This window comes from Cyanistes caeruleus, chromosome 3 (assembly GCF_971803275.1).
Source record: "Cyanistes caeruleus chromosome 3, bCyaCae1.hap1.1, whole genome shotgun sequence".
Taxonomy (NCBI): domain Eukaryota; kingdom Metazoa; phylum Chordata; class Aves; order Passeriformes; family Paridae; genus Cyanistes; species Cyanistes caeruleus.
This window is the reverse complement of record NC_141703.1, coordinates 2,802,234-2,944,382: the sequence shown is the minus strand read 5'-3', so window position 1 is coordinate 2,944,382 and position 142,149 is coordinate 2,802,234. Positions and strand designations below refer to the sequence as shown.

Below are 142,149 nucleotides of genomic sequence, written 5' to 3'. Positions count from 1 at the left end.
TAAAGGCCACTCCACCTCCTTTATCTCCTTCCTCTCTGCTCCCTGTTTCTTTCTTCGACACGCCTTTAATATTTTTCTTTTCCTGTTACTGGTAAATCACGGAAAATAAACTTTAGACGCAGAATTCCAATTTCGACCCAAGAGATTCCCAGACTAAGCAAAGGCGTGAGTTAAAGCTGCAACACCCATCAGGGAGGGTGGAATCTCCCCCTGGCAGTGACTGATGGCACCTCTCCAGTGCAGACCTCCAGGTTTATCCACATCAACAACACAAAAACCAATCCCTGAACACGAAGGAAATGTATGCAAGGGATTTAAAAGGAGAGACTAATTAATGTTCATCAAAGCCAAGGGGCCAAGTCCTCCTTGGACTGAGGATTTTATGTATTTCAGGACACTTTCACAGACTGGGTGACAGTGGAATGGGCCTTGCAGCTTTAAAAGGAAGGTGAGCAGAGGGACCTGCAATCCCACACGACCCTGTACATATGCCTTATGTAACTATTTCTCTCTACATTTAGTAATAAACGCCGCATGTACAAAAGTACTGTAGTAAAGAACTTCTAAATAATGTACACAGCTGTGTAATTAATGTAGGTTTAGAAACAGAGCTCTAGAAATATTGGGATGCAAAAACTAACTACCCGTCGAGTAGGCATTTCTCTTCAAACATTTGCAGTGTAAAATTGATTTTAGTTTATTTATTTATTTTTTTTTTTCTCCTCCCAGCTATGACTCTTCTAGTGCATAACATTTTCTTCAGTGTACCAGACTGGCAGCTATTTAGAGTACCTCACTGTTGGCCAAACAGATCGTTTCACTCACTCTAAAAAGCCATAAGTCTGGGAGAGGGCAGGGTAGAGAATTGTACTCCTGACATACTGTGAAAATGTTTACAAATAAGGCAAAACCCTTCCTGGTTACTCTTTTTTTGGGGGGCAGCTCGAGCGAAAAATTGAGGCTGTGGCAAACTCGTGGCTAACCAGAATTTCCTGTGCACTCTTCATATAACGGGCATGTGTCATGTGGAGGTGTCATCCTTACTGTGCAATATCCAGGGAATCTGCTCCCTCCTCCCCTGCCCAACCGCGGGATTTCAGCGGAATCCCACGCACAAAAAGAAAACCACACACACACACAAGCCATTGTTGCACCTCAGCCAGTAGATTTTAGCTACTTCAGCTGGGAAGGAAACAGCTGGATTTTGTGTGGAGCCGGAATCCATGAAATTCGCAATTTGCTGGTGCTGAGGCGTGGGGGGCACAACATCCCTGGGGGTGTCCTTCCAGCGGGATTCCCAGGAAAACACACGGATCCTGCCACCCACGCTCAGGGGAGCGGTTCCTCAGTGAGTTTCTCCACCTTAGGTAGCTCCCTGCTTGTTGTAAATCCCTGGAAAACCCTGGACGTTCCATCCACGGGGCAGAGAGAACTCGCATCGCTTCCACGGCAGCGCCCACGGCAGTGGGGGAGCTCAGCCCCACCAAGAACAGCATTTCTGCCAGCAAAGCAGGACAAGCTGCAGCCTTAATTTTGTTTTTTTTATTATTCATGCCTGCCTACTCCGGGAAAAAATAAAACACTGAAGAGAATCCGAAGCATTTTTTTTAATTTTCTTTTTTTTCTTTTTTTTCTTTTTTTTTTTTTTTTTTTGTACAGAAAAATTTACCTTTAAATAAAAGAGAGAAAAAAAAATTAAACCTCAGGAGAAACTTGGTGGGCAGGTGGAAAATTTGCACTGTGATATAGCTTTGACATTAAATTCACACCTCTTTTGCTTTTTATTTATATTTTTTTTTTTTTTTTTGCTGGTACAACTGCCCCTTGCTGATTTTCAGAGGGTGGCTGGCCTGGGGGTGCTCCAGGTGAGGAGGGCACAGCAGGGCCTGGGGAAGGGCAGGGTCACACACACCAGGGCAGATCAGGTTGGATGGGAAAAGGGGTTTTTTTTTTGGTTTCTGACCATTTTCCCCTAAAAGGCTTTCCCAGGAATGGTGCAGGATGAGGATTTTGGTCTCTCCACCCATGGGGGGATGATTCTGGCAGCTCAGTGAGGGTTGGAGACACTTCTGGGAGACAGCACTTGGCCACAGCCCTTCCCAAGCTCATCCTCCTGCCCCAGCATCAGCAGCTGCCCCGTGCTCCAGCCCATCCATCACCACCCCCACGGCTCCCCACGAAGGGTGCTGAAGGTTTTTAGGGAAAAGCGGCTCCACAGCCCCTCTGGAAGTGTTGGGACCGGGGACAGCGCAACCCCGGTGCCGCGGAGCCACCCACGCGTGTCCATCCCGCCAAAGGTGCATGAGCTGAAAGCAAAGCTTTCCCTCCGAGGATAAACCTGCTTTTCGCTCGCAGGATTCACTGGGCCTCTCCAGAAGTCGTTGCTGCAGGTTGAGGAAATTTGTGTTGGTTGCAAGAGCAGCTCAGGGCCCTGATGAAACCTTTTTTTTTAATGTCCTTCAGCACGGAAAACGAGAATTTCCGCCACTGGGGCATGCGCATGTGTAAGCTTTATTTTTGTGAATAGGGCACTTACAGCTTAAGGTGTGTGTGTGTGTGTTTTGTCTCTTTCTCTCTCTCCCCCTGTATTTTCTTGTCTTTGGTATCCATGTAGTACGGACTGTAAAGTTTATGAAATCTCATTTTTGTAACATAAGCTTTAAAAAAAAAAAATATAGAAGCCTCCAAAGCTTTCAACGGGGAAGCTTCACGTAAACTTTGTACTAGAATGTCCCTATCAAACACCTCTATTTTTCTACAATGATTGATTAAGCAGTTTAACAATGTATTTTGTGTCAATGATTTCAACTGAATTGGTACGGAGACAATTAAGAATTGAATGCTGTTAATTAACAATGGATTTTCAAGCCGTATATCCTGAGTGGTGTTTTCATTGACAGCACATCATTTAACCCAGGAACTTCAGCTCTTAATCCTGAACAACATTCGAGGAAAGCTCAATTCCCTGTGGGAATATTTGTGGCAAATGGCATTTAAGGGATGTGAAAAACGTAACATCTTAATGTAATTGGCTACAGAATTAATCCAGACCTGTTACACCGCTATTTCATTCGCTAATATATTTTGATGGCTTTTTCTTGCAATATCTTGTGATTTCTAGGAGGAAAAGGAATTCCAGAGGTAAATGTGAGCTCTCAATAATCTCCTGGAGCTCTCAATTCCTTCTTCACTGACCAGAAATGCTGCTGAGTGAGAATGTGGCCTTCAGCAAATACTCTAAGCTCAGCTTTATCGTTGCCCATCAAATATCACCTTGTCAGGATTAAAATAAATCACCAAATTGACTTTAAAAGTATCACCCAAAAATGCAGATATCCTGGTAGGTGTCTGTAGCTGTTCTGATCTGCATCTTTGCCCTACAACACCAAAGTTGTGGGAGCCATCCCAGCAAACTCAGCAGCTCCCAGACCCAGGAGGGACAAGGTGCTGGAAAATCCAAGAGCATCAACAGAGGGTTTGAAGTTCACATCAAGTTTTTTGGTTTCAAGTCTGGGCTGCTCATGTTCCTCTGTTGGAGTTAAAGAAGTCACTCAGGCCTTCCCAAACCAGGGAAGAATGAGATTCCTGAAATCCCTGTTCTGTTTCCAGGCACAGGGCACCATCCTGGGCTATTTAGGAGGGGGAAGGCCTGGAACCAGGGCTCTCTTCAGCCCAGGGATGTCCAAAGCCACATCCCACCTCTCCCAAAAAACAAACCCTGCCACAAGAGCACCGACAGCTCCGGCCCCTCTGCCAAGGCCTGACTTGCTCTGGAATTCTCCCAAGAGCCCAACTTTCACCTTTGAGTGTGGAAGGATCCCTGGCCCTGGCAGAGGGGGTGGAATCGGGCGATCTTTAAGGTGTATTCAACCCCAAACCATTCTAGATTGCTACAATTCTATAATTCTAGGATTCTGTGAAATCGTTGGGGTTTTTTCATGGGAGAATAGAAAATCCCTCATTCCCTGGGCCCAGTCTATCCATCAAGGTATTTCCTGGCTAAATTCCAGCCCTCAGGCTGAGGCAGGAATAATTCCCAGGTTTTTCACCTCCCCACCTGGAGTTGTTTCATCTTTGCTGTCCAGCAGAGCACAGCTCTGGGAGGATGCACTGTGTTATTCCCAGAAAACCTGGGATATCCGTCCCTCCTGCTTTTTGTAGATTTGAAGTGGTGAATTAATGCCACTTCCCCCAGTTCTTTGATGTGGGTGTGAATGAGAGGCTCGATGTCATTTGTCTCCCGTGCTCTGGGCACCTCGGACGTGCCTTAGCAGCCACCACCAGAGCTTCTGGCTGCCAAACATGAAATTTTTACTCTTGTGGTGCTCCTTGCCCATCAATATCTTTCTTTTCAGAATATCCGCCTCCTTAACACCAGGTTACCTCACTCAGGCACTTTTTAGGCCATAAATCAAACCTAAAACACAAGGAGTTGGCTTCTCTTCCACTCTTGTTCCCTCAGCTCCCAAACACCTCTTTGGAAACAAGCACGTGGAGAGCAGGCACAAATCTGGGCTTTGAGCTGAAAATAATTCTTAAAGACAAGATCTGAAAGCTGTTATTTGTTCATCATTTCCTGAGTGGATTTTAAATTTCTAGGGTTTGGCATTTTGGAGGGGAGAGGCGGTGTCAGACATTCCCGATTCATTTTGTAGGTTTAGCTCCAGCTTCTTCCTCCTGATTTATTCTCACAGTTTTATCAGATCCTCTGGATTTCCAGAAATTAAATGGCAACTCCAGCACAAAGGTGCAGTTGTTTTACCACTTCCACGGCCCCATTTGTTGCCTGTTGATGCTCCAAGAGTCTCCCATGGCGAGCCCACAGACATCACATCCAGAAACAGAGTTCCGGAGGGACTCGGATCTTCCTATTTCACCTCAAGTGTGAAATCTGGTTTCTATTCCAAGCAAATTCACAACTACAAACCACAGCTCATCCCTCCTTCTCCCCAGCTCACGTGTCATCCACACAGAGTAAGAACTCCAGAGTTTCTGATAACATCAGCTGCTTTTTAGGGTTTTTTTTTCCCAGAGGGAAGGAATGGGGAGAGCTCTCCCTCCTGTTTTTCCTTTTTTTTTCTTTTTTTTAAATCAAAGGCAGCAGCTCCAAACTCACAGCCAAAGCAATCACAGGCAATCATTTGCACTGACTTTCCTGGAGAATTTCAACTGTGAGAACTGCTGGAGAGCTGTCATCCCACCAAATTTTCCTCCACGTGTTGGGTTGGAGTCCTCTGGACTCCTTCCAGGAACGCTCCTGGCCCACCAGGATGAGTCCTCACAGTCACTTTCCCTGGCCACTTCCCCATCATCATGTCCCAAATCCCTCACTGCAGCATCACTTCCCCACAACCGCTCTTTAATCTTCCCAAATCTTCCCAAAATGTAACTCTGATCAAATTTAAAATGGCATTTTTAAAAAGAAGATGATGATATCACAATGAGAAGTCTCTAACATGAGAATGCCAGTGAGATTTGGGCTGGGGAACCCGAACTGTCACACTTTGGAGTCATTCCAAGGAATCTTGCTCAGATGGTGGTGGAAGTTACTTCCTTTTCACAGAAACATTTTTTGGTTTAGCTGGATGGGATAATGGAGCTGCCTCCTGAATCTCTGCTCAGGAATGCTGAACATGGACCAGCTCTTCCCAAAATCACTTGGAATTGGTTGGAAGGAACCTCAAAGCCCATCCAGAGCCAGCCCTGCCATGGCAGGGACACCTCCCACTGTCCCAGGAGCTCCCAATGTCCAGCCTGGCCTTGGGCACTGCCAGGGATGGAAATACAAAAGATTCCTGGAAAGGAGGGATAAAAACAAGTGCAGAGTCCACAGATGAAGCCAACAAAATTCTTGGACACAGGGCAGGGCCAGTGGAATCAGGAGTTTGGAGCTCAGCCACGCCGAGCCATTTTTTTACAGCGTAATGTGTCATTTCTCTGACATGCACAGAATTCCTATGAATAAATACATTAAATAAAGCATGACCAAAATTATTACTGAAAAATTTTGGCCAGACAAATCATCACCACAGAATTACTATTAATAAACATATTAAATAGAGCATGACCAAATTTATTGCTTAAAATTCTTGGCTGGACAAATCACCACCGTGAAATTTCCGTGATGAGGATAGAAGAGGGAGAAAATTCATAATTTCATCCCCACATAGAATTTTTTCCTCCTGTGAAACGCAGGAAAATGACTCCAAGAGAGATGCCATCGTTTCCAAACTCCCTGGATCCAAAAGAAAGAGGGATAAGTTCAATGCACAAAAATCATTTGGTCTCTTCGAGACTCCAACTTCCTTTTGTCACCAAAAACGACACTGAAATTTCCCAGGAAACTGGCAAAGTGTGTCTTTATGTCATAAATTTAAATAACAAAATCCAAAAAAATTTGAAAATTTTCCTTTTTAGGGAGTGTTTGTTCTCTCTTTGTGTCGGCTCTGACTGATTTGCCAAGAAATCTGCCCGGCCATACAAATATGATCTTCCAAGAGTATTTCTAGTTTTGTAAAAAAAATCATTTATTTTAGGTCTTTCATTATTAATTACTGAGGAATCTGTGGATTAGAACTGATAATTACAACAAGATCAATCCAGTGAGCTGTCTCAGAGAGAAAATTCCCAAAATTTAAATCCCAGCACTTCACAGATCAGAACAGAATCTTCCATTCACAGGTTTTTTTTCCCCCCTCACATTTTCAAAATAAATTAATGAAGCATTTTGCAATGAGAACAAATGTTTTGTTCATCTGGAAACTTGAAATAAAATTAAAAAAAACGTTTTTGCTCAACTTTGCAGATAATGAACAAATTCAAGCATCAAATTAAATCATTCTTTTCCTACTGCAAAATGGAATAGGCATTAATTTTTGTTATTTTAATAAAATACACTGCTGGAGATATCTGGAAATGAAGAAATCTACCTTTACAATGAGTCAGTCACTGCCAGACTTTGATCACAGATAAAATTAAACTATTCCCAGTCTGACATTCTGTACATTTTCATCTCAAAGAATGGATTTTGGGAAGGGTTTGGACCAAAATGTCAAGGATCCACTTGGGATTTAGGAAGTGGAGGCTCAACTTCCTGCTGGAACTGACTCAGAGAGAGTTTTTTAATCTTAGATTATTTTAAATTTGGAATTGCTGATGCTCAAACCACGTCTCCTTCCTCGCCTGGCAGGTTCTACACAGCAGGGTACAAATTATCAATGTGAAGGAGGAAAAGGAGAAAAGAAGGAAAAATGGGGATGATGGGAAAGAGAAGAAAAGGAAGAGAAGAGGCAAAGGAGGGGGGGAAAAAAAGAAAAATTTTGAAAGGGAGAAAATTTAAAAGGGAGAAAAGAGGGAGGGTGGGAAAGGGAAAAAGGAGAAAATAAAAAAACAAGAAAAATGGAAATAAAGAAAAATTGGAAAAAAAGGAAAGGGGAAAAGAGGAAAAGGGGAAAGAGGGAAGAAAAGAAAAAGGTAAAGAGGGCCATGGAAGGGGAAAAAAAGGGGAAAAAGGGAATAAGGGGTGAAGGGGAGGAAGGGGGAAAGGAAAAAAGGAAAATATGCAAAAAAAAAGGAAAAGAGAGGAAGACAACAAAAAAGAAAAAACTGATTCCCAGAAGAGTAAGGAACAATAATGTATAACCAAGCATCAAACTCATTTCTTCTGCATTTTTGCTTGGATCCCAGAAGCTGAATATTAACAGGACTGGGTTAGAAACGTAGGAAATTGTATCTGCCTTAAAATACATTAAAAAAATTGTATCTGCCTTAAAATACACTCAGAGAAGTTTAGGAATAAAGCAACAGAACAATATTTGCTCAAATCGTGGCAGTAAATCACCAGGAATCAGCAAAACCCTCCCAGGGAAGGTGTGCTCACCTCGCTGGCCCTGCACTGTCCTGCCAGGCAAGAGCAGATACCAGGCAGAAATAATTCCAATACACCTGGCAGTGGGTAAAGATCAGAGAATCCCATTTATAAAGCACCTAAAATAATGGCTTTAGAGAAGCAATAAAAAAAAAAAAATACATGGAAATGTGTTCTAGGAAAATAATTTACCCACTTTTAAATGGGTTTAAAATTTCAGTCTCTGGGACACCTTGAAAGCTGCTTTACCACAGTTTCAGGGAGCTGTTTCTCACATTATATCAATGTTTATTTCTCTTTATGCCTTCTCTAAATGTTGCACCATTAGATTGTATATAATATAATAAATATAATATAATATAATATAATAAATATAATATAATATAATATAATATAATATAATATAATATAATATAATATAATATAATATAATATAATATAATATAATATAATATAATATAATATAATATAATATAATATAATAAATATAATATAATATAATATAATATAATATAATATAATATAATATAATATAATATAATATAATATAATATAATATAATATAATATAATATATAGAATAGAACATCACATCACATCACATCATATCATATCATATCATATCATATCATATCATATCATATCATATCATATAACATCATATCATATATATAATATATACTATTATATTACTATAATCAGCTTTCAAATGACAAAATATTTCTTTAAATGTGCTTTATAATTAGGAAAATTTTAATTTTAATTTACCAGAACTCATTTTCTCAATGAGAACTCAGCCTTTTATTCCATCCCTTGTCTCTCTGGTCCTTGTCCTACACTAAATCCTGCCCATCCTTTGGGCCACATCCCAAAGCCAATCCCTGCTCCTCACTGTTCAAATTCTTTAGAATTTACCTTTGAAAAGCCCATAAAAATGAACTCTAAACCTAATTTGAATATTATTTGGAATGGAATAAACTGAATTGAAGCCGTTGAAATTTTGAGTGAAGTGCCACAAACTGATTCTATGCAATCAAACAAATCCACTTCAAATTATTCCAGCAGCTAATTTAGATAAATTTCCTGAGCAGATAAATCTCAGCTACAAAGAGAGACAGAAATAACAGAACAATATGAAGAGAAAAGGCAGTAATGCAGATTTTTTGTTAAATTAGATAAGGCTCCAATACCATTATTAAGGTTTTTGTAACAGTCACCAAGAAAGCAGAAGTTTCAAGGAGGAAAATAAAGTCTGTATATAAAATTATAATCTTTATTATTTATGGAGAGTTATTCTCCAGTGCAGAAGAGAAACAGGAGGAAGAAAAGAAGACTTTTGAAAATTTACACTTTTAATTTATAATGTAGAAATTTGCATTTAAATATAAATTCCTTTTCAATTTTTGGGCCATAAGTCTGGGTGGAGCTGTAGGAACAGACAAGGCAGGAGGAGAGAGAAGGATTTGAGTGTTCCCCACGTCAAAGGATGGGATGGGGCAGGAGTGGGGGCAGGTGGGGAGAAGGGACCCAGGAGAGCAGAGAACACACTCTGGAGAGAAGCAGCTCCAGAGGGAAGATCTCCAGGAGGTGCAGAAATCCAGAGGGAGGGAGATTTTGGGAGGTTTGGTTGGGTTTTGGTGTTCCAAAGGCTCCACCACGACGCTGGGGCACAGGGAGGGACCACTCCAGGATTTTCCTGCAGGGAAAGCTCCCCCATCCCTTCTGGATGTGCAACCTGGCCTTGGGCACCTCCAGGGATGGAAATACAAAAGATTCCTGGAAAGGAGGGATAAAAACAAGTGCAGAGTCCACAGATGAAGCCAACAAAATTCCTGGACACAGGGCAGGGCCAGTGGAATCAGGAGTTCGGAGCTCAGCCACGCCGAGCCATTTTTTTACAGCGTAATGTGTCATTTCTCTGACATGCACAGAATTCCTAGGAATAAATACATTAAATAAAGCATGACCAAAATTATTACTTAAAAATGTTGGTGACCACAGGGGATCATGGGGAGGTGGCACAGCTGAGGGAGGAGCAGCAGGAGGGAGGTGTGGAGAGGGTTCGTGCTGTGATAAAATGTCACATAAAATAAATAAAATGAAAAAACCCCACAGCTCATGAGAAAAGGAGACAGAACCAAAAGGTTCTGAAGGATCAGCCAGGAGCCCTTCCAGTGATGGAAGGGAACCAAAGGGAAAAAAAAAAACAAAAGTAAAAATCCTTTTCACTTTCCATGAGCTGTTTTCTTCTGTTCTCCAACATTCCGGCTTCTTTTTGGCCTTTTTCAAATGTTAAAAATCGGGGATTATTTGGAAGTTTGTTTGAGAAACCTGGAGCTGACAGCCTGAAAATCAATAACTGCCAGAGAAACAAAGCTGAGGGCTTAAATGAAATTTAAAAATTCATAACTGGGGGGAGTTGGAACTGGAGGGGCTTTAAGGTCTTTTCCAACCCAAATAATTCTGTGATTTCACAGAGTGGAATCAAACTCCAGCACCACATCCCTTCTACACTGAATATTCAGATTGAATGATTGGATTCAAACTATTCTTGATAAAAATCATGAGAAATGGGTGAGAATTTGAGCAAATTCTATGTACCAAAAAAACCCCTCAATCCTGGGATTATGAATCATTAAAACACAAACCAAGCCCTACACATATACATATATATATATGTGAAATATACATTTATATATATAAATATATGTTTTGTATATATATGTGTGTGCATATAAATATGATATATGATATATGATATATGATATGTGATATGTGATATATTATATATCATATATAATATATAATATATCATATATCATATATCATATATAATTTATAATTTATTATATATTATATATTATATATTATATATTATATATTATATATTATATATTATATATTATATATTATATATTATATATTATATATTATATATACACACACATATACATATATATATATATACACACACATTATAATATATTATATACATATAAAAAAAACCAAAACCACCTGAAAATCAGGCTCTGAGATTCATTTTTTTGGTGGAAAAAAAGAGGAGAAACAGAATTTTCTATTATTCAGTTCCCTGCTGGTATTAAAGAACTGAGTGCACTCAGATATAATTTTATATGATGTCAACAGATTGTTAATCCCTTCACACCGAATTTTAGATCACATAAAGTAACTCCTGGAAAAGGGACAAAGATGGCAAAAAAGAATCACTAACTTTTCATGGAAAATTATCATCTTGCACAAAACTCAGGGAAAAATTGCCTTTATACAAAGAGATCACAAACCCACACCCTCCAAACCACGGGAATATGTTATTTGCATTAACACAGTGATGTTGCTGTTAAATGTTTTGCTAAAAAATATGTTTGGAGAAGAAGAAGAAGACAACATTTTTATCACTATTTGAATTCTGTTCGTTTGGGGTTTTTTTTTAAGGTTTTTTTTTTTCCTCTGGGTGTTGAAGATGTTGTGGCACCAAATGAGGAAATTTGGTGTTCAGGCTCAGGAGAGGAGTCGTGTGTTGAGGTCAGGGGTGTGCAGGGATTCCTTTCCCAAATTAGAGCCTGGGAGTGTCAGCAGAGCTGCTCAGCACATTGTGGGGTGGCCTCAAACCCTTCTGCTTTGCTGAATGACACATCCCTGAATTCCAAGGAGCAGAGTTTGCTCCCCTCTGAGCAATTCCAGCCTCATTCCAGGGATCAGCCCCTGAGGGAGGAGGTTATGCAAGGAGCAGGAGACACCTGAAATCATTCCGGGTAAATTTGGTTTATTCGCAGCAACAACAGCAAAATAAAGAAAATGTTGCTGGTTTGGACAAGTTTTGGTGAACAGCAGGAAATGCAAGGAGATCTGACGTGGAACAATTAATTTCTAAGGGGATTTTTTTAGGTTTGGTCTTGTTCTGACCCATGAAAATTGATGTTTTCCCTTAAATGTCTTAAGATTTGGAGTACTTGGGAGTGTCCACTGGTTGACAATTTACTGTTTTCACATGGAATCATCAAGGTGGGAAAAGACCTTCAGGACATCCAGTGCCACCCCAGCCCCAGCAGCATCACCCCAAACCCTGTCCCCAAGGGCCACATCCAGACTCCTCCTGAACACTCCCAGGGACAGCAACTCCAAACCTCCATGCCATCCTGGATTTTTATATTAACACAGAAAAGGAGGGGAAGATGGGGGTTTTTGGTAAATGTTTCTCCTGTAAAGTGCAAATCACTCGGAGAGGCTCAAATCAGGCAAAGAGATTTAGCTCTGACTGGGAAGAAAAGAGAGAACTCTCAGCCAGACTCTTCCTTCAGCTGCACTTCATGGAAAAATCCCTGTTGCCACCCAGGCCAGCCAGGTGTTCCCTTTTCCACTCTTCTTGTTCTCCATATTCTCATCCTGTCTCAAAGCCTGGAAAAACCCCTGTCCTTCCCTACTGAAAACCATAATTACATGAGAAGGGTGGATGGATTTCATAAAGGTTTTACTCCTTTTTTTTGTGGCTCCCTTAAATTCTTCACTTTCTTTGCGCTTTATCCCCTCCACTCTCTTCCCGTCACGTTCCTCTCTTGACTGATGTGTCCAAGTGCTCCTGCTCTCCACCCTGGATCAAATCCAGTCACCTGACACAGCAGCTCAGCTGTTTCTCCCAGGTTTTTCCCTCTGCTGTGGGCTTGGTCAGCTCCAGAAATCTTCCCTTGCTAAGGGACCTCCAGCTCCAGGAAGTTGCATTTTGTATTCCATTCCTGCAGTGGCACGACTGAGAAGCATCCCCTGCAAAGATGCCTCTGCTATTTTTGCAAATCCCTCCAGCAGCATTTGTGCTCTCAGGTTTCCCCCCCGGGGCGGCTGCGGGATTTTTTCGATGTCTCCTCATTATTAATAGCTGCTCCTCCTTCGTATCTCTTACCTCAAATCCACTCTCAGTTATTTCTGTGTTGACAGTTGCAGCCTCTGCACTTTATCTGATCCATCAAGTGTGGCTTCCCCTTCTGGAATTAGGATCTGCTGATGCATCGTGGTCTGAGTTAGAACTTTTGCCTTCCTGCCCCCAGAAACAGCACAAATCCCACTTTTGTGGCATTGCAGCTTTTACAATTCCCTAATGAACATCGAAACATCTTTTTGGTTTTCCCAAGCTTTGGAATTCAGCCTTGTGAAGTTTCTCTGCCCATGGTATGCCTAAAGTCCAGAACTGCTGGACTCTGGGATTTTTTTGTTTCTTCTGCAGGGTCCTGTGAGCTTTTCCTTTGTCTCTTTACTTGGGATAAGTCACAAACTCCTCAGCACATTCCCTTTTCCCACAGGGAAGGAGCAGGAACACCTGCTAATATATATTATATTATAGTTCTTCCTGCAGAACTATAATAATTTGTCTTATTTGCTGGGTCAGTTTGTGCCCAAAAGAGAAATTATTCCAGCAAACCAAAAAGGTGCAAGAACGAAACAGTTTTCATAAGAAACTCCCTTATCACAGATTCCTGCAGCATGGTTTGTAACTCAGAAGAAGTGGAGGAGTTTGTGTAAAGCTCCATTGTCAACAATCAGCTCAGAGCCTTCAGCCTCCTCCCACACACACAAAGATCGGGGCTCACCACAGCTCCAGAGCAGAGGGAAGGGGCTGCACTCACCTGACTTCACTCTCCCCACGGAGAGGGGATGTGTCCAAAGACATTTCATAGAATCATGGAATGGTTTGGGTTGGAAGGGACCTTAAAGCTCATCCAGTGCCACCCCAGCCATGGCAGGGCCACCTCCCACTGTCCCAGGAGCTCCCAGTGTCCAGCCTGGCCTTGGGCACTGCCAGGGATCCAGGGGCAGCCCCAGCTGCTCTGGCAATTCCATCCCAGCCCCTGCCCACCCTGCCAGGGAACAATTCCTGCCCAACATCCCAAGATCCAGCCCTGCCCTCTGCCCCTGGCAGCCATTCCCTGGCTCCTGGCCCTGCAGCCCTTGGCAATTGTCTCTCTCCAGCTTTCCTGGGGCTCCTTCAGGCCCTGCAAGGCCACCCTGAGCTCAGCCCAAAGCTTCTCCTGGCCAGGCTGAACAATGGCAGCTGGGCCAGCCTTTGCTGCCAGCAGAGCTGCTCCATCCCTCTGCTCATCCTGGAGCCTCCTCTGGGCTCTCTCCAGCAGCTCCAGCTGCTCCCTGGGCTGGGCCCAGGGCTGGGGCAGCTCTGCAGGTGGGGTCTCACCTCAGGGGGCTCAGGGCACAATCCCAATCCCAATCCCAATCCCAATCCCAATCCCAATCCCAATCCCAATCCCAATCCCAATCCTTTCCTGCTTCCCCCTTGCTTTGGATGAAGGCACAGGTAAGAAATATTCTCTCCTCTCCCTAAATTAATACCTGAGGGGAAATCCCATGAGGTGTGTGTGGGATTAAACACCTTCCCAGTTAATAAATGCACCGCCAGCATCCCAGGCCAAAAGAGATTTCACTAAAACCTTCCCTTAAGAGAACCCCTTCAAGTGAAGTGAAACCAATTAAAAGTGAAAAGAATTGAGTGCTGAGGCACTTGTTTTAATTGGCTTTAACTTCTGCAGCCTCAATGCAAAGCATGAGGCCTGTTAGAATTTGGAAGGCTCCTGTTTCTAAACATAGGCTCAGAATTTGGGAGTGATGAGGGCTGGCTGCAGAGCAGCAGCTAAAATTAGACCCAGACAGACCATGTCAGATGTGTCAAGAACCCACTGCAACTTAAATATTTCTAATGTTTTTCAAGTAGGCCCTTCCACCCAGCCAGAGTGAAGTTTATTTCAGATAATGACTGAGAGTTACTGGCCAGAATTTTTCCAAACTTGAGGAAAAACAAGTCAGGAGAAATGGCCCTGCTCAGATCTGATTTTTCCTCCTTCTCCTATTACCCCTCTTCAAGCCTGGTGTCCCTCAGCTGGATTTCGACACACCTGCTGCAGCTCCCAGCTGTGGGGCTTTGGCCAATGTTCAAAAAACGAGGGACAAGGAGTTTTTTTCTGTGATGCAGCTGAGGCTGGAGCTGGATTTGGGGTGAGGGAGAAGCTGCAGGACAGGCAGCCCTTGGGAAGCCCTTACATGGACACAGAACGGGATCTGCTGCGGGATCTTCTCCCCAGCCACAGCAGCACCCAAATTCCAGAGCAAAGATGGTTTTTATGCACTTTTTGTGCTTGGAAATAGGCAGGAAGTTTTTCCTAACCTTCAATAATTAGGATTGATGCCTGATCTCTTTGGTGTGATAATTCTGATTTGCCGGTATCCATCAGCTCTCCGATGTTTTTCCAGTGGATCCAGTGGGATTCATGGCAGTGAGTTACAGTGGAAAACTCTGGATTTTCCCACTTGCAAATTCGATTCCATTTCAACTTTTCAAGCAAAACTATTTCACCTCACAAAGTTGTGTAGAAGGTCTGACAACACCACACCAGGTGTACTTTTAATTTCTATGGGTTTTTTTTTGTCTTTTCTCATTAAATAATCAACCTGAGTCTTTCCAGTCTCCATCCAGGGGAGCTTTTCCATTCCCTTCAAGTCTCCAAGTCCTTCCCCCCTGGGCCTTTCCATGGAGCTGCAGAAATCCCACGTGCCATTCCTTGGATTCCAGCATTGGGGAGGTTCCTCAGGTTTCTCACATCTTTCGTGAACTTTGTCCCAGTTTGCCACATCGTTTTTGGGATTTGCCATCACCTTCTTCCCAAATGTCTGGAGAGGATACAGGTGAGAAAAGGCTGGATTTCAGCACTTCCCAGGAGGAAAAATTACAGCTCTGCTTTGCACCAGGACAGGTTGTGCATCCCAAGGTTTTTTTTTTCCCCTGGGCAAATTTTTTTCCTTAGGAAATTTCCAGTTTAGGGAGGAAAGTTCTCTCAACCGTTTTCACACCTGTAAAATGAAAGGTTATAAAGACAAAAACCTAAACAGAAAATGAGGAAGTATTTGAAAGAGAACTAAAAAGTATTAATGGAGCATTTACTGGTCCAGTAGAATTGAATTAGGGATAGGGGAAAAAAAGCACCAAAAAAAGAGATATTATTTCCTTCCTCAGAAGTGAGGATAAATAAAAGGATGGAGGGAGAAAAAGAGCTGCAAAGGAGAGGAAAAAAGTAGGAAGAGTTACAAGGATTGAAAAGAGAGAGGAAAAGGAAAAGGAAAAGGAAAAGGAAAAGGAAAAGGAAAAGGAAAAGGAAAAGGAAAAGGAAAAGGAAAAGGAAAAGGAAAAGGAAAAGGAAAAGGAAAAGGAAAAGATCAAGAAGGGAATTGAGAGGGTTATGAAAACAAATTTTTTCATGGAGGGGTGAACAAAGAAAATATGTGAAAAATCAGTGTAAATTAAGTCAGAGCACTGCAGGCAGTGGGAATGGGAAAGGAAAAGTAGGGAAAAGGGGAGGGAAAGGCAAGGAAAGGACCTGAAAAGCAGAGAAAAGTCTCTTAAGTATTGAAAAGGATAGGGAGTGGGAGTAACAGCATAAAAAGAAAGGAAAATATAAGAATAGAAAAGCAAGGAAGAGGCAAGTAAGGAAGAGGGGGGAAAAAAGAAATTAAATTACCCAAAAAAACCATGGGAGAAATGGGAAAAAAATGGAAAAGAAGGGAAAATCAAGGAGGGAATGGAAAACTGAGCAGAAGGAAGAAGAAATGCACCTGGAAAGCATTTGGAAAAAACTAGAGGAAGAAGGAGGAAGGAATTTGAAAAGCCCGGGAGAGAGGAAAGGAAGCACAAAAGCACCCAAAAAGTATTGAAATAATGGGGGAAAAAGAAGGGGAAAAGAGAAAAGATTGGAAAGAAGAGGGGGGAAAAGACCTGAAGGGAAAGCATTGTTGGGGGAAAGCAAATGCAAATCAAAGGTGACAAAGGAAGTGGGAAAGACAGGCAGGAAAAAATCAAGCAGAAAAGATGGGAAAAGAAAATACAGGGAAGAATAGTAAAAATAAAGAGGGGGTGTTGCAAGATCCTGAAAAAATAATGGAAGAGAACTCAAAGGAAGGAAGGAAAAGTCAAAGTAGGGAAAAATTTGAAAGCACCAAGAAGAAAAAAGGGATAAATGAAAGACTTGGGAGGAAATCAAAAGGGGAAGAAGAGAGAGGAGGGGAAGAGCGGGGGAGGGGTAGCAAGAAAAAACAGGGAAAGAATGGCAGGAAAACAAAAGTAGGGAAGATACAGGAAAAGCTGTGAAAAGAGAGGAAAAGAATATGCAGGAAAAGGAAAGAAATAAAGTGAGAAGGAAAAGCAGAGGGATTGGGAAAGCAAAAGGGAAAAGCAGGGAAAAGCAGTGGGGAAAAAAAGGGAAAGACAGACATGGAAAGAGAAGGGGAAAAAAGAAAAGCAGAGGGAAAATTCAAAGCTGAAAGTTGGGAAAAGGAGGAGGAAAAAGTGAAAAGAGAGAAAAGTGTAGGAAAAGGGAGAAGGGTCAGTGGAAAGCAAGGAAGGGGAAGCACTAAGAAAGGACAGGAATTTGGGAGGGTGGGAGGAGAAAGTTGACTTTGAAGTGTTCCTGAAGAAGGAAATGAACTAAATGAACTTCAACTTAAAAGCAAATGAAAAGGGCATTAAAATTATTTTAGCCAAAGTTACAGTGTTGGACTTCTGACAAAACTCTGTTCCCGTGAAGGAACTCTGCAACATCTCTGCTTTTCCAAGCCCTTGCTCCTGAGATTCCTGCATTTCTCCTCCCAGGTCACTGAGGTTGTGACACTCAAGCTTTGAGAATTTAATTCCCAGGGAATGGGCACGGCCCCGAGGCAGCCAGAGCTCCAGGAGCGCTTGGACAGCGCTGCCAGGGATGCCCAGGCTGGGGGTGTTGGGGGGTCTGAGCAGGGCCAGGAGCTGGAATTGATGATCCTTGTGGATTCTTCCCACTCAGGACATTCCATGATTCTGACATTGAATTCCCTCAGCTTATTCTTGACTCCGAAGGTCTCCAAAATGGGACTTTCCTTCGATTACAAATTAGGAAAGGCTTTTTTAACAGAGTTTAGCTCAATGTGCTCCGTTCAGGACGAGCCTTTCTTCCTGTCTTGGGTAAAGGGAACTCTGTCATCATCATCATCATCATCATCATCATCATCATCATCATCGTCATCATCATCATCATCATCATCATCATCGTCATCATCATCATCATCGTCATCATCACCATTGTCATCATCACCATCGTCCCTGCAGTATCAGAATTACCAATTCCATCTACCAGCTGCTGCTATTAATGGGAAGGAGTCCTGGATTCCTGCCTGAGCTGTCTGGCAGGAAAATCTGAAGGAAAAAGAGAGTTTTGAAACTGTCAGGAAGCAGTAAAGATGTCCCCAGCTGGGGACAAGGAACAGGGATCCTGAAGAAGATTTTTTTGGGGGGTTTTCTGCTTGAGATCTTCCATTAGTTTCTTCAGAACAAACAAATTCCGTATTTAATTTTCTATATATCATTTTCCAATCATTAACTCACTGGTTTCTGACAATCAACGTCCATCAAATCCATCTCCTTTTTCAAGGGGAGGCCCACAGGAGGGGGATTTGGTTATTAATTTCTCCTACCTTAGCCACGCTCCTCTTTTATTACTCAACACCACAAGCAATACCCATAAAACCTGAAGTTTCAAGAAACTGTTTAAATTCCTGTGATTTTGCAAGAGATTCATAACTCAGCACTCAGCAGGACTCGGTGATCACAAAACAATGGATTTGAGGAGTTTTTAACCCATTTTGACAGAATCAAAGAAAGCTTTGGGTTGGAAGGGAATATAAAAAACATCCATTTCCACCCCAGCCATGGCAGGGACACCTCCCACTGTCCCAGCTGCTCCCAATGTCCAGCCTGGCCTTGGGCACTGCCAGGGATCCAGGGCCAAAGCCTTTGCCAGTGTTTTACCACTCATGGTAAAAAATGTCTTCCTTATACTTAACCTAAATCCAGCTCTTTCATGCTCAAAGCCATTCCCTGTGTCCTGTCCCTCCATCCCTTGTCCCAAGTCCCTGTCCAGCTCTCCTGGAGCTCCTTTAGGTACAGAAGGGGCTGAGGTCTCTCTGGAGCCTTCTCCAGGCTGAACAACCCCAGCTGTGATTAACTCTGATGCTCCAGGACATTGACTATAAAACATAATGAACAGCAAGTACAAAGCCCCCCAGGTTTAGGCAGATCCCATAAATTTGACAGGGCTCCTATGGAGAACTGCTGAAATCTAATCAAGACATCTCCATCAGTGAGGAAGGAACAGCTCAACAGTCATCATGAAATGGAAAACTAAAAACCAACTGCAAATTTCCAACATGAAGTTATTTCTGTAGAACCCCACAAAAACAGGGATATGGAACAGAAAACCAATGTTTGACCAGGTGCCTTCCTATGCTGGGCAGATATTGTGCACTTTAATATGAATCATTCCAAGTAAAACATCACAGAATCTGGGAATCCCTGAGGCTGGAAAAGCCCTCCCAGCCCATGGAGTCCCAGCTGTGGCCGATGCCCACCTTGTCCCCAGCCCAGAGCCCTGAGTGCCACGTCCAGCCCTTCCTTGGGCACCTGCAGGGATGGGCACTGCAAAGCTCCCTGGGCAGCCCCTGCCAAGGCCTGAGCTCCCTTTCCATGGGCAAATTCCTGCTGCTGCCCACCCTGAGCCTCCCCTGGCCCAGCCTGAGGCCTGAGCTCTCCTCCTGTCCCTGTTCCCTGGCAGCAGAGCCCGACCCCCCCGGCTGTCCCCTCCTGCCAGGGACTTGTGCAGAGCCACAAGGGCCCCCTGAGAGAATTCCAATAAATAAATTATCCAAAACTCAGGCTAAACACCTACTACCCTCAGGAGATCAACTCTCAGCACTAACTCTACTCTACAGCCACTTCCTTGTGTAATTTCGACCAGGAAAATGATTCCTTCCTATCCTGAAGTTCCAGACTGAGCTTATTGAGATGAATTTGTTCTACAAACCAACACAACACGTTCTGTGTCAGTCCCTCATTAGAAATGATGTTCCTGATGGGCTGCAATGGGAATTTTTCCACAGAGGATCTTCAAAAGTCTCTTTTTTTTCAGTTGTCCGGGATAAAGTATAAGCGCGTGGATGGTGTGATGAAAACAAGGATGGCAGAGTGATAAATAATGGAGATGAAGTCACATTTCCAGGTGAATCCAACCCTTGTGGCATCCAGGCCCCTCCAGACACCACTGTACTTACAGGATGGGAGATCCTGGCAGAGCAGCCATTCCCAAAGGACTGAGCAATCAGGATGGAGAATCATCTAAATTTACAATCTTTTAATGCAAAGAACTGAGGCTGAAAGGTTGAAAACTGCAATCCTGGCAGGGATAAACAGACAAGGAAGCGAGTGAGAGGTTCAAGGATGTACCTGCACCTCCTGCACGCACACGGCAGGGCTGGCACCGCTCCCAGGGGCTGTGTGCAGCAATTCCAGCTTTTACAACGGGTTTGAAAACATCTGAGGTTTCAGAAGAGCTGGAAGAGCTTTACAGTTAAAGGATTTAAGGAGGTTAATCAAGTTAACATATATTTACGTGGAGCAGTTTCAAACTGGAGCTGTTACTCATCGTTCTGGTGGCCACCAGCTGTAACTCAGCAGTCCCAGAACTGAAGGAGGACTGGGAGCCTGGAAATAACCTGGCTGAATCACTCCAGAGACACGGAAAACTCCTCCCACTTGGCAGAACCTACAGGAAAATCAGCTTTTTCCAGAACTGGGTCCTACTGCACCCAGAGCCAGGGAGTTGGTGGTGCAGGAGGAACTGGGCTGGGTTCTGGGGATCCCAAAATCCCATTCCATGGCCTCAAAACCGGCTCGTCTGGGATAGGGAGGAAGCTGCAGAGCACATCAGAACACCCAGACCAAGAGATGAGGATTAAAGAACTCAAACTACAAGCACAGTCCATGAGAATCAAGCAGAGCTGTGTTCACACATCAGTGATTTGCAGACCTCGCTGGTTTTCAATTAAAAACTCCAAATTAGCTGTTACGCCTCCAACTTTTACTTTCATATTTTTAAGTCTGTTTCAATGTATCTGATATTTACATATTATAGTATAATTATACCTACCATACCATGGCTTGGAGTAAGTTAATTGCATAGGAAGACTTACTACGTTTACATTTTTTGTTTGTTTTTTTTTTCTTCTTCTTAAATTACTCTTTTTTTTTCTTCTTTTTTTTTTTTTTTTCCTCTTTTTTATCCTTTTTAAAAAGCACAGTAAAGAGTCTGAGGACAAATTATTCAACTGTTTATCATACATAAGACTGCATGACTATAATACAAAGGGCTTGTCTTTTCATTTAACGTTACAATATACACAGCAAGTCCGGACTAGATCTTACAATCTGAACACAGGTATTTAACCTTTTCCATGCTGTTTATGTTTACAATGCACAGAAGTCCTGTAACCAAACTGTGTAGTAAAGCACACAAAACTGGACTGTAACATAACACAGTATGCAGAAGCACTGGATTTTATGATTTTTTTTTTTTTTCTTTTCTTTCTTGATGTAGAGGTTATTTCTTTGAACTGCTTTAGGTTTGGTGGGGGGGTTGTTTTTTATTTGGCGCTTGCTCGGTGTTACCCAGGTTCCGTATTACCCTTATATTCCTAGACAGCAGTAAGAACTGGATTCCTTTGTTTTGTTTTTAGTATTGCTAAACTCAGCATCCTTTTCTAAGGTGACAGCCTTCCAAATCCTGTAAACTTCTCTGAATTACTGAGCTTCAAAAAAAACCACAAAAAAACAAAAAAAGAAAACCAAAAAAAAAGAGAAAAAAAACGGGGGCAAAAAAAAATCCACTTTCATTCACAGGGTTGATGTGTCGGTACAAAAAGAAATATTTGATTAAGAAAACCATGATTTACAAAAAAATGCTAATCCCAAGGATTCCTTCCCATTTACATGGTAGTCAGCTGCTGTGTTGCCACTGTGAGTATAAAAAATTCCACCTTTTCGACTGAAAAAACGACTTGGCCGCATGGAATTGACCATTTGCTGCTCAAATTAACTTTTCCAAGAGCTTACTGGCAGAGGTAGATCACTGCTTCTGTAAGAGAGGATGGGCAACACTGGGATGGGCAGTCAAGGAACTCACCTTCATTCTTTCACCAAGGTTGTTTTTTTTTTTCACGCAGCTATTTTTTTTATTTTCCTTTTCCCACAAAAAAAAAAATTAAAAATCTCTTGGATGGGCCCGTAAATTTTGCAACTGCCAAGCTGACTGTGTTATATTAAGGCAGCGTTACCCAAAAATTAGGCACCTGTTAAATACAGCCTGCTAACCTCAGGTCTCCTGTGAGGGTTTTGCTTTACTCAGCCTATTATTTTTTTGGACCTGTTCATGCAATCAAGGTCTTTGCCTTCAAGTTTACAATTATGTTAATAAGGAATACAAGAATCAACTGCTGGTTTCATAGCTTCTGGATCTAGTGTCCCTTTTAACCTTCAGAAGCCTGAACACATTGATAATGTAACAGATGTTATAGTCTCCAAGTAGATGTCAATCTATTATCTTCAGTACACAGATTGCTGTAAATGTATTGGCTATGAATTCAACAACAGTTCCAGTTTTGTTTAAGCAATAGTACAGCCATAATTTTTCAACTGACATTTAAAAATGGTCTAGTTACACCTTGTGTCAAAGTGCAGAACTGCTACATTATTGGTTACAGACATCTATGTGCTATAAAAACAGCTTTGGTACAATAAATTATCAAAAAAGAAAATAAATTTTTGTAAAATTCACAGCATAATTGTGAGGCAAAAAAGCAGTCACATAAAATTCTGCATTTTTTTTTTTTTTTAAAAATGTTCAGGATGAACAGAAGACGTCTTTGTGCAGAAGTAATGGTGGAGAAAACCACGTGCCGAGAAAAAGCAAAAGAAAAAAGTAAAAAGCAGGAAGGGACACAGTTGTAGCTATTTCCATCAAACGCAAACCACTACTCCTGTGACCTTCAACCAATAAGGAAGTCAACTTTATGACACACGCAAAGTGACCTTGCAATACCTTACAATAAGTGGGTCACAAAAGTCTATTTTAAAAGAAAGGCCTCTTGAATTACCCATTCTCTGTGTTTTCAGCATTAAGGACTGTCTGCAAAAGCATGTCCAAAAGTGATTGCATCTGAAATGGTAGGCTCTTCTAACTTAAGAGTCCAAATCCATAAGGCCAAAGGTTATCCCAAAGACCACCACTTAGACCTCCCCAGGACTGGCCAGGACCGACCCGTTGATTGCTTCTCAGTGCACCTCAGTTATGAAACCAGTCAGATTTCCATCCTAACTGCCCGTGGGCTCCAAAAGGTGGCACCCACAGAATTCCCATCACAATTGCTGCTTTGATCCTCAGTAGATTCAGAAAAGGAGAGTTCTGCTCACCGCCACTTCGCATGCTCAATGTGCCTCACAAACTCCGTCACAACCGTCCCTTTTTACAGCTGAAGAATAATATATTTGTGTAATCTGAAGGTCCCTCTTTCTTACAGTACTGCATTTCTGTGCCCATGGTTGTTTGGGGAATTAAAAAAAATATATATATTACTCACTCCCCCTCCCACCCAAAAAAACTTCAAAGGGCCTTTTTTTAGAAATCATGTGCAATGCCTTTAAAAAGAAACTAGTTTGCAACTATGACTAACATTTGAACAATAACCCCTGTTGAATGAGAGCAAAAAAAAAAAAAAATTAAAAATAAAAAAAATCAAAACCCCTCCCCAAAAAAACCAAACTATGACTAGGTTGTGGCAAGTTAAAATGGGGGAAGCAAAAGGTGAACACCACTAAGCTATCCGTTAAGGTGGGTCCAGACATGGCTCTTAAAAAAAAAAACCAACCAAAAAAACCTCCCCCCAGCAAAAAACCAACAGAAAAAAAAAACAAACTTCATTGTCCCTTTGCAATCTTTTCAAGTTTAAAAAAATAGTCAACTTTGCCCTCCTGTAGCGGTTCAGTGAGTTTATCTCCTTCTGATTCAAGCAGCTTTGCACTTTGTTTTTTTGGAAAAACACCACTTCTATAAAAACACACAAGAAACAAACTTAGTTTCAGTTTAGTCACGAGCTAGCCACAGGACTTTGCTGAACACAAACTCCTGTCATGGGAGACTCTTCTCTATCAATGCCTTGCCTCATGGCAAGGTGTCCTTCAGTCATGTAATGAGCAGGACCTGTATTAGCAGAAAACTGGTACGTGGGATGTCCAGCTATGCCAGTTTCTTGGCGCGGATTAGAGAAGACTGTTAAATTCATGTCCATAGCTCCGTTCTGTCCAAAGTCCAAGGTATTAGCAGCCACTGGGCGGTTCTGATAGGCCTGATTGCCTTGGTTACCAGTAGAGGAGGAAGATGTAGAGGAAGAAGTAGTTGAGGAAGACAGGGATGTCATGGAGTGGTGACTGTGGCCCACCTCCATAGAATCCTGGGTGGAGGAGCTGTTTGTTGGAGAATTGTAGACTCTCGGCCTGGTCCGGCTGCCCAAGGCTTGCTGTCCATGGTGGTGGTGGTGGTGGTGGTGATGGTGGTGGTGGTGGGAGCTGTTGCCATGGTGATGGTGTAATGCGTTCTGTTGCTGAGGGTTTACATGGAAGGTGGTTTCCTGAACCGGGTGGTTCTCGACGGTGACCTGGGTGGGAGCTTCGGTGGCTGTCCAACCGATCGGAGGAGGAAACTGCTGTCGAACCTGCAAAATTCCAATTGAAACGCTGACTCACAGCTGTCACTTCACCCAACCACAGAATCACACAGCTTGGAAAAGACCTCCAAGACCATTCAACCTCTGACCACTTTGTTGACTGAGTGTCACATCCAGCTGGTTCTTGAACAATATATGAGAGATGAAGTTATTCGTGTCTATCCAATTTTTTAAAGCGTTAACCAAGCCTTGCAGTTCACAATTATTCTAGAAATGCAGGCATGTACTTAGGAATAATTTTCAATACTTTTCTATCTCGAACAATATGTGAGAGATTAGGTTATTCATATTTATGCCAATTTTTTATAACGTTATCCAAGTTTTGCAGTTGCACAATTATTCTAGAAATGCAGGCATGTACTTAAGAATAATTTCCATTACTTTTCTATATGTACTTTAAGAAAAATGAATGCACATCCTGGATGTTATTTTCAAACAGTAAAAGGAAGTCTGATAAGTGACTTTGCTGTCATAATTATAGAGGCAGCTTTACATTATAGTGACAATAACAGCATTTGTACAACATTTAGAAAAATAAAGCCCTGACCTCTGGCTGAGGAGCCTGGAGACAATAAGCAAAGCAAAGGAAATTAAAATGTTGTAGCTCATACCTTGAAAGGTGCCAACAGCATTAGAGGAACCTCTGGAACAACACAGCTGATTAAAGGCTACTGAAAGAGCAAGGTCTATCTACAAACCAAATAATTGTCTACATGGGGGAGAATTTATAGTTTTATCTGTTCTGCACTAAGATGTTGTGCATTACCTGTGGGCTGTGTGTTTCACAGTCCATAGCTTGAACAGCAGCAGTGAAGTGCCCACCGCTGTGTCGATGCTGGTGTGTGGGGTCTGACCGTGCCCTTCCGCTGTTGCTCGTGCCAGAAGATCCACCTGGAAAACCCCAACATGCTCAGTAACTAAAGGGACACAGAATTTACAGCTATGAAACAATGGCAGCATAAAGATTTACAAAGTATTTTAAGGGAAAAGTGTAAGATCAATGTTAATCACTCACATTTTTGCTCATCTAGTTGGGTTTTTGGGGTTTTCTGTTTACCTGTTCCAGCTGATTAAAATAATTGTTTAGTGATCATGACTGATATTTTTTGACAATATGGAAAAAATATTAACATTTCACAGAATCATGGAATATTCTGAGTTGGAAGCAGACCCACAAGGATCATCCAGTTCAACTGCCCAGACCCCCCAACACCCCCAGCCTGGGCATCTCTGGCAGCGCTGTCCAAGCTCTCCTGGAGCTCTGGCAGCCTCGGGGCCGTGCCCATTCCCTGGGGAGCCTGGGCAGTGCCCAGCATTAGGAAGCAGAATTTTACCACCTGTTCATGCCCAACACCCACCTGAGCTCGAAGATGTACTAGAGGTGGTTCCTGAAGACTGTGACTGCTCCATGGCAGGACTCGTGGACACGCTGTTACTCGTGTTGGTACCTTCGTCCGCTGTTTTCTTGAAGAAACTGTGCTGCAGGGCGTAGTAGGGCTGGATTCGTGTCTTGGGGTCATAGTCAAGCATCCTTAAGATGAGGTCTTTGAACTTCAAGTAGTCAGCTACAGTATGACCTGACTCCCCAGCACGGCGCCCACCCGGCCCTCCTGTCTCAACTCCCAGGATATTGTGGAGTTTGCGAGTTCCCGGTGGTTTGTATTCCTGTGGGGAGGGAGGAATGGCTTGGAATCAGTGTGTGAAGCCTTGGGGGTGTGTGCACAGATTCTATATCAAAAGTCAGATCAAATCAAGAAACTATAGAAAAAGTTATTTACTGCTATCAAGAAATGACAGGAAAAGTTATTTAATTGACAAGACAGAACAAAATAAACAATAAAGGTGCGTTTTCAATAAGACAATGCAAAACAAAGTAACAACTCACCATTTTATACATTTTTATATATATGTTATTATCCTAATTATTTCACCTACCCTTTTTCCATCTTTGGTCTTCTTCAAGTTCCAAGTGCTATCTGGTAACTTCTCAAAGAACTTTCTTGCTTTGGGTGCTTGGTCGAGGATGTGGGTTGGTGGTATGCCCAAAACTTCCACAATTTTATTCATCTGATCCACCTGTCCCAAATAAAATGGGTTTGTGAAGGACAAGTGACAGCCAGCCCAGCTGGGGCACAAATGTCAGCTACTCACACAAGTTCTAAGTTAATTAATTTAAGAAAAAATTAATAAGGACAAAACAAATTAAGGAGTAAGAAGGAGACACAGAAAATTACCAACAGGCAATTTTGTGTCCTGACAAAAGTCATGTAATTGATGTTTAATCCTTTCCAGAATTACCAGACTTCCCTAATTTATCCATTCCAGTTAAAGAGTTGAAAATCATGATGGGAATAAACACCAAAAAACCCAATTTTGGGTACATAACTCACCTCATTTGCCCCACTGAAGAGAGGCTCTCCAGTGTGCATCTCAACTAAAATACACCCAAGGGACCACATATCAATTGCAAGGTCATAAGGCATTCCCAGTAGCACCTCTGGTGATCGATAAAAACGACTCTGGATATATTGGTATATCTGCAATAAAAACATCTCAAAGTCACAATCACACACAGCATCCAAAGGGAATGAAATTTCCAAGTGACAAAACAAAATAATCCCATCTTGGTGCAGGGAAAGATGAGGTATCAGGGATAATAAAATCTATACATTCATTACAGTAATAAAAGTATCTAATTGTTAATTTTTAGGAAAATATTATGCTCACAAAAAAAAGCAGGAAGTTCAGCTTGAGTCATGTCATGTTTTTGTAATTGTGATTCTTAACATTTCAAAATTATCTTATTATTGATAAATAATGGATTTGGATAAATAATTCAGATGACAATTCTTGTTGTCTTCCTTCAGTCCTTCCTTTTAATTTATAGCAAAAAGTTCTTTAATTAATCTAAGTCTCTGTCTCATTGCTGCTTTCAGTACAATATTCCATATTCTGATCCACTCTTCCTAAATTTATTCTGGGAAAAGGCAGTGGGGTGCTACTGGCCAGTGCCAACTGCTCAAGAGACAGCTGGGGCACTTTTGGTGAAGTTAGTCCATAAATTCATGAATTCTTTTCCTAAAGATCCAATCTGCAGTATCACTAATCATAAACAAGGGCATGCTAAAGGAAAGCTCATTGAAAGGGGAATATAGATGGAATAAGATAATAATAAAAAAGGGTTTTTTTTAAATTTATTTTTACTTTTTTTTTTTTTTTTTTGCTTCATTTATTAGCACTGCAGATTTCTACAACCAAGTGCTGATAAATTCTCTACTGACACAGCACAAAAACACAGCCAAGGTGAAATAAAACATGGAAAATCTATCATATGGTAGATTTTTATCTACTGGGATGCTAAAGGGAACTGGTGGACTGTCGAATTGTTCAAAATAAGGGGTGGATGTGGCACTTTTGGACTTGGTGAACGTGATGCTGCTGGTTCATGGTTGGATTTGATCTTAAAGATCTTTTCCAAACTTGACACTTGTATTTAAAGCTCTTGTGGACTGTGGATCTCTATTTAAAATTGAGTTGTTGTTTTGAAAGCATCATGAATGAAGTTTCAATGAGCTAGATGAGTGTTATGACTTTAAAACCCTGCGTTTTTCAGCAGCTCAAACAGAATTTTCGCCCATTTCCCCCCAAACTCACCCTCTGCCCAAGCTGACACGAACTGCCAAAATCCACAATCTTGATGGCGCTCCTTTTGGGGTTGCAGAGCAGGATGTTCTCTGGTTTTAGGTCACAGTGAATGATGCTGAGCTCGGGGGTGGCCAGGAAGAGCAGGGCCGTGCACATCTGCTGCGCGAACTTGCGCGTCAGGTTGAGGGACACGCCGCGGAAGTTGGTGTTCCTCAGCAGGTCGTACAGGTTGTAGGACAGCATCTCAAACACCAAGCACAGGTGGTTCCTGAACATGAAGTGGCGCTTCAAATGAACTGGGGAAAAGGGGGAAAATTAATTGATACATTATATTAATCATTAATACACACTGAGAATGAATTATGGGTTAATTACAACACAGCATGTAGGAAGGAGGACCATCAATGAAAGAACAGAGCATTGTTTTTCTTTCCTTGTTCTGTGTTATTTACAAAATATTTCTGCCATGTTTGGAGGACATGAGGACATTTTCACATCCTCAGGTGCACCTCAGTAAAACTGGAAAATCTTGTGAAATCTTAAACACTTTAATCAATGTGTAGGAAGCTGAACACTAAGTAAGAGTATTTCTTCTCTTCTGTGTTATTTACAAAATATTTCTGCCATGTTTGGGAGACAAGAGGACATTTTCACATCCTCAGGTGCACCTCAGTAAAGCTGAATTAACCAAAAAACTTGTGAAAGGATATATTATCAAAGTAAGTTATCACTCCCTTACATTTACAGAGGAAATATTTAATTGTGAGACTAAGTTAAAATGCACAGTGACATCACCACAATTTTTAAGCTGATTACTTCAATTAATAAAACTGATCAATATCCCCAAGGAATTGTATTCATTTTTTTCTGGCACAATCTCAGTTTATGAAATGAACCAATCCAAGCCTTTTTTTTTCATTAAATGAGTAAAATATTTGTCACATTCCTCTGTTGAGAGGCCAGCAGGGTTTGCCACTGTCAAACCTTCAGGCTGCCACAAGACAATTGAAATAACAAAAGCATTTCAGAGAAAAAGCAACGCACTCCCCTTTCTGGCATAATAAAATCTTGAATATGAGCACCATGAGAATTCAGACTTTTAATTAAGGTGGATTTCTGGTCAGCTTGGTGTCCATGGATTTGTTTTCTCCATTATCCCAGAGCAGTTCCCTCTGTGTCCTTTATAACTCACCTGAGATGGCACATTTCACTCCCACTCTGATGCCATTTCCTGCCACACATCCTTCTCCAAATTCCTGTTCTTTAATAATTCCTCTTTGGAATTTTCCTCCCACCATCCCATGTCCTGCTGGGCTTCCTACACTTGATTCCAACTCCTCCCCACACTTCCTGAGCTCCCTGGACCCACCAGCTTGGCAGGAACCGCCAAATATCATCAGAAATATTCCAAAATAGATTTGGAAATCAGCTGAAAGCAGCCTAAACTCTACAGCAAGATCTAAACCATTCATAATAAAATAAAAATGAGGAATAATTAATTCAATACCTATGTAGTACTTCATCTCAGTGTCATGTTTGTTCATCAGCTCGAGCAGTCTCACTTCAATCTGGGCCTGGTTTAGGAAAGCCTTCTTGTTTTTGATGATTTTGATGGCCACCCACTCCTGCTCCACCCGGTCATAAGCCTTCACAACCTGCAAGAAAAACCAAATCCATCAGGGAAATCCAATTTTCAAAACCCACCCAAACTCCCTTTTTCACCTTTCTGATCTCAGAGTTCTCCTTTTTAATTCTATTTCTTCTGATGATACAACAAGAAAGCTACAACTGATTTGGTGACATTTATTGCACTGATGTCACTTTATATGCAAATAAAATTAACTAAACCAACACTGTAAAAGGACTGGTAAATCTGAGAAAAACTAAAACCAACACAAATAAAAGCTCCATCCTCCTTCCATCCTTGGCTAAAGCTGCAACCAGTCAAAACAAATGCTTGCTAATGACATTTATAAGAGGAAAGATCCAGCACTAAATATTGTTTTAATTTAAAAACCCAATTCAAACTAAAAACTTAAACCAAAACCAAACCCAAGTTGAAAATGTCAACAGATGGCAAAAGGTGGAGGATTTTTTATTGTAAAATGCTACAAGACATCGAAATATATTCAAATGTTTTCTGTAGTAACATGAAATAACACAAAATGTGAGTGTCTTAACAGGCACTCAGGATAACAGGAGTGAGAAAAAAGTTCTGATTTCAAAATGAAGCAGCAATAGCACTTCAAATTAAATACAACTGTGATCCATAGAAATGATATAAATACTTAACGAGCCATTACCTGTCCAAAGGATCCTTTGCCTATTAAAGAGTCGATTTCATAGCGGTCCATCCACTTCTCCCCATTTTTCACAATGTAGTCATAGTTGTCATCATCATAACCATCATTGTAAACTTTCCTCTCCTTTTTGTGACTGGAATCATCTCCCTGGCCCTGCTGATGCCGCCGTTTTTTTTTTGCATAGTAAACCTGGAGAGGAAAAGGAATTTCCTTAAGAGCCCTGCTTAGAACTGCAGCTCAAAAAAGAGGAAAATCAACTTTTATTCAGCATCCTGTGGTTTTAAAGTGCAACTTCTACAAGTGGAAAATCAAGCAATCCTCTCCTCCTATTGCTGTGCTTAAAGTCAGGTTGCTATTCCAAAGCAAAGTCTTGAATAATTGAAAAACTGGGAAAGCAGCACTAAAGGAATGTACTAACACAAATAATAATAATAATAACACTGATAAATGTAGTTAAACTGATCTCTAGAGTTCACAGGTGCCAAAGGAACAGAAAAATCCCAGCATAGTGTGCACACAGTAAAATTCAAAATGCTAACTGGAAACAAGAATTACCACTTGATCTTCCCACAAGACTGGAAAGAATTCCAAGGAAGTCATTAATCACCATAAAAATCCCTTCATATTCCCTTTAATTGTCAAAGTTTGAAACTAACTGATGCTTTCCTGTATTAACCTGAACAACTTTATATTGTCCATTTGTCAATAATATTTAATTCAATAATTCAGAGGAAACACTTCAACATTTTCCTGAAAAGTTCTTAGAAACATTAATAAAGTTTAATTGAGCTCCAAGTGTGTTTGTGCCACTTGTGTTTCCTTATCCTGCAAGCTCAACATTTGTTTATAAAACAACAGAAAATAAATCCCAGGATAAAAGATTTCCTGTGTGCTGGACAGAAAACAGGACCATGACAGCCATGACCACAAACAAGATGTGAACAACTGAGAGAAAACTTCATTTTTTTGGATCTCTTGATGAGATTATTCGTAGAAAATCCATTTAAATCATGTATTGTAACAAACATCAGAGCACATTAAAGACAGCTGCAGCCATTACCTCATTAATATGCTTGTATGTTTTGATCAAATCTACGGAGAGTTTCCTCAATGGAGCAGTGGCTGGATCACGAAAAGTTTGGGGCATTCGCCTCTGGAATGGGAATATGGCAGAAATTAGAACAAAAACAGGAATTTAATGATATATTTACTACATCAAATTGTGAAATTCCTCCCAGAATGAGCTATTTCAACGGAACAGGTTTTTTTAAAACTGAGAGTAAAAAAAACCCCACACCCAGTTTAGTTACTTTTTAATATATTAATATTTTTAATATATTAATAATGTTTTAAAAAGTAGTACATTCCAAGATTCCTACCTCTCCTCCCACTACACCCAACAGGATTAATCCAAATCTCCTCTGACAACAAAGACTCTCCTCCATCCTTCCTCCCCCTCAGGGCTGACACATGAACTGTGACTGTATTTAAGGTATAGCTCCAAAGGAACTTCACAGGAACTGCTGGAGAACTGGGCCAGCTCACCACATTCAACTGCATTAAATTCCAAATAAAAACAAAATCCAGGACGACCAAAAAACAAAAAATCTCCAAGGGCTTTTTCCAGCACTGCCAGACAAACTCTGGGAATTCTGTCCCACCCAGCCAGAGTCTGATGGGGAGGTTGGAGAGTGGCTGATCCCTCAGCGTGCTCCTCTCTCCATCCCCTCACATGGGTGGCTCTGCAATATCCCCAGAAGGAGACTCCAGCCCCTCTCTGCTCTCTGCTCAGGGCTGGGCACTGCCCAGGGCACAAGTTGTGCCTCCTGTGCAGGGGGAATTGCTGGGCTCAGCCCCTGCCTGTGGCTCTGGTGCCATTGCTGGGCCTGGAGCAGAGCCTGGGCCTGCTCTGCCCCTCCTGCACCCAGGGACAGACAGGGATGGACAGGGATGGACAGGGATGGACAGGGACAGACAGGGATGGACAGCAATGGACAGGGACACCCCAGGGACACCCAGGGACACCCAGGGACACCCAGGGCTGAGGCCCCTCTCAGCTGGGGCTCCTCTCCAGGCTGAGTAGCCCCAGCTCCCTCAGCCTTTCCTGGGCACGGAGATGCTCCAGGCCCTTCCTCAGCTCCAGGAGCTCCTGTCCCTGCTGTGCTGAGGAGCCAGGGCTGGACACAGCAGCCCAGAGGTGCCTCCAGGGCTGGGCACAGGGGCAGCATCACCCCTGACCTGCTGGGAATGCTCATCCCGATGCACCCCAGGATCCCTTTGGCCTTCCTGCCCCAGGACTCTGCTCAGTGTCCCCCAGGTCCTTCCCCAGCAGGTCACCCCCAGCCTGTGCTGCTGCCTGGGGTTGTTCCCCTCCAGGTGCAGGACAGAAAACTTCAGGGTGAGTTGAAGCAACTCCATTGGAGAAAAGCTTGTGCTGTGCATGTTTTCTGTCAGTATTACTGAACTAATAAATGAGTTATTAAATGGAGGTGCCCAAGGAAGGGCTGGATGTGGCACTCAGGGCTCTGGGCTGGGGACAAGGTGGGCATTGGGTACAGCTGGGATTCACCTTGGATAGCCTTCCTAACTTATATGATCCTGGAATTCTGTGATATGAACCTGAAAAAGCTGAATTCACCTTCTGTGACTGAAGAGAGTTTATCATTACTAAGCCAACCTCCTCTTCTAATTTTTATAGGATAACTTAACACTTATAATGGTTGCTGTACAAATAACTCTTTCCCCCTCCCCTTCCCCCAATGACACAATAAAAAGAATCACATCAAAATGACCCAAAAAAGGTCTCATTGAAAGAAATTATAGCAAATTTCTGCTTCTGAAACTGGACCTGCACTGAGGTACCCGAGGGACCACCCTAGGAAGCCAAACAATAATTCTCCTCCTGTGTGGGCAGGGGGAAAACACATTAATTCTATTTTATTATAAGTACAAGCACTTTGTAAACATCAGGAAACTGTTTGAAAGTTTCCTAAACAAACTATCAGACATTTACAAAACATTTTTGTTTCTTCCTTTCATCTGGCAAACAAATGTGGCCCATGAAATAAACCCCACCTAAAGGGGATCTTTTGGTTCCCTCCCACAGCACTGAGCAGCAGCAAGTCCTGACCCAGCTGCCATTGTTAAAGCACCTTCAAATCCAAGTATTTCCTTCAAATTCCTGAATTCTGACTGAAAAAGGATATTGGAATATGGGAATGCTGGTGGGTTTTGCTGGTGAAGGAAACCAGGATGTGGCAGAGGAATTATCAGGAAGATTGGCAGGGCCCAATCTCTCATGACCAGCACAGGGACTTGATTTTTATGGGGAAAGTCTCAATGTGGAAGAATTCCATAGATCATATCAACTATTCCCATACAAAATTGTTCTAATTTGAGAAGGGACTTTGTATGACAAGTCTTCATGTTTATTTTCAAATTTATAAGTCAAATTTGCTTGCTCACTTCAAAAATAAAGATCTAATTTCTACTCTGAAATAAACAGCCTGGTGAAAAAAATAAATTATCACCATCCAAAAATTGTAAATAATTTAAATTCTGCAGGCTACTGAAGCCAATCCCTTATTTAAAAACTGTGGATTTTGACAGTCATACATTTCTGAGCACATACTTGAACCTGTATGAACTTTTCCACAGCTTCTATTTTGCTCCCCTGGGTTCATAAAGTTTTGGGTTGAATTCTTTCTCTCACACTTTTATACTGTGAATTTTGTAATATTCCCTTCTTTTTCCATGAGAGAGTCTTTCCTCCTGATGATGGAAGACCATGGAATAAAGTCATTATCTGATTTATACAACAACCCTCTCCAACAATCCTTTAATGTTGGGCTTACTCTGATTTGTCTTGGATTCAAGGAATGCTAAAACACCAAAGAAAAGGGAAAAGGAAAGAAGGGGAAAGGGAAAAGGGAAAAGGGAAAAGGGAAAAGGGAAAAGGGAAAAGGGAAAAGGGAAAAGGGAAAAGGGAAAAGGGAAAAGGGAAAAGGGAAAAGGGAAAAGGGAAAAGGGAAGGAAAGGGAAAAGGGGAAGGAAAGGGAAGGGGAAGGGGAAGGGGAAGGGGAAGGGGAAGGGAAAAGGGAAAAGGGAAAGGGAAAGGGAAAGGGAAAGGGAAAGGGAAAGGGAAAGGGAAAGGAAAAGGAAAAGGAAAAGGAAAAGGAAAAGGAAAAGGAAAAGGAAAAGGAAAAGGAAAAGGAAAAGGAAAAGGAAAAGGAAAAGGAAAAGGAAAAGGAAAAGGAAAAGGAAAAGGAAAAGGAAAAGGAAAAGGGAAGAAGTTCCCATTTCACAAGCTTCAGTCTCTATCTGGTGGCCAGACAGCAACACTGCAAGCTCAGATCTCCCTAAAACCAGAACACAAATCAAAGAGATGCTGCATCTTAGGCCTGAGAGACAAGAAATTAATTACAATTATAAACTGTAATTAAATAATAGGGAAATATGCACAAAATGGCCCCATTTATGTGTCCACAACACGCTGGTGACAAAGCACATTTTATAGGAACTGTGACTTTTAACTCAGGTGTGCTGTTTGAACTCCCAGCCTTTGGGCATGGAACACACAATAAATTTCTCTATGGACATTTTCTTTTTTGTCCAAACAGATGGCATTGTTCCTTTTTAAATGATTTTTATTTTGATTATGGAGAATGCTGAGCTGTTTATGGGATGCTTTAATTAAGATTCTGTTTAAAAAGAAGAAAGGTTCACTATCATCCACAACTAAGAAGAAAGGAAGATAAATTCAGCTTGTGTATTGCACATGTTCTGCTTCACAAACAGACTAAATAATGAAGATCTCACTGTGTCAGGACAACTTTTAGCAAGAATTCCAAGTGTAATTGTTTAATTAATTGACCTGCATGGCCACACTGATGACAGAGACTGCTGAAGTCAAACCATCATTAAAAATAATGTTGATCAGGTAGTGGGAATTTAATCCTGAATTAAGGATTTTAAATTGGTGCTACAGCACGGATTTGGCAATGATCACAGTGATGTGATCAATAAAATCTCTGGCCAAGATCTGGTCTGTACAATCTCAAATTATTCAGAGTGATCTTAAATAAGATAGAAAGGTGCTTAACAGTCAGTCTGACCTTCCCATTCCAGGTGTTTCATAAAAGCTCAACTGCTACCAAAATCAATTTGCTACCAAAATCTCACCTCCTTTATCAGGTAAATCAATTTTCTAATAATTTTGTAATTAAATGAAAAGAGTTTCAGGCAATCTAAGCATCCATGATGAAAATAAACAGAGCAGCAAAAAAACCCCAAACTCTGCTGTTGTGACAACTTTTAAGTTCTTATCTTTTATTCCCATCAGGCTGTGTTGAATTCACAAGATGGAACCAGTTAAAACTGGACAGAGAAATATTAATTTGTTACTACTACAGGGAAAGATCCCAGAGATCCCAACTTTTCTATTCACTCTGGACCATGTGCTCCCACACTTCCCTGAAACTGAAGCACTCAGCAGCCACAGCCAAGAGCAGGACCCCATCCTGCCTGCACTATTTGGGAAATAAAAGCCTTAAAAAAAAAAAACTCCTGAAGGAAAAAAATTCAAAGGACAGAGCTGGAAGTTTTTAACTGTGATTTAAAACCTCATAAATAAGTGAAAAACAAAACAATCTGTCTGGTCTTGGAGTAACTTCCTAGAATTCTTTGATCCTTGTTTGTGATGGGTTTGGAGACCACAGCCAGAAAGCAAAAAGTGCAAGAGAAAATTATGTAAATAATCTTTTAAGAGCAAACTTATATGTAATTATTTATATTACTTACATGTAATATAAATATATAGATTTTATAGATTTTATATAATTTTAATATAAATTGCCATTATTGTTTCCTAACCTTTAACCTGCAACTGTGAATGAGTGCCCAAATACCAGAATATGGCCTGCAAGCCACTACAACCCCTAATCCAAGCAGGACAGAGCAGGAATAAAACAAATAAATTCACATTCAAGACCTGTCTTTCTTTTCTCTGGTTATGAATTAAAATCATTCCAGGAACCTGAACCAGACACTCCACAAAAAAAAGGAGTCAGTCTGCAGCAAAGACATAAAAATAACCTTCAAGAGCATCATCAGGTAATTACTGAAGCTCAGGGAGTTCGTGCCAAGGATGGGATTTTTGGGAGAGGAGCTTTCCCGGCAGCAGCACCGCGGCTCTTCGGCCAGCAGAGGGGGGCTGGAGCTCGGGAAAGGCTCTGCTGGAATCCCGGCAGCGCCAAACTGGGAAAATCCCGATTTTCCCGAGCCCTCCGGCTGCTCAATTCACCAGGGAACTGCAGCAAAGAGGCTCCAACTCGCTGTCAGTCAGCTGCTGGGTGCTCACTGCAAACAGGGCACTTTCAGGGCACCCAAATGGGGTATTTTGGTAAAAAAGCTGTTTTTAGGGCACCCAAAGAGGTTATTTCAGGGCACCCAAACGGGGGATTTGGGGGCACCCAAACAATTTACTTTTAGAGCACCCAAAGACTTTTCTTTTAGGGCACCCAATTAGATTACTTTTAGGGCACTCTAAGAAGTTGCTTTTAGGGCACCCAATCAGGTTACTTTTAGGGCACCCAAGCAGATTATTTTAGGGTAACCAAGCAGGTTGGTTTAAGGGCACCCAAGCAGCTACTTTTAGGCTGTCCCAATGGTCCAGGCTGCTGATGTTGGGAAAATCCAGGAAGCTGAAGCTCCTAGACCCAATCCTTGTCTGTCTGACTGGATGGGAGCCATTGCATTGAAAGGATCCAACCTTAAAGGATCAAACTTCCTGAATCTACCTGAAGACACCTTTGTCCTCCTCATATTTTTATATATTAATATTAAACTATCAAGGCTTCTCCAACAGCCAATTCCTTTTGCTGCATATTAAAAGCAGGATTTTCTGGAAGATAAACATTGGAGCAAAGGAGGCTCAGGGGGCCCTTGTGGCTCTGCACAAGTCCCTGGCAGGAGGGGACAGCCGGGGGGGCTCGGGCTCTGCTGCCAGGGAACAGGGACAGGAGGAGAGCTCAGGCCTCAGGCTGGGCCAGGGGAGGCTCAGGGTGGGCAGCAGCAGGAATTTGCCCATGGAAAGGGAGCTCAGGCCTTGGCAGGGGCTGCCCAGGGAGCTTTGCAGTGCCCATCCCTGCAGGTGTCACCTGGACGTGGCACTCAGGGCTCTGGGTTGGGGACAAGGTGGGCATTGGGCACAGCTGGGACTCATCTTGGAGACTTTTTCCAGCCCAAATGATCCTTTGGGATTCTGTGGTATGAACTTGCAAATGCAGAAGTCACCTTTTGTGACCAAAGAGAGTTTGCCACTATAAAAGAGTGGTCTGTGTTAGAAGCTCTACAAGGAGACAACAGAGAGAACAAGTGGTGGGATTCCACCAGAACAATGAAACAACCACCCAAAGATGGTTCCAACAATGTTCTCTGCAAGGTTCCTCTCCAGAACTGACATTTACAGCGCAGAACTGCTTCTATCAAGGCCAGAGAGAAACAAGTGGCAGCATATTCATGGAAATACCTTGAATTAAAGGGATTTCTGTAGGAATGCCATAAAGAAAGAATCTGTAACATGCAGGGACACAAACCCCCAGATGTTTGCAGATCACATCTGGAAAGAAAAACACAAAACCTTCAACCATACAGGCCAAGGTTTTATAAGAAAAAATGTTATTTTTTAATCAAAATGAGCAAGAGCTGAACAAGATGTGAAAGAGCAACCCCAAAAAAAGAACAAGGAATTTACTCTGCAGAGAGACCAGGTCCAGAGCAGATGATCTGAGCCACCAGCAGAAAGATCTCACAGCTGGATCTGGCTGTGCAGATAAAATCAGAAGTGCACTGCAAAGACAAAAAGCCTTTGAGAGTCCCCACAGACAAAACCTCCACTCCAAGCAGGAGCTTGGTGAGGAGAACTCTTGGTGGGACTGGGTGATTGGAGAAGCACAAGAACTTGAGGGAGGAAAGAGGCAGGGAAGACAAGTAGTCAGAAGACTTCAGAAAGTTGGTCACCATCAAAGCCAGAACACTGATTCTATAAAATTGTGTTGGTGGTGCAAAGACAGCTTGATTGCCATGGTCAGCTGATTATCTCCTCACATGGATCATGTCACAACCTAAAATTCCTTGAGTTTGCTTCTGAAGTGCCTTGAAAGGATTCAGGTGAAACTTTTCTTGACTGACCAGCCTCATTGTAGAAGTTCTGGGAGACCCTTAATTTAAAAAAAACTCATATAAAATACTTTTGCAGATCCTCAAGCTAAATATTATTATATAGGAGATTTCCTCCTGATTGGCCCTCAGGAAAGGAAACCCATCCTGGGCCAGCTCCATTCACTTGGCTCCAGTTGCTGGAGATGTCCAAATCCTGGCACCAAACATCCTGGCCATCCTCATCCCCTCTAATCCTTTCCTCCTTCCCACAGCACCAGAACGTCTCTTGATGGCTCTGGAGACTTTTCTACCTAAAACATCTTGAGCATTGAACACACTTCATCTCCATCCTCTTTACTGAAATATTCCTTCTCAGTCTGCACCACATTTTCAAGTTCTAACTTACAGGCTTTGTTGGAACCCATCTGCCTTTATGTTTCCACAATTGGGCTGTGGAATTTTTAAAAACCAACAGAATTCCCATGTATCCAAATCAACAGCAGCTCCTGTGGCTCCTGGCACTGAGTTAGGGAGTTCTTTCACCAGTCCTACCTACCCAAAAAAAATACATTTTGTGCAAATTTCGGTATTCCAAATACACCAACCCGTGACTCTGCATTGCAGAACTGTCCATTAGGGTAAGTAATAAAGCAATCAGATGCTAACAAACAGCACAAACATTTTAAAAATTGTTATTATTTTAAAAAGTGCTTTTCACAGTTCTCCACTTGGCCAATCTTTCTCTCCCTTTATTTAAAAACATGTTACAAGTAGAACAAGTAGAATAATCATAATAAATATTTTCCTGAAGTTTAGAAACAACTTCAAAAACTTTTTTTTTAAGTTATTGTGTGTATCTATGTATCTATATATCTATATCTGTATCTATATCTATATCTATATATCTATATCTATATCTATATATATATCTATATTTGTATCTATAGACAGATACAGATATAAATATTTTTAAATATACTGTTATATATTAACTCCATCCTTACAGAGTTGGGAGTTAGTTAAAAAAACCAAACCCTACAAAAATGAATGCCCTGATCCTGTAATTTATGGTTGTATAATGCAGGGGTAGAGAGGGATTTTCACAAGTTGAGAGTGACAGGACATGGCAGGGATGACCTTAAACTGAAGGAGGGCAGGGCTGGATGGGATCTGGGGCAGGAATTGTTCCCTGGCAGGGTGGGCAGGGGCTGGGATGGAATTGCCAGAGCAGCTGGGGCTGCCCCTGGATCCCTGGCAGTGCCCAAGGCCAGGCTGGACATTGGGAGCTCCTGGGACAGTGGGAGGTGTCCCTGCCATGGCTGGGGGTGGAACTCAACCTTTAAAAGTCCTTTCCAACCCAAATAATTCCACAACTCCACATTTCAAGCACTCCCAGACGGAGAAGGAGCTTTCCCCCATACCTGGTTTGTCAATGGGAGTGGCTGCTCGAGCTGGTCAGCGTAGGATAAGGCCGAGACCTGCTGGTCACTGATGTTCTGCTGCCGCCGGTCACTGTACTGCTGATGCGAATGGGACATCTGTCCAGCCATCTGAAGGCCAGCAGCATGGAATGAAAACGATGGTGCAAGCCGAACAGACGAAGGTTTGCATGCTGAAGTCTCTCCTCCTGCAAACACAAGGTGAGGGTTAAGCAGGTGATGGGTTGAAAATCTTGCCCTGCGTTCAGACTCTCGGACCCCGGAGGTCATTGGCAGCCAGTGGTTGTCACACATGGGATATTCCACAGGGAAAGATCCTGGAATCATCCTCAGGGAAAGGTTATCTGCAGGGCTATAGGGTAAGGACTTCTCACAAGGACAAGGGGGAATGGCCTTAAGCTGGGCCAGGGCAGGGCTGGATGGGATACTGGGGAGGAATTGCTCCCTGGGAGGGTGGGCAGGCCATGGCACAGGGTGCCCAGAGCAGCTGGGGCTGCCCATGGATCCCTGGAAGTGTCCAAAGCCAGGCTGGAGCAACCTGGTCTGGTGGAAGGTGTCCCTGACCATCAGAACTCAATCTTTAAAGGTCTCTTCCAACCCAAACCATTCTGGGACTCTAAGCCTGAGCATCCCTTTTCTCACATCTCCACCTGACTGTCACAACTCAGTCAGAACTTGACAGGGGTTATTCCAAACACACCAACTTCGTGTATGGACTCCACAAAAGCCAGAAAAACACACAGGTTCTGCCTTCCAGGGTTGCTCCCAGCAGCTGTCAGTCCTTTGCACTGACTGTGCCAAAGGAAAATCCAGTGTCCAGCCTCAGCAGCTCATCTTGGTTTGGGGATAAGGTTTAGGGGTGATGCTGGTGGTGTTGGGATGATCCCAAAAGGCTCTTCCAACCCAGTGATTCTGTGAATCCCTGATTCCCTGTCCTCTGTGTTTACGCCTCCCTACAAAGTGCAGCAAACAAAGAGCAGCTGCAATCTGAAAGCAAAATTATCACTAAAGATTAAATTTAGAAGGAAGGTGTTAAACAGCCAAGCACCTGACCAGCAAAGGGAAATCCCCACTTCCTTTACAGTCCAAACCTTGCAAGAAAATACAAGCAGTAGAAAACAGTAGATGAGCACAGACAAGATTTGGCTTTCTTAAAAATAGCTCTGTCAAAAGAAAAGTAAAATATTAAAATTGATACTGCACCATTGACTCAACACCTATCAGGGCAACAGAAGAACTGCATGGATGAAATCAAACACCATTTTGCATTGATTATATTAAAATATTAACCACTTAAAGTTAACATTGCACAGAAAATTACTTTCTACTCTTCTACAAAATGTCAATTAAAAACTGACAATCAGAGTTAATCTTCCATCTCTACAACTTGGTGAATTTAGTGAACATTTGCTTTTCAAGATTCACTGAGCACTCCTGGAAGAATGGCTGAACATATGTAACACATCATCCAGTATCTCTACTTTTTGCTCTTTTAATTTCTGAGGTTCTGCTTAACCTGAAAAAAAATCACAATCTCACTTAGCAACATCATGGTGACTGAAGTAAAAGTCAAAACAATATTAAAATCAGAGAGTCAAAAATACCACTGATTCTGAAGTGTAGAGCCAGTTACTTTCAAAGGTTTCAATCTTGTATTTTCTTACCCCAGGCCACAAGTTTCCAATAGAGAGATACCTGCCCAATTACATAACTTAATAAAAACAAATTTTATTTTAAAAAATTCTGCCCTTCCACGTGTTCCTAAAAAAGCAGAAAACTCAGATATATAAACCCAAAAATCCTGGCATGGTGGGGATCTCATTTACTTCATAGGATCTTCTAACACTCCAAAAATCACAACAAATCTGAGGATAAACTGAATCATGCACTACACACATTGAAAATAAAGTAAAAAAGAAAGTAAAATAGCGTTAAAAGTATAATTATCCCACAAAACAACAGTTGTAATTTGATGTTTTGGTTCAGCTTCAAACTTTCAGCTTTCAAATGCTTGTAGACCTTTTCCTCCCAAGTCCACCTGCATCCAAGTCCATGAATTTTAATTTTTTTGTTTAACATTTTTTGGAATTTGCTTCTTGTGACCAACAAAGAGGTCCCTGTTGGCTTGGAGGACAGTCCCACACCAAATGTGATACCAGACTGTGAATCACACACACGTGAATCCAAACTGTGTCCAACAAGAAACTTCTTAAACCAGAAACACAAATGGTTCCACAGCAAATCTCAGAAAAGGGGATGAGATTAGAGCCTGACCAGTCTGATGACGTGAAGGATGACAAAAAGATGGATGGGAATTGGCCAACTCATCCCTGTGTTCCCATCCCAAATGGAAAAGCATTTGAGTCATCTCCAAAATGGGACTGACCTCACCCACGTCAGCAACCAGCAACAACCACCTGGCTCACAAGTTTGGGAGCTGTAACCACAAGGATCGGCAGCCAAGGAATTCCATCTTTCCAAGGTGTCCTTGTGGCTGCCAGGAAGGCCCCAGAGCTCCCAGCCTGGCCACCAACACAAACAAGTCACACTCAGCTCCAGGCCCTGCTGGAATCCCTGTCCTTGCCACATCCCAGACTCTGCTCCTGACACCTGCAGTCCCATCCCAGGACATCCAACCCCAAGAGAACACTCCCAGAAACACCCGGTGACACGTTAGGAAGAAAGGAGAGGGGAAAGAAGGACTGGTTAGAATAGAAATCTTGACCTCCTTTAGTTTTAGGTCGAGGAGTCGCTCCAGAAATAGGGACATTTGTGCACAGCCATTAATTGAGGCTCACAAAGCCTCTGGTGGCTCTGAAATTGTTTTTTGGCTTATCTGGAGAGCTCCAGACATCCAAAAAATCAGGGATCTGCTGACCACCAGGGCAGGACTAAAATCCACCGGCACCTGTTCCCACAGCACATCCAGAACTACCACAGGACAGAAATATCTGTGAACAAGATGTAGTCAATCATCAATTTTCCTTTTTAACCACTACGAGTTCAAGTGATCACACCCAGTAAAGCACCTTGGGAGGAAAATGAAGCAAAAAAACCCCAAAACATATGCCAAGATCTCTAAGCATGAAGTACATTAAGGGAAAAGATTATGGATTTGGAGTGGGTAGAATTATCTTACAAATAGGCCTTACCTAATGTTAGTTCAGGGGAGGCATAAAAATACCCACCTTGATGTGTATTTGCACTCAAAAGAGGCTCACAGCTCAGAACTCTCTGAAAATAGACACACTGCAAAAATGGATTCTCCCATAAAGGAGAAGGTTGATTTCTTAAAGCATCATCTCAACACAGTGGAAAAAGTTTAAGACTATATTTATTTATTTGGTGAGGATGGAAAATACTTTTGTCGTTCAAAATAGCTGGGTTTTAAATGGATTTTTTTATTATTTTTTTTAATGGATGTTTTGGGGCCTCCCCATCCCTGGAAGTATCCAAGGCCAGGCTGGATGAGGCTCTGAACAACCTGGGATAGTGGAAGTTTTCCCTGCCCATTGCAGGGGGTGGAACTGGATGACTTTAAGGTCCTTTTCAAGCTAAACTATTCTGTGGTTTTATGATTTTTGCAAGCAACAAAAAAAGAGTAACAAAGTAACAAAGGAATTATTAACTCCGTACATAACAAATATTTGAGATTGTGATTGTAAATTTTTGCACAGATTTTTAAGAACTCAATGCAGATTCAATTTTCCTACCTCATCTGTTTGAGATCCTGTAATTCCCATTTTGACATCAGTCCACATAACTCATTTAGACATTGAACCTCCTCCCAAGAAAAAGTATTTTTGGTGGTAAAACACATCCCTGGCCCTCTCTGTTCAAAAACAGCGAGGCACAAATGTTCACTGACCGATGGGGAAGAGCTGCAGGAGTGATCCCAAGAGCACATCATCAATCCAGGAAAAATCAGTGGATTGTAGCTAAAGCCCAACTGGCCACAGGACTGGGCAACCTCCAGAGGTCTCTTCCAGCCTCAACATTTCCACATTTCTGTGTCACAAAAGTCATCACAAAGTGAGGTTTCTCTCTGGATCAGGATTTGTTAGAGCAGCTCCTCTGTTGGGTGGGACTGCACCTGAAAATCCCAGCAGGAATTCCAAGGTTTCTTTGCATTCTTGTTACCCAGCTCATTAAAGATCTGCTTTGCTTCTCAAAGTATCTTTGTGACTCTCTTTGTCCCTCTGTCACACTTCTAGTGTTCTATTGAGGTGTATTCATTGTGGAAGATAAAAAAGGAGGCAAAGTCAGACAAAAATCATTAGAGCAAAAAAGTGACATTTCCTTAACGTATTTTCCAACTTCTCACCTCACAAATAAAAATTAGCCCCCAAAAGGAACCATTGTGACTGTTTGGACCCTGTGAATGATGCAAATCTGCCTTCAGGGCTGACAAAACCATCTCCCAAGTGCAGCAGCAGATTTTGTTCCATGACATGATAAAGAATTATCTTGCTGATAACAGAACCTTTGCAAGAGCCTTAAAAACACTTCCCTGCCTGTTGATTGTTGAACGAGGTGAAGCAGGTAAAAGCAGTGAAAGTCCCATCAGCATTTCTTTCATACTTCTAAAAGTTTAAATGCAGGAATTCCCCAAGTTTGGAAGCCAAAGGTTTCCATGTTGGACAGGGCTTGGAGCAACCAGGGATAGTGGGAGGTGTCCCTTCCCATGGCAGGGGGTGGAATCAAGATGATCTCAGGCTCAAGTGCGAAACTTCCTCTGCACAATTCATTTTTCATTCTCTTCGCCTTGCTAAACTTTTCTTCCTTTTGTTCAACGCTTTCCCTCCTAAGATCATTGCTTTGACCTACAATGTTTTGAGCTTCTTTCCCTGCCTCTCCCTCCTATCCCACCCTCCCTTTCCATGTTTGGGTTGTTCAGCCATGTGCAGATATTCCCTCTATTCCCTCTCAGGGATATGCTGGCAGCCAAGTGAGAACCTGCCAGAAAACACCATCGGGGAATAAAAGTGTGAAGTGTCTCGTTTTCCTCCCCACACTCAGAGTTCAAGGGCTTGTGGGGCCATGCCACAGAACAAGCACAGTTCTTACTGCACAGGACAGGTTCAGACTTTAAATCTTTTTATTTCCAACCCTTGCTAAGCCAACACAGGTAAAGGCAAGCACTTCTTGTTGGAACTGTACAAACCTCAGAAGGTTTGGGGTTTGTTTTTTTTTGCAAAGTTAATTGTTTTGCAAACTTCTGGTCACCTTTATTTTTCAAAATCTCTGCTTGGAAAAGCTCTCAGCATCCATGAGCACTGTGACAGCTCAGCTGTTGAGGAGTGTGTAGAAAAGGGAGCCAGATCCCTGCTCTAATACCCAACCACCTCCGAGGTGGATCATCCTAAAACGGACAGGGAGCAATCAGCAACAAGCACTTGTGTATCTGAGAACTCTCTGCTCAAATAAACGCACCCTGAAGATGAGTTAGACCCATCAGAGTTCTGCCTGAGCATCACAAATGTCAGCCACGGGGCACTGGAGAGTTTAGAACAATTATCTTTCAGGCAATAAGCAAATGCCAACTTGAACTCTGAGTGAACTTCTGCAGCCCTGCTCTACCCATTGTCCCTGCTCACAGGGTTTGGAGTGACTGCATGAGAATGTGGGGGTACAGGGACCTCACTCTGCTTGGTCTGGAGTGGGAAAAGCTGAGAGAACCCAGGGAAAAGCTGAGAGAACTCAGGGAACAAAGGGAAATTACCTGCCGCAGCTACCGGAGAACAATCCTGTTATAAATATCCCACAAGAGTTCCTCCTCTGGAGGAACTTTATTATTGTGGGGGAGTTATTAAGAATGGCTCCTTCAGAAGTTATCCTACAATAACTATTCAGCCAACTTCCCTGTACAGAAATGCCAAACACTGCTTTCCCTCTGAGCAGAATGGAGCCCTAAACTTAGAAACAACCCCACTCTCCAGCCCCATTCATGGGCCAACACACCCACGGGATTGCTCCTGCTCTTCCCTACTGGCCAGAGCTGCAGGGAGCTCACAGTGCTCAGGGGCTGACATCAAACTCTTGGGTGCAATCTTTTCCCAGCCTGGAGAAAAAGTAGGCCAAGAGCAGGTTCATGAACTGTTCTGCCACTGCTGAGCCTGTCCTGGCCGGTTTCTTCCCTGGATGAGCTGCAGCAGGAGGTGGACTTTGGGCAGGACTTGTGGTCCTCGTGCAGAGGACAGAAGTTCACTTTCCTGGAGAACAACTGGGGCTCTGACCTGTCACAGGAAAAGACTGTGGGAAATACCTTCCCCAAAAGCCACTTCAAAAATCTGGTACCAGAAGGAGTGAATGCTGCTGCTCGTTGTAATTCTCCCACTACAAGAGAAAGAAGTTTCTAAAATTCATTTAATCCACTGGCAACACAGTATATAAATCTGTGTTTCATTAACTTATAAATATGACTTTGAGTACACTCCGGAGAATCTCAGAACTGAGAAAATGTTGTGAAAGTGAAACCACTTTTTTTTTCATTTAATAAATGAAGCCCAAGATTGCCAAAATTCTCAGCTCCGACCTACAGGAAACACAAGCACTCCGAACTTTCAAAGTCCAAATTAAGCTCTGTGAGACCTCTGATTTTCCATTTCTGCCCTGGTGAAGCAGCTGCTTGAAAGCACAGCTAAGAAACACCTGGAATTCCACAAGGAAACAGGGACAGGCCTACAAAGGACTGAATGGACTGCAAACCCACTAAAATAAAGAGAACTGTGCCCAGAAATGAGGAAATCCCAGAATCCTTCCCCAGCTTTAATTCTGTGCCTCCATGTCAATAAGTTATGATTCTGTTTAGCTCCATGAATGCCCTGTTTGTTTTAGGGGGCAGAATGGAAGCAGCGCTCGCTGAATAGGTGGCCAAACAATAGATCTTTTTATTTTCATTGTGTTTAACATAATATCCCTTGCCACTCTTCAGACTGTGCTCCAAATAAAATTATTCCTGGCTGCATATATATTCTATAGAGTGGTCATTGTTTTTGCATCCTTGGAATTCACAAACAATCATTTCCTTCTGTAGAATTCAGGATTTTCTCCTGTTCTGCAGAAAAACAGCGAGACATGGGATAAACACAAAAAGGCTCCATAATTTCAGTTTTTGTACATTCAGGACTTTGCAAAGACAAGGGACACGTCCTAGCAGGTAAATCTCTGTTTTACAGAGCTCCACAGAGGAGCAGCTTTACAGGTTAGGTAAAAAAAGCTCCTTTTTGACGCACTGCCCTCATGTGATCCTCCAAGAGAGGATATCCCAGGATTTAGAGAGGAAACAACTGTACACACACCAACAGAGTTATTAGTGAAGGTTTTCCCCTTTTCTAATACAGTTCAGGTTCTTTCCAACTTTTCCTGCCACACTGGAACTCTGCCCAACTCCTCAGGAGCACTGGTCAAACCCAAGCACTTTGGCTGGTGATTCACCCCAGCGTGTATTTATTTATTTAATGACAAGTGAGTGAGTGAAACAGTATCTCAGCAGTCAATACTTTATTATTCCATGTTTAATAACCTGTATTTCAAGAAGAGGCCTAACACTTTAAAACTTTAAAACTGACAAACAAAAATCATCCAAATCCTCCTTTTCCAGAGGATGCTGGTGAAAGTGTGCCAAGGTTGAGGTTCTGAGGCTTCTTTTTTCTCTCCCCCTACAAATTCATGGGAAATTTATAATTTTATGCGATTATTCTAAGGTTTATAATTTTTCTAACTGAATGAAAAGCCTGCCATTAAAAAGAGGGAATATGAAGGAGACAGGTAAATGGACATAATGTTTTTTTATGATCATGGTGAAAGTTCAAAGAATCACAGAAACAATAATGTTGGAAAAGACCTCCAAGATCATCAAGACCAACCTTTGACCAAACAAACATAACAGCTCTCAAGGCAGAAATAAAGACTGAAGTGTGAATACTATTCCAAACATAGGTTTTCCAATAATTACTTAACTCCACCTGTGCACCTTTAATCCTGCTGAAAGACCCACACCTGCCCCTCAGCTCTGAGTGAAAAACAAAAATACAAACAGAAAATGTTCTGTCAAATTCAATAAATGAGAAGAAAAACTTTTATAAGCCACAGTAATTTCCTAATACAGCAGAAATTTAGTGACACTAACTTTAAATTGACATGATTTTTTATCCGTTATACATGCTATAAAAGAACCTCTAAACTTACTCTTCAGAAGGCTTCAAGCAAACTCCAAGTACCCACAATTTTTATTAAATCTAAGTTTTTGGTTCTAGAAATCACTAAGTTTCTCTATGAAAATATTGCCTTTATCCAAGAAAAATTAAATTTCCCTCTGCTGAACCTGAAGTTTTCTGAAGGGTTTAGAAACCAGTAAAAAATTTAAATTCCACCACAGTAAAAATCAGATTTAACCAAAAATCTGCTGGTGACACGAATTCCCACCATTACTATCAAACGTCAGGTAGCATCAAACCACAGATACTTATTGATACTTATGCTAAAGAGAGGGGAAAACAAGGAAAAAATAGCATGGATTGTAGCTAGATTTACTTTGTAAAACAATTCATTAACCTTAGAGTCAGTTTTAGTGAGTTGGAAGGAGAGAATGTGAGCAGTTATGTAAAGAAAATACAGGAATTGGACACTAAGAAAGGCAGAGGGAGGGAGAGGGGAACAGGACTGAAGAAGGTAAAGTGATCCATGACTGAACAGGAGAAATAGCCGGTTGGGAAAGCAGGGAAAGGAAAAAAAAAGGACAGATACAGATGCAGATTTAAGCAGCAGAATATATTTTAAGTTCAGATTCCCCAATATTCTTAGACAGGAATGATATTTAGGACAGAAAAAAAAAAAAACCCAGGACTCAACTTACAGCTGAGGAGGGGCTTGGTTATTTGGTGTGGAGTTTTTTTATGTTGGGTGGGATGAGAATACACCATTTCTGAAAGGTGAGTGTGTGTGTTCCAGAAATAGATTACGCTAAAGAACAATCGGATTCAGATCCTGATCTCGGACAGCGCGAAGGGGCGAGGTGAGTGTGTCAGAACCGTGCTTTCTGCAGGAAGCTGGCTACTTTAAGACATTTTATTAAAAAGGAAAAAAAAAACCAAAGTGAAGGGAAGAAGCGGGTACAAACAGGGGGGAAGCAGCAGCAGGGCGAAGCGGCGGGTGCCGCACGGCCGGCCGCGCAGGGCCAGCCCGGTGTGAGGGCGGCTCGCAGCGCGCAGGCCCCGCGCGTGAGGGGGAAGCCGATCCCGCGCTCCCCTCAGCGCATCCGCGGCTGCCGCAGCGCGCCCCAGCAACAGCGCCTCATTAGCATAGCCCACCCCGGGCCGCGCCGCGCCATTGGCCCGCAGCGGCGCGGCGCGGACCAATGGCGGCGCGCTATGCAAATGCGGGCGCGCAGTTGCCAGGGCAGAGCTGGCGCGCGGCGGCCAATGGGCGCGGGCTCCATAAACAAGGAGCGCGATTGAGCTTTGTCACATTCGCCGGGCGCTGTTAACACTTTCCAGTTTAGGGCGAAATTAGCTCCATCTCCCGAGGATCAGGCTCATGTTCTACATTTCACCCCCACAGCAAGGGCAGGGCGGCGCAGCCATGATACACGGGATTTACGGATAAACGCGCCCGCGTTAGGATTTCGCCTTGCCCGGCTCCGGGACGCCTTCTCCAGGGCTGGGATGTGAAAGATCCCCCAACGCTGCCGGGTGGGAGAGGGCCCGGCTGGAATTCTTGCCGGGGCTTTAAAAAGCTCTAAAGTTCCCTGTCGCTGCCTTCCTTAGGCAGGTCACCTCCTAAAATTACTGTGTCAGGCTACTCCTGTCCTTCCCTTTTTTTTCCCAAGGATCTGAATTTATGTTTCGTTGCTTTGAGTTTAACCCTAAAGACACAACATCCTTTATTATTACTATTATTATAATTATAATTCACCCCCCCACACACACCCCGACAGATTTTAAGCAAATGAAATTTCAGCTCGTTCCACCGCCGCTAACGACTGAACATGAACGAAGCTGAAGCATCCTAGGAGAAATAAGCAGATTTTTTTTTTTTTTTTCTTTTGACCGATCTTTAAAGAAAAAAATATATAAAAGATAAGATTATCTGACAGCATTTTGGTGTCTCTGTGCCTGTGACGGCGTGAATCCATCACTGACCAGCACGGCTCGCAGGGCTGCTGGGGAGATCCCCTTCCCACGCGCAGAGGGGGATGCGGATGTGGAAAACCGGCGGCTGGAAATGCAAAGAGTGACAGACACACTTACTCTGGAAGCCCCCGGCTGTCCCCGCAGCAGCAGCAGCACTGTCCCCTCTCTCTCTACGCCGTGGCGGCCGCAGCGATGCCGGGCATGTTTTACTGCACTTTGCCGAGCCCGGCAGCGATGTGCCAGCGCCGCTGCGAGTCACTCACCTGCCGAGGGGGTGGGGGGTGCTTCCTGTTCTCCGGGGCTCCGCCAAGGTGCCACCGGCCAGGGGACAAGGTGCCACCGGCCAGGGGACCGAGCGCGGAGCCCCCGGGGCCGCCCTGGCCCAGCGGGGACCGCAGCTGCGGCCGGCCGCGCTCCGGGCCGCGGGGAAGGGATGCCGGCTTCCCGGGGCTCCCCAGGACAGCCGAACTTGGCACAGCCGCAGCGAGGAATCTGACTGAAGCAAGCGCCCAAAATGTCAGTTCCGACAGAACTTGAAAGTTTTAGCGGCTCCCTAATTCAACAACTTCATTTGGGGTATTTTAGCAGTAGTGAAACTACTGAAAGCTCTCCTTCCATGCCCTGAAACACCAACAGCTACCTCAGCGAAACTCCTGAAATCTCTCGCTCCGTGCCCTAAAACAGCGCTGTGTGTACGCTACACACCCCAAAACCCAGAGCCGCCCATTCTTTATCTCGTGGCAGCTTTTGGAACGGATTTATTGCGTTTATTTGGTGCTCATCTCGCAGCCCCAGCAGCAGCAGCGTTACCTGCCCAGGGGCTTAGGAGATTTTCCGAGCAATCCGGGCCGGGCCAGGACTTTGCAGCACTAATCCTTGTGCTGTCCTTTCGGGGAAATACTTTTATCAGCACTTAACCGAGAGTTCCTCGTGTTGGTGCAGCGCCTCCTCCTTCCCCCACCTCCAAAGAACATTACTCACAATTTGCAGTTCGCAGCGCAAAACTAATTAGAGATGGAATAAATTACCTGCTACATGGCAGCACGTCAAACCGCACGAGAGGTGAAAAACACCCAATATTTTATCCCAAATCAATACTCGGCCTGATGGCTCAGGCATTTCCAGCTGAACATAAAGTTACCATAAATATCGGCATCGTTTTTAAAGCTCTACTTTTGTACAAATAGATATACTTTAAAAAAAAAAAGAAAAAATTAAAATAAATCTTTTCCTACGCATAAAACCCATCAAGGGAAATTACTTGAATTATTCTATTTCCCATTTGTAGTTACTGAGGCACAAGATATATTTAAACAGTTGGTAGAGAAAAAATGGGAAGCATCTCCCATATCAATGTACAGCCAGCATGCCAAACCATGAATGTAAGAGCTAAACAAGGGATGAATACATCATGTGCAAGAGTCTCACATGATATAAATTATTCAATACCTGACCAAAGAGAACGGCTTTCAGGAGAGAGGGGGAGGATCTCCAAGTACTTTTGTAGTTTGAATACAGGCAGGGTTAGGAATTGATGCAGAATCTTTTTAAACTTGGTTAAATAATCCCATGTATTTTCGAGCTATTTCACTGGGTGACATCCATCCAGCTCTGGTGTCTACCATAAATAAAGGTGGATTTCATCTAACACGGCGATGACAATTTTAAAATAAAACCAACTGTAAAAATAAAGTAACTTGGCACGTGGGCAAGTGTGTATTTTCAGAATTTGGGCTGTCCCCTCCTTCCACTTGCAGGATTTGCACAGCCCTATTGATATTACAAGTCTTTTTTCCTTTCCTAATCCCAGACTGGATATACAATTTGGCATTTTGGGGATTGGATTTGAGATTTTTGTTAACCCATCACACACCTTTATGGACCAACACACAAACAGAGGTTTTTAAGTGGAAAAACTGAACTACAAGAAAATATCCACCCATTATAAATACCATCTCAATTATGGGGAAGCTTCTGGTGTGGTGATTCCAGGGAATTCCCTCACTGGCTGATTTCATGGATGATCTTAAAGTAGTTCATGTCACTCCAAGGGAAATTTATAGCTCTTAAATTTTGGCTACTGCGCAGTTTTGTTGTACTTGAAGATATTGCTCTGCTTTGCTACTCTGTATTAATAACACAAATTCTGACAGAGGTCCTAAAAACCAGAATATTTTGTATTAATAACACAAATTCTTATGGAATTCCCAAAAAAAAGAATATTTGGTATTAATAACACAAATTTTGATGGAATTCCTAAAATCCAGAATACTTTAAAACTCTTAGGAGCTCTGTCCTTATTAATCCATATCACAGTTCATAAAAGAATAACATTGCAGGTTTTTTCCTCACTCCAAAGTTGCCTGGAAGCTCCAGAACTGTTCCATAAAATCCTCACAGGTTGTGAACTGTACCTAAACCAATATTTTGCTGCGTTCTCAATGATTTGGTAACTGATATTCTGACACCTGCATTTTACAGAAGGAATCTGAAGCCAGTCCTGACAAACTCCACTCAAGAGTTCTCAAGTCACTAAACAATAAATCATTTCCCAGTAAAAAGTTTCAATATTTCCATATCCAGCTTAGTGCTCATCACAGAAAATAAAAATTAAAAAAAAATCAGAAATAAATCCAGGGAAGGGGTTGACAAGTCCAGTCAAATCTCACAGTTCCAAAGCCCAATTTCCTGCCTTTGTAATAATTCCTGTATTTAGTACACACACCTTTAAGCAATTACTTCTTTTGATTTGTCTCTCCTTGAAGTAGCAGCTTTTAAGGAGAAAAAAAAACTTAAGTGTGGTTGAATCTGTACTTCCAGTTGGAAACCACCAAAAATTTGGGATGCCAAACTTTACTAATCCAAATGATATGGCCAAAAATTGAGGCTCACTGTAAACTGTATTAACTTCTCTCAAGTAACACAACTTTTCAACCCAGAAAAATTTTAAACACAACAACAAAAGCCATCCACAATACAAAAAAAAAATATCATTATTTCTTTAGGATAATACTGTGATTTAAGAGAATTATTTTTGAAGTGTAACTTGCATTTTTGCTTCTAAGGTTTTACTGTTTCTAGCATAAACTAAGGAGTTAATAAATAACCATGAGAACACTTCCCAAGTATCAGAGTTGTGCAAATTTAAAAAATAAATTTTTCTGCATCTTCTAAAATCCTAGAATGGGTTGGAAAAATTATCCAGTGCCACCCCCTGGGCACCCCCATGGCAGGGACAGCTCCCACTGTCCCAGCTGCTCCCAATGTCCAGCCTGGCCTTGGGCACTGCCAGGGATCCAGGGGCAGCCCCAGCTGCTCTGGCAATTCCATCCCAGCCCCTGCCCACCCTGCCAGGGAACAATTCCTGCCCAAGATCCAGCAGCATCTAACCCTGCTTTCCTTCAGCTGATCTCCATAAATGTGATTCCCAGCTTACAAAAACTCCCATTTGCTGTGACTGGGCTCCTCCTTTCCAAGAAAAGTCCCTGCAGGGACGTCATGGAAGATGCATAAACCAAAGTCACCCTGTTTCAGCTGGAACATTTGAGTCTCTCCTTCCATTAGGCTCTGGTTTTTCTGGAATGTCAGCTCCCAGAACAAGCTCCTGAGAGCTTCCTGTCCCCTGCACCTGCAGCATCCATGTGGGAAGTGATGTACTCTGGCCACCAAAAAAAGCAGGTGACTTCCAAAGGGTTCAGGGAGGGAAGGAATCATTCCAGCATTTCCTGAAGGATCTATAAACTACACCAAGGAAAAGCTGACTGGATAATTTGCCATGGTTTGGTATTAGGTTTGGTTTCCCCACCTCCAGAGAAGAAGCATTCCACCTGAGGAAAGAGACTTGGATGTTTCCAACGAAAGGTGATGAAGGAAGATTATTTATAGAACCTAAAGACCAAACACAGTAAATTCTTCAAGGTTCAGCTTCCCAGAACTGTGTTCTGGGAAAAGATCACCCCAAGTCCTGTTCATAGCAGAAATGTTAATGAAGTTCTAACCCCTAAATGCTTTTAATTCAAAGAAATCTGTGCCCTGGTCTGCTCAGGGAATGTTCCCAGTTCCTGAGGACACTGTGAACATCACCAGACACAACTGTCCTGCAATGCAAAGGAACCACGACCTCCTACAAAGTCATGTCACTGAGGGTGAAGTCACTGCAAGTCAAGAAAAGTGAAATAATAACACACAAACTCTTTTATATTTAAAAGTTGAGCTATCAGCGAGCTTCAAAGCTTCAGCACTGAAGTTTTAAAAGAGTTCTCAGGGTTCAGAACAGCCAGCTCCACGCATGGCACAGTCAGGACTCTGCAAACACACGTGAGGAAGAGTCCTTGAACAGCCTGACTGCCCTGAAGAAGAGGGGAGAAGTTGGAAGTGCCCTCCTGCCACGAGTGAGAACTGTGAGGGCTGTGTCAGGCTGTGGTGGGAAGAGATGATTGAGAAGGGGTGCAAAGAAATGTCACCTCAAAGAAATGTCACCCCAAAAGAAATGTCACCCCAAAGAAATGTCACCCCCAGCAGCACATCATCAGTTACCAAGCAAGTGCTCAAGGCAATGGGACTTTAGGTTGCCCAGAGAATTTGTGTCTGCCCTTGGATTCCTGGAAGTGTCCAAGGCTAGGCTGGATGGGGCTTGGAGCAACCTGGGACAGTCAAAGGTGTCCCTGCTCATGGCAGGAGTGGAACTGGATGAGCTTTTAGGTCTCCTCCAACCCAAATCATTCCATGATTCCACGAATTTGGAGGAGAAAGTACAAAACAAGCCCAGGATCTGCCACCTCCTAAGTTGTTCGTGTAAGCCAACAAGAGCCGTGTAACTCATCGTTCTCATCACTGCCATGGAACCCAACTTTTACCAAGTCCATGGAAGAGTTTAAAAGCTTTATGAGAAAGAAAGAGCAATATTGTTTCTTGTGCTCCAAACCCACTGCAGAAAGCAGGGCCCTGGTGGAGAAGGAGCAGCAAAAGCCCAAAGCACCTGCTCCTGTTTTGCAGCACCAGTTGTTCTGCCAAGCAGAGGCGACACTCGAGGCTGTGCTTTGCCAAAGCATCTGGGTTGAGAGCACCACGGTGGTGTTCTCTGGCTCGCTGGCCAAGCGAGCACAGAACTGCTTCCAAATGTCACTCAAGCTCACACAGCTCCTCAAGACTTCTTCTGCAATTTGTGGGATTGCTGTGATTTCTTAACAGCTCCAGAGAGCCCGACCGTGTCCGAGCAGAAGGTGCCAGAGAGGATTTCCCTTCTTTTTCTGCCCCACAAAGGGTAAGGAGAGACTTCCCAACAAGTGGACAGAGGTGGGAAATTGTCTTTGCCATCATTTGTGAGAGGAAAGCAGGGCAGACCCTTCAGAGGGCCATGGCATTGACTCTTTAGCCAATACTCCAGTGTTTCAAAACATCATCAAGGATGAAATGATTTTGCCAGGGGAGGTTCTGACTGGATATCAGGAAAAACTTTCCATGCAAGAGTGGTCAGGCATGGGAATGAGCTGCCCAGGGAGGTTTGGAGTCACTGACTGGGAGTGTAGGAGGAGTCTGGATGTGGTGGCCCTTGGGGACAGGGTTTGGGGTGATGCTGAGACTGGATGATCTTGAACACTGATGTTTCACATCTTTCAGTTAAGAAATTCCTTCCTCCTGGTGTCCAGCCCAAGCATCTTCTGGCACAGCTTGAGGCCTTTTCCTCTTGTCCTTCCCTGTTCCCTGTTCCCTGTGAGCAGAGCCTCCTGTTCCACGGAAAGCTCAGACACCACGGTAATTTTGTGTTCCCAGCTCACAGGATTTCATTCCCAAGGGCCAGAAGCGCATTAGGCACAGAGTCACACCTGGAATTTCCTGTGCTTGTCCCTTCCCTATTGGAGTCTGAAACACAGAGTGTGTGCCCTTGTCTCTGATGCTGAGCTCTGAGATCCAGGAGAACACTGAATTTCATACAACATGAAATTTATGGGCATGTTTTTATGGTGATACATGAAAACAACTGTTAAAGTTAAGACAGAAAAGCTAAAAGTGTGAGTGTATAAATTAGAGTTTTCTTAAGTCACTGGGTGAAAAAGTTAGTTTAGAATTTAAACTTCAGATTTGATTTTTTCCACCTTTATTCAGATTATGTCTTGTAACTGTGCTGAGTTATCCCAGAAAGAGCTGGAGAAAAGACTCCCCAGCACTCCAAAGCTCAGCACAGCGATGCTTCTCCATGGAGCATCTTGTCCAGATGTTTCCAAAAACTTCCTGAGGCATTTCTTGTTCTCCAAAACTGATCAGTTCCTATCTTTGAATGAGGAAAGCCAGGCCTCTGTCAGAGGTGCCATTAATCCAAAGGTGCAGTACCTGCCTAATTACCTGGTCTTTGATGAAATTCCGACGATTCATTAGGAGCTGATGTTGAAAGGAGCCCAAATCGCTTTGTTTAAGTGGCTGCTACCCAGACTTGCTCAGAAGACACCGACTCACTTTTCTCTAAATTGATCAAAAGGCTTATCCAGGAGGGAGATTAACCATCTTCCTAATGGGTTAGGGCAGCTTCTTGGGAAAACGAAGCTACTGCTAATCTATTATCGAGGATAATGTGGATTTTTGATGGCAAAAAGATATTGCTAATAAACTGGGATCCGTGGGAGAAAGTGTGACAAAAAATTAAATCCTGTGACCAATCTGTAAATACTGAGCAGGTGCATCTGTGCAAAGAGCATTTGTAGGGAAGGAGTCAGTCCCTGTGAGGATGGGGCACAGGTTGTCCAGAGAAGCTGTGGATGTCACATCCCTGCAAGTGTCCAAGGCCAGGTTGGACACTGGGGCTTGGAAAAACCTGGGATTGGGGAAGGTGTCCCTGCCCATGGCAGGGGATGGGAATGGGATGAGTTTTAAGGTCCCTTCCAACCCAAATAATTCTGGATTCTACGAAAGCATGAATTCCCTTCTCCTCTCTACCAACCCTTTCCCAGAAAAAAAAGGTGAAGCAGATTTTTCATTCATGTTATACAGGCTACAATTCATGGAATTACAGAACACAAATGATTCCTCAGGTTTCTGAATATCCACTGAGTGTTTACTCAAATACCTGCAGCCAGAGCGAAAAACTTCAAGTGAAAAGACGTCACTACGGATCTGGAAGTGTTTTGAACCCAAATCCCTGCTCCAGACGAAGTTAGCTCCCAAATTCTATTTAAGGAAACTGCCTTCTATTGAAGAAGTGGAGTATTCAGCTGGCTCCGTTTTGGTGGCACTTTTTTCTGAGCAGAGAAGTGTCAGAATTTTTGCATTTGGATGGCAGCCTATAGAGCCTGGATTTCTCCCAAGAAAAAATGAAGTTGCGCTTCTTGCCTTCCCCTGGAGCTCCACATGCCTCCAGACATAAAAGAAAACACCAAACAAACAAAAAAACACAACAACTACTTTTTGCCTTTCTCAGGATCCAAACAGTCATTGCCTGGGGCCTTTTGCTACCAGAATCTTTGTTGGAAAACAAAGCTGAACACAGAATTTAAGCTGAAGGTGCAGAATCCTAACTTGAAAACTGACCCATTGATTTGGGTGTGACACAGCCTCTTTTTACTGAGGAAAATCTCTTTTCTTCACAGGAGAAGTCATGAAGACTCCTGATGTCCATGAAGTCAGCCCAAGCCAGAGGACAAGAAGGACTTTACAGATAAAATTTCTCAGAAGATGGAAGAAAAGCTGAACTTTCGAAGGAAAGCAACAGGAAATTCTCCCAGGCTTTGTAAGGGAGAAGGAAGCAAAGGAATATTCCTGCAGCTGCAGGTCAGGAAAAAAGAAGTTATATTTCTATATATATATAAATTTATATATTATGTATATATAACAAAAGATAGAACAACCCTGGGGTTTTTTGCTTTGACAAGAGGGGAAAAAAAGCAATTTTCTCTCGAGACATCATAAGTCCAAAGAGAAGGAAAGAAGGATTTAAGGACAACAGTGGAATTGATAGTTGAGGAAGCATGGAGGCAGCAGCTGAGTACCCCTGGATCCAGCATATCCCAGGAATCCTTCCCAGCAGGCAGCCAGGACAGGGAAGCAGCACAAGTGTGTGCTGCTCCATGGGATGGGCTCCGGAGGCTGGGAATGCTCCATGTACTGACAGGGAAACAGCTCTTTTTGTCTGGGAATTGGTGCTCTTAAATCTCCTCTGCCCACATCTGCTCCTGCAGCTCTCTGCTGGCACAGTTTACAAACCAAGTCTCTTCCTTGAGACAGCCTCCTTCCAATCAGTGAAAACGGCAAAGCGGGAGAGGCTCAGCTGTGAACCGGCTTTTGGAAAATCCTGCCGTGTAAAGAGAGGAAAACACGTCAAAAGCATCGGCCAATAACTGCACTGCTCACCTCCAGATTTTGGGCTCTGACCCTTTTTCTTAGGAGGTTTGTGCTCTTATCAAACCCCTGCCAGGGACATTAAAGGTGAGGAATAATCAGTTGATTCTGAGGATCACCAATGACAAAACACAAGATCATCACAAACTGGTCTAAATTAAAGCACACAGGAGTAACTTGTGGTTTTGGGGTTTTTTTACAGTTATTTATTTATTACAATTATCTTAATGCTGGGATTAAAGTTTTCCTTTAACATCTCAGCTTGCCCAGAGCAGCTGGGGCTGCCCCTGGATCCCTGGCAGTGCCCAAGGCCAGGCTGGACATTGGAGCAGCTGGGACAGTGGAAGGTGTCCCTGCCATGGCAGGGGGTTGGAATGAAATGATTTTTAAACTCCTTAAATCCAACCCAGTGTGGGATTCCATGACCTCAGCAAGCCAATCTTGAAAAACTGAATTTTGGAGAAAACTCCAGAGATGTGAACATTTAAGGCTAAAAAGAAACACTGCCTTATTTACATCCCTTTCTGAGCCAAAGCACCAGAAATATCCTTGAACTCCACACCGTGGATCCATCACTGGACTCAGGGAAGTCTCCAGGAATTACTCAGCACTGGGAAATGATGACTTGATTTTACAGCTGGAAGTTTTAAGGAAGGTCTAACTTAAGAAACAAGAATAAATCAATTACCAGATTGCTGCTTCTTTTTACAGTCATTAAGGGCCTAACACAGGGCCTACCATGAACATCTGGAATACACCTAAAGTGAAGCTGTAAATGGAATTATGATGGACATCTGCTGCCTTTCAGGTATTTTGTTAAACTTCAGTAAGTGAAATATTTCAAAGGGCCTAATTCCCACTTTTATTCCCAACTAACACAGAGCCTCTGGATTATTGGAAGGTACAAAACTTGGTAAATCTATCTGGGGAGAGGGTTTAATTTATTATATATTTTATAAGCTAATATAATATATGTAAGCCATTATTGCATACCTACATGAAGATAAAACCAGTTTTATGTTCAATCCATCTCATGGAGAAGGATCTGATGTACTGAGAAGCATTAACAGCAAGTCAGAACTCAAATTAATATGGCAGCTGAAATCATAGAGAACCAATACACAAAATCTTGGAGAACCTTTTGTTTGTTCCTTTTTGGCATCTTCAGGACCTTGGAGGAGAATGAAGATGTCAGTCCTATTACAGCTAAGCTAAAAAACCATGTTTGGATCTCCACATATTGCCAGAAACAGTTTATTTCTCTGGAGTGGCAGGGAAGTTCTGAGGAATTGTGAACTTTAATCACAGTATTAAATATTTTCTCTATTTAAAGGCCTCACTGCCTACAAAACCAGGTAAAAATGAAACCAACTTCATACACCTTTACAAACATCATCCTTCTGTTTATTTCCTGGCACAGCACATCTGCTGATCCCTCTCCATCACACCTGAGGGAGCACAAACAAGTGGCAAGTTCACCCCAAAATACTGAGTTCAAATGGGAAAGATGCTCAAATATTAAAATTTTCTATGATTTTAGCAAAGAAAAAGTGAAGTGTTGGATGGTTTAGCAAGCTTGAGGTTGGATTCTCTGTTCACAACATGGATTCAATGAAATGAAGGAGAAGCTAAGAGTATGCACAAAAAGAAACCAGTCAGAAGATCCAGAATTAACCAGTAAACCATTAACCATACTCTGCTCTCTGCTTGTATCCCCATTTTTTTAAGTGATTTGCAATAACCAATTTGTTAGGAAAATGCCAGCACCAACAGGGGAAGGAGGAAATCAAGAACAAATCTCTTTTCTCAGTCTGGAACAAAACTGCTGCCACCTGTTCCACCTTTCCAGCAAAGATGTTCAACAGCTGGCTCTGTGTGCAATAAACTCAAATCTAGGTCCCCAAAGATACTCTGGGATTTAACTCAGCCAGAAGTCACCAGGGGTTAGGTGTGAGTGTCAGTGAGTGCTGAGCCTCAGGAACCAGGCTTTTCCCTTGGGATGATGGATCCATGCTGGGCTGGGTATTCCCTGCTCTTCCCAGGCCAACTGGAAGGTCAGAACCTTAAATCTGATGTGTCACTGCTAGAAACAAATGGTGCTTCTTGCTCTGTAATCTAATCTCTGTCCTTAACAGCTTATCAACAAATGTGGTTTTGAGACTGTGGCGTCACCACAGAAATGTGAGAGTGAAACATTCCCAGTTTTACATTTTCCAAGCTTAATTGTGTTTCTAAATCCAGCAGGGTTTAACCAGACCCGCTCAGGTGACGCCTGAGCTGCACCCAGTGACATCAGAGGGCTGACAAATGTGTCCTGAAGCTGCCTGATGGAAATATCCCAGCAATCCATGGATAGCTGATTGCACATTGAGACATGGAAAGCCTGGTAAAACCTGGGGAGAGGAACTTACTGCCCTGTGTATAACCAGGAAAAAACTCTGGCATCAAGCTGAGCATATCATGTGCTGCTCTGGAAAGCTGGGAATCCACCACCTTGGCCCCAGTTAGGCATCAAGCAAACACATCTGGGCACCACTGCCTGCACCAGCGTCTGATAGAAACATTAAAAACCTGGATCACAAGATCAACTGAACAGGAAGCACCAGCCTGACTAGAAGAAGAGAAATATAAATCTTACAAGTCAAAATGTCCAATTTCAGCAAGATTTAGGAACAATATTTGCCCAGTTTTTGCTTCCACTTGCCTGATGAAGTATTATAAATGGAATCCTTACCAAGAACTACTCAGGCCTGGCTGCTAAGAAAGCCATCCTATGGTATCTGTCTATATTTTAAAACCTAACCCCAAAGGAACAGAACTTTAAGGATGGGGGGAAGAGGTCATTTCCACCTGGTTCCATGATCTATGAAGGGTGCCTCCTACACACATTAGCTACCCTGCTTATGGATTCAACACAGAATACACTCAGGAACTGAAGTGGTGCCATTTTAAATTAAGCTTGTCCAATGATGATGAATTTTGGGTGTTGTGTCTCCAGAAAGGGAGCTCAGGCCTTGGCAGGGGCTGCCCAGGGAGCTCTGCAGTGCCCATCCCTGGAGGTGCCCAAGGAAGGGCTGGACGTGGCACTCACGGCTCTGGGCTGGGGACAAGGTGGGCATCGGGCACAGCTGGGACTCCATGGACTGGGAGGGCTTTTCCAGCCTCAGGGATTCCATGGAATAGCCATGAAGTGCTGCTAGGTGCAGACCTGCACCCTGGGAGGTCCTTCAGGAACACCCATTTCAGGTGTGATTCTTGGAAAGCTGCAAAAGATCCCACACTGGTGCTGCCCATGGGAAGAAATTCCCTGTGGATATGAACCAACAGCCTTTCCCTGGAGCACAGGGCTGAGATTCCCTTCAACACCCCCCTCAATCCAAACCCTCCCAACCCAGGCCAGCAGGGCCAACCCAGGAACATTTGCTGCCAAAAGCAGCAGAAACAGGACACAAAATGGGATGCACAAGACGGGGCCACTGCCAGGAGCCACCTGAGCCCTGGTGACAATCCTGGGACAAGGCACAATTCCGAGACTAAGTGGGCAGCTCCAAACTCAGTCTCACCATCCCATTGCTGCCAAGAGAACCTTTACTTTCTGTTCCCACACTGAACACTGAGGTTTTTAAAGGCTGCAGGAAAGACTCTGCAGTGTTCTGTTCATTACAGACCTCAGGCGTTCTCAGTGAACTGACCAATCATTCAGGAAATGGGAAAAAAAAAATTAATAGTTATTATTGCAATTTTTGATCTGAATTTTAATTTGGTTTTGTTCAAAATCGGTTTTTTCTCTGCTCTTAGAAATCTGCAACACAAATAAACTTCAGCCTTGCAATAAAGAACTCACCTCACAACTTAAAACTTCATTGAAAGTTACCTCAAAAGGTTTTTAAAAGAGGGTCACATGTATTGCGAGGCAAAATGAATAGAAATTACTTTTCCAGAATATTAGAACTACATATAAGAACAGCAGCATGTAAAGATTTTCTGGTTTAGATGCTGTGGTCTGTTCCTGAATAAGGAAAGCAGCATCCTCCACCGGCCTGTAATTCCATGCCAAAATCCTGGAAGAGGATTTTTATTTCCTCTTACATGGGGGCTGAGACTGAAAACTTCAATTTTCAATATCACAGGTACTGAACCATTCTGGAGGAGGGGAAAAAAAAAACCAAAAAAACCCTTTTCTTTTAAATAGGCAACTTCTTTTTAAATATGGATGCAGGAATCTAACTTTAGCTGTCCAGGTTTTCACATTGCTGCTCTCAAATACAGAAAGTAGAGCATTAATTTAGTCTGTTGACTTCAAGGTTATCATTCATTGAGGTCAATGACTCCATCTCTGAAAAGCAGAACTTCCACTTTCAGTCTGAGGAGCGCTCCTTCCCCACTGCTTTCACACAAAAACTCCCCAAACCAGCACCAAGCCCTGCTGCAAAGGGATTTATCCATGGAAAACCAGGAGTTAGCCCTGGGAATATCCAAGCCCTCATGAGCTGCTTCCCAACTTCCCTCTGGATGAGCAGCTTTGTCTCAGACATGATTTTTGTGGTGTCTTCTGGTTATGGCAAACTTGTGCTGATCTGCTCAGCCAGGAGCTGAATATCCACCAAAAACTCCATGGGAGGATCCAGCTGGACAGAATCCAACTGGAACCAGTTCTCGACCAGAAACAAAACCAGTGGGAGCCACACTGTGCCCGAGGGCATCAGCACCTTCTTCTGGAACTTCTCTGCTCTTTCCAAGCCTCCTTTTCTGCCACCAACTTCCACCTCCCAAGGGACCTTCCAGGTGTGCAATGATCTCAGCAGAGCCAGGGCCAGCATCTCCACTGCCACAGGAACATCCAGGGGAGGGAAAACATGCTGCTAGCCCAGGAATTTTCTGGATTTTCCTGCTAAAACTTCCAGTGGCTGTGACTGAAGCAGTTCAGGTAACACAGGTGAGCTCCAAACACAGCACCATGGACACGCTTTGTTCTGGCTGCACAACTGCAGAGGGGTTTTCTGCTTTGCTTTGTGGGTTTTTTACTACTGACATATAAAAACATCTTTAAAATAGCTACAGGCTCAATGAAATCAGCAACTAAAATATGAAATAGGAGATGTGAGAGCCAATTCTCCATTTCCATTGTATTCTTCCATAAAATAAACACCTGGACAATTGCAGGTCCTAAATTCAACCCAATCCAGGAACTTCCCAGAAATCCTTCCTCTGGATTTGTTATATTTTAATAAGGAATACAGCTGGGGGAGGACAGGTATCTGTGTGAGAATGAATTGATTATTTAATTACCCTTGCAGTATCCATATTGGAAAGTATTGGATTGTTTTGGGTTTTTTTTCTTTTCCAAAAATGACCATTTCTTTAAAGTTAAGAGCAATATGAGCACCTCCAATGTCTTATCAAACTTGACTACACCATTATCACATTTCCTTGGTTCTCAACATCTCTGGTGCATCCAAGGTAATTCCACGTTGATGAGAATGATTTGCTGTAACCATTATGTTACTCTGTTTTCTTACAAAGGTTACAAAAAGAAGCTTTGAGCTCTTCAAAAGCTTAAAAATCAGACAACTCAGTATTTTTAGATCCATATTCCTTAGGCTCCAGCATAACTACAAAAGTCAAACCCAGAAAGCTCTTATGAAACCAAATGATTTTTATAAGGAATCTCCATTAAAAAAGAGGAAAGAAAAAAGACCAACCAACCACTGAGTTACACAGGAGCAGAACAAGGTGCAGCAGTAACTCTGGAAACAGCAACTTTTAAACACAAATGAATCCCTGCTTGTAGGAACCCGGCACAATCCCAAATTTGATGCCACCACACCATGCAAAAGTGAATATGGGCAGGAGGATTGACCACCAGCCTAACTACACCCAGAAGTGTTTGGTTCCTTGCTTTCCCAAAAGGTCCTGGAGAGACTTGCAAAGGACAAAGAGGTGAAAAATTCCCATTCTGAAAATACTTTTTAATCACAAATCAAATTCTAAGGTGTTACCTGTGTTAATACAACATGACTAAAATACAAATTTGGCTTTTCGTATAAGGAGCTGAACCCCAGCTTTGCTTATTGCAGTGTTTCAGGGAAAAGCAGAACAGATCTTAAAAAATCCACAAGTAAACACGGAATCAGAGAATCATTAAGGCTGGAAAACACCTCTAAGACCATCAAAGTCCAACCACTACCCCAACTCTGTCCAGTCCATCTCTAGACCATGAACTCAAGTGCCACATCCACAGGTTTCTGAACGTTTCCCAGGATGGTGATTCCAGCACTTCCTTGGGCAGCCCCTGCCAAGGCCTGAGCTCCCTTTCCATGGGCAAATTCCTGCTGCTGCCCACCCTGAGCCTCCCCTAGCCCAGCCTGAGGCCTGAGCTCTCCTCCTGTCCCTGTTCCCTGGCAGCAGAGCCCGACCCCCCCGGCTGTCCCCTCCTGCCAGGGACTTGTGCAGAGCCACAAGGGCCCCCTGAGCCTCCTTTGCTCCAGGCTCAGCCCCTTTCCCAGCTCCCTCAGCCCCTCCTGGGGCTCCAGCCCCTTCCCAGCTCCATTCCCTGCCCTGGACACGCTCCAGCCCCTCCAGGGCTCTCCTGCACCAGCCACAACTGGAGCCAGCCCTCGAGGGGCCTCTCAGAGCCAGCACAGAGGGACAATCCCTGCCCTGCTCCTGCTGGACACACAATTCCTCACCCAGCCCAGGGGCCAGTGGCCTCTTGCCCACCTGGGCACCCCTGGGCTCGTGTCCAGCCCCTGGCACCGGCACCCCCAGGGCTTTTCCAGCTTTTCCAGCCCCTCTGCCCAGCCTGGAGCTCCAGGGGGTTGTTGTGACCCAAGAGCAGAACCAGCCCTTGGCCTCACACCGCTGGCCTCATCCCCTGGATCCAGCCTGTCCTGATCTCTCTTTGGAACCTTCCCACTCTCCAGATCCACACTCCTGCCCAAGCTGGCGTTGCCCACAAATTGACAGAGGCTGCACTTGATCCCCTGCTCCAGATCATTGATAAAATTATTGAACATCTTTCAGTTCTCCAAACTGCACCTTAAAGTGCCCTTTTGCTGGGTGTCCCACATATTATACAGGGCAAAAAGAGAATTTCAGCGTGGTGTAAGATTGTTTTCCTGGTGAGTCAAACTGGAAAACAGCATTTAATATCCCCATTTCTTCAAATTTTCACCTTTTTTTTTTTTTTTTTTTTTAAAGCAGTGGACCTTAATACATTTCTGTGTTTTCAGCTTAAGTGGTGATCTAAAATTAAAGTATTCCATGGTAGAAGTGAAAAAATCTTCTTCAGGGGATTGTTTTCCCAGTTCTGCTGTGGTTAATGGTAGGGCTTTAGAGCAGCTTCCAGGACAATGAAGTGAAGCCCCTTAAAACAAAGATTTGATTGACCCTCAGAAGCTTCCCCCCTTTAACTAAAGGTAGTTTAGACATTACCAGGCACCTCTGATCAATCACCCTCAAGAATCATTCTTGAAAATGCAAGTGAGCCATCCTCAAGAACCACAAAACCTTTCAGTTTTCAGCCTGAGCTTTCCCCAGCTACTTTGAACTTGAGACTGAGTTCAGCAGTCACCAAATGACTCCTCCTGTCACTGCACCACAAAATTATCACAGGGCAGGGTCTCATTTTAAGGCCTGCAAATCTTGTTCATTCTCAGAACCTCAGCACACCAAGCCTGCCTCTCCCAATAAACAGAAAATGCAAATAATTATGACTTTTCTAACTTCCAACACATCAGAGGCATAAAGGTCTTTGTCCTGGTTTTTGAGCTGTAGTTAGCAAGGGACTTGTAAATAAATAATTTGGGCTGCAGGAGACAGAATTACCACTTAAATTTCAAAATCTTGTATCCATTTATATTCTGCAAGCTTATAATTCTACAAGCTCAACACCATCAGAAATCCTGACCAAAACTGAAAGTGCCTTAGTTGGAAGTTTTAAATCAGATTAATGTATTGCAATGTGAAACTGAATTCTTTCAAACACTGTCATACATAAGGTACAATTTCATAACATTATCTCTCCTTTCAGTTGTGGGATGAGTATTTTTAAAGCTTTCAAAACATTTTCTCAATATTTAGGTTCTATTTTAATCTGTCACTGCCTACTAGACAGAGCTCCCCAAATCTGATGGGACATCAGTTTTCTAGAATTTAATGCCACTCCTCTAGATGTAGATGTTTAAAATAAAATCTGAAAATGAAATAACCCTTTGGAGAAGTTTTCCCTTCTCCTCTTCTTTGCCCAACCTAATTTTAGAATTCTTTAGACCTGCTGTGACTTGAGCTTTCAGCACACAACGCACAAACATGGGAGTGGAATGAGCGATGTTTGGTTTTCAGGGAATGAAATCTCCACTTCCAGCATCTTGGTCCTAATCCAAAGGCTCCATGTAAATAGACCCTCCAAAGCTGTTTATGCACCAACAGCTGATGCAACTGAAAACTGTCAATCAGGAGATGAGCTGGATGCACACGGAAATCTGCCCGGCTTTTTTTTTTTCCCCCCAGCCCTAAGGATTCCTGGGGTTTAAAGCTGAACAAGCAAACCAAAGATCTGGTTGAAATAAAGGCATTTGGGTATAAAAAATTAGACCAACCCTCTTGGATAAACTAGATTTTCTTTTATATCTACTCCTTATGATTTTCCGTGTCGAAATATGAACTGTATTTCCAGCAAAACTAAAAATCAGCCATTGAATCTGCAAACACACTTGGCACTTTCAGGATTTTTGATTAGCCAAAAAATGGGAAAACTTCCTAAAATATCAACCAGTCCATTTAATTGGCAACTTCAGCAGCATTCCCTTCTTCTTCCTGGAAGAAGAAGAGTTTTTCAAGCTCCAGAAGAGTTTTGAAACGGCAAAGAAAGATTTCAAAATTCTGCAGGTTCTTAAATATTCTACTAAATTGGAACAACATCATTTGGGGGGACAGAGAATGGACCAGCAACAAAAAACACATCAAGAACATTCATCATTTTTCATTGTAAGAATCCTAAATATCAAATCACCTGTATGCATCGTCTTCTTTCAAGTCTCATATCATCCTGCAGGGTTGTGGGGACGGGGGGAGTCCAGCAGCAAACAACACTGAAAAAGGGAAAAAAAAAGAAGAATAAACTTCTTAAACTGCAGCCACAACTGCTCAGTTCAACCCTGAGCTAAACCAATGAAATCCAAACAGAAAATGAGGTTTTCCAACAGGAAAAGCAGAGACAGGCATGACAAAGACTTGTCTTCCACTGATACCTGGTCTTAGATATTTAAGATATTTAAGATGTTTAAGACATTACTTAATTTTCAACTGGGTATTGAATAAATCTCAAAATTAACATCATACCAAAAAATTGTCATCTTTGTCAAGCCCTTAAATGTGTCAGAGAAATTCAGGACAATATTTCTAAAACACAACTGAACTTGTGGGACTTCCCCAACTCTACAAGCTATAGAACTATAAATGCATATAAATTCCTAAATGTTAAAGTTAATTTCTCCTCATAACCTGATGAAATTAAGTAAGGTTCACCTTGCTGCAAATAATTAAACTATGCTCAGAGAAATAAAATTGTGCTTTCCATAGACAGAGATATAAAAACAGTTTCCAGGAAGAAAACTCCAGCAGAAATTAAGAAGAACAGCAGGATTATGAACAGAAAAAATAAAATTAAAACCAAAAACACAACTAAGACTGGTCAAAGTATTTCTCAAGCATTTGTTTTCCACTTGTTCTCCAACAATCCAATTGCTACTCTACAACCTATGGAAATATCAAACCCACATAGAATTACTGGGAATTTTAGAGAATTCTGCAAATTACTGACCAGCTGGAATTGGAGAGTTATTATTATTTAAACACCTCCTGAAATATGTAACTTCAGGCAAGTGTGAGCAGCCTAAAATGCACTCAGACCCTGCAATTTGAGCAGCAACCGGCGCCGTTCGCTCCATTTCCCCCCAACAATGAGAGTTCAAACCCAGCACAGCCCACCCTGGGCACAGCCTGCCCTCCTGCCACCACTCTGGCCTTGTCCCTGTGCCACTCCAGTGTCACACACCCCAAAGAGAAAGGGGCAGGAGGACAAGGAACTGCTTTTTGGATCCATGTAGGAGCAGGTGTTGCAGTTGTGTTGGTGTTTTAGGAGCAGGTGAATTTTTGCTGTCGTGCACCCCAAAAAAGGGGAAACCTTTAAAGTGGCCATCCCACACCCTGAACCCACAGCCTTTTTATGGCTGCAGTTCCACAGAGCCCTGGGATGGCACTGCCACATCCACAGCTGCCAGGAGCACTGCTGAGGCCACACCAGGTCCTACAAACTGGGCATTCTTGTGCCTAAATCACTTCAGTTTGAGGGAAGGGTTTGGTGCAGGTGCTGAGTGAACACCTCCCACAGGCAGCCCTGGGACCCCACAGGAAAAAAGAAAGGAAGAGCAAATTCTGATGTTAATGAGCTAACAATGGAATTCCAGAGTGGTTTGGGTTGGAAAGGACCTGAAAGGCCATCCAGTGCCACCCCTGCCATGGGACCTCCCACTGCCCCAGGCTGTTTCAAGCCCCAGTGTCCAGCCTGGCCTTGGGCACCTTTGTCAGGGCCTCCCCACCTTGCCGGGGAAGGATTTTTTCCCAACATCCACCTAAAATTGTAATTTTTCAGTTTGAAGCCATTCCCTGGCTCCTGGCCCTGCAGCCCTTGGCAATTGTCTCTCTCCAGCTTTCCTGGGGCTCCTTCAGGCCCTGCAAGGCCACCCTGAGCTCAGCCCAAAGCTTCTCCTGGCCAGGCTGAACAATGGCAGCTGGGCCAGCCTTTGCTGCCAGCAGAGCTGCTCCATCCCTCTGCTCATCCTGGAGCCTCCTCTGGGCTCTCTCCAGCAGCTCCAAGTTCTGGAGCACCAGGTTTTTCCATCCCACACAGGTGCCCAAAGGCTGCAGAGCCTCAGTCCCATCTCTGAAAGCTCTCTCTGGCCAATATCCTTTATTCCCTTTAACTGCAGCACCTCTGGGTTTACACCAGGATTACAGGGAGCCTTTGCCAGCAGCAGCAGCTCCAGGACTGAAGGCATCACTCCCTTGTCTTTACCAGCCTGCAGCTCAAAACACTGCTTGATCCCCTCCCAGTGCCACCAGCTCAAGACCAGTTTCAACCCTAACCCAGCTCAGTTCAAACTATCACCAGAGTTTGAGCGATTTTCAGCCAAAATATCGTGGAGTGTTCAACAATTGTCTCCTGCCCATCCCACAAAGGGAATGCTCAGCTCCCAAAGCAGCTGCAGAGGTAACCACAGAGCCCTGAGTTATTTTAGAATTTAGAAGACACTTTAAGAGCTACCAACACTAGGGAAGAGCTGCTGATGTGAGAAAGTCATTAACAGGTTATTAACAGGAATCAACACATCGGTGCATTTCAGAGCTGACCGGGAACACAGATCCACCACAGCTTCAGTCTCCTTCCACCTCTCCACCAGCCCATCCTGGAGAACCAGAGAACTCCTGTGGAATTCCAGAGTGGAAAAGCAGGTGGAGCCCTGTTTTCCAAGGAAGGGTTTGAAATCTTAGCAGAGCCCAAGGCCAGTGAGTCGCTGTGACAGTAACAGTGGCACAGACACACAACATAAAAGGGTAACGATTTTAGAGGGTTTTTAAATAGATACAACCAAATTGCACCCAGTGCCTTCAGGGGCAGCAGGTAAAAGTCAGACTGTGTTCAGCTGGGTCTGCACTGCCAGGTTCTCAAAGCAAAAGGCCTTTTAGGCAGCCTGCACAAAGGCTTCCTGGTTTAGATAATAAATTGATGATAAGAGGAGGCAAGAGCAAATCCTACTCATCACACAGTCTGTAAGATCATTACTAGAAGAATCCCCTCAGTAATAACATTTACTGGGCTTCAAGAACCCAGTTTGATCTCCTTACAGGTATAGAACAGAAGTGAATTGGAAATAAAGGAGGAGAGGAAGGAACAGATGACAGGAAAGGTGTTAAAAAGCAAATTATTGAAAGTGGTTGAGCAAAGAGAAGAATAAAAGCCAAAGTCTTTTATTTAAACAAAGAGAGCAATTCCTAGAAATCATCTGTGCTAAAACTTTACCTCTTGCTTTTGTTTGCTGTTTTCCTCTTCTCTACCCACCCGAGGCTCCTGTGATCTCCTCAAGCACAGGGAATGGGATCCCCCATCCGGAGCCACTCCCTGCTCATGAGCAATCCCAAGGCTTAGTCACACACACCGAGGATGCTGAGCACGTTCTAGTCCAGGTTATATCCACAATATTATGGAGATGGTGACACTGGATAACAAAAGTTTGTCATGTCTCTGACTTTTCCTCACATCCCAAGCCTGGTTTCTCTGCTGGCCTCTTTGAGAATTAAAGCTTTATTCCCTGTATTCCTTAGGAGCATCCATTCCCTCCTGCAAAACTCAATACCCCAACACACGTCAATAGATTCAGTGCAGATCAAAGTTGGGTTCAGAGCAATCCTATTTCTAAACCCCTAAAAGTTAAAGTGCAAAAACCATTATTAACATGAAAATTTAATTAAAAGAGAAGTCTGCTGGGGAGGGGTTTGCTTTTTTCATTTTACTAATTAAAGGCCATCATAGAGAGACTTCCTTATTCAGGATCACTGTATTATAAGATTCAATATTGAATCTTTTTGCAAAGCCAGGTTCAAGTTTTTCCTCTGTGAAAAGATTATTTTGTAATTTTTAAAGTCATACTTGAGGAATAAAGAGAAACCCCTGCATTTCTCATGACTACACACACTGCTGGCAGAGCTGAACATAATTCAGGTCACTGACCTTCGGTGAACACAGGCAGGCCTGTTGCTAGCAACATAAAATATAAATACTTACTTAGAAACCAATTTTTTTTTAAAATTTATTTACTAGGAAAATTATCCTGAGGTACCCACCATGAAATTTGGGTTATTAACGTACTGGAATATAATGGATTTAGACATCTGAATTATGCAGAGGCAACCAGTGATGAGGTTTGATGTAAGACAAACTGAGCAAAAGATTCCTCAAAGACACAGATTCAGTGTTTTATTTCAAACACTGCACAGTGAAATGTGAAGTACAATCAATCCAATTGGAATTAGATTAATAAATCTGACAGGGTGCTCAGTGACTGACAGCTTCCCAGAGGGACAAAGCTGAGGAATCCCAGAATCATTGTTTTGCCAGCACCCAGCACATGCAGTGTGCTTTGTTACCAGGGAAATCCCATGTGTTTAATGTCCAAATTAACACACATCTGAAAGCTAAACACACCCAAATTCATTGCTGCTTTTGTGGCCAACAGAGGTTATCTATCTAAGGAATAATTCACGAGAATGAAAAGGGATAAAGAATGGCCAAGCTGTACTGAGTTCTGCTTTGTACAACTTGGGTTCACCTGCAAAATCACCTGCAGAAAATTAAAAGAAGATTATGATTCCAGCATAAAAAGCCAATATATCCCTGCCCTTTCTAGGCACCCTGCAGGTTCCTATGTAACCCACAGCAAATATATTGAATACTAAAGCAAAGGTAATTAATTTGTGATCAGCATCACATCTGTCCTGTTCCCAAAGAAGTCACAGATCCCCTTCTCCAGCCTTAAGTTCTATTGGATTCTGGACCACTTATTATCTGAATGTTTTCACTGAAACAGTAACTGCTTTATGACTACAGAATCAGGGAATCATGGAATGGTTTGGGGTGGAAGGAACCTTAAAGATCATCCCTGGGCAGGGACACCTTTCACTGTCCCAGGCTGCTCCAGGCCCCAATGTCCAGCCTGGCCTGGGACACTTCCAAGGAAGGGGCAGCCACAGCTTCTCTGGACAAAGGTTTTAAAACTCACCATCTTTAGATTTTAAAATTCATAATTCAGTATAAATGAAGTACCTCTCTTCATGTGACTCTGTATTCTACAGGACCATGAGCAGAGCCACCTTCTGATGGCAGCTCACCCTCAAGCATGGGGTGCAGGTTTCTCCTCTTAAGCATTGAAAAACAAAGTTAAAAATTTGGAAATTGAGCATTTTCCTACATCACTGGGGAAAAGTCAACAACAAGCAAAGCTGAGTTTGTAGCAGACTTCCCCCAACACACCCCTGATCCTGATCCAATATGCACTGGGAATTTCCAGATCAGGACTTGTGAGATGCTCACAAACCAAGCGCAGCTCAACCAAAACGTGCCCAACCATGATTTTTTTTTTTGTGTGCTGCAAATGATTTTCAGAGTTCCAACAAGCACTGGTTCCTCTGAAAAGAAGATGCTGTGAATGACTGGTTTCACTCTTATGCTAAATTTACACCACGTGATGCAAGAAGCCATCGGTGAGGTGTGAAAGCTTGTGGAAGCAGCTTTGCTGAAATCAGAGTTTCTCACCCAATTTCAGACCTGGCACAGGCAGAACTGCAGTTGCAGCAGAGCAGGAATTTCTTTCCAGCAGCAGCAGAAGTGAAGCAGCCTCTGCCCTTCCCACTGCTGCTGCTGCAATGGGACAGGAGCACTCAGCAAACTGCACTGGGGGGACTGGGGATCACAATTAATTAATCACTAATCACAATTATTAATCCCAGTTCAGTCCTCTAAGCTGGGCCACTGCAGATGTGCAGAGCTGCTCAGGCCAGTGGTGGTGTCAAAACACCCTCAAATCCACCTAAAATACAATTGAGTGTGATATTATCAACCACACACCAGTGGTGTCACACCAGGATTAATTCAGGAAGATTTCAGAGTGCAGTTTGAGTCTCTAAAACACCTGATTTATAACACACCGTTTTTTTATAATACGCTATTTTTTGCAGTCTATTTATTAAATGCAGCACTTCCAAACATGTACTGCTTCCCAGGTGTCTGAAGGAACTGAAATGTTAAATTTATAACTGACCCATCCAGCCAGAGAAGTCAGAATTTGTTTTTTTAAATATTCATTAATTCATGTGAACTCCAGAATAAAGCCTGTGGTTTTAGGAAGAATTAGACTGACACAGGGAGGAGAGGAAGGGAAGAAAAGCCCCACAATAAAGGTTGAAATACTTGAGATTTTTTAGATAATTTGCATCTGATGCTTTACTTACTCACTGACTAAAAATATTAATTTCAGAAGCACAAACTTCAAATATTTTCAGTCCACTGACCTTATAAGGAACCTCCAATTAGAGGGGGGTGTGACTCTTTTTTCCACCCACTTAATAGTGTCAGACAAAAGTCAAACCACTGGATTTGCATTCCCCTCCCTCCACCAAACAAAAGGAAAAGATGGTACAGCTGGAATTGCCCATCCCCTGCAATATCAGGAGCATGGGAATAAAGTCATATTCCAAAGTGGAACATACATGAGGGCTGTAAATTAGTTTATCCAGAGGAATAAAAAATGTTTGACAGAGCTGAGACTTTTCTGCAGGTATTTTTTTCCGACAAATGTCCTCAACAAGGCAAATAATTCCATGTACAAAAACTGTGTCTGTTCCTTGTGGTTGGGAAAAGAACTTGAGCAATGCAAAGCCAAACATGCCCTGCTACAGAATTGCATTCATCACTTCAGAACTTCAGACCCAGAAGTCTCAAGAGAGCACAACCTTCCTACTTCTCCCTGAATTTCTGAGCCATAAAGGAGGAAGAATTACAGGAACACCTAAAGCTGCCTCAAGTTTCCACAGAACGTGGCCAAACCACTCAATTTACAGATTTTTACTACAACTTTGATATTACTACAGCTGATTATTCTTGCAATTTAGTGGTCACTACTACTGCTCTCATTTTTTATTGTATTCTTCATTTATAAACTATTTCTCACAGACCTGGCAAGGGAGGGGACTCAGGTGCAGCCACCTGAACTTTTTCATTCAGGATTAGATCTGGAAAAACCAAAATCAACCTTATTCAGACCACAACAAACAGAAATACTTTATATACTTATGAAGATTCTGTGCAGCTGCTGTCCCATGTTTAAATGAAATAAACTATTTCTCCAGCTCCATTTTGGCAGAAGACAGTTCTGGTGTTGCTCTCCAAGATTTAAAGTTATTTATTTCAAGTACAACAATGTAGATGTTTGTTGCCCTGGTACTTCAGCACCTTTAATCTTGAAAGTTTCCAAAATATTTGAATACATGGAGGTAGGCACAGATTTAGGCTCCCAAATTAAAAAAAAAAAAAATTAAAACAAAATCAAACAAAAACCACAATACAATAACCAAACACACAAAAGCAACCACACCAAGGTGGAACTGCTGGTTGTCTCTGTACAGAAATGGTGCTAATTCATAAGATTTTGGGTTAGTGGCTTTTTTTTTAGCCATGTATAGATTTGGGAGCATTTTTAAGGACTTTTGGACCTTTTCAAACACACCAGGAACTGCTGTTTAAATGCTGCCCCTCTGGCAGCTCCCACTGACAAATGCAATGCCACAACCTTTGCCTTTCATTATTCAGATTTAGACTGGACAGACATAACTGGGTCCTCCTGAACTGCTTTTCCAGCTCCTTTTAACTTGGAGAACACCACACCAGCTCCAGCTTTCTCCAGACACGTCAGGATACAAACACCAGGTTTAAAATCTCTGCTCAATACACTTTCAAACAGCTGCTCCTATGAACTTCATCAGCTTTCAAAACTGACAGTGGTCGGGCTCAGGATCCAAGACAATCAAATGCACTCAACTCCATGGGAATAAACTGAATTCTTTCATTAAAATCATTATTTTTATGCTGAAGTCTCCCAAAAGCCAAAGGCGATGCTGATGTGGCTGCTGTGTTCCCAGAGCCCTCCCTGTGCCACACCTGGCACTGCCCAGCCGTGAGTCACGGCTGCAGCTCAGCAGCACGGAAACCCTCGCTGCTGTTCCACTTTCCTGCTGACTCTGCACAGCTCCACAGCTCAACTGACACTCCTGCAATTCTTGCCTTGGAAAGGACCTGAAAGCTCCTTCAGTGCCACCCCTGCCATGGCAGGGACACCTCCCACTGTCCCAGGAGCTCCCAATGTCCAGCCTGGCCTTGGGCACTGCCAGGGATCCAGGGGCAGCCCCAGCTGCTCTGGCAATTCCATCCCAGCCCCTGCCCACCCTGCCAGGGAACAATTCCTGCCCAACATCCCAAGATCCAGCCCTGCCCTCTGCCCCTGGCAGCCATTCCCTGGCTCCTGGCCCTGCAGCCCTTGTCCTCAGTCCCTCTTCCAGGTCCTTGGAAGGGGCTCTGAGCTCTCCCTGGAGCCTTCTCCAGCCCCAGCTCTCCCAGCTCCCCCAGAGGGCTCAGACCATCTTTATGTCCCTCCTCTGGACTCGCTCCAGCAGCTCCACACGCTGATGCTGGGGTCCCCAGAGCTGAAAGCAGCATTCCAGGTGGGATCTCACGAGAGCAGAGGGGGAGATTCACTCTACATGAAAGACATGAATAAATAAAGCTCCCACATTTTCCTCACATTGTTCACTCCAAGCCCTTCCATTTCTCAGAACGCACATCCTTGTCAGCTCCAAACGTTTTTGACTAAATATGAATGATCCCTAGGATAATATTTGTTAACTTCCCATAATTCAGGATGGGTTTACGTTCCATCTGTAGCGCATTTGCCATGGCCTTATTCCCCGGTTAAGGAACCGCTGACCTAGAAAACTCTCATTGAAGAAGGAGATAAACTAACGAACTTCAGGAAATTTTCATATCATCTGGGGATGGAGTCAAAACACCTTTTTCAGACTCACAATTCCAAGGCCTTGTTGTATTATCTTTTCAGCCTCCATCCATCCCTGCTGTTAAGCATAATATTAAAGCAAATCTTGGTATATCCCAAGGTATACTGAGATACAGGCAGGGGGAGGTAATAAGCTGCAAATTCCTCCGTTTTAAGTGGTATTATAATCCACAAGAATAATTCAGGCATCCTACCCAAGTGATAAAAACATGTGGATGCAAGGGAGAAAAGCCAGTGCAGACAATGGGTGCAGATCAAGCACCAAAAGCTTTACTAGGTATATTTATTATCACAGTGAACAGAGATTTCATCAAACATTCAACCCCAAAAATACAGTTCCTGGTAGCTCACTGGAGACTCCAGAATATTTGTTCTCCTAGATAAAGCCATTGTCTTTAATGTTAAATAAAATAAGCTCAAAATGTATTAACTATAATCTGATATATACCCAAATTCCTTAGAATTTCCTCCAGGAATTCCTCATCAAGCCTTCATCCCTGTATGGATACCTCCAAAAACAACTTGTCATTTATAAAGTCTTCAAAGACCAAAAAGCCATGACACCCTTTCAAGTGAACCAATTGCCAATCACCCCCAAAAGTTTATTATTTCCTGCTTATTAATGTGGAAAACAATGGTTTTCTGAGCTTCAGGAATCCAACAAGAGGATGAAGTGACTCAATCCCAAGTGAACAGGTCCTGGATGTGCAGTTCAAGCTCAGTCTGTAAATTTGGGATAATGTTGGCTTGAATCCCTTTTTGAGTACAGGCTCTATGGAGAAGTATGGAATTCATTTTGGATTATTCCCTGATGGCAGCTGTAAGATAAAAGTCTAAGAGACATCTCTCAGTGAGATAAAAGCCCAGGAAAAGTCTCTCTAATAGAGCCCTCTCACGTTCTCTTGGTCTAACTCGACTTTTTTGAAGAGAAGCAGAAAGAGTTGAACCTTTGGGACAAGTTTATGTGAAATTCACCAATTCCAGCATCCCAATGTGGAGTTGACACTGATCATTTCTTCAAGAAGTAGACACAGCACTAAATCTTTGACAAATTTATCCATTTAAGTATTTAGGTCATGGTAAGACTACACAATTTTTATTAAATAACAGTATCTCTGCCAGCATCAGAAGTTGATAAGGGCCTTACCAGAGAAGTTTGGTTTCCTGTAGCATTTTTTTCCCTGATAAAAATTCCTAAAATGGTTTTAATAAGGCAGGTTGCAGGAAGGAAATGAGGAAAAATTAAAGGAAAAAAAAAAGGCTTTTAAATCCTGACCTTATAACCCCCCAAAGAGCACTCAGGATCTCCATGTTCAAGGTATCCAGGAAATAAAAAAGGCAAGAAAACCTTTAGTGTCCCACTGAGGTTCACACTCCCAAGAATAGCTGGGGATGAATGGAAAGACTCCAAAACAAAGCCACTTTTCCAGCAGATCTTTACTTTTGTACTAATGATACTGAGTTGGTGTATTCATGGAATGATGTGCTGGGCTTTTTAGGAAAGACTGCTGGAAAAAGGGATTTTTGATACATTGCTGCTCCTGTTCACATGTGAAATAGCTCAACAGGGTCCTGAGTGTGTTCTGACACATTCCAGGGGCTGCCCAGGGAGCTCTGCAGTGCCCATCCCTGGAGATGTCCCAGGAAGTCCTGGATGTGGCACTCAGGGCTCTGGGCTGGGGACAAGGTGGGCATCAGGCACAGCTGGGACTCCAGGGGCTGGGAGGGCTTTCCCAACCATTTTCCAAATGATTCTGTGAGTCTCTGATCCAGCAACCAAGGCCTGGAACTTGCCCTTTTTAGCTCAGATCTTTTTGTCTTAAATATTTCATGGACAGTCAACCCAAAGCAACTGAGGGAAAAGAGAAATTTGGCTTCAGGAAAAGTAACATGGAATGCCAAAGAAGGGGATGGAGGGGAGAAGACAAGCACCAAACGCCAGGGCAGCTACAGAATTCTGTGCCTAAGGAACCTCAGCTACTCCTGGAACTGAGCAGTGCCACATTGTTCAGCACAAGACAAATCTTTAGGCATGAACAAAAAAAACCACACAGAAACCAAGCAGGATGGACAGAGTTTGCTAAGAAAATACTCGAAGAGATTAAGAAAATTAAGAAAGAAAATCACCAGACAAGCTACAAGTCACCAGAGATACAGCATTTATGAGTAGTAATTTTATTTACTAACTAGGAGGGAACCACTGAACACCTCTGAAGACAACCATTGTAATTCACACTCTCACCTATTTTTATTATCATGTAAGAATTCCAAAGATGTTGTCCATCCCATTTGGCATGGAGAAAGCAGATCTTGCTGGGTACTTCCTGTGCTCCTGCCCTCAGTCCACCCAAAAACTCAGAGAAGCAAAGGGGATGGGCAGAAGAATTTCACTGCTCTTTTCCTGCTATAAAGAGAAAGCCCAATTTTCCAGCTTTATTTGAAGTTACTTGGGTTTGTTAAAATATGGATGGACACTTAAATGGATGGATTCAGGTATTAAAACATGAGCACTTCTGTCTACTTTCCCAATTAACAGATAAATAATGATCAAGATTTAAATAATTTGGGCTAAAATGTTGTGTATCTGAATACATGGATATGTGAAAATGGTTGCTTATTTAAGAGGACAAGTAAGCATGGAGTTCCCAAAAGAGTTTGGGATGGTTTTTAACATAACTGGTCCAGCTGGTGGAATAGAAACATTTTTTGTATCCTTTGTAGAGCAGCAAGAAGAAAACGAAGCATCTTCACTCCACAATTCAACATCTGGTATCAGCAGGTTCTGCTTACAGTGAAAATACCTTTTCTCAGAAGTTAACTTTGGGAACTTCAATTCACCTTTCAGTTTGTCCAAAAAGGAAAAACACATTTTGTGTCTCTTAAGGCAGCACAGAATTCAATTGAAAATTCAAAAGTGAATGAGACAGAGAAGAAACCTGTATGTTGTACTGGTTTGTGGTAATGTTTTGGGGGGAATGCACAGAAAATTGAAAACTTGGGGTTTATTAAGAGGTTTTAGTGTTTAAAATAGGGATTTTTTCCTATTGGGGAAGAGAAAGGAGAAAGAACAAGCAACTAAGCAAATTACAATAAGGGAGGTGCACAAGCAGAAGTTAGAAAATTGTTAAAAAGAAGAGGAAAAACTCAAGGAGGAGCAGAAAGGAAAAGAGAGCAAGAAGAGAAGCATCAGGAGAGTCAGGGTCAGAAATCATTCCCAAGTTAAGGCTGTGGGAGTGCACACACAGGGCAGCATCCGAGCGGGAATGCTGAGCGGAGAGCTCGGAAGTTTGAGACAGCAAAAAGTCCGAGAGGCAGAGCAAGGAGGGGACAGAGACTGACAAAGGATGATTTACTACAGGAGGGGTGGCAAGAATTGCTGGGAATGGTGTTCTCCATGAAGTGCCAGTGCTATCAGGGGCAGTTAGCCAAGCCCTGCCCCGCTCCTGCCCACCCACACAGCTCATTCCACCACCCCTGTGCCGGCTCCAGACCCGAGCTGCCGCAGCGTAACCCAATTCCCACCCCCATGCTCACCCCAAATATAAAAATACCAAATTATCTATTTCAGCCAACTCACTCTGCAAGCCTGATTCACTGGTGGGGCTGACAAACAGCTGTGCCAGCACAAAGCACCTGGGAGCAGGCAGCCCCAAGGGAGGGAAGGGGAGCTGCCCAAGGGGTCACTGCCCTCTAAGAACTCCTGGTTACACTCTTTGCCTCGGAACAACTCTTCCAACAATTTCCCTCCAAGTTCTTCCATGATCTACACCCAGGGCAGGAACTTCCCATCAGTTTGCCAACACTTGTAACATCATCAGGTTCATGCTGGCCCTCACCCCTCAGAGATGAAATACAAAATCAATTTTGTCTTTTCATCTTTATGCTTCTTTCGTATCAATTATTTCAAATTGGGCATAGGTACAGGTTTGGGGAGAGCAAGGTCATTTTCACCAGCTCCAGAAAAACATGGACTTATCTGGGTGGGTGGAAGGAAGGAAAAAGGGTAAGAAAATCAGTGTTGCTTGTGTTTTTCTCTGAATATCCTGTTCTTGCTGTGCTGCCCTTCAGCATCCTCTCAGCACTGGAATTATGTACCAACCTATGGCCTTATCTCGTTCTAGAGGACTGATCTGGATGAAAAAGAGAGAATGAAGTATTCCTGAATTTCCCCAAATTTAAGAGGGTGTAGCCACAGAAGACCAACAATTCCAATCTTCACAGCTCCAGTTACTCTGCATCTCTCCACTGCCAGCACTACCAGCAGTGTCTCAGGACTCTGTCAAACCAAAGTTTGGTCAAACTCAAAGTTTGGTCAGCTGAAACTAGAACATATTCTTTTTAGAGTTTTATTTAAGACATTTAACCAATTTTCCCACTAAAATCCAAGCAAACTCGAGCACAGAAAAAGGTGGGTCACACACCCAGTGGACACTGGCACAGGTAACTCTGTTCCCCAAACTGGGCACTCCTTAAGGCTCACAGCCCTGCCAGAAAGGTTGGAGTTTCTGGATGGAGCTGTGGATGTCCCAACCCTGCAAGTGTCCAAGGCCAGGTTGGATGGGATGTGGAACAACGTGGGAAGGTGTTCCTGCCTAGGGCAGGGGGTTGGAATGGGACAATCTTTCCAACCCAAACTATTCCATGATTCCAATCACACAAAGCAGACAAATCCCATAAACACCTCCTTCCCCTTCCATATGAAAGAAGTTGTATAAATGTCATATCCATTGCAATTCACCTTTAGTCATTGCACAGATGCTTCTCATGTGCACCAGGAGCAGAGCACACAGAAAACAACCTACCCAGTCAATCCAGATATCCCAAAATGATACCATTTACTGAAATACCCCATCGCTTTTCCCAAAATTGAGGTATGAGGATCAAATGGGAAAAGAGGTTGCAAATTAAAAATCAGCATTTTTTTAAGACAAACTCTGTTTGGGAAAAATGAGTTCAAACCCTAATTCTCCCAAATTTCCAAGCAAATCCTAAATTCCTTGAGCAGACCTCTATGTGGATGTGCTGAGTCACTCTCCAACCTTAAGAAGCTGCTTCTCCAAGTTACAGAGCACTCGGAATACAAACTCCAGGCAAATGAAACTGCAAATGCAAAGAGCATCCTGCTATTAAAGCATCAGACACAGAAACCCTTCAGCTCAGCTCCGCCTGCTGCGTCATCAGGAACTTTGGGCACTCACTGGGTGACCAAGGGGAATTAGGAAAAAGTTTTTTACAGGAAGAGTGATACTGGAATTGTCTGCTGGGGAGGTGCTGGAGTCACCATCCCTGGATGTGTTTATTGAAGTACTGGATGTGGCACTCGCTGACATGGTTTGGTTGAGGTGTTAAGGATGGGTTGGACTCGATGATGTTGAAGGTCTCTTCCAACCTGGTGATTTGGTGACTTTGAGGTGTCACCCAATGACTTTGGGCTCTCACCAGGTGACTTTGGCTCTCACTGTCACTTCACCTTTTGGCTTTCGCTCCCTTGCTGGAGAGCAGCTCAGGGTGTTCTTTATTTCATGTTGTGTGCATGGAAAGCACACAAAGCTCTTCAAGATGCCAAAAATCCCTGAATTCCCACTCTTCATCCCAAAAATCAGGAGCTCCGTGCCTTAGGTCAGGCTGTATACAGAAAGTTTGGGTGATGGGGTTTTTCTGTATGTTAGATCCAATCACTGAAAAACTTCTTCATGGGATGTTGGGAAAATCCATTAGAATTTACTTGATTCAGATACTAAAATGTAGCATGAGAAAGTCCCAAACCTAAAACCAAGTACAGGGTCTGGACAGTGATCAATTACTAACTTCCACTTAAAAAAATTAAATTTATATACTTACTGCATAATAAAAGATAGTTCAGACCACCAAAAGCAAGAGAGAACTCTCCCATTTTTGTCAGCGCTTGAGTGCTTGACTTACTTCAGGAATTTTTATGGAAATAATGAATAAAATCAAGTGGAACTCCACAGGGACAGTCAAAACTGGAATGTTGGGAGGAAGACCATGCTTCCAACCTATGGAATATAATCCACACCTGTTTGCTCAAGTACATCAAGGAAGTTTATGTATTTGGCACTGTCAGGCTGGGGGCTCAGATGTTGCAGAACACACATAATGACTAACACAAAACTCAGAAATTGCATTCTGGGCCCACTCTGTGATTGCTGAAAATGTATCTCGAGCTTCAGCCTCACCTCAAACCACAGCCCTCGGAGTCTTTTGTTTTATTCAAACAAAAATCATGCAAAGATGAAAATTAAGATTTGTTTTTCAAACTAGCAGTGGTCCACAGGAAGAAAGTAACAGCAAAGCAGGTAAAGAAACTTGTATCAGAAAACACCAAGGGACTTTTTTCAAATATGGAAGTCTAAACATTAAATTCTTCATCCCATATTCAAAGTCTTGTATAGAAATAATCACGCATTCTCATATTTCAATAAAATTAGGTAGGAACTACAAGACTCAAAATCTTAACAAAAAAGTGAGGCCAACACTTACAAAATACTGGGTTATACTATGTAGTCCTAGGACTATAGTTCTGAGGTAGGAAAAAACAGTGAGAAATATTTTAAAAATGAGGAATGACATAAGGAAGGTCAGTTAAGTCCCCCCTCTCTCTTAGCAGACTTTGGAAATACACATTAAAGGACAGCAAATATCAGCTGAGGAAATCTTTGTCACACACACACAAAAAATACTGGCTGATCTCAATCAGAACATGTTTCTGATTTACAAATAAATAAATAAATTAAGAACTGGAAGTTATTACACTGGACAGAAAAGGGAATAAAAGAAAGAAAAAAACCCCAAAAGACCATCCCAAGTAAACCTCCTGTGCTGCAGAATGTGAGCCTACCATGAACTTCTCAGTACCAGGAGATTTAATAACATGAACTACTCCAATGTGGCCTTTCCTTTATTTTCAGATTTTTTAAAAGCATTTAAAGCTAAGGTTGGGTTTTGAGCAGTGGAATCAAAGCCCCAGTCCCTTCCCTGCCAGTCCCCACACAACCAGGGCCCAGCCTGCCCAGAGGTCACTGCTCAGCTCCCTTTGGTGTTTCCAAACCAAAGCACCACGTGCGCGCGCTGGCAGCGCGGCCGGAGCCCTCGGAAAAATGTCACTTTGTCACATGTGGACATTCCTTCCTCCACACACCAAACACAGGGCTGGGTGGGCCTGTGCCACTCCATCTTTTACATTTCACTTCATTAGAACAGCAGCTAAACTGAAACAGGTTTTTAAATAAATCTGTTCCATTAAAGTGGCATTTTTCTAAGTTTTGCAGGAGGGGGTGATTTCAAGATGCAACACTGGAATTTTGTGAACTGCAAGGAGAACTTGTTTTCTCATTTCTTGAAATAACTGGGTGCTGATTAAGAACACCCAGCAGAAAATTAGAATTAAATACTTGCTTTATGCAGGTGTAATACAACCATTATACAATAGTTACACAATTCTTCCCTTTGCATAATAAGAAGAGGAAAAAAAAGAAGGGTTTTTAAACCAGGCTTCAGAAGAGAGAACTTGATAACACCACAACTTGGCCAACTGGTTTTCCTTGATTTATTGGCTTCTGCAATAAATTAAATGGAAATATTCTAGCAGAAACTTGGGTTTGGGTTTACTGTGTGGCAGTAATCAAGTCAATGGGCACTGGGTAGAACCTTCAAACCCACTTTTAGAAATCTGTGTCCAATTCTAATGGTTCCTTATAGACGAAGAGTATTTCTGGTGCCCATCACATGGAGCAAAGTCCTCTGGACTCCAGAATGAGACCCAAAGTAGTCAGAATTGTCAACAAGCACCAAGGAAAGCAGTGCAGAGCCTGTGCTCCATCTGCCTCCACCTGTGCTCCTGGATTTCTCAAGGTTTCAACACTGAGCTCATAAAGTTTTAAAATGTCCATGCTGTGAACATGACTCTGGTTAATTTAACTCCACAGAGATACATAAATGAATGTTGTGATGGGTCAGACACTGCAAGGCTCACATGGACACTGCACTCGTGGAAAACACAGCTGAGAACATCCCCAGAACAACCCTGCAAGGAGAAAGGATCAACCCTCCTGAAGGGCCATATCAGAGACATTATTTCCATTCACACCTCCAGATTATGAGTTTTAGACCTTCTATCATTAAGCTTTTGTACAGCAGACTGTCAAATTACAATAATTACCATAACTCACAACCTTTTTATTTACAAACCACAAACACATGGATTTTCCCAAAGCTGTCATAGAAATTCTGTAGAGCAGCATGTGAGGAATGGATGGGGATCTCCAAGTCAGGAAATCTGACACAGAAAGAAATAATACTTACTCCATGTTTTAAATACAAATAAAAACAGAAATCAGATCCCAAGAAAGGACTCAGATTAATACAACACAAACTCAAGCAATTCTTAATTGTCCTTATAAAAGCTTTACCTGTACAACACAGTCTCTTACATTCTTTTCACTCAGACTTCAACTGTCTCATTTGTGATGCTGTCTCTAGTAGAGGTAGTTCACAAAAAAACACATCATTTCACTTAGAATTTAAGCTTTATAATTAAGCTTTATCATTAATAAATATATACTAAGCTTCTTAAAAGTAATAAACCACCACAAGAAGTTTCAGGAGCTACAGGAGTCAATCCAAGTGAAGCTGTAGTAACTGGGTAGTTGCAGAGTAGTTAATACTACCCAGAGTTGCACCTACTCCTGCCTCTGATTTTGGGACAAAGAATCAGCAAAGTTTGGAGCTTTTGGTTAGAGTTTGACTTCAGCAAAAGTTTAAAAACTGTGTCAGGGACAGAGACAGTGGGACCCAGGGCACTCTCAGCAAGTGACAAGACATGGAGGTGTGTGGGGCAGACACAGAGGAGGGGTGGCATCCACAGGGACCCGGACAGGCTGGAAAGGTGGGGCTGTGAGAGCCTCGTGGAGCTCAGCAAGGCCAAGAGCCAAGGTCCTGCACCTGGGATGGGAAATCCCAAACACAAACCAGGCTGGGTGGGAATGGATGGAGAGCAGCCCTGAGGAGGAGGATTGGAGGTGTAGGTTGGTGAGAAGCTCAATGTGTTCTTAGCCCAGAACCCCCCATGCCCTGGGCTGGGAAAGGGGGAATTCTGTCCCTGTGCCCTGCTCAGGTGAGACCCCACCTGCAGAGAGACCACCCCCAGCCCTGGGACCAGCCCAGGGAGCAGCTGGAGCTGCTGGAGAGAGCCCAGAGGAGGCTCCAGGATGAGCAGAGGGATGGAGCAGCTCTGCTGGCAGCAAAGGCTGGCCCAGCTGCCATTGTTCAGCCTGGCCAGGAGAAGCTTTGGGCTGAGCTCAGGGTGGCCTTGCAGGGCCTGAAGGAGCCCCAGGAAAGCTGCAGAGAAACAATTGCCAAGGGCTGCAGGGCCAGGAGCCAGGGAATGACTGCCAGGGGCAGAGGGCAGGGCTGGATCTTGGGATCTTGGGCAGGAATTGTTCCCTGGCAGGGTGGGCAGGGGCTGGGATGGAATTGCCAGAGCAGCTGGGGCTGCCCCTGGATCCCTGGCAGTGCCCAAGGCCAGGCTGGACATTGGGAGCTGCTGGGACAGTGGGAGGTGTCCCTGGTCATAGCAGGGGGTGGCACTGGATGGGATTTAAGGTACCCTCCCAACCCAAACCATCCTGGGATTCCATGAAAAATCTGATTTTATTGGGAAGACAGAGATCCATAGGTGCAACCACACACACATCCAGCATTTGCAGGAATGCTCCTTTTCCTGCACAGGGCCTGCCATAACAATCTCAGTTTCTGAAGGCACACTCTGACATTGACTGAAAGTCACCCCAAGTACAAGAGCACAGAATTCAAAGCTTAGGAACATCTCATGATGGTGAAAAATGTGCATTAAGCTGTTATTCCACAACACTGACCCAGTGTTTGTTGTATTTATGAGTAACTTCTATAGAAATGAAAACTACCAGGATCTTGTAACATTAACAAAGAAATCAATGTATTTCAAACACTAACTCTGGCACAGCACTACATTAATGCCTAATTATCCACAACTTGGAAAGAATAACAATAAAGAAGCCAGAATCAGACATGATCCTGGAAAGTTACTGAGCTTCCAGTATCAATCAGATTTTGAAAGAGTGTATGGAAACTGATTTGTCTTTGACCACACCCCCCCCCTTTATGTATTTAATGCATAAGTCCTGTTAAAACTGCATTTAAAAACAGGAATATATGTGGTTATACAGCTGTAAATAAGGATAAAGCTGTAGTTACAACCAGACAGGGCAGAGATCAGCGTGAGGGAACTCAGAGTGACCAGGAAAACACAGAACTGAGGAAGTACCAACACATTCACTTCCCTGAAAATATTTCTCTCCTCTTTTAACCCCTTCCTCGAGTTTTAACTCAAACTGATACCAGGGGAACAAAACTGCTCCCTCTGCAAAGGAGATGCTGGATGTTGCAACAGGATCACAGTAAATGAGTTATTAGCAATTTATGGAGTTCACAGAAGCACAAATCATGAGCTGGACACATACAGGGAAAGGGGATTTGGAATGAAATGTGTTTGTAGTCAGGGAATCACAAAACCAATGAACAGCAGGTTTTTGGGACACCAGGATTTAAAAGTTTCACTGGCAAGTTCAATTTAATCATTAAAATTATTTACTTATGCTTTTGTGAACTAGTCATCCTACTAATTTGATTTATTTTTTCCAGTAACTCAACAAAATCCAGTCTAATTTTTTTCCCATTATTTTTTGAAGGAACGACTCTGCCATCAGAAATCAATTTGTACATTTCCATCCCTCTCTTATTTCACCATCCAAACAGTTACCAAAAAGAAAGAGAAAACTTTTCAACACAAAGAGGTATTAATGTATTATTAACTATTCCTTTAACTGACTCACAACACAGTCTATTTTTATTTGCCTCTGGGGGAAAAGAAAAAGAGGGGAAAAAAAGAATACAAGGAGGCTTTGGAACTTTATGTAACATCAATTGAAAGCTTGGTCTCTCCCAGCTGGAACAAAACTGACACTTAATGGAGTTAATTTTACTTTCATTTACTCAGTTTCACTTTCAGGTACTTGGTGCTACCCAGACCATGGAAACTTCACACGAAGAATGTTTACAAATAGGTGTCAGCTCGTGGTGTTTCAGTTACAGAACCATATCCCTGCTTTTCCAAAATTCTGAGCTGGGATTTAACTGATTTTGTTTTCCTACAGGGGACTGAAGCAGCACCAGAGTTTTCCCACTGTATGGATGCAGGCAGAGCTGACTGGGAACTGTCTCCCACATTTCCCTGGCCCTTCAGTGGGGATTCTCCCTGAAAATCATCAGGACAGGACACTTTGGAATAAATAACGAGATGATAAAGCAAATATCTGTCAAAGTGAGCCATACCAAGGGTTAGGACAAACCAGAGCCCTGTTCTGAAGGAATGAAATCCATTGGTACCAGCAAAAGCTGTCCAGTTATTTCTCCAGTCATTCTGGGATAAATGAGAATCAAATGCAGAATTTTACCTTCCTTCCCCTAAAGAGGAAAAGACAGATAAAAAAATGGATAATCACAGCAATTCTATTGGTATATTGTGTCACCTTGAAGAGCCAGCACTGGACAACTCCACATATGGAACATGTCTTTGTGGAAGTAACAATTCCTGATTTTCCAAAGTTGCTCTGATGTTCTTAAGCCATCCAAAGACTACAGTTCCCATAAGCCTCCTCTTGAAGGACCCATGGAGGTGAGGAAGGAAAGGAAGAGCATTCCCCTTCTCCTGATTACTTCTTTCTTCCCTCAGAAGCTCACAAGAACAGTTCACTCAAGACAGATTTTTGGTATTATTTCAAACAGTCTTGGAACAAAAAAGATCTCTCACTGCAAAAGCATCAGAGTCTGAGTGGACATAAAGTTATTACATAATTTTTGTGAAAATGTATTTCTTACCAACCTCTTAGCAAAGAAGAGATGAAACTGTAAACTCAACAAATAATGTATTGTACTCAGTTATAAAGACAAAAGCAGCAGTTCTCTGTAAATAATCCTATTCTACAACAACAGATCTATTTACAAAAGGATTTCAGAAGTTATACAACTCCCATAATATAAAGGCATCAGAAAGTTTTGTACTTCATTGTGGAGAACACTCTCCAAATGGCATTCAAAATGACCATGGAAAGGATAAACAGATACAAGGCTGCAATTCTCACTCAAAAACACAAATTGTCACCACAGCTTTCAACCTGCAGTCCCACAGCCAGCCTTAAAAACACCTGAAATGAACAGGTTTTAAGAGGAATTCCCAGAAGATAATCTAACTATAGCAACAAAAAGTGCTTTTTTTGGTACCAGTAAGTTTTAGTCTTCAAATCAGCACCCATTTGAGCTCAGATGAAGCTGTGAAATGCCTGTATGGCAAATAAAGGCTCCGGTTTTGTGTGTTTATTCTTTTCACATACCATCTGAGCAGGTGGTCCAGTTTCAAACATGACTTTAAGATGTGGCACATGTAAGCAAGTCTGTCCTAATTAAATGTCACTTGAAAAGCTCTGACAAGGCACAGTTTTTTTTCCCGGACACCAGTGGTGTTCTGCTACTTTGTTTAAACTATCAACCAGTTTGCAGAAGTCGCTGATGGCCATCACGTGCTAATTCCCAGTCTGCACAACCCCCCAGACTTCCAAAAGGGATAAATTCCCGGTGAGTCCCTCGTTGTTTCACACAGGAGAGGGAATCCTGCCCATAAATCGGCACTGAAACGGAGAACTCTTGGCTGCTATTAGGTAAAATTATCCCTGTCACTGTCCAGCGAGGGGGAGGGGATGCCAATGACAAGTCCCAAATCCACCCAAGTATTGATGCAGGAACTGTAACACTTGCTACTCCTGTAACCAACCCCAGCCTAGAGCCTGGAAACAATATCAAACTCTTGACCTATTGCCCTCCTGGCTTAAGAAAACCCCGCTCGCTCTTAAATTTTGAGCAAGATCTACTTGTTTCACCCAAGGAATATTCCAAAGCCATGAATTAAACTCAATAAGCTTCATAAACTTGGACGGAATTTTTAATTCACAGCAGAAAATGTAAATTTAACACTTCACACACATATTCTACTTCAGACTGCAAATAAAAAGTCTAGTTCTAAATAATTCATGTAAGCCAAAAACATGAAGCGTAGCCTACAAAAGTATCTATATATATACACACCAAATATATATAGATAATAGTTAACAAATACTAGCTCAGAGTTATTTTCAGTGTTATTATTCTAACTCTATAAAGTATAATTAATTTTCCAAAAATATCCAACCTACAGAGGTTGGGGGGAGGGCGGCGTAGAGAAAGAGAGAAATAAGTTTACCAAAACTTTTTAGGGCTACAGACTATTCCAGGGAGGGAAGTTAAATTCTGCTTGGTTACAGGCAGAGAATTAAATCCTACCAGAAACTAAATGTTTACTAATTTATCACCAGCTATCATCTACGTGTTCTTCAACTTCCCACACCTTTCTTGAGGAAGACGAAAGGAAATACTAAGAAGATAATAAAAAAAAGTTGTTAACTTGTACAAATCCAGGCCCCCATGAAACTCCATCCACCTCAGTGTGACTACAAGTACCTCCTGGCTAAAGTTAACAGCACACTCTCATTCGGATTCAACCAGGATGGTTGTCAAAAACACGCCTGTCCATTTATTTTGGAGTCAGCTACTCTGTCTTTGTTGATTTTAAATAACAATAAATGTTTATTTCCCCCGATGGCTGTGGAGTAATAGGAGAGCTAAGTAACAGCAGCAATCTAGAGACATGATCAAAGAACCCCTACGTGGTCTTTGGACGGGCTAAACCCAAAACTTCAAAGCCGACTGAGATTCAAAAACACGCCAATTTCTAAATTTCGAATTCCAGGACTTTTAAATGCGTTTTGTGATCCCGCGGCGGCGAGAGGGAACTCTGGCCACTCCAGAAGAGCACCCAGTGTATCCGAGAAGAGCTCCAATTCCTCCAGCAACACAAAGCTGGATCCCTAAAAGGCTGCGGCCAGCTAGTAAAATATGGAATCAGGGAATCATTAATGATGGAAAAGACTTCCGAGAGCATCGAGTCCAACCTACGGCCACCTTGTCAACCAGACCATGGCACCGAGAGCCACGTCCAGCCTTTCCTTAAAGACCTCCAGGGACGGTGCCTCCACCACCTCCCTGGGGAGTGCCCGTGTGTCCCTGTCTGTCCCTGTGCCTGTGTGTCCCTGCGTGTCCCTGTGCCTATTCCCAACGCTGCTCCCTCCTCCTCCCCACCCCCACCGAAGGGATGACAGGCACCTCGCTCAGGTAACTCCTTCCCCATCTCCCTCCACCTTCTCCACCCGCCCCACCGGCCCCTCACAGGTGCCGGGGCATCCCAATCTTCCCCTACAACAGGTGATGCTCCAAGTCCTGCCGCCCTCCTCGCCGCCAGCCCGGCCCGAGCCCTCGCACCCGCCCACCGCAGGGCGTTGCGCATAACACCGAGAGGCTCCGGGCGAGCTCCCTTCCTCCATCGCCGCTCCCAAGGCCCGGGAAGCCACAGCCGCGCTCCAAGGGGAAAAAGGCCGCGGGCTGCGGAGGGGCGGGCGGGGATGGATCCCGGCCCTGCCGCCGCTCCCGCTCTAAGATGGCAGCGAAGCGCTGCGGCCCCTCCGCCGCGGGCCCGGGCGAGGCGGCCCCGGCTCGTCCCGCGGTGCGGCGTCTCACTCACCCGTGCGGCGGCTTCTCCCGGGGCGAGGCCTCTCCCTCCGCGGGGCGAGCGCCGGGCGCGTCCTCCCGCTCTTCCCCGGGGGCCTCGGCGGCGGCGGCGCCTCCTCCTCCCTCGGGCCGCGGGTCTGCCCGCGGTGGGAAGGGGAGCCCGGGCGGCCCGGCGGGTCCCCGGCCGGGCTCTGGGTGTTCGCTGCCCTCACAAAATGGCGCGCGGTCCAAACCTGCGCAGCGCCCGGCGGCGGCTCGGCCTCGCCTCGGCTCGGCTGCGATCGGCGGCCTGAGCCCCGGCCGGGAGCGCGGGGACAGCGGCGGGGGGAGCGGGAGGAGCGGGAGGAGGAGGAGGAGGAGGAGAAGGAGGAGGAGGAGGGGATGGGGGGAAGCGCAGCGCCGTACCGAGCCCCCGGGAACTCCTCGCTCCCTCCCTCCCTCCCCCGCCTGCCAGCCGCTACCTCCTCCCCCTCCCTCCCTCCCCGCCCGCTCCTCCTTCCCTCCCTCCCTTCTTCCTCACGAACCGGCTTCGCTTCCCGCACCGCCGCCGCCGCCTCAAGCCGGGCCGCGCATCCCCGGCGGGACCCTCGGAGCGCACTTTTTTTGCGTCCCTTCTTTTTCCTTTTCCTTTCGCGGTGGAGGTCGGAAGAAGGAGAAGGAAAAAGAAAAACTAAAAAAAAAATATAATAACCCCGAGATTCTGACGGAAGTGGAGCTCTTCGCTCGTGTTTTTTATTATTATTTTATTTTGTTTTAATTTTTTAACGGTTTTTTTTAAATTTTTTAAAAAAACCCCAACTGACAAAATGGCGGCGGGGGCGAGCCTGTTGCCGTGGCAACTGTCAATCACCCGCGGCCGGGCGGGAGACAGCGCTGACGTGGGGAGGCAAGGGCGGGCCGCGCTCTCCATGGCAACGGCTCCTTCCCCCCCTCCTTCCCGATCCATGCCCGCCCGCCCTCCGGCGTGTGACGGTGTCGGCGGCGCTGCGGGCCGGGATGGCCCCGGCGGGGCGGGGAAGGGGAGCGGCCGCCATTCCCGGTGAGGGGGGACCCGGCGGCTGAGGCGGTGCCGGCCCCGGCCCGCAGGGGGCGCCGGGAGCGCGAGGCCGAGCCCGCCGGGGCTTCCCGCCCGCCGCCTGTGGGGAGGGACAGGGCCGGGCACGGAAAGCGAGACATTGCCGAAAAACCGATCCAAAAACGCCCTGGAAGGAGCCTGGAGTAGCAGTCTCGATCTGCTGAGGGAAGGCTCCTCTCCCCTCCCGTCGCAATTACGTCCACGGGTCTTTCTCGACCCGCTTAAAAATATCACGGCTGAAAACGAGTTGGAAATTGTGGTAAAAATCGTCCGATGTGGGAGCCTCGACGTGTTGGGCGAGTCACGGGATTCTAGAAGGTCTTTTCCCCCTCAGAATTGCATCCAGGGGTCTTGTCCCCTCAGAAAATCAATATATTCCATCCAAGAACAAGTTAAAAAACGCACTAAAAGTCACCTGGTGTGGGAGCATTGAGCTGCTGAGGGAAGGCTCTTTTCCCCTTGAAATTCCATCCAGGGCTTTTTCTAATTTTCCTCAGAAAAAAATATATATTCCCCCAGAAATTAGTTGGGCATGGGAGCCTCAAGCTGCTGAGGCAAAGCTCCTTTCCATTCAGCATCCAGGGGTCTTTCTCATCCCCCTCTGAAAATCCATATATTCCCCCAAAATGGGTTTAAAAATGCACTAAAAGTAGCTTGGTGGGGGAGCCTTGAGGTGCTGAGGGAATAACAGAATAAAAGGCTCTTCTCCCCTTGGAATTGCATCCAGGGGTCTTCCTCATCCCCCTCGAAAAATCAATACATTTCCCTAAAAATGAGTTAAAATATGCACTATAAGTAGCCCTGTGTGGGAGCCTCGAGCTGCTGAAGGCTCCTTTCCCCTTGGAATTGCCGTATCGGTGCTTCCAGCCTAAATCTGTGACAGGGGGTTTTTAATGTTTTTGGGTTTTTTGTTTTTTTTTTTTAATTTCTGGAATGCCCACAAAGATCAAAAAGTAGAGACTGGCCTTTATCTAATACTTTAATTCTGACGTGTGATACTTTAATCTAGTCATTTCAGTTCCCAGCCAGCCTCCTTGGAGAAATTAGGACATGTTACTTGTTCCATTTGCTTTTTCTTCCTGTTTTAATATTTTTTTATCTTGGCTTAAAAGGTGGAAATAAGCAGCCAAGGATTGGCAGACGGATGCAGCCACAGCCAAAGCCCCCCAAATAACTGAAGTGTTGAGAATTTTACTTAAATTGTGTAATCACAGAATCCCAGAGTGGGTTGGGGTGGAAAGGACATCAAAGCCCATCCAGTGCCACCCCTGCCACGGCAGGGACACCTTCCATTATTCCAGGTGGCTCCAAACCCCAATGTCCAGCCTGGCCTTGGGCACCTCCAGGGATCCAGGGGCAGCCACAGCTTCCCTAGAAAACCTGTGCCAGGGCTTCCCCACTTCCCAAGGAAGGATTTCTCCATCTAAACCTCTCTTTTTTTTTAGCTTAAGGCCATTCCTGTTTGTCGCCGCAGTCCCTTGTGCAAAGTCCCTCTCCAGGGACAGGGGTGCACAGGGAAGAGCAGGGGAACCATGGGAGCACCCCAGGAGTGACAGGGAGGTGTTAGGTGAGTTGAAATTATTTATGGAATTGCGCCTTCCAGCCATGGGAGGTGCCTGGGAGCACCATGATTTAAGAGGTGCTTTCTCCTTCCCCACAGCCCTGGAAAGATTTGAGGTCACTTGGAGCTGCTTTTGACACTTCTCTTGTTGACTCTGAGCCAGAATGTGGTTCTTGTCCTGGGATGTGGAAAGCAACTCCTGAGGGAGCTGGGAAAGGGGCTCAGCCTGGAGCAAAAGAGGCTCAGGGGGCCCTTGTGGCTCTGCACAAGTCCCTGGCAGGAGGGGACAGGCAGGGGGTTGGACTCTCAGGGAAAGGAGGAGAGGAAATGGCCTCAAATGGCACCAGGGGAGGCTCAGGTTGGAGATTGGGAAAGAAAATTTCCCTGGAAGAGCAGTCAGGCCTTGGGATGAGCTGCCCAGGGAGGTTTGGAGTGGCTGGAATTGTCCCAGAGGAGTCTGGATGTGGCCCTTGGGGACAGGGTTTGGGGTGATGCTGCTGGGGCGGGGGTGGCACTGGGTGATCCTGGAGGGCTCTTCCAACATGGACAATTCCAAGATATCAAAGGCCAACAACCTCAGCCCAATCTCTCAGTCAGGAAGGACAGCTCCGCTCTCAGAGAGGAGCAAGGGGAGACATTCCCTGAGGATTTTTTCCCCTCTAAAATCTCTTTCTGGTCTATGTCAGTGCAGTGACAGAATAGTTTTTCTGTTGCGCAGTGTAGGCAACTACAAAGCTCACAGAAATTTGTTACACTGTTCATTACTGTAACTTCTTGGGGTTTGGGGTTTTTGTCTGGTTTTGAGGGTTTTTTTACTAACACTTAAAAATATTACAGACTTTTCAAGAGTTTGTGCATTTGCTCAGTCATCCTCTACTTTTATTTTGCTGGCTATACCCAAGCTCTGGCACTTTGGGCAGAGATAAAATGTCCTTTAAATGGTGATGACATCTTCTTAAAATGTTGCTTTTCCATCACAAACAACTAGATATTTTTGGATTGTTAATTTTATTTGGATAATAAATAACCTGCATGGTTCTTCCCTTGTACAAAAGTGTTCTCTTCAATATTCATTTCATTAAAAAGCAAGGGGAGGTTCAGGTTGGACATCAGGAGGAATTTCTTCATGGAATGGGTTGTCAGAAACTGAACTTGTGTTCTCTGCCAGAGGTTTAGGCTTTGGATAGGGATACTCCAGGCTGGGATTCCACCAGAATCCTGCCCCACCTGGAAACTTTGCACACAAGTTGTGACCTGGATAAAAGGAATCCAAGTTCTTGCTTATCAAAAATTGCCAAATCTTACTCTTTTTTAAATTTTCTTTAGGAAGGGAGGGACTGCTAAGACAGGGAAGACTTGAGAGTCCTTTTTTTTTAACTCTGCATCACACCTGAAGTACGTTTGCAGTACTTGAAGACAAGAGTTTGTGTACATTCTGTATGAATTAGTGGATAGGCTTGGGCTTCTCTTCCTAAGAGACCACCCCTCAGAAAGCAGAATATTTGGAGCCAAAAATAACAATAATAAGCAGAAAAATTAAGAAAAAATAAGAAAAAAGCACACTAAAAATGAGGAGGAAAGTGCAGAAATGGGATGTAAGAGAGAAAATAATGTACAGCAGTCTAGAGAAGTGGAACAGATGTAACAAAACAGCTGAAAAGGGGAAAAATGGGACACAGTACCCATAATCACACTCTACTACCATAGAATCAGTTTGATTCTATGATTGGATTACAAACCATCCAGTGCCACCCCTGCCATGGGCAGGGACACCTTCCACTGTCCCAGGCTCTGCAGCCTGGAGAAGAGAAGGTTGTGTGGAGACCTCACAGCAACTTCCAGTGTCTGAAAGGGGCTACAGGGAAGCTGGAGAGGGACAATTCATCAGGACCTGGAGTGACAGGACAGGGGGGAGTGATTTCAAACTGAAAGAGGGGAATTTTAGGTTAGGAATATGAGAAAGTTGTTCCCTGGCAGGGTGGGCAGGGGCTGGCACAGGGTGCCCAGAGCATCTGGGGCTGCCCCTGGATCCCTGGCAGTGCCCAGGGCCAGGCTGGACATTGGGGCTGGGAGCACCTGGGACAGTGGGAGGTGTCCCTGCCATGGCTGGGGTGGCACTGGATGGGCTTTAAGGCCCCTTCCAACCCAAACTACGATTCTCTGGAGTAGAGTGTGATTATGGGAAATGTGTTCCACTTTTTCCCTTTTCAGCCTTCCTACATGGAGTACAGGGATTCATTTGCCTCTTCACTGTGTGTTCTGGAAGGCTTCATTCCCTGGTCCAACCTGCCCTTGTAGCCCTGCAGTTTTCCTTCTGGAGGGTTTCCATCTCTGCCTGAACTCCAGGCTTCCTTCACAGCAGCCATGGGCACCCTGAGTTTTCCAAGGCTCAGCATTTGTACTTTGGGTACAAGTTTTGATGTAGATGCTGTGTTGGACCAGCAGCAATTCCAATAATCCTCTGATCCCGATGGAAGAGGGGCCCTCTCAGGTCAGCAGACCCAAGCTGGAAGATCTTGAGGAAGAATTCCATCATAATACAGAAAGAAAGATTCTGCTGTTGTGTTTCTCCACCAAAGCCACCACACAGCTCAATTCCTTTGGTGCTGGGCCCCAACCCCAAGTGAAGTCCCAGCAGAAGTTCTCCTCCATGGGTTACATCACCAACGCTTCCCAGAGCGCCGCGGCAGCTCCCAGACAGCCGCAGTTCTAAATGAAACCATCATCTGGAGGGAGCAGCTTGTGTTTCGCCTGTCAAAAAGGTGCTGCTAAGTAACTAATGTGGTCCAGCTCTTTTTAGGCCAGAGGGGTTGCCATGGTAACCCATTCGGATGGAGATAGATCGGCTTTTGAGTCATCATCAGAGCCGGCTTCGATAGTACCGGCATTGGATTGACAGCCAGAGCTGCACATTGTGTAGGTTGGCACGCCTCTGGACCAGAAGGTCCTGGAATTGCTGCTGGATGAGGCTTGTTCCCAAAAAAAAAAGTGCATCTCCCTGAGTTCTCCCTGATACTCTCTGGAATTGTGTTCCTTCGTGTTCACACTTGTGGTGAAGATCACACTCCTGAGTATGAAAAGTTTCTTTTCCGGTTTAAAACATCAGGCAGGAATTTCTGGATATCAGGAGAAATTTTTTTTTTCATGGAAATGATTGTTAAGTGTTGGAGGGGTTGCCCAGGGAGGTTTGAAGTCCCCCTGGAGGTGTCCAAGGAAAACCTGGACGAGGCGCTCTGAGCTGGGGACAAAGTGGGCATCAAGCACAGGCTGAACTTAATGATTTTAGAGATCTTTTCCAACCTCAGTGATTCTGTGAAAATCCTTCCCCAAAACCATGGAGTTTTCTGGAGAAGTGTCCAGGAAAAAGGCTGTGTTAGTTATCCTAGGGAAAATGCATACTTGGAAGTTGTGTCCCAGAAGTCCTCCTAAGACCACTTTCCATGATAAATACATTTATGGGAGTGCAGAACAGTTCCTGTTAAAATCAGGCATTCTGAAGAATTGTCATTCTTTAAAACTTTTGTAAATCAAGTGCTACAATGACAAGTATTTCCCAGCTGGGAGTTTCTCTACACCTCAATTTCCAATCTGGTTTCCCTGTGTTAGAAAATTAAAAAAAAAAAGGTTAATTTAATCATAAAGTCACCCTCACATCCAAAAGGACCAGTACAATCCGTGGCTCTTCAAAAATCTTTGGTTCTGCCGACTGTAACATCATTGGATCCACACCTGTTCAATGCCCAGCTTTTGCTTCTCTGTTGGAATTCCTGGAAGAGTCAAAAACTGTCCTCAATTCCATTAAAATCAGTTCCTTCATTGGCTCCTTCCCTTTTCAACACCAATTCCCTGCTCTCTTGTGCAGCAGCATTGGTGTCTTTGCTGGCCAAAATGAAAACTTGGTTCTTGCTGTCAGGAGAAAGCTCCTTGTGCAGCTTCCACTGGGATTTTGTTCTTGAAATTTCTGACCATGATATTTGTGGTATCTTGACACAAATCCATTCAAGGAAGTTCTTAGAAGTATTTTCTGCTTGGTGTCCACTTGATCAACTTCCTGCTAGCTAAGAAAAAGAAATTGTGATGAATTTTAAAGAAATTTTTCTAAAATTGTCACAAAGCTTCATTAGGCTAAGAAGTCATTCTTCAGGACAAGAAGCAGTAGAAGCAGAAATGCTTTCTTGTCTTCCTTTTTCCCTCCTAGTTCAAATCCATCTATCCCATCCCAGTTCAAAAGAAAAATGGAGAGAGACTTACTACAAGATCATGTAGTGATGGGACAAGGAGGAATAGCTTTAAGCTGACAAAGAGTAAATTTAAATTAGAGATTACAACAGAATTCTTTACTGTGAGGATGATGAGGCCCTGGCACAGGTTGCCCAGAGGACTCCAGTGCTCAGTCACTGCACAGAAAAGTTCTTCCTGATGTTCAGGTGAAACATCCCAAAACAGCTGAGCTTTTCCCAAAGTGAGAGATGGTTTAGTGAATAGCCAGGATCAATCCTCTGCCCAGCCACCAGCTTCCAGAACTTCTGTGAATCTCTTTATTCACCACCTCTGCCCAAGGTGGGTCTGTCAGAGGTGGCTGAGCACTGCAAGGAATAAAAAGCCACGACAAGAGCTGAGGGTCTAATCAAGGGGTGATGCACTCAGAATTAGTAACCCAGAATAAAGAGTTTGTATTTTCTGCTGTGCACACAAAGCAGAGGAGCTGTGTGTACCTCACCTGCCCATGAGGTGCATTTCAGCCCCAGTTCCCCACTGCCAGGCCCTGGAGCTGTTCTGTGGCATCACTAATGTAGGCTAATTACCTACATTAGCCTAATCCTCTTTTGTAGGGCACCGTTTTTGGGGCCTGCATTTCCCCTCCGTGAGCTATTCCAGGGAACTGGCAATGCAAGGTCGGTGCTGACCTTCTGCTGAGATCCCTGCTGAAATTCCAGAGGGACCAGCCGGGCCTGCAGGGCCCAGTCCTGCCAGGATGGAGCTCCCAAAATAACTGCTGGGCAGGGCTGCACTCCCAGGGTGGGGATATCCCTGGAGCATTCCCAGGGCAGCTGAAACTCTGGAGAGGGCACAACACCACGGGCACCTGAGGAAGGAAAACAGCACACAAAGCATTTGGGGCTGGAGCCAGCCACCTCTGCCATGGGTAAATCAGGCCCCAATTCCCTCTGAGGGGTAAAGGGATGGAGGAGTTCTCCATCCCCATCCTTTTAAAGAAGTTTCAGGGCTCCCTCTTCCCTACTGGCAGTGACTCCCAGCTGCAGAACTGCCTGGGTGAGTTAAAAAACATCCATAGAGAAGTCCTGGATTTCAGGTGTCAGGACATCAGAAAACTTTGCAAAGGGTCCAGCACCCCAAAAACAAATCTGGGGCAGAATCATAGAATCTGGTTTGGGTTGGAAGGGACCATAAAGGAGTGACAGAACAAGGGGGAATGGCTTCAAACTGACAGAAAGTAGGACTGGATGGGATTTGGGGAACAATTGCTGTGGATTGGGAAGGCCCTGGCACGGGTTTTCCAGGGAAGCTGTGGCTGTCCCTGGATTCCTGGCAGTGCCAGGTTGGACACTGGGGCTTGGAGCAGCTTGGGACAGTGGGAAGTGTCCCTGCCATGGCAGGGGTGGCACTGGGTGATCCTTAAAATCCCTCCTAATCCAAACCCTCTGGGGTCTATGATTCTCTGATATAAGGAATAATAAAAAATGGGTTTAAACTGGGGACAGTTGGCAGGCATAGGCAGCACAATGGAAGATGTGTTGCTTATTTAACTGGTATTTCATAAATAGTTAAATTGTTCCCCAGGAAATCTCTCAGGACTGAAATTGTCCAGTGGCCTTGGTAAAGTTGGCAAATCCGTGGAGATGGAAAAGATTTCACTGAGCAGCAGCTGCACAAGAAACTCTCTGAGGCAGGGGTTGCACCAAACCCCTTCTCTGCTCTAACAGCATTGCCCATAACTCCTTTCCTTTCTGGACAATGAAATTACCATAACTCCAGGTATTTGATATTTTTGTGGGCAGAGCCCATCAGGTTGATGAATACAATTGAATTAGATGATGGTTTTAGATCTCTTTCCACTAAAATATCCTCTCCTCTCCTGAGTGCTCCCATCCCGGAGCACGACCCACAACACTTGTACTCCCAGCACAGAAAGTTTCCCTCTTGCTTTATAAAACCCAAAACAAAAGCTGAAAAATCACCTCAATCCCATTGTTTTTCCCTCTTCCAACCTATGTGTAACAGCAAATCTTTTCACAATAAAACCTCAACCGAATTTTGATATATTGACAGAGCAGTTTTTGAAAGGGATTACCTCAAATAGGTAAAACTGGACCCAAATTTCAGGCAGAACATAAAGACTTCCAGTTAAAAACTAAAACAAATTAAAAGAAATTAAAAGAAAACTTAATGGAAAGCATTGAGAAAATTCCAAGTAGCCAAATACACCTGTAGTAGCATAAATATTTTTAAAAATCAATATAATGTAACCTATTCTGGATATTTATTTCATTTATTCTGTTAGAATAAACTCTACTCCATTCTAGGTGTATGAATATCACATGTAAATCTTATATTTGACACATAAAAGTCTGAATTAATAAATTTCTGAAGAGTTCTATTAATTAAATAAATTTAATTAATTAGCACAAACTAATGTCATTTATATATATAAAAAACAATGCTCAAATTTGCACAGGAACTTTATATTTGGGATGGACAGAACACACAGGGGCTTTTCCAATGTGAAACATCAGGAACAGAACACTTCCTGACCTTATTTTGGGGATTTGAGGATAGTTTGGGAGGTTTTGTGTGTGTCCAGAACATTCAGGCTGAGACAAACACTCAACTGATCCTTGTTTGTTTGTTTTCCATTGTTTGCAGGTTTGCCAAGCTTTAACGCTTGGAAGAAGTTTTCTGTCCTGGGTGTTGCTTCAGGCTGATTTTTTATTCTTTAAACCTCCCCTATCTTTTTTTTTTTCATCTGTTTTAAGTGGAAGGAACAAGGAGAATTTGGGTTTGTTTTGTTTGTTTCTTTTTTTCTTTGGAAGGGTAATATTTTGGACAGGGAAATTTATAAGCAACTTCAAGTTTCAAAGGCTGAAAACAGCAGCAAAAAAATATTTCTTGCTTAGACTGTCACAAGAAAGAACTTTTTGTTGCCTTTTTTATGTTGCTTTTCAAGGCAGTGAAATTGGTATGCAATAAATTAAATACACCAACTCTGTGGTATTAATTTTTACCCAAATTCCAGATTCCAGATTCCGAGCATCACCTTCTTAGCCAAAGGGACAATAACACAAGGTTTTATAGGCAACACGGATCTGTTCCAGGGGGGAAAAAATTCCTTAAAAGTTACTTCCAAAGTGAGAAAATTTTCCAAGCATTTGCTGTTCCTTTTCCCAAGTGTCATAAAGTCCAAGCCCAGGGCTCTCTGCAGCAGCTTCCAGTTGTCCTTGAAGGCCATGGCTGAGGGTATAAGGGAATGCTGGGATGAGAGGAGTTTTCTCTGAAATTCTGTTTTTCAGAATTGGCTCGGAGTTGAGATCACAGAATTACAGGAACACAGAAATCACAGAATCCTGGAATGGGTTGGGTTGGAAGGGACCTTAAAGCTCCTCCAGTGCCACCCCCTGCCATGGCAGGGCCACCTCCCACTGTCCCAGGTGCTCCCAATGTCCAGCCTGGCCTTGGGCACTGCCAGGGATCCAGGGGCAGCCCCAGCTGCTCTGGCAATTCCATCCCAGCCCCTGCCCACCCTGCCAGGGAACAATTCCTGCCCCAGATCCCAAGATCCAGCCCTGCCCTCTGCCCCTGGCAGCCATTCCCTGGCTCCTGGCCCTGCAGCCCTTGGTAATTGTCTCTCTCCAGCTTTTTTGTCAGCTCCTCCAGGTCCTGGAAGCCTTTTCAAGACATCTGGAAAAGAACTGCACACACTGCTCAGTATACAAAGAACTATGGATTTATACCAGGGCAGGTGTGCTACAATGTTCTCTGGTTTGTTCTTTATATTGTGTTCTTAATTCCAAATATTTGATTTGTTTCTCTCAGTAAAAGGGAACAATGTGCCAATATTTTCATGGAAATATTAATCAGAACCCAAAGATCTCAGCTGTGAGTGGAAAAACAACTAAGAGCCTATCCTTATGGACACAGAATTTCCCCCTGTGTGAACTACTTTACTACATCAGATTTTATCTGCCAATTTAGTATCCAGTCACTCGCTCTTGCCAGGTCTTTATCCAGTTCTCCAGCCAGCCCTTTAACTGCACCTCAGTTTGTCCTCTACCTTTCCTTTACCTGAATACCTCAATACCTTCAGCAGTCTGTGGTGTCTCCCAGCTCAGCCCCTCTCCAGATCATTGAGGAATACATGAAGCAGCACCGGTCCCAGCACAGCTCCCTGCAGACTCCTCCTGTGATCTCCCCTTCTCTGAAAACTGACCTTTTTGTTCTGTTTCATTTCTCTTTCATCCTGACAGTTTTTGATCCATTCTTCTCTTGCTTCTTTTGCATAAAGGCTTTTTTTTAAAAAAAAAAAAGTTTTCCACATGATGCTTTGTCTGGGAAGATCATTGTCCCAGGAAATCCTGGGAGCACTTAAACATGGATCTTCATGTTTGCCTTCCACACCTGGTTAGTGTGGAACACACTGCAGGCAGTTCTTGGACAACATGGATTTGGGACAACATGGATTTCAACTCAAGTCTGTCCAGTTGTGGCTGGTGCAGAAGAGCCCTGGAGGGGCTGGAGCGTGTCCAGGGCAGGGAACGGAGCTGGGAAGGGTCTGGAGCCCCAGGAGGGGCTGAGGGAGCTGGGAAAGGGGCTGAGCCTGGAGCAAAGGAGGCTCAGGGGGCCCTTGTGGCTCTGCACAAGTCCCTGGCAGGAGGGGACAGCCGGGGGGGTCGGGCTCTGCTGCCAGGGAACAGGGACAGGAGGAGAGCTCAGGCCTCAGGCTGGGCCAGGGGAGGCTCAGGGTGGGCAGCAGCAGGAATTTGCCCGTGGAAAGGGAGCTCAGGCCTTGGCAGGGGCTGCCCAGGGAGCTTTGCAGTGCCCATCCCTGCAGGTGCCCAAGGAAGGGCTGGACGTGGCACTCAGGGCTCTGGGCTGGGGACAAGGTGGGCATCGGCCACAGCTGGGACTCCATGGGCTGGGAGGGCTTTTCCAGCCTCAGGGATTCTGGGATTCTGTGGAACTGTTGCACTGTAAACTCGAAGGCAAGAACAGAAATTTTAATTCCTTAATTCCATTCTCTGTGATTTTGCTTTCCCTGTGTGTTCCTTTAACACCTTGATGATCTTCAGGCCCTGCTCACTCTGCTCCTTACCCTGACAGAAAGGATTTGGTTTTTTGAGTCATTCCTCAAGCTCAGCTCAGAAATCACAGAACCATGGAATTGTTTGGGTTGGAAATAACCTTAAAGCCCATCCAGTGCCACCCCTGCCATGGGCAGGGACACCTCCCACTGTCCCAGGCTGCTCTAAGCCCTGTCCAGCCTTCTATGAAAATTAATTTCATACTGTCCCTAACTCAAATCCAAAATACTGAAAATATATCATTAAAAACATTATATCACTAAACATTTTTGGTTGATGTCTCCTATCTATAATGTACCAATGGAAAAATCTATTTAAGGCACTGAGTTACTGAGTTTTCCTCCTATTTGACAAATAAAAAAACCTAAAAATCTGTGTTCACTGCCTCAGGAAGCTGCAAGCAACCTGAGTTAATCTCCTGCCATTAACACACCTCACACAGCACCCCCGCTTACACACTCCTTACAACCAGGAGAAAGAGCTGAGCCATGAATTGTAATCTTACACTTGGAGTTTCAAAAGCTATTTATGTCACAGGAAAAATGTAAACAGCTGAGGGTGTGGAGATCACTCACTGGTACCATTTTTTTCCTTTGGTCCCAAATCAATATTTAAAAAAATTAAATTAAAAATTCTGTTCCATTTTTCAGTCCCCTTTGAGGTCACTACAAAACTTTGTTTCCACATAAATGCTGGGCACTGCAATTTCTGTTTAATACAACTCTCAATGTTTTCAATATCTGGATAAATCCCAAATTGTTTTTCAAGGGCTCTCAGCACTCTTAAGAGTCAATTTTACACATTAACTTTGCATGATTATTTTAATATTATTTGAAAATCCTTTTAACAAAACACTTTTTTTTTCACACTGTCTACTACAATTCATTGCTGCTGGCAGAATTTACAAGTTTTAGTTGGAATGTGCATTTGTTTTGTATTTATTTGGGGTTTTATTTTCCATACCTGTATCCTGCCATAGGTTATCTGTCAAATTCCCAAACAATTCCTCCATATCCATCAGTTCTCACACACATGCCTGCAAAATTCACTATTTTGTAAAAAGGGTTTTTTTTCACAACATTTTTAAAGATATCAACTTGCCCATCATCATTCAGAATCTCACAACATCCAGTAAAAACCTTTAACTAGGAAAAATTACCTAATTAATACCTAATTATTTAATTCTTTAATTTCTTTTCTGATTCCTAAGTACTTTTTATTCAGGATATTCAGTCATTATTTTCTTTCCCTGCCAAATTCTTACAACATATATATATATTTTATTTTTTTTTTAATATCTAAACCACTTGTTTTGTTTTATCCACTGTTTTTGTCATCTCTACACATTTCATAACATTATTTTCCTTATTTGCTAATTCTCCTGAGTGGCAAGTGAAGCTCAGTGCAATTTCCAGTCAGTTCAAGCCTTTTTTAAAGTATCTAATGACAGTTCCTCTGAGAGAATTCCCTTCAAAACTGTGTATTTTGGCTGGAAAATTAGTTCATTCTTAAATACCTTTAAAAATCTTTGACCAATATTATATTTTATGGAGTTATTTACTTTTACTGTACCTCTGTCAATTAAAACACTTCATTTACACTTTTTTTCCTGGATGTTCCCCCAGCTTTGTTTCATCTCAATCAGCTTTTCTCACCTTGCTGAGTGAATAAATAAGTTTATTTTGCTGCCTTCTGTAGTATTTTCTCATTAGTTCTTTGAAGTCTTATATACTTTAAAGCATAATTTTTAATGAAAAGGAAATTTCTGTGCAGTGGGGAAATGTTTTAGAAAATATTGGTGAGATTTAATGTGTGTACAGTCCCTCTATGTGGTACAGAGATTTTAATTTCTTTTTTATTACCTTCCTCCTTTCAGGAACACCACCACTTGTGTGATGCAGTGCTGGGATTTGCTGATTTCTTCACCAAAAATAATGGATTTCAATTTACTTCCTGATGTTCAGGGCATCACTTCATTCTTCTCCTCCCTCCTTGGTGTTAAAGAACAGCCTTTCCACACAGGTGCTCTGAAAAACAATTTGTCAAATGTGCTTATAGAAACCATGGAATCATCTCAAAATTGTCCAACACATGAACCAGATTTGAAATTACTTTTTTATTAGACTTAATCATCTCTGAGCTCCTTAAAAGTGTAGTTTTTGTCATTGACTTTGTATAAACAGTAAAACTTCTCCCATTGAATTCCTTAAGTCAAATCCTTTCCAATCCAAACCATTCTGTGACTTTACATGACTGGACTCAGAGCAGAGATTTCAAAAGTAATAAAAAAAAAATAAACCAAAACTAGAAAAACAGGTTCTGGGTAGCAAAAAAAAAAAAAAAAAAAAATTTGGGTAACCCCAGGTTCCCTATGGTTATTCCAAGTGAGGAATGCTGTCATTCTGAACCAGTTAATCCACACATTTCAGCTCTGGATTGAGGCAAAAATCGAAATGGAATTATTCTAAACAATTTAAATCTATTTGTTAAATGATGTCCCAGAAATAATAGGTAGAAAAATGGAAGGGGTTTGGAAGTGGATGATCTTTAAAGTCCCTTCCAACCAAGCCATTCCACGAAGATTCTGTGATAATGAGGAACATAAACAAATGTATGGATCATTCTAAATTCATACAGTTTTTCCCCTTACTTTCAGTTTAGGTTAATTTGTTATTTGAGTTCTTCTATTCAGTTCTGGCTCAGCAAAACTTGAAAACAACAAATGAAAAACTAGGTCAAGTTTGGATCTGGTTGACTCCACAAGTGGAGCTACATCCAAAATGGATTTGAGCAAAATTTGTACCCCCCTACTTAGTTCATTAATGATAAACTCAGGAATAATCAGAATACATTTATTTAATCCTTTTCTTGCAGCTGAACACAGCAATGCATGAACCCACAGGAGTAACAATTATAGAAACTGAGTGATTAAGAGCTGTCCAACTGCAGTAGCAATGACAATTCTATATTAATTCAGAGCTCCTCAATCCCAGAATCCTGGAAGAGTTTAGGTTGGGACAGACCTCAGAGCCCACCCAGTGCCAGCCCAGCCATGTCAGGGACACCTCCCACTGTCCCAGGTGCTCCCAATGTCCAGCCTGGCCTTGGGCACTGCCAGGGATCCAGGGGCAGCCCCAGCTGCTCTGGCAATTCCATCCCAGCCCCTGCCCACCCTGCCAGGGAACAATTCCTGCCCAACATCCCAAGATCCAGCCCTGCCCTCTGCCCCTGGCAGCCATTCCCTGGCTCCTGGCCCTGCAGCCCTTGGCAATTGTCTCTCTCCAGCTTTCCTGGGGCTCCTTCAGGCCCTGCAAGGCCACCCTGAGCTCAGCCCAAAGCTTCTCCTGGCCAGGCTGAACAATGGCAGCTGGGCCAGCCTTTGCTGCCAGCAGAGCTGCTCCATCCCTCTGCTCATCCTGGAGCCTCCTCTGGGCTCTCTCCAGCAGCTCCAGCTGCTCCCTGGGCTGGGCCCCAGAGCTGGACCCAGCTCTGCAGGTGGAGCAAATAAAATTATTAAAATCTCAAAAAAACCCCCACCCTAAAATTCAAAAACCACAAGATCAAGGAAGCAAAAAAAATAACACACCAAAGAAACCCCACAAAAAAAACCCCAAAAAAACCCCAACGAACAAACAGAAAAAAAACCAAACCAAAACCCAAAAAAACAAAATAAAAATCCCCGAACAAAACAGAGAAAAAAACCTCTCAACTCAGAAAGAAGGAGGAATAAAACAACTGCTTCAAGGAGATAAATATCCCCATGTGGGACAGGCGATCACTGTCAGCCCAGATATGGTGACAGGTGAATTCCCTCCCCACCTCCAGGCTGTGGGCACCAGTATTCCACTGAAAAGCCCCTTTCCCCTTTAATTTTGATTTTCTGAAGGAATTCCCATTCCTAAACGAAGCCTAAAATTGTCAGTCTCACCATTTGCCCAAATTTGGGGAGGATTTTCCAAGTGGATGAAGGCAGCAGGCTCATGACAATGAGAGGGCTCAGTGCCAAAAATTCTGGTCTTTGCTCTGATGTTTCAACTGTTTCACTGATTTTGCTGAAATCTTCCAAAATAATTCAGTGGGAGGTGGATACCCTGTAAATTTATCATTTGGATGAACCAAAAGAAATCCTGTTACTGGAATGGGAATTTTCATAGAGACAAGGGGAATGGTTTTAAACTGCCAGAGGGCAGGGCTGGATCTTGGGATGTTGGGCAGGAATTGTTCCCTGGCAGGGTGGGCAGGGGCTGGGATGGAATTGCCAGAGCAGCTGGGGCTGCCCCTGGATCCCTGGCAGTGCCCAAGGCCAGGCTGGACATTGGGAGCTCCTGGGACAGTGGGAGGTGTCCCTGCCATGGCTGGGATGGGATTTAAGGTCCCTCCCAACCCAAACCATCCTGAGATTATTTCAAGAGAACCACACTGAGGGTGCTGAGCTCTCACCGCACAGACCGGATTTGGACACAGATTCCCCGTGTGCTCCCTGGGTTTGTTTGTGGGATCTGTGTTGCCAGGCAGAGGGGCAGCAGCTCCTGCCTGCACCAACAGGAGCTTTTTCTGGACATGAGGCTCCAGTTCCTAGAAATGAGTAACTGAAGTACCTTGGAAAAAGTTTCCCAAGAAAAACAGCTGATTGTGAAAGTGATGGCAAAAAAAATCTACATGCTCAGGAGCAGCTGTGCTGTCCAGGCTTTTATTTTCCTCTTTTGATTTCTCCTTGGGTGGGCTAAGAAGTAAAACAAAAAAATCCCTCTTTATCTGCTCCACATTAATTAATGGCAGTAATTAGCTACCTCAGTCCTGCCCGTAATAATCCAGTGATCCCAGTTAAACGCTCCTTTCTTTTTACAATCACCACGTTCCCTCTCTTCCCTGAAACGTGGGACAACTCTGATATCTCAGTTTTTTCTCCAAAACAGGAGCATAAGGGGGGGATTTGCCAAGTTTTCCATAAACACCGCAAGAGGAAGGGACATGGATGGGTTCCAGTACTGAAGGGGTGAGGAGGAAGAGGACAGAACCATCTCCCACATACTGCCATCAGTGACAGGGCTGTGTTTATTTTAATGACGTAAATCTGAGGAAAATCTACTTTCACTCAATAATATGTGAAAAATGAGGTGAAAATAATAGCTTAGGAAAGCGATAAAATTCATAACTCGACTGCTGTTTTAGAGATTTCCTCTTCAGGACTTCCAGTTCCCCCGATGGAGAACTCCTGTTTCCGCTGGAATCTCGGGAATTCCGTCGGAGGCCACACCTGGAACAGATGGAAACATTTCCCCTCAGCACTCGCACATTTCCACAGCGAGCGTTTCCGTGCTCCATTAAGGCGGAATTCCTCACTGCGTACTGCATTGCCTTCCTAAATTTATCGGACAATAAATTGTTTTATTTGTTGCGGGAAACTCTGGGGGCCGAGCCCGGGCCGTGTTTGGAAATTCAAAGCGCTGAGTCCCGCCTGGAATTAGAACAGGGACAACTTCGCTCCGCCTTTACATCGGTGCTTGAGGCTGTACAATGTAGTCAGAGGGATAAATTTCAGGACTGCGAGGCCTTTCCTGGGCTCCCATTGTCAGCGCCCTGCTCCGTGCGCGGCCCCACAGTCGCAACAAGCGACATTCGCGGGTCGCGTACGGCGGCTGCGGCCCCGCCTACAACTCCCATCAGCCCACGCGGCGCCCCAACACGCAGCGGGCGCTGCCGGCGCGCAAAGCACGCCGGGCTCTGTAGTTACCCGCGGGTGACGGCGTTGCGTCACTCACCCCGCCCGCGCGTTGCTGTGGCAACCGGGGCAGTGGGCGGGGCCGCGCGGGAAGCGGAGTCAGCGGCTGGGAAGTGACGGCGGCGAGGACCCGGATGTAGAGGGGGCGGGGTTCCCGCGCGCCCCACCCTGGGGTCACGTGACGCGACTGTCACGTGACGGAGCGATGGGGACTACGCTGGACGTGCGGGTGAAGCGCGCCGGGAAGGTTTATCGCGATGGGGTGCGTATGTCGCGATAGCGCTTGCTGGGATCGCGGGGAACAGCGGGGTACCGCGCGGGGCGAGCGGTCGGGGAGGCCAGTGCTGTCCTGGGGAGCATCGGGATGAGCATTCCCAGCAGGTCAGGGCTGATGCTGCCCCTGTGCCCAGCCCTGGAGGCACCTCTGGGCTGCTGTGTCCAGCCCTGGCTCCTCAGCACAGCAAGGACAGGAGCTCCTGGAGCTGAGGAAGGGCCTGGAGCATCTCCGTGCCCAGGAAAGGCTGAGGGAGCTGGGGCTGCTCAGCCTGGAGAGGAGCCCCAGCTGAGAGGGGCCTCAGCCCTGCCTGTCCCAGGCTGTCCCTGTCCATCCCTGGCTGTCCCTGGGTGCAGGAGGGGCAGAGCAGGCCCAGGCTCTGCTCCAGGCCCAGCAATGGCACCAGAGCCACGGGCAGGGGCTGAGCCCAGCAGTTCCCCCTGCACAGGAGCAGAGCTGCCCATGGAGAAAAGGAGGCAGAGCCCCGGCGCAGCTGCTCCGGGAGGGAGTGGCGTCTCCTGCTCTGGAGCCATTCCAAACCCACCTGTGTCACCTGCTCCAGGTGACCCTGCCTTGGCAGAGGGTTGCACTGGGTCATCTCCAAGGATCCTTTCCGAGCCCAGATATTTTGGGATCCCGGAGCTTGCTGGGCACACTCGGGGTCTCTCGGGCACACTCGGGGTCTCTCGGGCACACTCGGGGTCTCTCGGGGGCACTCGGGGTCTCTCGGGGGCACTCGGGGTCTGTCGGGCTCACTCGGGCACACTCGGGGTCTCTCGGGGACACTCGGGGTCTGTCGGGCTCACTCGGGGTCTCTCGGGGACACTCGGGGTCTGTCGCGACCCCGCCCAGCCGCGGTTCCTCTGTGGGCTCCGGGGCCGTGTCCTGGCCCGGCCTTCCCGCTGGGAATGGCCTTGGAGCGGGGATTCCTCGGGAGTCGTTCGCCCTCTCCTGTCGGTGCTGTGGCGGTGTCCCCGAGCTTTCCCTGTGTCCCTGCTCTTGTGTCCCTTTCCCTCTGCCCTTTCCCGATCCCGGCAGGGCTTCTCGGTGTCCTCCCGTAGGCGAGGGATGCTCAGCTCCGGGATTTTGGGCGTTTCCTTTGGGATGAAGTGGTGCTTTCTGTCCTTCCCCTTTTCCTGGGTACCGGGGGAAGATCCTGACCCAGCTCTGCAGAAGCTTGGAAGGGAAGGAATATTTTTAATTTTTATCACTGTTTGCCTAGAAATCCTGAGTTACTCAGCAGCACTGTGCAGGTCTCTCATTTTTCTTGCACTTGTATCATAAAAATCCTTTCCATCCACCGAAATTCCATTTACTGAATGATTTTAATCCTGGAAAAATGGATTTGAAAGGCAAGGCGTGCAACATCTGTCCTACAATTGTCAGATTAGAGAATGGCTTTGACAAAGCTGAATTATTCCCTTTAGGAATAGCTCCAGAGTGGTAAATACTCCATGTCTCACTTTCACATCATTTTGTGCATTATAAAATTATAAAATATTAGGATTTTGTTTATCTATTTCAGTTTCTCAGTGCTGTGTCCATTTTCAATTTGACTGAACTTGACTTGCCTTCTATCACTTTTAAATAGGTTGGGGGTTTTTTATTTTTTTATGGAAATGAATATTCCCTCTCTTTTAAGCTGAAATTAGGATATTTCTGGTCAGACAAACTGTCAGTTTTGGTTTTACCTTCCACTTGAACTCGAGGTGGAAAGGTTAGTAATTTTAGTTCATTAACTAGGCCTGGTATCTGGAAGTCTGTGATGAAAACACAATGATGGAAGAGCTGTACACCAGGGGTACAAGACAAATTTTAGTAGGAATCTTGAAGGGACCCTAAATCCCATCCATTCCCAGCCCTGCCATGGCAGGGCCACCTCCCACTGTCCCAGGAGCTCCCAATGTCCAGCCTGGCCTTGGGCACTGCCAGGGATCCAGGGGCAGCCCCAGCTGCTCTGGCAATTCCATCCCAGCCCCTGCCCACCCTGCCAGGGAACAATTCCTGCCCAAGATCCCAAGATCCAGCCCTGCCCTCTGCCCCTGGCAGCCATTCCCTGGCTCCTGGCCCTGCAGCCCTTGGCAATTGTCTCTCTGCAGCTTTCCTGGGGCTCCTTCAGGCCCTGCAAGGCCACCCTGAGCTCAGCCCAAAGCTTCTCCTGGCCAGGCTGAACAATGGCAGCTGGGCCAGCCTTTGCTGCCAGCAGAGCTGCTCCATCCCTCTGCTCATCCTGGAGCCTCCTCTGGGCTCTCTCCAGCAGCTCCAGCTGCTCCCTGGGCTGAGAATTCCAGAGCTGGACCCAGCTCTGCAGGTGGGGTCTCACCTGAGCCGAGGGGCAGGATTTTGAGGTGTTTCTTTTTTGTTTCTGCAGAATAATTGGAAGATAAATTGATATTTAACTTCCTTTTCCTGCTCCCAGGCCGTGCACCCTTCCCATGTGTAGGCAGCAGCTCTGGAATGGGTTGTTGCTGTGTGAGAGGAAACTTCTCCTTTGTTAAAGCAGTTCACATGTTCAGGATTGTCCTTGCTTCTCAGAGTTGAGCTGGACTCATTTTTTAAAGCAATAACCTAATTGCTCGTGCTAATTAAGGCCCTTCAGCAGAGCAGAGCAGAATTTAGGTCAGCTTTTCTTTGCTGTCCCTTTGTGCTCCTGTTCCGGCATTTCCCACTTGCTGCACATCCTCTTCCCAGGCTCTCAGGATGTCAGCCTCGGTTGGATGGGGATGTTTTCCTGCTTCCTCAACCCCCCTGACCCATTTTTGCCATCCTGTACCACCAGGAAAGACAAAAATCTGCCAAAATTCCCGGTCTAGATCCTGGTGTGAAGTGGTGGAGCGCAGAAGGAGCGGTCACGGTTGTCCTGTGCTTGCAGGGAGCTGTGCCTTGGGGCCTGTGAGCCTGGGACAGGAGGTTTATCCCCTGGGAACTCTCCAGTTCTCAATCACCTGCTGTCCTTTCCAGCTGGGAATATTTCAGGGTTGAAGCAGATTCTGCAGTGTGGGAGAAGGGAAGGATGAACCATGGAGTGTGTGAAGGGAGTTGTGTGTCGCTGTCGTGCGGTTCATCAGTTTTTCAGTGTTAAAAAATCTGAGTTAACGCTTTGGGGATGGAGCATTTCTGTGCAAAGGATATTTTGTGGACAGCACATCCTTTATGGGACCAGTGACAACATCCCTGGAGTCACACAGCTCCTGCCTTTCATTCAGATTCACTTTTAAACTATTTATTTCTGTTCATTTTTCAATTCTAAATCTCTTCTGCTCCACTCCCTAGGTGAATCTCACCTTCAACTTGGCCATCCTTTTCCTTCTCTTCCCTCTCCCGTGGCTGCCCATCCCAATTTTCATATAGCAATTCCTCCTGGCAGTTAATTCCAGCACATCAAGCAGAACTTGGCTGTTACCAGCTGACCCAGTGAGAGGGTTCTTCATCTTCCTGGGCAGGAAAATCTTGAAACTTTGGGAAGAATTTGAAGCTCGGGTTAATACTTCAGCCAAGAGCAGGATGATATTTTTAAGGAAATCCAGAAGTGCAAAGCTCTCATCCTAAATTCCTTCATCAGTGTTTGTCCTGACAAGGTTACACCATTCTTTGGGTACAGGATTTTTTTTCCACACTGTTTAGATAACAGCTATGAAAAAATGGATTTAAACAAATATTTTCCTCTTTCCTATTAGGAAGTTCTTTCTGGAGTGGTGGTCATAACCAGTAAGGACACGGTGCAGCACCAAGGGATCTCCTTAACCATGGAGGGCTCAGTAAATCTGCAGCTCAGTGCCAAAAACGTGGGTGTGTTTGAGGCCTTCTGCAACACTGCCAAGGTAAGACCTGCACAGGTGACCATTTTTAGCACAAAAACCTCTCTTTTCTCAGATGAAACCTTTCCTTAAAGGCTCTCAGGTGGTCAGAGCTGCTCATGGTGAGGAAATGATGGAAAGCAGGGAAAGGCTCAGTTTTATCTGGAGATCACAGAATCCCAGGATGGGTCAAGGTGGAAGGGACCACAGTGGGTCACTGGTGCCACCTCCCTGCTCCAGCAGGGCCATCCCAGAGCACAGGACACAGGTTTGTGTCCAGAGGGCTCTGCAATATCCCCAGGGAGGGATGCATGAGGACATTCTGGGGAAGTAACTCACATTGATGGGAGAATTTTCTTTCAGGATGAAATGCACTGCCATAAATAGATAAAAAGGTTACTGGATGATGCATTGAAGGGCTGGGATTTAAAGAAAAATAATTAATTGTGTGATGTTATTTTATTTTTGTTGGAGTGACTGAGTTCAACTGGACTTTTGTGCCAGATCAGTCACTGGCTGTGGAGGCCATGGAGGTTCCTGGGCATGAGACAAGAATTGCCAGATTCCTCTGGAGAGATTGGGACCTGTGGAGCTCCTGGAAGGGTTCTGTGCTGCTCCCCAGGTTTGGGTCCCAGCAGAGCAACTTCTCCCAGGCTCCCCAGGGACAGGGCTGTGCTGGTGGGAGCAGGGCTGGCTCTGTCTGGAGACAGCTCCGTTTGGAAAATGGTTTGGTTAAGTTAGGATGGCCTTGAATCAGGGAATCATGGAAAGTTTGGGGTTGGAAGGGACCCCAAAGCCCACCCAGTGCCAGCCCTGCCATGGCAGGGACTCCTCCCACTGTCCCAGGTGCTCCCAATGTCCAGCCTGGCCTTGGGCACTGCCAGGGATCCAGGGGCAGCCCCAGCTGCTCTGGCAATTCCATCCCAGCCCCTGCCCACCCTGCCAGGGAACAATTCCTGCCCAAGATCCCATCAAATCCTACTCTGAAGCCATTCCCTGGCTCCTGGCCCTGCAGCCCTTGGCCCCAGTCCCTCTCCAGCTCTCCTGGAGCCCCTTCAGGCCCTGCAAGGGGCTCTGAGCTCTCCCTGGAGCTTCTCCTCTCCAGGTTAGACAGCTCCAGCTCTCCCAGGCTGGCATCAATGGCCTCCTCTGGACTCACCCAACAGCTTCACTTCTTTCTTGTATTGGGAGCCCAGGAGTTGGGGACAATAATGGTAAAACTGCAGAGAGAAAAGAAATGTCATCTCCAAGCCACCTCCCCAGTCAAACCACTGTTAGCCCTCGTTCCAGAGAGAGACCTCCCCGAAATAATAATAAACTGCAGAGGTCAGGGGGGATGGCTGAGTGCTCAGCTGCACAGCCTTGGTCCTTCCTGCTGCTGTTAAGGGTCACCGTTTAGGAAATGAAGCTCCACTTCTCAAAGCTGGAGCTGCTCCTGGTGAGCTCCCTGAATATCTTTGGTCATTAATAGAAACCATAAAATAGAAATTGTTTGCTTGAGCAAAATGTTAATGTTTCTTTTCATTGTAAAATAAATATCCCAGCACTGTGTGTCCTCAAGAGGTTCCTGGAATTCTGGAAATCCAGGAATTCTGGTAGAGTTTAGATCTTGTTGGTTCTGTCTCAACCTAAACCTGTTTAATATTGATCCTTGCAGCCTATTCAGATTATCAACAGCACCATTGAAATGGTGAAACCAGGGAAGCTCCCCAGTGGCAAGACAGAAATTCCCTTTGAATTCCCGCTGCAAATGAAGGGCAACAAAGTTCTGTACGAGACATATCACGGAGTCTTTGTCAATATCCAGGTGAGGAGGTCCTGTCTGGAGAGAAAATCAGAAGTTTCATCTGCACATTGTCTTCTAAAGCAGCTCTTAATCCATGGAAATTGAGGATGAAGTTTGGTGGTGTTTTCTTTTCACACTGACCGAGCCTTCCACCCTTTACTCAGTAAATCTTTAAGGAATGATGGCACAAACAAGATGTTTTACCTGAAATACCTCAGCAGAACGACTGTAACCTGAATTTGATCCACCCTGATGTTGTAGGTGACTGTTTCCATTCCCTTCCTGAAGAAAACAGCACCACAGTGTGGCTGTATTCCAGATAATCTGTAATTCATAAGGAAAACTCCCAAGTGTTGAGAGCAACACAAATCAGGAATTATTTGCTTTGCTGGGGTGAGGAGGAGTAACATTCCCTGCCCAGATCTGTATGGAATACCTGCTTGGACACAGTCTGTGGAAATACAGTTTGGAAATTTGATCTTTTTTGGTTAAAAATTGCCTTATCATAGGTGGGTTGGTTTGTTTGGGTGATTTTTGATGGGTTTTTTTGGGGGGGAAAGTCTTTCTTCAGCCATCTCATGAAGGTAAATTCTGTGTTAGGCAATGCTTATGTCACTGGAATGAAAAAAAAACAACTTAAAAAACCAAATCACCCTCCAGCAGCCTATGAGAAGTAACTAAAGAAAAAAATTCTGTGTTTTTTTGTCTGTGTTTGGATGTTTTTTAAAACCTTTCCATTTATTTGTTCAGTTTTGGCTTCTTCCCTCATGTAACAGCTGTTGTTTGTGGTAGGGATGTCAGAAATGGTGCAGCACTGGTCGAGTTGCTTGCCATATCCCAAATAACTTGCTGTGATCAATCAGTTTGAGGTGCACTTTAATGAGGAATATTTGTTTTATTTTGTCATTCCTTATCTCATCTGTGTAGCTTTCCTTGGATAAAATACCATTAAGATTTAATAATTTAAATTTCAGCCAAACTTTGAGAGTCCTGTTGTCCTGAAGAGGGAATTGTAACACTGAGGTGCTGGTTAAGAGACTCTTCCTGAACCTCTGGGCAGTTTAATTGAGCCTCTCTTTCTTGATTTAGGGATTAATTGTGGGTTCAGATCTCTATTCTGACACAGAAATCTTTAATCAGACACTGTTGGGGGGTTGTGGCTGTGAACCAGAAGTGAGGAACCCAAATCCCTGGTCTGAGGAGGAATTAAAAATCAAACAAAACAAAAAAAACCCCATCCCACCAAAATTCCCTGTCCTGCAAGGACACTGAGAGGCTTTGCTGGAGATGCTGAAATGTAGAATTTCTGGGATAACCAAATTCTCACTATTTTTCATCCACTGGTTTATGGCTCCCATTTTAGGGGGAGCAGATTGGAAGGAAATTCACCTCACTGCTGATTTTAGTGCTGCTTTGAGCTCAGCTGTGTGGCTGAAATTCCCCATGAAATACCCCAACAACTGTGCATTCAATCCAAGAAAATCAAAATCATAGGGGCTGTGAATACATCACACTGACAATCCCTTAACCAAAACAGGGTGAAGGAAGGTGAAAAGTTGGGAAAGAGGGAAGAAATCTGAATTAAAGCTCTTCTTTTTGCCCTGTGTCACCCCATTCCCCCCAGTACACCCTGCGCTGTGACATGAGGCGCTCGCTGCTGGCAAAGGACCTGACCAAGACTTGTGAATTCATTGTCCACTCCCAGGTGAGTGTCATTTCTGTTCATTTTGCAATTAATCAATTTTTTTTGATCGATTTCCCCCACCCCCCCACTTCACTTTAAGGGGAAAAAAACCAAAACCTAAATCCATGTAAATTGTGGTAGTGACATGAGAGATTACAGAAATGTACAATCAGAATATCCTGAGTTGGAAGAGACCTCAAAAATTATCAAACTTAACTCCTGGCCCTGCACAGGACACCCCAAAATCTCATCCTGTGCCTGAGATCTTTATCCAAAATGTAGGAGTAAAGGAAATCTGCCCCAAAACAAAACCACCCCAAAGAGCTGTTGCTTCTGATTAGAAAAACCCATCCCTCTCTTAATTTCCAAGGACAAAGGGGAGTTGGATTTTCAGCTGTTTTTACAGTGCCCTGAGTTTATTCTCTTATTCATCCTTTGAGTTCTGAGACAATGGGGTGGTCACATAAATACGATGTCATTTTTCCAAACCCTGTTTTGAATTATCCCAGGAGTTCTCAGCCAAAGCTTCCAGGCCCCCCCAGTCCTGGAAATGGGGGTTGGGTGATGAAAATACCTGATTTCTGTTCTTCAGATGAGCAATTCTGATTTAGAGCCCTTACAAGTATCACAGCTGGGTCTGCAGCAAGTGGAAATCATGGAATCTCCAGGGTGGGAGAGACCTCCAGGATAATCCAGTCCCATCCTCACCCCAAACCATGTCCCACATCCAGACTCCTGAACACTTCCAGAGACTCCACCACCTCCCTGAGCAGCTCATTCCAGTGCCAGGCCACTCCTGCAAGGGAAACAAGGGAAATCTTGTTTCTAATTTCTAATTCTAGAATTTCTAATTCTTATTTCTAGTTCTAATAATTATGGGAGGAGGTTGGACTCCCAGAAAATGTTTTGCTGGTTGTTCCAGAAGATCCTGTGTGGGATTTGGGGTTGGTTGAGATCGAGCTCTGCCTGTCCAGAGCAGCTGAGGACAGGCCAGAGCTGATGAAATGTCCTTTATTCCATCTAAAACTTGCTGGAACATCCTGCTTCTGTCATTCCTTTGAACTCTTAACAGGACAGTAAATATCAAAATCCTTTATGTCACTCAGGACTTGTGGTGGAAATGTTATTTTAGTTCTAAAGTACCTCTTTAAAAGATTTAGTTTGGTGTTCCAAACAAGTTTCCTGTTGGTAAGATTTCAGTATTTCCTGCAATATCTGATGCTACATTTTATTGGTTCGTTATTACACTGAGAAGTGAGCCACACTTGTCAGAGGAGTGACAAATCACATCTCCTGCAGTTTTCCTGAGTTTATTTCTTGTTCCCACTACAGCACTTCTGAGCTCACCAGTCAGTAAATCATGGATCTCTCAGTCAGGGTGAATTAATGAGGTTTTACTGAACATATAATTCTCACTGTCAGTGCTCAATGTACCATTTCCCTTCAGCTTATTCTGTGCCAGAATTTGTCATTTTGGGAAAATGCAGCCAATCTTTTGCTAATCTCTTCCATCTTGCAGCTGGGCAGCAGCAGCTATTTGGAATTCTTGAGCAGTGAGGGCAGATCCTCACTCAGAGTTCCAGATCAGCCCCTTGCCGGTGCAGAACAGGAATTTATAAAGCAGATTTCAAGCAAAGGACACAAATTCTTTTAGAATGTCCCCTCCTCAAATTTAATAATGAAATATTCCAAGGGACGTGTAAAACGAATTTATTTGTATGTAAATAAATAGGAAACTGAACTTTTTTCCCTCTCTGCTTCAGATGGGGAGGGTATTCCTGCTCTTCCAGGCAGCTGTTGTGGATTTTAATTTTCTATGTTTTGAGGATCAGATTTCAGTTTAACCCTTCCATTCCCTGCAGTCACAGAAAGGGAAGCTGCTGCCGAGCCCTGTGGACTTCACCATTACTCCTGAAACTCTGCAAAATGTTAAAGAGGTAAAAGGATTCTCTTACTGCTTTATTTTAAATGTAAAGTTTATGTGTTTCTGAGTGAGACCAGAGGAGTGATTTAATTCTGCCTTGCAGATTATCAGGCAGATTATCTTGGTTTTATTTTTTCATTTTCTTTCTCACTTTTCTAAGCAATCAAGTGATTCTGTCTCATCTCTTGCACTGTGGTGACCAGCTGAAGGTGGAACTCTGCTCAGGAGTGGTTAAATATTTTTATCCCTTTCCTGAGTGAAAGATGGGAGTGGATCAAAGGAAAACTTTCTATACCATGGACAGCCAAAAGCCCTTAAAAAATGTGCATTTTGAGCCTTGGTTATGTCTGTTTTTACAGCCCCCTGTGGCTTTGGGAAGCCTCAAGGAGGGCAAGTTTAGATGGGATATTGGGAAGGAATTGTTCTTGTGAGGATGGGGAGGGGATGGAATTCCCAGAGCAGCTGTGGCTGCCCTGGATCCCTGAAGTGCCCAAGGCTGGGCACTGGGGCTTGGAGCAGCTGGGGCAGTGGAAGGGGTCCCCACTCCTTCCCAACACTGTTCCAGCTCCTGGATCAATTCTAACAGCCAAGTTCTGTCAGATCTTCCCAGGAAAAATCCATCCATGGGAGCAGGAAGGACTCATGTCAAGGGAGATTGCAGGAGAAATCCTGGTACAGAGTGAAAGAAATAAATCTGAGCTACATGAGGAATTTCTGAACACTTGAGTTCTCAATTTAGGAGCTTTTGGGGAATTTCCTTTTTGTTTTAATAACTTTCATAAGGTTTTTTTATTCTTAGTCTGCTCTTTACTACAACTGAAACAACCAACAAAAGAAAAAGAGGAAAATAAGAGAGACAACAGAAAGCTGGACATCTTGGAGAGGGAAGAAAAGAGAGAGTTTTAATTGGGCAATTCAAAAATTAGCTTTTTAAATTGCATTGTTGGTTAATCTGCAAATTGTTGTAGTCACGAGTAAGTTTTAAAAAGAAGTCCCTATTGAATGAAGTGCCTTCAAAAATAGATCAAAAAGTTTATAAATATTGTATGGTGGTATATATTTGGATGTTGTATTTCTAATGATATCTGCTGGTTTTGTTTTTACAAATAACATGAAAAATTATGATGGTCATGCATCCCAAGAAATTAAAAGGTTTTGCTTTGTTTCAGTATTCTCAATACATGAATGTTTTGAAAAATGTTATCTTCTCTATACATCCACTGATAATGTAACATTGTATGATATGGAGTGGTCATCAGGTATTATTACTGTAGTTACAGTCAATTTCTGCAAAATGCATTTCTTTAAAATTGAATTGAAAGATCATACAATTAACCCTACAGAAAAAAGGATTGAACGACAGGTTTCTTTCATTTTTTTTAACCTTTTCTTTTGTTTAAGTGTATTGTGTGAAGTGGCATCTTTTCCTCCTCCCTCCAACCTTTTTCAGAGAGCCTCCCTCCCCAAATTCCTGATCAGAGGGCACCTGAACTCCACCAACTGTGTGATCACGCAGCCGCTGACGGGGGAGCTGCTGGTGGAGAGCGCCGAGGCGGCCGTCAAGAGCATCGAGCTGCAGCTCGTGCGTGTGGAGACCTGTGGTGAGCCCTGGGCAGGAACAGCCTGCAGGAATTCCCTCCATCCCTTCCCAGGGAAGCAGGGAACAGCCTTAAAGAAAGGCCAGAGCACCGAGGCAGGGTTTGCGCTTTGCAGGAAGGGCCCTGATGTTAATTTAAATTATCTCTGCAATCCTTTACTCTGGGAAAACTTGCCAGGGCGTTTTTCCTCTTGATCCTGGGGTGTCTCTGTTGGAAGTTTTGTCTGCTGCTTTCTCTCATCTCCCCCCATTTCCTTCCTCTCCCTCCTTGCTCAGGGTGTGCTGAGGGCTACGCCAGGGACGCCACGGAGATCCAGAACATCCAGATCGCGGACGGTGACGTCTGCAGGGGCCTCCCCATCCCCATCCACATGGTGTTCCCCAGGCTCTTCACCTGCCCCACCCTGGAAACAACCAACTTCAAAGTGGGTGAGTGGGGAGGCTTTTCCTGGGAGTCACTCCCTTTACATGTGAGGGGATAAATCCACTGGTGCTGCAGGGAAAGCCCAGGACATTGCTCTGCTTCCCTGAGCCCGAATCCTGCTGCATTCCAGCCTGAGAAAACACAGCCCAAACACCTCCAACACTTCCAAACAGCTGTGCAGCCACTAAGCTGCTCCCAGTAAAATTCCATGATGAGGGGACAGGAGGAGCAGTGGTCACGTGGTTAAACACTTGAGGAATAATCCAAGAATAAAATTCCTTCTTTTCCTCACCAGTGAGAATCCCTCTTTCTACTTCTCCTTTTTGTTTCCCACCCTCCTGCCAAAAGCCCTGGAAGCTGCAAGGTTGGACAGGGTTTGACTTCTCTTCTCCACACCACGTGCTCCTCTCTGGTGATGGTTGTCAAAATCCAGTATTTTTATTAACAAAATCAGGATTTTCCTCACTTGTTCAAATAAGTACTGCAAGAATCCACTTAGCTGCTTTGTATTTCTTCCTTTCATCCTGCTGGAATCTGCTGAAAATCACAGAATCTCTGTGATTTTCCCCAAAATAATTTTTTTTTTTTTTTTTCCCATTTTAAGCTCTTCACTAGCAATTTGCAATGAGAATTTGAATTTATTTTGATTTCTGCTTCCCTTCATTTATTAACTCTGTCTGGCTTTTTGTTCTGTCTCTGTTTAGGACTGATTATTGATCTGATACTGATCTTGGCTTTGAAGGACAAAGAGTAGATTTTTCCCTTTGGAATTTTTGTTCTCCACTTTGCAGACCTGTGAATATTCCAGTATTTCATTTCCTGAGGCTGTTACATGCTGGAAACAGGGAATGGAGCTGTCCTGGAATTCTCCCATTCCATGCTTCAAACACCATCTCAGTCTCTTTCCCAAAACATTTTGTTCTTTGATGTCTGAATCCTCTTTTCCAGAGGATTGTTTGCCATAATTTATCAGTGATAAAACAATCCAGAGGAATCCCAAAGATTACAACAAAACAGGATTTTCTAGGAATGGTCCAGGGGCTGGGATGCCTGGGTGAGGTTCTGCCTGGAATATTTCAGAAGCTCCTACCTCATCCTGCTGCCAGGATTTGGCTTTCCTGTGGAACTGAAGTAGGATTTCTCCCAGGATTTGGCTTTCCTGTGGAATTGGAGTAGGATTTCTCCCAGGATTTGGCTTTCCTGTGGAATTGGAGTAGGATTTCTCCCAGGATTTGGCTTTCCTGTGGAACTGAAGTAGGATTTCTCCCAGAATTTGGCTTTCCTGTGGAACTGAAGTAGGATTTCTCCCAGGATTTGGCTTTCCTGTGGAATTGGAGTAGGATTTCTCCCAGGATTCAGCTTTCCTGTAGAACTGAAGTAGGATTGCTTCTAGGATTCAGCTTCCCATGGAATTCTCTCTCTTTTTCCCCTTTTCCCAGAGTTTGAAGTGAACATCGTGGTCCTTCTGCAGGATGACCATCTCATCACAGAGAACTTTCCCCTGAAGCTCTGCAGGATGTGAACACCCACAGGAGGAACAGGGAAGGATTTAACTGGGAATTCCTGAGGGGAAGTGGAACTTTATCCATGCCTGACTTCAGCAGGAGCCACCTCACTTCCTTCTCCCTTTTTGTGCTTTCCCTTTCCTGTTAACCTGGCCAAGACTTTGCCTCTCTGGATTTCCCAATCCTGCTGCCTTCAACAACATTTTCTCCAATTTTTCTCAGGCAAATCCTGAAGGAATCATTCTGTAGCTTTCTTACAGCTCGTGGGAGGATGTAGCAAGTTCCTCTCTTGATGAAATTTTGTAATACTTGCTCCAAAGTCCTTTGAAGACCCCTGAAAACTCATAAATCCCATTAGAGCCGTACTGGGAGGGGATGGGAACTGTGACAGAATGAGAAAAAGGGTTTTGAAGGTCTAAAAAATGCTGCTACAACTCTGGAAGGTGTTGCTGTGGGATCAGTCCCAAGGCAGATGGGAAATGAGTGATTTCAAGCCACACCAAGGGAATTTTGGTCAAACTAAGAACAGGAGTTGGTGTTGGAGGAATAAATGAATGTGTTTTGTACAACTTAAATGAAAAATAATTCACTAAGAAATAACCTTCCCAACACAAACAGGTTGTGGATTTTGATGTTTTAATGGAACAGCCACAACATGTGGATTTTCCATCAATTTTCCATGTGGGGTAGAGGCAGGCTCAGTCTGTATTATGGAAATTGGAAGTGTAAGGATGAGCACCTAAAAAGGCAGAATTAAGAAAACTGAGAAAAAGAATTTCCTTTGGTTTATCCAGCTGCACTGCCAAGCAGGAGAATGTAATTCCAATTTGGGCCCTGGCCTTTTAGGAAGAAAAAGCTGAAATTTTCATTTCAGTGTCTGGGAAGGGGGAGGAAAATGCTATTTACTGAAACTTAAAACTTTTTCCTGATACTGGGGGATTTGGGGAAGAGCTGCAGCCTCCCAAAAATCCTGGAAGCTGAAAAAGATTCCAGTGCTGGAATTTTTAGGCCTTAATTCTACAGCACATAGTATTTACTCACCTCTAACTCACAGTGAGCAGAAATACTCCACAAAAACAACCTGTTTGGCTGTAGCAGTAATTTTATTTTTTTATTCAACTGGTAATTAATAACACTGAATAATGAGAGAGGAGTTTAAAACTTGATCTGGAGGAGATGTAGCAGTGTGGGGAACAAGTGATCCTTGGAATTAGCCAAGAGCTCCTAATCCATGGGATGCTCCCTGGATTCAGACAATGGAGTTACACTCTGTGATTCCCAGGCTCTGGTTCTCACCTTTTGACTTTTTTGGGACAAATTTGTCAATGTTGAAGGTGCTCTGGCCACTTCAGACTCAGAAAACAGTAGGAGAACAATTCCCTGAGCTGTTGGAATTCTGCCTCTCCTGCTAGTGGTGACCATTCCTGCACAAAATACAGAGGAAATGTCATTTATAAATCCTTCCCATTTAAACAGACCAGCTCCTCAACAAGGGGCAAAATTCAAATTTTAACCCTACTTTGAGATTAAAGAATAATTAGATCCATATGAATAATTTAAAATTCTTCCTTCAAAATGTGACTAAAAGTCATCATTTAAAGAATTGGAATTCTCAGCTGTGGATTTATGCAAAGAGAGGAGCTGCAAAGACCACACACACAGGCTTGAATCCTGAATTGTTTATGCCAGAGGAAGGGAAGGTCTTGGTTTCCAATCCTCTTGGTCCATCCTTTTTGTCAGTTTGATATTGGGATAAATCTGAGGGAAAAGCTCCCTCTTCACAGGAATTATGCACCAGCCTTTCAGATTAAATAATTGGATACTTCCAGTGTCCCTTAGCCAAAAATCCACCAGTTTTGTGTGCTGCCAGCCCTGAGCTCCACACCTTTAGGCAGGAACCAGGAGAAATCCTGGATCTTGGAAATCCTGAGGCTTTTCCCAGTAAACCCAGGGTTCTGTCCTGTCCCCCAGCACTGAGGTTGTGCTGCAGCCCCTTTGCATTTTGAATTAAAAGGTGTAGGAGTAAAAGCAGGATCAGCTGTACTTGTTCCATGCAGGAAGCTCAGGGAAGTCCTCGGGAAGCAGAGCGTGGACACGGCAGATGGGGCAGGTGCTGGAATGCTGCTTGAGCCACCTTTGGATGCACTGCAGGGAGAGGGTGAGAGGCAAAATTTGGGAAGAGGAATCCAGCTGGAGGCTGGAAATTACTGGCACTAAAGGGGAAGCTCTTCAGTAAGTTGTACACCACTGAAATTTGGGGGTGGAGAACTGTTCTCCTGCTGTACTCAAATTTATTCTACGAGAATAAATCAGCATTAAAACAGAAAAGGTCAAGGGGAAAAGTCACAGACAGAAATGTGGAGTTATTCCAAAATAATCCTGGCTTTTTTGCTTCATGAATTTCCACAATCAGGAGGCAAATGCAGAGTTTAGAGGGATAACCCCTTCCCTGAGTGTGCTGCCAGCAATCCCAACCAAATTCATGCTCTGAAGAATCATCTGAAATCTACTCTGATGAATCAACTTCAAAAATACCTAAAGCTTTCTGACAGGCTGGCTGTGGGTCAGGCTTGGGGAAAAGGAAATTGTGGCCTGTTGTTCAAGCACTGAAGGGTAAGGGGAGGGCAGAGGGGTTGTTTTTAGGAGGTGGAGATGAGGAAGAAGAGCAGAGCTCACCTTTCTGTGGAAGTGATGGCCACACTCGAGCTCACAGCAGTCTCTGCTCAGCTCGTCGTGACAGATGGCGCAGGGATCCTCACCAGAGGCCTGGCCAGGAAAGGAATGCTCAGTTACTTAAAAACCAGCAGCAATTAACCAGCACATTCTACTCAGTTAACGAGGTCACTAACTTTAACCAAGTCTATTGAAGCTTTAGTACACAAAATAAACAAGGCAGTTCGTTGTTTTTTTTTCCCCGAGGATTATTTTGTGTCTTGTATAAAGTACGTGGCAACAACTCCACTGAAAGAGCAGAAAACTTACAGCATCGTCCTTCTTTTTCCATTTGGCTTTAGGTGCAGCTCCAGCATTTCTCCAGGGCTGCAGGTTTGGCTGAGAGGGGTTTTTACTGGAGGAGTTTTTAGGGGTGGGCACTGCCCAGGGGCCGATTCCTTCTGCAGGCACATCCTGGCTCCGCGCTGCCGGGCCCAGGGAGTGCATGGCTCTGCCTGCTGGAGCTGGTGCCTGGACAGGGATCAGAAAGGAATTGTGTTCCTTGGGGCTGTGCTGCTCCCTTGTCCACGGGCAGGAGCAGCAGCTGCAGCCCCAGTACCTTGAGCTGCTGGTCCAGGATGAGCGACGTGACCCGGTTGAGGATTTCATCCGGGCTCAGGCCGGCCATGGTGTTCCCATTCCTCCTCTGCACGTCCCTGATGAAGGCAATGAGGTCTGAGCTGGAGGGACAGGAAAGGCAGGATCAGGGATGGCCCCTGGACAGCACTGCAGGCTCTGTTTGATCCCAGCAGGATCAAAAGACACCAACTTTTCCCACAAACTGGAGCCTGCTCCCAACTTCCCTCAGTAACCAGGATGAAACCCCTGAACAGTCACCAGAATCATGGAATGGCTTCCATGGTTGGGAGAGACCTGAATGCTCATCCCACCCCCAGCCCTGCCATGGCAGGGACACCTCCCACTGTCCCAGGAGCTCCCAATGTCCAGCCTGGCCTTGGGCACTGCCAGGGATCCAGGGGCAGCCCCAGCTGCTCTGGCAATTCCATCCCAGCCCCTGCCCACCCTGCCAGGGAACAATTCCTGCCCAAGATCCAGCCCTGCCCTCTGGCAGTTTAAACCCATTCCCCCTTGTCAGCAGAACAAAATCATTTTTGCACTTGACCCCGGGCTGTTCAGACCTTGTTTCACAGCACTCCTTCAATCCAGTACCTGCTGTAGTTTGGGAATATACTCTGGAGCTGGGAAAGAATATTTTCAATTCCTTCTGGAGGCTTTTTGTTGTTTGGAATTCCAGAAGGCCTCGGTTGCAGAGCTGAGGGATCTTGGTTGGGCTGGACATGCTGGGTGTTACTCCCAGAAACCCCTGGTGGGCAGGATGGGGAGGGTTTATTGGAATGTGGAGCCTCTGGAGCTTTGGGATGTGTTTTCCCAGCTGCAGAAGAAGCCTCAGAGGTGGCAGGTGCTGGCTTAGCTCCGGGCTGGGCTGGGAGTGGAGGCTGGGCTGGAGCTTTTCCATCAGAACTGGAAAATCCAGGAAGGGCACTGGGATGTGCAGATGCCGAGGAGCAGGTGATGATGGCAGGGTCACACGTGAGAGGTCTGCCTGGTATTGTCTAGGAAACAAACACATTTCACAGGAAAAGTCATTAAAACAAATTCAGCTGAGCTCTGGAGCATTTGCAGGGTGAACTGGGACAGGTCTGGTTGTGCTCAGGATCTCAAAGGTGACACCAGTTTATCCTAAAAACTCCCTTACATCAGGGCAGGTGTTTGACCTCAGCATTATTTCTCTTCTAAAAGGTCACTCTGGTGTTACTGCAGAAAAAATAAATTCCAAATGTAGAACAAGAGGCACAAAAGTTGTTCTTTCCCAGTAAATTGGTGGTGATTAAGTTGTGTCCATATTCTGTGTCAATAAATAGAGAGGACAGAGCTAAAAACAAGTGGGGAATTACGCAGGAGGACAGGAGTGGAACTTGAAGAAGCCCAGAGAAAGTGTAGTAACAATCTCAAATATTAGACCAGAGCCCTGAATCTAAATTACACCCAGAACAAAAATAAAAAACATAAACCAAGATTTTCCACAAAGGAAAAAAAAAAATTAAAGATCAAAATTTAAATTTTTTAAAAAAAATTTCAAGAATCAGAGGGGTCAGAAGAAACTGCTTTGATTTGAGCAAAACATTGGTGGAGCTGTTGGGCCATGAGAAAATGTCTGTGAACAGGATTTCTGGGGCTGTTCTCATTCCAGATAAATTCCCATAAATCCCTGGCTCCTTCCTGACATGCCTGAGGTTGGTGTTTGCCATCAGTGCCACACGTTGGTGAAGGAATTCCTTCAGGAAAGTTTCCCCATGGAAAGGGAGCTCAGGCCTTGGCAGGGGCTGCCCAGGGAGCTTTGCAGTGCCCATCCCTGCAGGTGCCCAAGGAAGGGCTGGAGGTGGCACTCAGGGCTCTGGGCTGGGGACAAGGTGGGCATCGGCCACAGCTGGGACTCCCTGGGCTGGGAGGGCTTTTCCAGCCTCAGGGATTCTGGGATTCTGCATATTGGGGATTATCCCAATGGATTTTGGGGCTGTTCAACCTGGAGAAGGCTCCAAAGAGCTCCTTTCAGTGCCTGAAGAAGCTGCAGGAGAGCTGGAGACAGACTTGGGACAAGGAATGGAGTGACAGGACACAGGGAATGGCCCTGAGCTGAAGGAGGGCAGGACTGGATGGATTTTGGGCAGGAATTGTTCCCTGGAATAGAATTCCCAGAGCAGCTGGGGCTGCCCCTGGGTCCTTGGCAGTGCCCAAGGCCAGGCTGGACATTGGGGCTGGGAGCACCTGGGACAGTGGGAGGTGTCAGGGTTGGAACTGGATGATTTTTAAGGTCCCTTCCAACCTAAACCCATCCTGGAATTCCAGGATTTTGGTGCTACAGGAACCCTACAATGGACAAAAACACCAGTGAGTCATTTTCAGCTCCATCTCCATCCCCTTTTCCTCTGGAGCAGCCCCTGCCTGCAGGGAGAGCCAGCACTTGCTGTGTCCAAGGCTGCACATTCCCGTTCTCCCTGGACACCTCCCACCAGTCTGGGGAAATTCCAAGGCCTGGAAGTGCTGTGGAAAGTGGAATACTCACATCAAATCCCTGAGGACAAGGAAAATCCACAACTTCCACTTTACTCAGGCAGTCCCGGGCACCGTTCTTCACCAGCTCGATTTTTTCTTCATACTCAGCCTGCAGAAGGAAAAGCAACCATTTACAAACCTTAAAAATCACATTTTACAGCTGGACTTCTCAGAGAGTTTCCTGTTGGGTTTTTTTTTTTTAAGAAGTTCCATGGATTTCTAAAGGTCACCAACAAAAAAAAAAAATAAACTCTCTAAAGTGGGACCCAATTTTGAAGCAAGTGTGTAAAGTGAAGATTTTTGCCTTTAAAAAAGTGAATGTATCCATTATAAATTACCAACCTGGACTCCAAACTCTTTCTTTTCTAATTAAAAAAATTCCCCTCAGCATTTGGAGGACAAGCTACTGGTGTTTTAAAAAAAACAAATGCAACTTTATTATTTAATCTTTTCACTTCCAAAGTTGAACTGAGAAGCTTGTGGAGAGAAATGAAGTTTTACCTCGACTTTTTCCAGTTGTTTCTTGACATTTGAAAGAAATATTTCCCAGGAATCGATATGGGACTTCAACACAGGAGCTGCTGAAGCTGAGCTGCTGGAATATTGAGGATTTACAGTTAAAACTCCAACATTCCCATTATTTTGAAGACCAGTTGTGTTGTCCCAGCAGTTCCTCCCTCAACAATTAATCCCAGTTCAAGTTCAAAGGGATTTCAGGTAAAAAATCAGTTACACTGCAGCCCTTTTCCAGGGATACTGGGCAGGAATAACTGGAATTATTATTATTAAACAGATAATCTGCTTTTCCCAGCTCAAAGAGACACAAGGATAAGGATGAGTCTCAATTTCCAGCCCAATTTTGTTCAGGGCAATATTATTTACCCCCAACTTTGTGCACCTTCATTTTAATATTTTAATATTTTATAGAAACATTATATATTCAATGTAACTACAGGACATAAAAACTATATTTTATACAATTATAGAATATTAAAAAAATATTATATAGTAGATAATTAACAAGCAGGAGTAGTGGAATTCCTGGTGGGAATTCCCAGTACCTGCTCAGTGCCTTCAGCATCCTCAGATTTCCCTCTGCCTTGGCAATGCTGCCTTTGAGTTTCCAGATTTCAGTTTCCTTCCAGGTCTGGAGTACTGAGATCTGTGACAAAAAAAAAAAAGACAAAAACTAAAACCAAACCAAAAAAAACACACCAAAAAACCCAAATCAAGCAAAAAAAAAAAACAACCCAAAAAAACCCAAACAACAAACCAAGCAACCAACCATCCCCCCATGTTGAAAAAAAAAAGGATAAAACCTTAAACCAGATTTAAATAAAAATTTAGAGTCTGAGGATACAAAGTGCACACACACAATTCCTACAGTGAGGAATTTTCAAGTGGAATTTCCATCTTTAGAACTTCCAACATTTAATCAACATCTCTGGTACCATTTCTCCACCTCCAATCAGAACAACCCCAGCTCTAACAAAAGGTTTTTAAGGATTATTTTATTTTTTTTTTTGCTTGTACCTCTGCTTTAACAGCTCTTTTCTCACACTCCTGGCTGTCATTTTGACTCTTTTCTATCAGCTCTTCCAATTTGCCTTTCTCATTAGCAAATTTATTACTGTGGAAGAAAAAGAAATAAAATAATCTGAGTAACATTCACAGCAGAGCAGTTTGTAAAGTTTGTGCCATTTTAGAGGATTTTTAGAGAAACTCAGTGTCATGTAATAAAGAGAAATGTATGAGAGTATAACTTTCTTTATTCTAAATATTAATATTTACTCATGGCAAGTAAAAGCAAATGTAGAGTAAGAAATATGGGTTAAAGTGCTTATTTTCCTCTAAGCCTTTACCCAGAGTGATGCAGAAAAATGTAAATATTGCTGAAAGGGACCTGAGTTTTACCTGGTCTCCAGAAATGTATTTAAACACTCATTATACTGCTTTTCCTTGTCATCAATGGTCTTCAAATACCTACAGGAACAAAACAATTCATTAAGCTTGTTGTGGAAAAAGTTTATTGGCAAATATGGACCATGTTCCTCTATAACCACCAGGACAATCTGTGGACTTTAGATCCTGTTTAATCCCACAGGAATTATGGAATTCCCAGCCCTGGAAGTGTCCATGGCCAGGTTGGAGCAACCTGGTGATAGTAAAAGATTTTAAAATCATAGAAAATTCGGGTAGTTGGAAAGAAAGTCGGGCTTGGGAAGCCCTGGGAAATGTTAGGCCTTGTGAAACTGCACCTGTGTAGTCAGTACATGATAAATGATCTAACTGTTAAATGTAATTAGATATAATTATTGTTTAAAGAACATGAGGAACAATGTTAGGGGTTGGAGGGGGATCATGAGAATTCCATGCTTGGGTAAAATCAATGCATACAATAGAACAATGTAAGTTTAATAATTAATATCTAAGTTATATAACAATAAAAACACCTTCAGCTCAAAACCAAGGGGGGTCAGATTTGGGTCTGTGCACCCCTGACACCCAGAGCTCTTCAATAAAAGCACCTCCATATAATAATTTCATGATTAATATAATCATTTCATGATTCTGTGTTCCTGAGTGCTAACACTGGGACAGTGGGAGGTGTCCCTGCTCATGGCAGGGAGTGGAAATCAATGGTCTTTAAGATCCATCCCAGTCCAAACTGTTCAGGGATTCTGTTCTAAATACATTCAAATTTATTGTTAATGAAGCAGTAATTAATATAAAAACAGGCTGATGATTTTTCAGGAGAGATTTGGCCCAAACTAGTTAAGACTAAAGATACAACAAAGGCATTCAAGGACCAAAGTCTGGGCTCTGTAAACAGAGAGAAGACATTAAATACATTAAGAATTGTCAGATCTGATTAGGAGAATTATTGCTAAATCAGTTGCATCAGTTGTCTAAAAGCTATTTTTGATGTTTACCTGTTATTTGCCAAAAAATTCAGAAGAAGAAAGTGGCCATGTCCATATTTCAGCCCAATACTGGGAGAAACTGGCTGGTTTCACAGCCAAGGATTAAATTTCCTTAAAAAACTTCCTTAGACTGTCAGAGTGAGGGGATGTAAATCTATTTACAGCCATACCTCTCATTGGTGTCTGAGTGTTTTTTAGCTGTGCCCTTCAATGCTTTTAAACTCTCTCGATTTTCTTTCTTCTCCTGCTGCCATTTCTTCATTTGTGTTTCCGAGACTTGGTGGAACCAATCCAGCTCATTCTGGGACACCTGAAGGCAGAAAAGAAAGAAAACTTTTATTTCTGAAAATTGTGGTTTAATACAAATCAGAGCTGGAGCAGACTGAGGATATTTGTGATCAATCAGGGAATCCTGGAATGGTTTGGGAGGGAAGGACACCTCCCACCACCCCAGGCTGCTCCAAGCCCTGTCCAGCCTGGCCTTGGACACTTCCAGGGATCCCTGGGATTCCACAACCTCTGATCCATGGGGAAAAGCTTTACCTTGGTCTCTTCAATACTTTTTTTCAAGAGCTCTTCCAAAGCACTGATTTCCTCCAATCTCCTGCTTTGTAACTGCTCAAATTTCTCCTCTGCTTCTCTGAGTTGTTCTTTCAATACCTGGTGCTCCTTTTCCATGCGGAGAATATCGCCCTGGAAATTAATCAGTTACAAAAACCAGTTTGATTTATACCTGTTCCCAGGGCAAAGGCCACATTTCCACACTTTTATCTCCTGGTGCAGACAGAAACCTGCCATGAACGTCACTCTGAACTGTGTCTATGCTCAAATGGAATATTTAAATTCAGCTTCTGAAAGAGGAAATACCTCATAAACATTCAACATCTGAATAGCTTAGAACAAAGCTATCAGAATATCAAATATCAGATCAAAGCTCAAAAATCATCTCCTTGTGGGGATGGGTGATGTTTCCAAGAACATCACAGAACACAAAACCAGCCAAACAACCCAAAATACAAAATATCTGTTAAAAACTGTTGTTTTCAGAGAACTTTCATTCCTTCATTATTCAGTTTTTGGGCATTCCTTTAACCTCCTTCATGAGAAATGTAAAGCAGGATGCAGGGAACTTACTTGTTGATTTTCAAATGGATGGAAAGGCAAAGTATTGGTTTCCCTATCAGCAACTTCTTGATTTACCTGGAGCAGAAAAAAAGTTAAGATTTGATTAAAAATCTTCTCAGTTCATAAATGAGCTGCTCTGGTTTGGAGCTTTTGAACCTCACCAAGAGTTTTACAAATCCAACTTTAATCCAGGCCTATAAATGATGCAGGAAAACATTGTGGTGGTGTTTCTGAAAGGGATTTTTTTGTTTCTTTCCCTGATTTCATTGACCACAAGCAATTCCAGGGAGTTCTGTGAGTCTTTAAACAAAGCAGTGCTCTAAATGTGTGAAAAATTAAGATTTGCAGGAAGTGTCTCACCCTCCTGTCAGGGAGTGGTAGAGAGTGAGAAGGGCCCCCCTGAGCCTCCTCCACAAATCCAAATCCTCAAATGTTGTGGAAGTGAAAATAAATCCCTGAACTCATCACAAAAGGAAAAATAGTGACAGAGAAGGACTTTGCTTCCTCTCTAAAGTGAAGCTGAAACTTAAGTGTAGCACTTCCCTCTGGGGCACCCAGGGGAAAGAGCTGCAAAAACTTCAGGTACAACAAAATCTGGTGGGCAGCTCTGAGGAATTAAAATGAAAAATGAGTAAACACAGAAAGTGGCAGCAACTTAAACTGGAAGTTCTCAGGAATCATGGAATGGTTTGGGTTGGGAGGGATTTTAGGGATCATCTCATCCCAGCCCTGCCATGGCAGGGACACCTCCCACTGTCCCAGGAGCTCCCAATGTCCAGCCTGGCCTTGGGCACTGCCAGGGATCCAGGGGCAGCCCCAGCTGCTCTGGCAATTCCATCCCAGCCCCTGCCCACCCTGCCAGGGAACAATTCCTGCCCAAGATGCCAAGATCCAGCCCTGCCCTCTGCCCCTGGCAGCCATTCCCTGGCTCCTGGCCCTGCAGCCCTTGGCAATTGTCTCTCTCCAGCTTTCCTGGGGCTCCTTCAGGCCCTGCAAGGGACCCCGAGCTCAGCCCAAAGCTTCTCCTGGCCAGGCTGAACAATGGCAGCTGGGCCAGCCTTTGCTGCCAGCAGAGCTGCTCCATCCCTCTGTTGCCATTTGATTCAATAAACTGTATTATTAAGATAGTAGCAAACGTTAATAGTTAGCATTAGTTGACATTAGTAGTAGTTATGCTAAGGCTTGGTAGGCCACATGTAACCTGCAGATGAACTGTATAGCAGATATTGCAATGTAAGCAGTGTAACTAGGAGATAATCTAAGGAATGTACCTTTTGGCAAAACTTAAAGGTCAAAGAGATAATCGTACCAAGTAGTGAAAGAAAGTAAGAAATTGTGATGATGAAGAAATCATGTAGAAAACATATAAAACCCCTGTAATTTTTCTGTGAAATGGGGCTCTGTTTTTGGACACTAGTGCACAGGCTCCCGGGCCCTCAATAAAGCACCGCATAAACGACTTCGGTTGTTTGTGTTTTCTTCGGATCGGGCAACACCTCTGCTCATCCTGGAGCCTCCTCTGGGCTCTCTCCAGCATTGTTCCCCTCCCACTCCTTACCTGAACAGCCACCATCCTTGTGTGAGGATTGCTCTTCATCTCAGGTTTATTTCTCCTTTCTTCTTCCTTTTTAACACATTTACCACCTTCAGCTTCATCTGAACCATTTGGAAAAGCAGAATCCTCCCCACCCGAGGTCTCCAACCGGCCCTGAAGGCCTTTCTTGCACTCCTGGACTTCAGCTGGCAGGGAACCCTCAGGGCTGTATTTTCCACATGGAATTGCTGATTCCCAGTGATCCAAATGAGCTCCAGGATCAGCATAAACCAAGGCAGGCTGTGCCAGGGCAGCAGGCAGGGGCAATATTCCATATTGATAACCCCACGAGCTCTGAGGCAAAAACACAGCCGGGCCCGTGGGCCCGAAGCTCTTCAATAAAACACCCGGAAGAAGCTCCTTGTTTTCCATGGAATTAACATCCTTGTTTTCCAGAGGATTCCCAGGTGTGAGGGAAGCAGGGAAGGAGCAGGGTAAATATTGTGGAGTCTCATAATCTGTTAATTTAGGAGTTGCTGATAAAGAGGGTTTCAAAGGGTACGACAGAGGCTTGAATTCCTGGGCATAGGGATTCAATGGCACCTTGCTGTGGGAAGAGTTCTCTTGGGATTCCTCAGATTTATCATTTTCCTCTTTATTCCCAGTCTTGTTTCTGCTTGGATTTCCTTCAAAAAGGACTGAGTGCTTCCTTAATCCAATCAGATCATCCACCATAATGAAACGAAGGGATTTCAGCAGGAAGGGCTCCAGGCCACCTTCATCTTCCACCACCTTCCGAGTTTCCTCAGGGAAATTTTCATATTCCCCAATCAGTAATTTATTATTAATTTCCAGAGGGCCATGTTCTTCCAAAATTTGAGAAAAATAACTTTAAAAAAAAAATAAGAGAGAGAGCTGTAACAATTAATTAGAATTTTTTAATGTATTTCACAAACATTTAATCCATTCCTTCATGGACATGCTACACACACCAGGATTCCAATTAATCCAAAAGAATTATTAAAATTATGAAGGAAAATCAACCCCCCCTGAAGCTGCTGAGCACAGAAATTTATACTCACTCATATAAATTTTCACAGATTGGATCTGGATTATTATTATTATTCATGTGATAATTGTTACTATTTGAAACATTATAAAGAGCTTCGAATTCCTCCAGTTGCTCCTGGAGATATTCTGGGATTACAAAGGGTTCATTTGAAAAATCTCTGTACCTTAAAAATCAGAAAAAAAAATAAAATAAATAAAGTTAACCCAGCCTTGGTATTTTTAAGGGATTCTTCTCCAGCAATTTGGAGTTTGGGCAATAAAAACAGAATCAAATACTCACAAATTATTTTCTTCTATAAATATCTTCTCTTCTTCACGTGGTGCTGTACTAACTCCACTGGATAATACTAAAATAGACTAATTGAAAACAGATTTTTACAATTTCTACCTCAAGCTCATGTAAAATAATCCACTGCAAAGACCAGGAGTAACTTATTTACACTGAATTTTGTTCTTTAAATTCATCATGTTCATTATGAACTGCAAAACTTCCAGGTGAAATTATTAGTGCTAAGCCACAGCAAGAAAGTTCCTAATTTAAAGTCATTAATTTCTTCTTCAGAACTTATTTGGGAAAAAGAATTTGGGATATTCAGCCCCAAATGCCTCTTTTTTTACCAATTCCATCAAAATTCAATCAAAATTTCTTTTAAATTTGAGGCTGTAACAAATTTACCAGAAGCAGGAGTTATCCCTCATTCCACATATGACTCTGGCTATTACTGCCTACACCACTACAGACTTTTTAGTTGTCTTCATGTTCATTATCTAATAATTCAGAAATACACAAATAAATGCACCTAATTCAGAAAAATAAATCCTGAGGAAAAATCTGAAGCTTACTCTTGAAATTCTAGGAATTTAAATGATAAAAAAGTGAGAGCACGAGGCTGGATCTGAGGTTTTCAATAAAGCAAAATCCTCCAAGAGGCAGCAGAAAATCCAGGCAGAATAATAGTCCAACAAAATCTATAAAATAATGAATAATGAATAACATTCCTGGACACAAAATGGTATTTTTATACTTAATTCCCATCCTCCCACATGGAAGATTAAAATCACCACAATAGTTCAGAATTAAGCCAGAGGAAGGTACCTCCAGTCAGAGCCAAAGTTAGTCATAAATAAATTTAAAAATAGCTTTTATACTGATAAATTTTAACAGAACTATTAAAGTTTGAGTCTTCACAGCTTAATTTTAATTCAGGAAAAGTAAGGAGTCTCCTCAAAGTATTTAAAAGACAGCTCCTATCCATCAGAATGCCAGAAATTCTACAGAAACCCCAATTTTTAGGTGGGTTTTTAGTAGGAAATGAGTGGTATCTGCTTTAGCAGCTTCCAGAGGTACTGACCTTTGAATCTTTCCAATTCTTCTTCCTGTTTTTGTTTTTAACTTTGATTTCATTATTCTGAAACAGAAAATACAATGAAGGCACAGGATTGGCAAATGTTGCCTCAGTTTTCCAAGAAGGACAGAGATGAAGGAAGTGAAATTTGAATTAATTCTTTAAAAGGATAGGGATTACAAATGAACAGAATAATTACAGGTTATTTTAGGCTGTAACACTGAAATCAAAGCAGTTTTATTGTGCTGGTTTTAATTGCATTCTTGGATTTTGCCAATTCATGAAATGAAAAATCAAAAAAATTCTGCATTCCATTAATGTGTGCACTCAAAAAAATCTGCATGTCATTAACATGTAAGTGAAAAATTCTGCATTTTATTAATGTAGATTTAAAAATTCTGCATTTTATTAATATATAGACTAAAAATTCTGCATTTATTAATGTGTACATTAAGAATTCTGCATTTTATTAATGCATACATTAAAAACTGCATTTTGTTACATGTGCACTTAAAATTCTTCATTTTATTAATGTTCACATGTAAAATTCTGCATTTTATTAGTATATACACATTAATTAACTCTAAAGCTTTATTCTGAATCAAATTCTGAAATAAATCCTGGGTTTGTAAAGATAAATTTAACTGCAGACAAGAACTTCAAATGAGAGACCCTCAAACATAGAATTAAATGAAATACAACATCTATTTCTGCCAATTGGGATGGATTTTAATGATGACACCAACCAGAAAATGATTCAGAATCAGGCCCACTTAAAAATTATTTAAAAGTATTTCAAGTATCAAATAATTTAAGAAAAGGGAGCTAAAACAAGATATTAAACCTCCAATAAGTCTGAAGGATGAGGCTGTAAAATATTTCCTTTTCTAAAATAGCAAAAAGTTCTTTCTGAGCTGAGGCCAAACAGAAATGAAATTCACTTACTGATAAATTTTCATTTCCCTGCTTCTTTAATATAATAGTTGGGTCATCTGTTGAGAGGATAAAAGTCATGGTGATTGATGGAAATAATAATATTGTATTTAATTTACAATTTAACTGTGAAATCACAGGAATTACTCCCCTAATCCTTTATCCAACGCCACCAAAGCAGCTCCAAAAGTGCAGCTGCAGAACTTTAATGTTAAAAACCACACAATAAAAACGGATTTTTTATGGGAAATGTTCGATCCTTTTGCCTACTCACCCATTTTATCAAAGAATTCATCTAGAGCTTGATGGAGGTGTGGAAAATGTTCTCTGTTTTCTTCTAAAAGCCATATAAAACAACGGGATTTCTCTAGGGGAGGGGCGAGGAAATAATCACAAATTTCTTGCTTTTCACCATCAGCTGCCACATAATCAAATTTACTGCCATATTTCTGGTTCCACAGTGGGATTAAAATAGAAAAGTCAAGCTCTTGCAGAACTTGCCCATATTGAAGGAGAAAGTTTTTTGTAGCTGTCAGACCTGAAAAAGATGGAAAAATCCCAATATTTCATTCCAGCAAGAAATTTTTAGCGTTTAAAATGTGATATTCCTCTTCGAAGGGGAAGAGGTTTGGTCTAGAAATTAAATGTACAGATGATGTGAGAGCTTTTGTGCCTTGGAAATGATAAAAATATGGCATTATATAACAAAATATGATATAATGATATGATATGATATTACATAACATTATATAAGATGATGTAACTATTATTTTAGTTCATTTAATATTATTTAATATTTATTTAACATTATATAATATTATTATAATAAATAAATAATAGGGAATGGGGCTGATAAAAATTCTACTCTCACCAATTATAATTATTATAATATATTAAATTAATTAATATTAATTAAAATAGTATATGAATCAATAATATTATTATACTAAAACACTATAATTATAATTAATATATTATTATATTATAATATAGTAATAATTACAATAATAATTACAATAATATAATAATAACAACAGGATTTGGACCTATGAATTCTTGGAAGGATATGGATGTGATTGAGCAAAATGAAGAACCCCAAACCCCAAAATTCCACTTTTTTTTCCGGTTATAAATCCAACAGGACATTGCACAGCACCAACATGAAATGATTTCCAAGTCTAATGGCAAAACCCCGCCGTTATTTACGCTCCAAAACCAGATTATTCTCACAAATATCAGCATTTAACCCCATTCTGTAATTTTAAGACAATTTAAAAACAGTTCCAATTTCTCTTTCCTGCATGAGCCAAAGCCCTGCAGAGCTCCTGGCTCAGCCAGGTTGTGTTTCCCCCTCCAAATCGGTGCAAGACCAAAGAGGACAAATTTTATTTTGCCGTTTAAAATGAAGGAAAAAAGTGGAAAACAGGGAATTTCTCTTATTTGTTCTAGCAGAACCCACCCAGGTTATCCAGGTGCTGCAGCCACTTGTGCACTTTGGGATCCACCTCTCCCAGCTGGCTCAGCACGTGCAGGAAGCCCCTGCTCTGCACCCGGCATTTCTGCTGGATTATGGAGCTGAGCAGCTGCTCCAGCACCTCCTGGGAAGTGCCACTGATTTGGGAGTAAGAGGTGAAATCCTCCTCTCTGATCACTCCCCACACCAATAATTCCTTTAATAATTTGGCAGCGTCAGGGACGGCGGCTTTGATCTGCTCGGAATTCCGCCGGATGTGCTGCAGGACCTGGTCCCCTGCGTACAATTCCTGGCCATAACCTGGAAAATTAAAATTATGGCATTAAAAAAAAAGCACAAAACGAGCAAGATTTCATCTCCTTACCACAACTGAAAACAACTTCAAAGCACAGAGATAATTTGGATTAAGTGGTTGTGCTAATTATTTGTTTTACACTGAAAATGACGGGACTTAAATTATTATTTTTTCCATACATCCTGAGCATTAGGAATTTGATCCAACAGATTTAAATTTTTGTTTAAAGAAAGAAACACCTTGCCCAGATTTTAGGATAAAGTCACAGTGACCTGCAGTGGCTCCAAGGATCACAACTGAAGATGAGCCAAAGGAAAGGAAAAATCAAGTATTAAAAAAGAAACCAAAAACCAGGAAATAAATGAAAAGTGATTTTACAAATCCACAGGGGAGCCAAAATCTCCCAAATTTTCAGGATATGCCATAGCAGGGAACAGGCATCCAGAGAATCCCAAACATGTGATTAAAAAAAAAATACACCCAGAGTATTTAACAGGGAATCCTAGTAAATTATAAATTAATTAGAGGCCAAATTGATAATACAGACAAAAAAATAAATCTTCCAACATCTTCCCTTTTCCTTTGCCCTGAGAATCTGCAGGGGAAGTTCCCAGCTCTGGAATGTGGAGCAGCCAACATCCAGCAAGGCAAAAGCTGAAGTTTTAAATGCCTACAAAGTCACAGACTGAAATATTTTTATTTTTCCCCATCATCTGAAATGTACTTTTCAAGTACAAGGAGGAGATCAGTCTGTCTTTATTTGAGATTTTTTCCCTAACACTGTCCCGAGGTGCTTTTCCTGAAATCCTTTTTCAAGGGGTTCACTCAGAATTGGAGCTTTTCCCCTCTCCAGCTGATTCTGCAAGAACCAGCCAAGGAAAAGTCCAAGATTTCTACAAAGAATTAAACCAGACAGTAATTAAACCAGACAGTAATTAAACCAGACAGTAATTAAACCAGACAGTAACACCCCCCAGCTGTTTGGACAATAAAAACAGAAGTGAAATAAAATTTGCCTTAAGTAAAAATGCAACTTTTTCACAGAGGGGTGATGTCCAGTGTTAGGATTAGGATATTCAAAATGCTGATTCCATTGCTTTGTGATAACTCAGAGTCACAGAATCCCAGGATAACTGAGCTTGGAAAAGCCCTCCAGGATCACCAAACCCAAACTTTGATCCCCACCTTGTCCCCAGCCCAGAGCTCTGAGTGCCACCTCCTTCCTTGGGCACCCCCAGGGATGGGAACTGCAAAGCTCCCATTCCAGTGCCCACCCTCCTTTCCATGGAGAAATCAGCCCCAAAATCCCAATTTCCACTCACCTCTGTGCTGACTGTACTGGGATTCTTCATTTCCATCCTGCTTTTCCTCAGCTTTTTTCCTGGCAGAATTCCAGGCCTCTTCTCGCGCTCGTTTTCGTTGCAGTTTTTTTTCTTGCTTCATTTTTATCTTCCTAAGACTGCAAAAAGCAATTCAGCAGCCAGCCAAACATTAATTGAGGTGAAAATATCACACTGAAAAGTACAAACAGCGTGAAAGTGGTCTTCATTTAGAAGCAGAGACCACAAAACTTCATAAAAAGATCAAGCAAAGACCACAAAACTTCATAGAAATATCAATGTCCTCAAGATGCAACAACTTTTACTCCTATTAAAGATGTCTAAATTAGGATTGGCTTCAACACTCTTAATTTATAACTCAGTATTTTCAACCAAATATTAACATTTTATTCTTTTCCTTTTTAAAAATCTTGTTTTGTCTGTCTTCTCAGCTTGATTTCTCATTATTTAAAGGTTAATTGACCAAAAAACTGCAAACTCAGTTATGTCAAAGGTCTGGGTATCAATAACTACAGCAGCAGCATAAAATACATTTTTTATTTACACTTTCTAAACATTCACACAAAATAAATTTTGTGGAACAATTTAAAGGCTTTTACCACTGGATTATAATGGATTTTACCAGATTTTTTTGGTTTATCAGGCAAAGGGCAAGGAGAACTTCCCAAAATATTGGTAAAAAGGCATGAAAACCCCTCCTGCTCTGCTCTCAAATCCATTCAAACAGGACAAATCTTACCTTGAACATTTCTGTTTTATACAGGCCCTTGGTGGTTCCTTGGGTTTTGGGATTTTTTGTTCAAACTACCAAAATAAGGGATAGGACAGGAATTAAATTTGGCTTATGACACAACAAACCCCACAATCATTTCTGCTCAATGTTGCCCTGGGGAGAATTTGTTATCTGGGGAGAATTCTCCATTCTCCTGTGGCTCTGGGGAGTTTTTCCTGAGGGATTATTGAATTTAGTGAATTCCAGCCCCCATCCATGTCAATCTGACCAACACCAAAAGGGAATTCTTGCTCCACTAGAACAGGAAATTAATATTCCTAAATAATCTTCACATTCTGCAGTTAAGGCAGCACAATTTTTATTTATTTTTTTTTTTCAGTTACATTCTCATCTTTACTTTATCCCCCTTAATATTCTAATTAATTTCATATAAAACATGACCATACTTACTTCACATTTTACCAACCCAGTAGAACTGAAAATAGCTATTTTTGAAATAAGGCCTTTACAATCTGGAGTAAAACACATTTCCTTAAGGAAATCCTGCAGGAAAAAAGGACACACACACAACAAAGGCATTTAAATCCACACACCATTTATGTCCTGACACAAATTAATTTCTTCATTTGAGGTGACCAAAGGAAGCACAATCCTAAACTCTTCCTGGATGCTGACTGGGAGCTGACTTGGGATGGGCTGAAAATCAAAAATCATGGAAAATTTGTGGCATCTTTTATTCTTTTTCTCTTTCCTCCAACTTCACACCCAAACAAACAGATTGCTTTTAGGAGCTCCTGATTTCCCTTCATTTTATCCTGGCAGCTGAATTTTGGGGAATTCCTTTACATATCTCAATGCAATGATCTTAAAAAAATTAAAAATTTGAGTCTGGCAAAGGCCTCACCTTATCATTTTTATCACTGTAGTTTGTTGTTTTCAGCTTTTTCCAGCAGCTGATGTGGAACTCCACCCTGCACTGCTGACAGCAAATAATACGTATAAAACCCTAAAAATGAGGAATGGCAACAACTGAACACCTTGAAATCAAACCATGAGGAAAAGCAGGGCTCAGCTTAGCAGATCATATAAAAAGGGACAGGAAATACGTCAAGTTTTACTTCCCCAACCTTTCTCAGCTGAAAATTTACCTTAAAATCCGGGTCTGTAAAATATATTTGGATTTTGGAGTAGCCATGGCACTGCTGATATCGACAAACAGCATCTGGCTCTGGAGGGAATTTACATTCCTCAATACAATTCCTTAAAGCCACCTGGAAAACACAGAATTATCAGAGACAAACTGCACAGAAACCAGGAGAAGATTTCAACTTCTACTCACAAACTCCTGGGGACTGCAGTGAAGCACATCCCTCTTGGAAATGCAGTGATTAACACCCCCAAAAAAAAATCCCAACTCTTTCCCAGTGAAAGCCAGGGAAGATTGGCCTTTTATGGCCAAAATATTCCAGGGATTGCTCCAAGTGCTGGCAGCTGAGTGCTCACACACACAGAAAAATGCAGGTTTATCCTGAGCCAGTGTCCCACATCCTGACCCATTCCACAGGGATTTATTATTGTCCACATGATTCAACAGATTACAGGGCAAAAATGGAGTTTTTGGGGTCATTTCTGAAGATTCCCAGCATTTCCAGAGTGTTTCACCTGGGATCTGAGCTAAGGATGAAGCTCAGACCTGGCCCTGGGGAAGCAGGGAGGTCTCCCAGGATAATTTCTGAGGAAAAGGGCGGCTCTGTGTGAGATCAGGGCAGGGCTGGAATTGAGAGGCCCAGACTAATAAAACATGATCCAGAGCAGAGCCCTGATAAAGCCTGGCAGATATCTGCATCATCCAGAGCTCCCAGAGCACGGATTGCCAAATCCAGGCTGCCTGGGAGAAATCCTGGGGCTGATTTTTGGGAGGAAAAAACCAAGAATTGACACTTCTACCACAAACTCTGCAGGTCTGGAAAGTTTGGCCAAGTAAAAAACCTTCCCAGCTCTGCTGTGCCA

General features: G+C 43.5%; 3 protein-coding genes and 1 long non-coding RNA gene across 15 annotated transcripts in view; 1 reads left to right on the top strand and 3 right to left on the bottom strand.

Moving 5' to 3' along the window:
• Positions 1–21,045: 21,045 nt before the first annotated feature.
• DYRK1A (dual specificity tyrosine phosphorylation regulated kinase 1A) lies at positions 21,046–91,759 on the bottom strand. Of its 4 annotated transcripts, XM_086883957.1 has the most exons (13): positions 91,136–91,363; positions 90,925–90,986; positions 67,535–67,613; positions 40,043–40,248; positions 31,522–31,614; positions 30,462–30,650; positions 29,666–29,813; positions 28,168–28,454; positions 26,904–27,050; positions 26,449–26,589; positions 25,872–26,178; positions 25,280–25,404; positions 21,046–24,501 (listed from the first exon to the last, which is right to left on the bottom strand). In XM_086883957.1, exons 3-13 carry the CDS (start codon positions 67,542–67,544, stop codon positions 23,878–23,880), a joined length of 2,277 nt encoding a protein of 758 aa, XP_086740083.1. In that variant the 5' UTR covers positions 67,545–67,613; positions 90,925–90,986; positions 91,136–91,363; the 3' UTR covers positions 21,046–23,877. The 4 variants fall into 4 exon arrangements, with proteins under 4 accessions (XP_086740083.1, XP_086740082.1, XP_086740085.1 ...); XM_086883956.1 differs by lacking the exons at positions 90,925–90,986; positions 91,136–91,363 and adding an exon at positions 91,436–91,759; XM_086883959.1 differs by lacking the exons at positions 67,535–67,613; positions 90,925–90,986; positions 91,136–91,363 and adding an exon at positions 50,311–50,639.
• A 2,779-nt stretch (positions 91,760–94,538) lies between these two features.
• On the bottom strand, positions 94,539–108,519 carry LOC111928617 (uncharacterized). Of its 2 annotated transcripts, none has more exons than XR_015285349.1 (4): positions 108,208–108,519; positions 106,793–108,121; positions 104,727–104,891; positions 94,539–97,605 (listed from the first exon to the last, which is right to left on the bottom strand). It is a non-coding gene; the product is annotated as an uncharacterized LOC111928617 (long non-coding RNA). The 2 variants fall into 2 exon arrangements; XR_015285348.1 differs by lacking the exon at positions 94,539–97,605 and adding an exon at positions 103,820–103,900.
• On the top strand, positions 108,513–124,490 carry VPS26C (VPS26 endosomal protein sorting factor C). Of its 2 annotated transcripts, XM_086883960.1 has the most exons (9): positions 108,513–108,848; positions 109,309–109,422; positions 112,538–112,681; positions 114,315–114,464; positions 116,068–116,148; positions 117,990–118,064; positions 119,502–119,652; positions 119,925–120,077; positions 121,512–124,490. In XM_086883960.1, the coding sequence occupies exons 1-9, from the start codon at positions 108,792–108,794 to the stop codon at positions 121,592–121,594; spliced, it is 1,008 nt and encodes a 335-aa protein (XP_086740086.1). In that variant the 5' UTR covers positions 108,513–108,791; the 3' UTR covers positions 121,595–124,490. The 2 variants fall into 2 exon arrangements, with proteins under 2 accessions (XP_086740086.1, XP_023781730.2); XM_023925962.2 differs by lacking the exon at positions 109,309–109,422.
• Positions 122,662–142,149, bottom strand: part of TTC3 (tetratricopeptide repeat domain 3) — a 46,296-nt gene continuing 26,808 nt past the window's right edge. For 2 of the 7 annotated variants that reach the window (XM_086883949.1, XM_086883952.1), the window contains 26 exons: positions 141,288–141,410; positions 141,044–141,145; positions 140,590–140,682; positions 140,146–140,210; positions 139,389–139,525; positions 137,757–138,071; positions 136,572–136,835; positions 136,310–136,356; positions 135,371–135,427; positions 134,299–134,375; positions 134,030–134,182; positions 132,972–133,836; positions 131,423–131,488; positions 130,832–130,981; positions 130,459–130,598; positions 129,279–129,347; positions 128,898–128,994; positions 128,426–128,526; positions 127,866–127,959; positions 127,375–127,473; positions 125,460–125,863; positions 124,849–124,969; positions 124,560–124,760; positions 124,254–124,343; positions 123,622–123,722; positions 122,662–123,001 (listed from right to left, as the gene is read on the bottom strand). In XM_086883949.1, coding sequence (XP_086740075.1) covers positions 122,986–123,001; positions 123,622–123,722; positions 124,254–124,343; positions 124,560–124,760; positions 124,849–124,969; positions 125,460–125,863; positions 127,375–127,473; positions 127,866–127,959; positions 128,426–128,526; positions 128,898–128,994; positions 129,279–129,347; positions 130,459–130,598; positions 130,832–130,981; positions 131,423–131,488; positions 132,972–133,836; positions 134,030–134,182; positions 134,299–134,375; positions 135,371–135,427; positions 136,310–136,356; positions 136,572–136,835; positions 137,757–138,071; positions 139,389–139,525; positions 140,146–140,210; positions 140,590–140,682; positions 141,044–141,145; positions 141,288–141,410 — 4,047 coding nt within the window. In that variant the 3' untranslated portion in view covers positions 122,662–122,985. Of the gene's footprint in view, positions 123,002–123,621; positions 123,723–124,085; positions 124,344–124,559; positions 124,761–124,848; positions 124,970–125,459; positions 125,864–127,374; positions 127,474–127,865; positions 127,960–128,425; positions 128,527–128,897; positions 128,995–129,278; positions 129,348–130,458; positions 130,599–130,831; positions 130,982–131,422; positions 131,489–132,971; positions 133,837–134,029; positions 134,183–134,298; positions 134,376–135,370; positions 135,428–136,309; positions 136,357–136,571; positions 136,836–137,756; positions 138,072–139,388; positions 139,526–140,145; positions 140,211–140,589; positions 140,683–141,043; positions 141,146–141,287; positions 141,411–142,149 lie in introns of those variants that run through there. The other 5 variants (XM_086883950.1, XM_086883953.1, XM_086883946.1 and 2 more) reach the window with 3 other exon arrangements.

Bases quoted from the DNA above. Each gene is read 5' to 3' on its own strand.
- DYRK1A (XM_086883956.1), bottom strand. The intron at 28,455-29,665 runs GTATTGAATTAA...CCTTTTCCCCAG, and splicing joins TGAGATGAAGTACTACATAG to TTCATTTGAAGCGCCACTTC. The intron at 24,502-25,279 runs GTAATGCACAAC...GGAATTTTGCAG, and splicing joins GTGAAACACACAGCCCACAG to GTTCGACAGCAGTTTCCTCC.
- VPS26C (XM_086883960.1), top strand. From the start codon at position 108,792: ATGGGGACTACGCTGGACGTGCGGGTGAAGCGCGCCGGGAAGGTTTAT. The intron at 109,423-112,537 runs GTGACCCTGCCT...CTTTCCTATTAG, and splicing joins ACCTGTGTCACCTGCTCCAG to GAAGTTCTTTCTGGAGTGGT. The intron at 116,149-117,989 runs GTGAGTGTCATT...CATTCCCTGCAG, and splicing joins AATTCATTGTCCACTCCCAG to TCACAGAAAGGGAAGCTGCT.